At 37.3% G+C, this 144,179-nt stretch overlaps 1 protein-coding gene across 1 annotated transcript; it reads left to right on the top strand.

The window, feature by feature from the left end:
- Nucleotides 1-86,233: 86,233 nt before the first annotated feature.
- On the top strand, nt 86,234-142,285 carry LOC149084565 (uncharacterized). The gene is made up of 4 exons (XM_089235498.1): nt 86,234-86,444; nt 102,915-103,137; nt 131,649-131,745; nt 142,008-142,285. Exons 2-4 carry the CDS (start codon nt 102,915-102,917, stop codon nt 142,009-142,011), a joined length of 324 nt encoding a protein of 107 aa, XP_089091624.1. The 5' UTR covers nt 86,234-86,444; the 3' UTR covers nt 142,012-142,285.
- The last annotated feature ends 1,894 nt before the right edge of the window (nt 142,286-144,179 follow it).

The raw sequence follows: 144,179 nt of genomic DNA, 5'->3' as shown, positions 1-144,179 counted from the left end.
GTCTTTTACGGTCCCCCTCCTCCCCCGACAAAAGGCCTTGCCACAACAACCCTGTAAGCAGGAACGTCATTTCAACTTTTTCCAGATGGGGGGGGGGGGCAAAAAACATGTACTCAATGTCTGTGTATATATATATACCATTTTTAGTGTATTTTCAATAGCCAAATGACGGCCCTGCATGTAAGGTACGAATATTCAGCCATTGCACTTCAATAACGATCTGAAATATAGATGGCAACACTAAAAATTAGCACACAACAATTCCGGCATAACTTGCTTGCACCTGAAAGAGGGTGAAAAGTAGAAAATTCTCATAGCTATAGACCAGAGCTTTTTTTTTTCTTCTCAATTTTGTAGATATCCATCAATGTCGAAGGATGGGGGGGGGGGGCAAAGATGCATAGATATTAATTGCAACCTCATGTCATTCACTACCAATTTTAGAACCTGTATGGGGGTAGGAATAAATAGGATAAATAATTTGCAAATAGGTGCGAGCCGCAGTTTTAGCAGAGCACCCTTTCAGACCCAAGCGTTTATTTTCGGAATTTTTAAAGTGTTTTTGCATTTGGCATAGTCAAAAAATGCATTGAATACATAAATATCATCAAATCTTAGTGTTTTTTATTTTTTTGTGAAAAAATATTTCACTTCGTTCAATATTTTCAGCCAAAATGACGCAGGGTATACAAGTACAAATACAATACCACAACAGGCAAAATGCCTATAACAAATATGGATGTTTAATTTTTTTCTTCAGAATTTTATTACTAAATTCCATGTAATAAATCAAACTTTTTCCTCAGGCACTTTCTCCTGGTAATCATACCAAAAGAAACCCTGAAAGTTCAACTTCAAGTGCTGCCCTCTGATCAAGCCTCCCTCCTCCCTCTTTCCTAAGTTCATATTTGCCATATTCCTAACTCAAAACTCATACGATACTCCGATAAGTTAGGGCTTAACTTTACAATTACGTTTAGGTCATTAACACTCTTGTAACACGGGATTTCAGCTCCAGCGAGAGGGCCAGATTCGAGGTTTCATTCGGCTCGCGAAAAGTGTTGCTGCAGTAACAATACAAAAGTCGTTGATAATTGTTGGCCATACTTTCTCGAGGAAAATTAGGGGAAATAGGAATCCCCTCCCTTTCCCTCCTCGTTAAAATATAGGACATTGTCAATCATCACCAAAAAAGTTTTCAAATTCAAGCAATGCTGTGATTTATCACGGAAATCACGGGTAAATTGCCAAATGGCAGGAAGTACATTAAAAAGGGGCAAAACACAAAAACTACGTTTAATTTGGCAAATATGCGAGATAGCCAGATAAGTTTTGTGTATGTGTATAATTAATTAGGGTTATTATAGTCATAATTATCGGAAAATTCTCCGTCTTCCAGGTGGGACTGCTAGCCATACAACAAGCAGTACAAGATGCAGTGAGAACTAGCCACAATCAAAACTGATAGTTTTTCCAGCCTCATGGCCACTAACCAATCACGCAATGGCAAGAAAAATCTTCAGAACCCTCCACAGATACCCTAGGATCAGAATGACTTGGGTAAAAATAGCCCATTGGATACCCGATAACGATTGGGTAAAAACTGGGTCTTATTTCCCCCACAGGCTGGCATGGGCCTGTGGGGGAAATAAGAGGCTGATAAACTTGCCAAAGTGGCAGCCATCAACGGGAATCAATATAACGATCTTCTACTTCCAACCTCAGCAGCCAAAAACAGGCTGTGGAGAGACCTCCTGGACAGATGGTAAGCTCGCTGGAATGACCCCCTCCGGAAGATCCACACAAGGAATTCTACCAAGGATCAAGACGAAGAATAGCAGATGGAGGAGAGAGGTTATGGTGTTAATAACCGCCCATGGTCCTTTCTCTGCCTACCTTGTACGATTCAAGATAGCTGCCACAGACACATATACATGCTAGGAGGTGGGGACAACTCTTCACTATGCGGCAGCTTGCCAAAATATCAAGCAGTTTCACTTCCTCCGGCTGGCTGAAACCATGCACACTCAATGGCTGAGCTGCATACTGCAGAGGGAGAGGTCTAAGAGATAACTTACTGACCTCGTACGCTACCTGCAAACGAATCCAGGATAATACCAGAAACGAAGACCTCGCAGAATCCACCCGTGAAATGATCAGAAGATCTACAAGAGCCAGGTGACCAAGGATTCACTCGTGATCCTGCAAACTGGCTGTTATTACTTGCATCAAACGAGTGCGCACCATTATGCAGAGTGCCCTTCACCCATTCGTATATATTGTATAATTTTTCTGTGTTTACTTGGTGCCATCGCACAACGCATTGACGTGTTCTGCTCGTATATAGTCACTGTATTTGTCCGTTGCTTTATTTTATTTTTCCTATTTTATACATTATTATTATTACCACTCTAGTATAATCCGTGCATCAAAGTGTCTGATGTATGCTGATGACGTGAAAATTTATCGCGAAGTTGGGAATCTGGAAGATTGCATGGCTCTACAAAGAGGCCTACAGTCTCTCCATGATTGGGGTGGGGCTAATTTCTTCCAGCTCAATGTTCATAAATGCCACGTCATCAGCTATGTAAGAAAATTGCCATCGACCGAATTTGACTACACCATTGATGCAGTCTCGATCAGTCGTGTTTCCGTAATCAAAGACCTTGGTGTTTTCTTTGACTCCAAGCTTGCATTTAGCGATCATATATATGATCTCACCGATAAATGCTTAAAACTGCAAGGATTTGTTGTGAGGAGCAGCAACAATTTCAAATCAATCGCAACAACCGCGACACTTTTCAGGACTTACGCGCTCCCGAAACTAGAGTACTGCACTATTATATGGAGTCCTCACAACAATCTAGACTCACCGATTCTAGAAAGAGTCCAGAACAGATTTCTTCGTTACGAGGTAGGGCTAGCCTAGGTTACGAGGTTTTACAGGTAATTTCACGTTTACATCAGTGACGTAAGTACAACTGAACTGCGACGTTTTTTTTCATTTCCAATCCTTGGAATGCCGAAGAAGAAGAAGTTACCTTCGCTTTTTGTGTAAAATTGTCAATAATATAATTGATGACTGCCATCTTCTTCAACTTGTTGATTTTTCTGTGCCAATTGGAAATAGGCCTGTTCGGCGGACTTTTCGCCTCCGTAAACCCCTTGAAGTTGGAAACCACTGAAAACCAACTTCAGCCGACCACCACTGTGTCGCCGGTGGGGTTCGAATCTGGATCCTCACGATGCGAGTCCGTCACTATGACCACTCGACCACCACAGCGGCCGCTAAAATTGCTGAAAAATCACCTATGCCGAGAAATAGAGGGGCTACTGCAAGCACAATTTGATCCAAGTATGATTCACCAGAAAATTTATATGTTGGAAAAATATCTGAGATGAGGATGTACTACATGTATATGACTGCAATACATTAAGGCAATTGGAGTCGTAATTATCATAGTATAATTTAAAGTTATGGAAATCTTAATTCTTTGGTTTCAGCAAAGTATTAAAATTAGTTTCTGTCCGTCGAGTGGCAGAAGTACCGAATATCTGGCCCGGGGTTTGAAAGGTTGTGTACTTCTGATGTTTGGCATCATTCTCTAAAAAAATCGGCACGGCCAAACTAACAGGAATATCCAGTGAAATACGGGTCAAATGGTCATCAATTACATATTAAAGTTTCTAGTCATACAGCAGCAGAAACACCGCAAATCTGGCCCGTGGATTCAAAAAGTTTTGCACCCTAGTTTTGGACATAAATCTTAAAAGAGAGAATCTTTAAAAAAAAAAGGTGACAGAATTTACCGGGATGTCTTCTGAAATACGAGTCATATGGTCATGGTCACTCCATACCAAAGGTTCATGACCTATGGGTTAACCCAAACTTCTGTCACAGAGGCTTCCGAGATGGGTCTTTCAAATCCACCAACAGCCAGAGGCTCTTGAGCTATGGGTTCCGAGCCAAACTTGATTCGCAGTGGCTAAATACATATAAAATGAGAAGATGAAAAATACAAAAACACTCATGAAACATGTTAAATATTTGTGAGAGTTGATATGTGAAATACAAGAACATTATTCACTTTGAAAACACTTTTGGAACAATTTAGTAAAATTTTGCATTTTTGACAACTACTTGTATAATGGCATCGATGTATTCAAACAGATCATGGGCACTTGTTTTTCTAGTGCTTTCGTGAATATTTTCTTACATTTCTATGAAACTAATGTTTCTGCTGAACATAAAACACGGGTTTTAGATATGTCGATGATCTCATTATTTTTAATTTTGAAAATTTTCTGGAATTAAGTGGTGATATTTACCCTACGCACTCAAGAGAACCAATCATGACCCTCTTTCTGCGGATTTCCTTGATCTTAAAATTTCCTTGTCTAATAACATAGCCTTTATTGGAATCTTTGATAAAAGAAAATAATTTAAATTTAATTTTCTTTCTAATTTCAATTCTAATATTAGTATTAGGATTTCGAATAATATATTTTTGGACAACTATATCAAGAATTAAAAAAAACATGCAATAATGTAAATTAAAGCATTTTCTGACTTTTTAAATGTCTTGAGTGGCAACGGTTATCCGTCTTCCTTTATGGGTTTCCAACATGGCGGAAAGAATAACAGGAGGTGACGCGACCAGCGCGTCCGTTGTGAAAGTATGGGGAATCATGGTTGCCAGATGAAGTCAGTGATCTCTCTATTAAAGGGACAAAGTAAGCCCAAACAAACCGTGGCTTCCCATGCTTTGCAATGAGAAACATCCCCGTTTTTAAAAATTTACTATTCACTTTAGGAACTCGATTTTTTCCCTCAAATTCTGTGGATATATTTATACAATTGAACGAGAGCTTTTACAATTTTAATCGTTATTTGATTTCGAATATTAATTTCAACAACATGAAACCTTTTGCAAAAATAACCAAAATTTGCCAATATCTTGTGCCCCAAAATTCCTTCTCGGCATTTTAATTTTAAAAAAATTATGCCAAAGCATGTAACACCTCAGTGTTGAGAGAGAGACAATGTTTAAAGACACTTGAACAAGCGGTGTTTGAAAAAACCTGACTTTTTTTGCGAAAAACATCATATATGCAAAACATTAGCATATATAATGCCTTTCAGCTGTTTATATTAAAATATTGTAGAAATATTTCCAGTCCAGGTAGAATAACAAAAACTCGAACACAGACACAATTTTAGATTTTAAATTCAATTCGAAACTGTTTTTTGTCAAATTTTCGTACACATACCACTTTAAAAGCAAAGTAATAGCTACAAAATGCAGAAAAAAAACCAGCCCAAGTGATTATTTTCCTAAATACTATAGGCCAGACTCATCGCGGCTCGTAAAAAAAGTTTTTCTTATTTTTAATATTTTTTTTCTCAATACTACATCTACATAGCGGAAAGTTATATATTTCAATCATACGTATTCAAGAATATGAGAGTGGAACGGAAGAAAGGTGACGAAATTTGCACAGCCTACGGACAGCAAAACCATAAATACACAGTGGCGGAGGACGCTCGAGCACTTCCAGTACTTTGAGGCACGGGGCGGCAAAATGCGGTTTTCCCCGGACGGCTGAATCATGTTTGCCCCGGGTGGCAAAAATTCCAGCTACGGCCCTGTCTGAAGGTGTACCTCAGAATTGATTCAGAAATCGAAATTCCTTATGTAAAGCTTAAGACGAGCGCCCACGGGCCTCAAACACTTTCGAAATGTCCCGGGTCTATGATAATGATGATGAACAAAACAAAAAGGCAAAATAAACAGTTAAAAGAAAAAAATTATGAAAATTGCATTTTATTGGAGCTTCATATAATTTTAATCAATCATATTCCCATAGACATTAAAGTGATACATCGAATTTTTAAATTAAATTGAAGCACTGAACTAAAAACGTATGACGCGTTGAGAGCGAAAAATGATCTTCCCCTTTCAAAAATAAATTAAAAATATAAAAACCCCTTATACAAGGATAGAGTTTTATCTTTCCCCTTTATTGGATCATGTAGATTACCTGAAGACGCATTAAACAGTCATGGTGCTTAAATTTATTTAGTTATTAATATTTTAAGAGAATTCGATCCGGCAAAACACATGTTAAGTATAGGGAAAAGAGCGGTTTGTTTGGGCTTACTTGTCAGTCCATGGGGTTGCTTGCTACAACGGCTTCAATTTTCGTGCCTGATGTCACCTCCTTCTATTCTTTCCTCCATGGGTTTCCAAACTTCACCCACGTTTTTCGACTTGTTAGTTTACGCCATGTGGCTTATTATTTGTGACATCAGTAATAAAAAGTTGAATTTCAGGTAGGATTTTCATTTTCTATTTTTTAACTTTTAAACATACTTTTGTGGAGGTGTCTATTTAATATTGTGCCACTCGTGTATTTTTCGTGTTTTTCTGGTTCTTTTAATTTTTGTATTTTCTCATATTTGCTTTTTTGACTTCCAAAGCTTGTTCTTCGCAAAAATGTCGGGGGAACTGATGGGAAATTTATGCCTATTTTTGACTTACCATCATTAGAAGCATTTCTTCTGTTCGGAACAATGTGGGGGGTTCCCCCTTGAGAACGGCCTCCTCATTTTTCCAGTTTATTTATTTATTATTATTATTTTTTGTATTTTTCATCTTCTCATTTTATAATTTCTATTTATGTGTATATAGCTGCCTTTTGCGCTATACTCTGGCTTTTGAATTGTTTCAAATACATTTGGTTTTTAATTCAGTATTTCTTTCAGGAAATGTATGTTATGTATATATATTACAACTTACTACCATTAATGAGATGGGTTGGAAATGAAGGAGCTGTCTATCGGTGGTCGCCTCAAGCTCGTTAGTGGAAACATCTTATCGATATCTTCCCTCGGGTTTGAACCTGGGACCGTGACAGCAACCTTCACGGTGGTAGACGAGCATCTTACTAATCTTACCACCACTGCTATCGACCGCCCAATAATTACACACGTGATCCCTTGCGAAAAACAAACTAATATAGAAAAGTGTTCTTCGTTTTTAGGATCGTACGAATTTAATTAAATTATAACTAATATGTCGAAATTCGTTACGTGTCAGTTTTGTAACGGCCAGCTACTCGCCGAGCATCGAACAAATAAAATGTTTTCCCCATGCAGCCAGTTACCGCTAATTAAACTTTTATAACTGAATTATTCAATTCCGTAAGAAATCAAGTTCTGTTGTTTTCTGTCACGATTGACGCTTTTTTCCTCTACGTGCAGATCGATGTTAACCTCGTTATTACGTGTTACATTCGGCCTACTGCATCGGAGAACTTATCACCAGATCTGTAAAGTGTCAGCCAAACGAGATCTATTAGAAAAATTATTTTCGCGAAATCCACTTTTTTTGCCAAAATGTGGTAATTTTCTTCCCTTCACTGTTAAGTCAAATTTTTCAAGGGAAAGGGCAAGTTGAAAAACTGGTTCGCACAGCATTATCTTTCTTGATTACTCGTAGGGTTACACCATTGCTATCAGCTTAAACACGCCAACTTGTACGTATTTGGTGTACGATCGGGGAATTTGGCTGGACTCGAAAGTGGCGTCATCAATTTTTAATGCGTTATAACTCCACAGTTATTGGTCAAATAAAAAAAATAAAAAAAAAAAGCTCTTTTCTCTCTATGTTACTTTTTCACAAGGAATCACGTGTGTAACTATTGGGCGGTCGATAGTATCCACCCTGTATATTCCAGTTTTTGCGGCAGAAATACCGCGTATCTGTCCCGCAATCACAAAACGTTGTATGTACCCTGGTCTCCGGCATCTATCCCAAAAAAAAGCCAATCTACTTTTGAGGAATCGTTTCTCTGAAAACGATTGATCGATAGAGGAATCTTCTTGTGAGGGGAAAAAAATTTGTTCTGCTTCCGCTCACCATACTCAGGAAATAGGTTGTTCCATTTTACGGTACATACCATTCCGCTCTGTTTATGAATACGTCTCTTTCTCCGTCCCAATAAAAATATTTGGTGCCGTTCCGAAATACAAAGCGAAACTGGGGAGAGCGTGAGAGACAGAAATTGGCTCCTACTTTCGTATAGCAGGGAAAAAATATAGGAAAAGTCCCCCATCACTCGAAATGGATAAAGCCAAGTATAAAAGATTTCATTTCCTCAAACAATTTTTTTTTTTCTTGCCATGTTAGACATTCGTCTCTGAACTTTAAAATTTTCAAATCTCATCTATTGAATTTTATAGTAGACATTTCTGAGTAAAATCTGGAATTTTTCGCTCCCTTCGAATAAAGTTTAGCATTATTCCGTGGTATTTCAAATATTGAACGTATTGATTTTCTGATAAGTTTCAAAGATATCAGGATGATTTGGAATATAATACGCTGTGTGTACCAGAAGTTGGCTGCCCGAACTGTCGCCATTTCCGAGAAGTTCTTGCAATGGGAATGGTTTAAATAGGGTTAGGGACCGTTCAAGTATTATGTCATCAACCATTGGGGGGAGGGGGTTTCCGATTTGCTGACTTTTGATGACGAGGGGGGAGGTGGGGTTCGGATAATGCTTACGTCATCAACCACCCTTTATGAAAATATGAGTTAGGATTCAGAGGGGCAGAGCTGATGACGAAATTTTGCTGAAAAGGGGGGGGGGTCAGAAATGGCTAAAAATTCGCTTACGTAATACTTGAACGGCCCCTTATCGGACGTCTTCCTTTAGGAGGACATGTCCTGTTTTTTGATGTCATTTCAAGCGTCTTCCTACGTTTTTGAAAACTCGCCCTTTTGTCCTCCTTTTCAGGTTTCTGAGATTTTTTTTAAACTTTTAAAAACATATCTCTTGTTTTTTTTCCCATTCAAAATTTTTACACGCTTTGACAAATCGCCGTCGAAATTCCCAGCATAAAAGAATCCAAGTTGCCTCCGAGCAGGGCAGATGCTATTCTAACCACTACCCAACTTGCTCCAGAATAATATGAGAAAGGCAGTCCGAAAAACATCTCTAGAAGACCCGCGACATCCATTTTGAGATTCCCATTATCTGCTCACCAACAGCCATTGCCGTCTACTCAATTGACGAGAAGGGAGAGGAGACGTTACCTTTTGAAATTTAAAAAAAATAGGATGCAAAGAACACTCAATGCTGATTCCTATGGCGAAATCGCCTCTGATGGTAAAAAATCAACGCTACCGAAAAGAAAAAAATAACTCTTAATAAAAACTATTAAAAAAAAGTCTCTAACCTTGTCACAGGCAAAAAAATAAAATTTTGTAATTGTGTATTCAAACCAAATTTCATTAAAATCCGTGCATTCGTTTCTCAGAAATTTGACATAATGTGCTCTTAATTTTGCACACGAATCCTCTTAATTTTGCACACGAGTGCATTGATTTTCATGCATTGCAAAACACTTCTTTTCCCAAGAATTCTGAAATAATTTCTCTCGTTAGTTCTGAAATCTTTTCTCTCATCAGTTCTGAAGTTATTTCTGAATTATTATTGAAACTACTTGTTTCTGGAATACATTTTTCTCATTGAGGTTTTTATTTAACATTTCTATGAATTCTGTAACTGTTTCGTCATTGGTCCTCTGGCTGCTTTGGCTCAGCGCGGATAACTATTTTGTCAGCGGGCCACTGTAAAAAGATCTTGGAAGAAAGCATATGGTATGCAGGCCTGTTTACGGAAATATTCACCGCACTAGTGAGTGAACGAGTGACAGAGTCAGCGACCAGGTGATTGAGGGTGTAACGAAGTGAGAAACTTAGTGAAATGGTAGAATGAGTGACTTAGTGAATGAGACAAATTGAGCGATCTAGTGATTAAATGAGACAAAGTGAGCGATCTAGTGATTAAATGAGTTACCTAGAGATCAAGTGAGTGACTTGCCTACTGAGAGAGTGATCGAGTGACATAGTGAGCGACCAGTTGAGAGAGTGATAGAATGAGCTACCTAGTGATTGACTGAGTGTTACGTCACATTTATTCACTCACTCGTTCACTTGCTCACTCGACCATTCATTCAATCGTTCATTTACTCATGTAGAACTGATGTCGGTGAATTGTTGGCCGGTGAATTTTCCTAGTGGCGAATTGCATAGCGGTGAATTGCTGCTGACAGTGAATTTTTCGGACAAGCCACAGGAAAGTTGATAAATTTGCCTGACCTAGGTAAATCCTCAACATAGAATGAAAAGCCAGTTTAAAATTACGCTGAATAAATATGAAGCTCTAGTATAAACATTAGGGTGGGTCAGAAAAATAAAGTTCACATTTTTAAGGGGCACAGCGATAAAAAAAAATGTGCTAAAAATGGTCTCAAAATAACACACGTGTGATTTCGACCAATTACATTACTTTTTACAAACTACAAACATAAAGACAACTCGCATGTCGTGTTGTAGGTGTGAGGGGTAGATTGATGGGGAGAGTCTGGGAATACCCTACGTGTGAGCGTGCGACACCCATGTTTCCCAGTATAACTTCGGCTGCTATGAGGCGAGGTTGTTTTGCGCTCGTTTGTGGAGATGTCCGTTATTTTGTGATTCAAATGACATTAAATGCAATATGTTACCAACCTACGAAGATGTTATGAAGATCTATGAGTGGAACCGTCATAAGATAAAGCGTGATAATGAAACTGATAAAGATCCCACGTATGAAGAAATAGAGTGCATTGTCGAGGCTAAAAATTGAAGAAATATCGTCCAGAGCTTCCATTCCTTCTGTCCAACCTAAGTGAGTCGAAGCGATGTTGAAGGCGTATCATGTATGAAATGCCAAAATATTTTAAAATCACACCCTAAAATACCGAAGAAGCAATTAGAAGAGTTTGTAAATCATTGTTTGACATTTCATCCCGCAAGTGTAAGAACATCGAAGATTTCATTTGCTCCAAATACAAAAAATACCTGTCAGAGAGAAAAGCTTCCTAATCGACCAACGAGCGACCAAAGTCCAACAAATAAATGCTTTATACTTCGACGGACACACGGAAGGATAAAACTTTAATTATATCAGAAAAGAACGAAAAAATGTATAGACATTCTTGAAGAGCATATTCCATTGATAATGGGAACCAGAGCCGAAGCACCAGCTTCTGCACATCTGAATGCATAGAACAAGCAATCTTCTATTTGTTCTTCGAATCAGAAATATATATGGAGTCTTTAGTGGCAGTTGGGTGCGATGTGAAACTAATGTGAATATTAGTGAATAAGAAGGTGTCTCATACGTCTGCGTGAAAAAAGGTTAGATAACACGTTGCGGTGGATTATCTATCTACTTCCATATGAACGAATTACCCTTCCGACACATGTTTCTACATATTGACGGCAGAACATCGAGACCCAAACATTTTCAGGGAAAATCGGCAAAGATATAGAAATATGTGGAAAAAAAACCGGTGTTTCGATTCAAGTTATTTCAAGTCTATTCTATGCAAGTCTTCTATTCAAGGTGTTAGCACCGATCAAACATATTTGCACAGAATAGTCTCAGCAGTTTCAACAATCCTATTTCCTAAGGATTTAGCAAACAAATCGTCAGGCAAAATATCTCATGCTCAATGGCTAACTCGTGCTAATCAAATTCTACGTTTGTATACGATGGAATATCCTGAAAATTTAATAATTCTAGCAATGTATGTCGTCAAGTTTTACGCTCCACCTTGGTTTGCTATCAAAACTCACTCTTCCTGTAAAGATGGAACACAACACCTGCAAGAACTGAAAAGGAAAAATATATCCCGTAATTCTCTCTCTCTCTCGAAGAAACATACTTACTAACTTATTTTAAGTTAAACTTACTTCGCACACCCTGAAAATTCATTGATCGCAATGCTGATCAACTCTGAACCGCATGTCCGTGAACTGGCAGCCCGCCGCATTCAGAAAAATAGGCTCTGACTGTTTCAACATCCTATTGTAAAATTTGATGTATTCTCTTGCATCGATAGATCTCATTGACTGGCAGAAATAGAATATATCTGATCCACTAATATTGAAATTCATACCTGAAGAAGATATCCAACTGTTTGTCGTCCAAAACTCAGGAGATCTGTCTTTACTACGCCTGTATGTCACACACAAACTGTTGAAAAGGCGGTCAAGAGTGTTACAGATACTTCAGCCACATTGTGCAAAAAATTTGAGAGAGAAGGCTTCATAAAAACCAAACAGTCTCGAATAAGCTATGCCGAAATTCGATAGTAAGAAGTATTTTCGCGCTATTTGATTTTAGATCTGTCGTGGCCAAATTTTGCATATATACCAAATGGGACCAGACTTCAACGATAGGATACTTTAAATTTTCGTCAGAGCAGGGCAAATGCTACAAATGGGCAAAAACCTGTCGGGCAAAAATGGTTTATGGGCCTCAACAATCACTTTCGGAACATTTACTTTGACTATCGTGTTTACCTAGCAATGCGTTTCAGACGTGTATATGCCTTTTTACAATGGTTTGTCACTCCTTTGACGCTGCCAGTATATATATATAATAGTTTATGCCTCCATAATGGTTTGCAACTTTTTCAATCCTCCCAGTAATGAGAGCTTTTTGAATAGACATCATAATCATCATCAGCATCACTATGAGGGTTTCAGGCAAAGGATGATTCCCCCCCATAGAAATGAGTGTTAAAATTTCCGATTTTACTGTAGAAATGCGGAAATTTAATGGGGTTTTCCGCCGCATCAATAATTTTAAAAATTGTATTGAATTGATCAAATGATCAATGATTGAATTCTAGATTTTTTAAATATATACTGAGTTCGTTAGAGATACGAAACCCAGAAAATTAAATAGCCGGACCTACTTTTTTGAGTTGGATTATAGCTAGTAACAATATAAATGCCATTTTCGTAAACTTTTTCTCGTAATACATAAATTTTACACATGCAATTTACATTTGTTTTATAGACACGAATTAAATTTTTTATTTAAAGCCTTACTGTGCCAACTCATCAAAGAAATTTATTTATTTTTCAAAAAGTCAATCTGGAATCAGAAGATAACCCATTCCTAAAAAAATTTATATGTGAGCTAAAGGCATCATTCGGCACCTTTTTCGTGATTTAAAGAAATATTTCCATAGAACAGTGGCCCACCCTAATAAACATTGTAATGTTCTTCGTACTGATTGATATATATCGATATTCTATGGGTTCGTGCATCAGTTTCGAGGAAAGCACTTTTAAACGAATGATAACTTCGAATATAAAATATGTTCTTGCTGTTGTTTATCGGGAAGTTTTAGGGTGCCATCGAATTAAACTGCTGACATAAAAATGATAGCAAACAGCTAAACCAGACTTGTCTGAGAAATTTCCGTTCCAACGCATTAGGTCAATCGATACCATGGCGGATAATACATCTGTTTTTCGACCTCAATAACTGATATTCAAGATTTATATCATACTCATCTGTTATTACCAGCCATAATTCGCAGATGCATCTCTCTCTCTCTAAGGCTGAAATATGAATAATATACAACTGGCATAAAGCAAATTAGATGACAGCCGAAATATATTCGCCTCTTCAAATTTACTATCCACGATTTCATTTGAATAATCAAGTTAGAATGGAGTTTATGAGGTTTATGAGTTTCGTAAAACTCTTATTTACAGACATTTATATGAATTTGATAACAATAAAAACTCACGAAAAACAATTTATATATGTATATATATTTATAAAAACAATCGACGGAATTATTCTGGAATGAAATTATAAAACTTTAATTGCTTCCGCAAAGTAAACACGATAAATACGAAAGTCTCCGAGAAACTTCAAAGTATTTTGTGATTTGAAGAGCGAATTCTAAAATATCCATTATTCCAAATTAAATCCTAGGAAATTTATTTAATTGTGCACAATGAGAAAAGTACAATAAAGGAATGAATATTGATGTCTGGGTGTTTTTTGTTTTGTAATCGATGATTAAATTCCTACGGAAATTCCAAAGAAGAGGCACTCAAATGATTTCGGGTTATGTTTGTTTTTCAAGGATTTTTGGTTATTTTAACTAGAATTTTTTTTTCCTAATGAGGATGGAAGTTCAATTGAAAAAATAATAATAAAATAAATTGAGTAGAATGTAGTTTTATTGGTTAGCACCTAGACAACATTATACAATGTTAAATAGAATGGGATTTGGAATGTCTGTGAGATAAAAGAATTAGGAACAAATCGATGCTAACAATTGCTTTTAATTTCAACTTTTTTTTGTTGTATGGGTTCTTTGAGACAATCTGTTGAATGTATTGTTTGAAATTTGTCGAAGATTGCCCTTTAAAAATTACAGATAAAAAGAGAAGAAACGCTAAAAAAAAAATTACCGAAATTGTTTCTCTCTGTCTCTCTTTATTGTTTTTATATCATTAATCTGTTCTCGTGGGAGTTTACTTCATTCTTACTTTTTGTTTTAAATATCTTCGATTTTGGTTTTTTGTCATGAGTTGCGGTTTTCGAAAACTGTTTTGTGTTATCGATTTCTTTTTCTATACTCTTGCTTTTTTTTTAACATTCTTGTCATTCATCATTACGCCGAAAGTCTTATTTTTAAGGATTGCTGCTTAATTTAGGAGTCATTCAAGTATTACGTCAGCATCGAGGGGGGGGGGGTTTCGGATTTGATGACTTTTGATGACAAGGGGGGGTTTGAAGGTTGCTTACGTCATCAATCACACCCTTTTTGAAGATATGAAATATTCTAAGCTGCTGATTTTGCTGACCTGGGGGGGGGGGGTCAAAAATGGCTAAAAAGCTGCTTACGTAACACTTGAATGGCCCCTTATCTGTAGTCCGGTCTGGTAGGCTAGTGGTTTGTGACGTCCTACTTTTCGGAATAGTTTTCTGATCGAATGATTATATATTTAGCCTTCGTATATGCGTAAAACTACCATATTAAGGCAAAAAAAAATTCCAATAACTTATTTTTCGTTTTCGTAATATTAACTTTTCGTGCCTTATTTTTTGGTAGATTTTGATTTTTTTAAATAATTTAAATTTCTTAATTTCATAACTTTTTTTAATTTCCTATTTTAATTAATTTTTTTTAATTTCTTATTTTAATTATTTTTTTGAAATTCTTAATTTAATTATTGTTTAATTTGTTTTATTTACTTTTCAAAGTTCTTTTTTTTACTATTTAAATTTATTTTTTCAAATGATTTTAGTTTTTGATTTCCCCAGGTTTTTATCATTAATTAGACGAATAATAATTCGATTATAGTTTAAATAATTTAAAAAACATCTTTCTTTACAAGTTTTTATTTTTTTCATAGATTTTTACTTTTGATTTATTATTTTTAGTTTTTATCTTATTTTGTACAGATTTTCAGTTATTTTATTCTTTATGGATTTTCAGTTATCATTTTATTTTTTTTTACAGATTTTCAGTTTTTGTATCTTGTTTTATAGATTTTAAATTTGTCACAATTTTCATCTTCATTTTGGGTAATTTTTAATTATTCTTTTTTCCATGATTTTTTTCCGTTGAAATTTTTTCACTTTTTTCCTAACATTTTGAACCGTCAAACCGAAAGATACCCAGACCACATCGCCATATGGCAATATCGGCTCATTGATTTTAATTTTAATTTACCGTTCAGAGTCATTCGTACTTTTTTCCGACTGAGATCTAGTTTATCCTTTCTGAGTGACCATGGTTAAATTACATTTTGTTATAACTGCGAAGAGATCTGTGCGTTTTGTAGTTCTGGACTCAATGGCAGTGTCGTACATATCCTATTTCATTGTTCCCTTTTTCATGTTTACCGTAACAGATATATTTTGCCGCTCTGTGAATTTATTAATTATAATGAAAATGGATTTCTGCAATTATTAAATATTAACTTATCGAATAGAAATTTTATATTAGATATACACAATTTTTTTAACAATGTCTGTTTACTTCTATCTGAAGTTGATATGTAAAAATTAATTAACCCCCGCCCCTCGTTTCATTTCGTTTCATTTTATTACTATTTTTTGAATTATGATGTATTTTTGTGTGTAATTATGATGTTGCCGGTCTTTGTAACGGGCCAATGGCCTATATGCAAATAAATATTATTATTATTATTAATATCGGTTCATTGTCCACACGGACTGGATACCTCTGGCAATTTATTCATAAAAAAGCATACATTACAAAATATACACTACAATCATAACAACTATAAAATCATAATCTAAGTGTAAAATCATAATCTAAGTGTAAAATCATAATCTAAGTGTAAAATCATAATCTAAGTGTAAAATCATAATCTAAGTGTAAAATCATAATCTAAGTGTAAAATCATAATCTAAGTATAAAATCAATTGCGAGATCACAAATCTACGTATACAATCGGAAATCAAGCATATAATCCTATATAATCCATATTAAATCTTAATTCGAATATAAAGTCCTAAATCACATATTGAAATCAATAATAAATCAGATAAAATTCATAATCGATTTCATCCTCAATTTAAATCGTTCGATTTCCATGACATTATACTGGTCTTGTGCTATCAGTTAGTCTTCTTTGTAGTTGATCAGTTTCTTTTTTCTTTGTGAGCGGCGAGGTGGCGCAGTTTGTACTTGTGCTATAGGCTGATAAGGCGTTAACATTTTGAACCAATTCTCATGAATTTGTTTCTAACATTTTGTAATTTAACAAAGAAAGAAGTAAAATAATGGGAGCTGGTTGAAATGAAACTGCAGGAAGTAGAAGAAAAAACACATTCCCTGTAATTAACAAAAATTCAAACAAATAAGCCTATAGTAGTTGCGTCACGTAAAAATTTGTTGTGACATTAAGAAAAGAATGCAATCATTAATGCACCCATACATTTGTTTCAACGACAAGGATGTACCTGGAAAACGAGCAAAAACAAATCGAGAGAAGGTCTTTCCTTTTGCATGCTAATTATTCTGGGAAAGTAATCGATAGCTCGATTCAAAGGAAGTTGAGAAAGGAAAGTGATAGGATTTATTTGGAAGAGTGACATTTTTTTCATAAATACACTCATATTGTGGATTAAAGTGATACACAAAAGGTCTTAAAAAAAAGGATCACATGAGATTTCCTCAATCTTCAAGGATAGACAGATTATTACATTTTATTTGTTTCGAATTCAAGTTCTAATGGATGTAATGAATTCATGTATTTGTGATTCATAAAAATAGTAAAATATACGTAATGGCAAGGAAAAATAGAAAACTCGCGAGGTCAAATCAATCCAACTAAAACCCGAATTCCGAGTTTAATTGTACGATACATTAACATTATGTTAGTGGAGTTAAGTTGATATCATTAAACTGCACTAAGTTATTCATTTATCCGTATTTCATCTTGACATCAACTTCTTAAAAATAACTAGCAGCGTATGAATTTGTTAATCTATATAAAGTGTAACTAAACTAATGGTCAGAAGTGTGAGGGGTGATAGAAATCCCCTTAAAAAAACTTTCACCATTCAATGCGGAGTCGGAAAGCAATCGGCAAGCCGCGAGAGGGCACCTGCGTGGTGGAAAATGTAGCGCACAGGAAAGACGAATAAATAAAGGACAAAAAATATTTCATTATCGAAAACTTTACAACGAACTCTCCAATGAGCGCCTGCCAGCTACAGGTGTCCGTAAACAATGCAGACGCTGCAAACTGTGGCTTCAGTATGCCCTGCTGCAGGAACCAGCGTGAAATAGCCCTGAGGGCATGTCTCGGCGAAAAAATCCTCGCATTCCGCATCCGTGCAAATGCTACACGTTGTTGGAAATCCGTTTCATTTAAGGCCTGGACCCGTTGGAGACGTTGTAGCCCCGTAAATAAGGCGCATATCGGTCTTCCCCGCATTCGAATATTCCTGTGTTTCGTGGCCGGTTCACAACTCCGCTTTTTAAGGCTTAAATGTATATTTACGATTTTTCTTAGATGCTTTACATCATACAAATTTACCCATTAAACAAACATAATCTCGGGCTCAATCATGACTTTAAAATCTCACCCTTGTACAAATACCGAACAAAAATGTAAATCACTCGCCATGAAGACCTTTCTACGTTCCCATTTCTGTAATCAGCTCCAGTAAGTACCGGGTGCATCTTTGTCCCTCCGGCTGTTAAACTACCCACATAATACCTACCCATAAATGGCACACCGTGCCAAATCTGACTAATTAGTCCATATCTCGCCCTAAACGCCTTTGTGAGTTATGTTAAGAATATTAAAGACATATTTTTTTGTGGAGAGGAAAACCCGAAGTGCCTTAGCACTCTGGCCTACACTCTAACTTACTATCTCTGTCGACTAATAGCAGAACAGAACAGAACAGACCGAGAACGACCAGACTCTGACGCTTACGCGATTTTAGCTCATTGTCCCGGAGGGCGCGGTCATGATGGAGAAAATTCTGAAAGACAAGTTGGGAGATCGAAGCCCCTTCCGTGGGGTACACTATACATTCGTTAATCGTTATGCATACAATCGTTCTACTAATAGAAGCTGAATGACGGGTTCCGCGAAAGGCGACGTTTCATCCACTCCAGTGGAAAGTAAACTGTCGCGGCTAGCCACTTTCTTTAAGATGGATCATGTCTATTCTCAACTGCTCTGGCTCCTCCTCACTAAATAGAGTGACAAGTGATTTTTGTATTTCGAGACAGTTCATAAGTTTGTGGAATCGTGTTTAATAATCTCGGGAACGTGTAAAAAGTAATTTTCTTTTCATACGACCATCAAGACAACAGATAAAATAGGTGGAAGGGGGGGTCATGCCGAGAGGAATGAATATGTATAATATACATATAACAACAGTGCTCCCAACACACAGGGTCGGGGTACCCGGGGGGGATTGTACGTATACCTTCATGGGAAAGTTAAAAGTTTTCATTTCCAGCGGCCCTTGATGGATCTCATTGTTTTCTTGCTGCTTTAACGTTGAAAAATTTGCGATAGCGAAAGCACAAGATATATCCAATCTGGGGCCCCACTAAAAGTATGCGAATTGGTGTCCCGGGTAATTGGTTGAGGACCCTGGATTTTATTCGTTGGTAAAACGAATACAAATGAAAATGTTTCATGGCAATCGCAGCGGGGGATGACCGACAAGCTTCCAAGTCGGGGGCCCCCATGTTTACAGGTTTCAGTTTGGGGCTCTGGATGAATCTGATTCTTTTTGTTTTTTAACATTATACAATTTGCAACAGCGGAAGAGCGAGATAAATCCAGTCTGGATTCCCCACTAAAAATCTGCGTATTGTGTTCCCGCTACTGGATGTGGGGCCCTGGATTTCATTCGTTGCAAAATTGAAAAAAATGAAAAATTTTCGTGGCCCCTTACAGGGGTGTGTCCGACAAGCTTCCAGGTCAGTGCTCCATGGGAATGTTGATAGGTTCTAATTCGGGACCCCTGGATGTATCTCATTGATTTTTGTTGTTTAACATTGTAAAATTTGCAACACATCGGTAGCCCGAGATATATCCAGTGTGGGTCCCACTAAAATTCAGCGAATTGAATCTGGGGCCCCAGTTTCTGGGGGTACTTGATGAATCTCATTTGTTTTTTGTTGCTTTATCATTATTTTTATTAAAATTCGCTTCTTCAGTGAGCTGGTGCTTTCACACGTCTCTTTCCATAGCACGCTGATGAAGTGGGACGAAATAAACAAGATATGTTGTGAAGAGAAGTGGGGGGGGAGGGGGGGGTTGGCCGCCAAAGGCGGAAGGGGGGCAGAGCCCCCCCTAGTATATATATAAGATATATATATAAATCTTATATATATAATATATAAAATTTCAAACAATTCTGAATAAAAACTTATCCAAATGTTGTACAAATATCTAAAAGTGGTTTTTATTGAAAAAAAAAGATTATCTTCTCATCAACAAACATGGCTACCTTACCTAGGCAGACAAATGTGTTTCACAACTATACTTACTTCTACATCATTTCATAAAGCTACATCCGTTGGCTGCTATATATATACATGCGGAACTTGTTTTAAATCTCTAAAACATACTCTTTTTAATTATTTCTCATTGAATATTAATTATTAGGACCTTTAAATACTTACTATATTATGAAAGAAAAAAGTTTGAAATTTCTAGTTGAAAAAAACTGTTGAGATGTATGTATTCTGGGTATTTTTATAAAAATCATGAAAAGTGCCAAAAACCCTCAGTCCACAAGGAAAAACAGTCGAAATAGCTCAGACGCGAAAGTGTTAAGGTGGTAGATGTTCTCTTATTGTTAAACACGGAGATGGAAGTCTTCTCTGCTAAAGACATCGGCTCTCTTCACTTTCTAAAAAAAAAACCCACAATGCACAGGTTTCGCTTTAAAAATGCGTTTCATATCCACATATCGTCTTTAACAACGTGACACATGTCGCTATTACAGTAGAGTCTCGCTTATCCAACATAAACGGGCCGGCAGAACGTTGGATAATCGAAAATGTCGGATAATAGGGGGGTGTTAAGAAAAAGTCTATTAAACGTCAAATTATGTTATAATTTTACTTATTACGAACCCAATTATCATGTTTTACAACTAACTTTATTTTTGTCGCCATACTTGCGTAAATTTCATCTCTTAAACAATACAACTTTCGGCAAATTAACCCACACATACACATGTAACAGACGATAAACCGATTCGCGTACAATCTTAAACTGCCGTGCACTGTACTGAGTAGTGAGTTGTGACAGTTGGGGTAATTGAGGGTGGGACGAATCACAAACACATGAGTAATTGTGTAGACGGATGCGCCACTTTACAGTAGAGAGCAACAAAAAATAGACTACCCTCTCACGCTTGCAAGTTGCAGTTCTTGATGCCGAATGATGCATTTTATTTAACTTATTTTTGCGGTGGGACGTCAGATAATACGGAATTTCGGATAAACGAAACTCTACTGTACTAATATTCCAGAGAGACAATCACCTTAATATAGCTCAAAAGTTATTAGACATTACCTGAAAGGCAAAACAATTAGAGCACTATGGGTGATGAAGTCAGAACTATAACTTCAATACCATCAGGCATTCATTTATTGAGTCTGATAGACGAGTCGTAGCCACAAATTATGTAAATTCGATGCTTTTTCTAGTTGTGTAATAAAAAGAATAAAAAAATTCCATTGACTATTGGACAATATTAAGATGACCAGAAATACAATTAGGAAAACAGTATTCAGCTGAGCATAGCCAAAAAAAAACCCGGAAATTTTGCCGTTTTCAACTTTAGGACTACAAATCCAGCGTGTTATTTATAGGACAGCCCATATCTCTGATTTAACACGAGAATCATACAAAACTACAGAAATGCTCATTTCGTATGCTGAAAAAAGCCTTATCGAAATTCAGATTTTAAAATAACATGTTATTTTCATGCTATTTTATTTTTTTCTGTATCATTACAAATTCACACACAAACTCATAAATGCACAAAAATGGGGAAAACACCTACAATTCAACATAATACAAATACTCAGGAACCTTATGCTTAAGCCGAGAATATGAACATGATATTTTCAATTGCTTTCGTTTTTTCATGATTCCATGAGACAACTCCAATACAGATATCAGCGAAATCTGTCTGAAAGATAAAAAGGTTCCTTAAGAGTTTACGTAACGAAAATCTACGACGTTCATCTAGATATGTTTACCCCTTTTCTGGGGAAAAAAATGCATTTGCATATTAGATGCGAGTTATTTAAAAACTACCAAGCTCCCGTACGTGCCATCGTTAAACTCGATTAGTACCCGGGAACCGTTACAAACACACAGTAGAATAGATTCTAATAGAAAGTGCCTGGTAAAGGACGGAAACTGGAGCATGCAACGCTAAATTGAATTAACGAGTATCAACGACTGACTCAGAATGAAATTATCATGTAACATGATATGCATGCATTCATTTTATGAAGAGAGGAAAAATGTTTCCATACGTGACATCATATCCAACAACTTCAGAGCGAATTAATACCGCAAAAATTCGGGAAATTATACCGCGATGAAATACTAATAAAGGCAGCTGCCGGTTTTATATCAGAACAACAAGAAAGAATGAGATTTACTCCCAAAAGCGACAAAATTTCTAATTAATAAATTCGAAATCTTCCAAACATTCAATTAATATTTAAGTCCGGGTGATTAAGAGCAACATGTTTAAGAAAAATCGGGGAAAAAAATGTTTATACATAAAAATAATCCATAATTAACCTATTTCTTTGCGGAACTTATTCAGGAAAAATGAATATATAATTTTGTTTTTAAAATTTTTGTAATCAAATATGCTTATTTTTGAAAATAATTACCTTATATCAATTAATCACGCAAAAGAATACATTTCTATGGGTCAGGAGTTCACTTCTGTTTTCATTTACGAGGTCGTGAACTTACGCGAGTCAGGAAATTACTTCAGAAAATATTTTTAGGTCTTTCATATGAATTAATTAAATGCTTTAATTCTGATGGAAACAAGTATTTCTGATTTCTATAAGGATATATATTCGAATTTAAATTTTAAGATGAAAGAAAACGAGAAGATATTCGAGAGAAAAAGTTAATTTTTTGTCGTTTTGGAAGATGTTTCAAATAGTATTTTTATCAGATTTTTTTTCTTGAATAATAGTAAAAAATATATTAATTACCCCGAATGAGTTTGAAATGCAGGGTGTTTCAAAAAGAATCATCCCGATTTAAAAAAAAAAAAAATTATAACTATTCAGCTTTTAAGAAAACCAACTTCAGCCGACCACCGCTAAGGTGACGATGGGGTTCGAATACGGGACCTTGTGACGCGAGTCCGTCACTACGACAACTCGACCGCCACAGCGACAGAGCTTTGTCACTTATCCCGTTGCCGAGATCCCGTTTCCAGTCCAACTTCATGGCAGAGTCCATAACACTTTATTTTGTGTCAGAAAAAGAAGAAGAAAACAACATAAACATACAAAATTTTTACAGCATATATTCCCCGGACAATTGGGTGTACTGTCGCCATTAACAAATTTTGTGGTGATTTCAGACTAGACGGGGTTGGGAGTTGGAGAAAAGTTTCTGGGTTTCGTTAATGAATGTACACATATTAGGATGGAGGTATGTTTTAAAAGCAATTGAGGTCTCCCCCCCCCCCATGCCATCTCATCTGTTATCTTACACTTGCATATTATACACACAAGATACAAAAAAAAAACCAAATGAGAATCTTATTGTGAAATATAAAATATCCATCGGAGCGAATCTCATCTCGCTTAACACCTTATTGGTGAGCAAATGGGTTTGATAACTTGCGGACTAGAAGCCCTGCGTAATATCCGGCTTGGTAAAAAAATAATTATATTTCTCCTTAATAAAATGATGAACAATTAATTTACATTACCAAGTTGTTGCAAGTGTGATCAATATTTGGCGTAATCATTTATCTACGAAATAAGTTGAAATAAGTTTTGTAAGAATTAAATCCATTTTTACGGTAATATTTTGCTTTAGATTGAGAGATAGGTGGCTTTTTCTCAGCCCGAGATATCAAGGAAACAGTTATTTTCCGGATATTATGCTGAGGTAAACTCGGAAAGAAAAGTCATCACGTCTCTGCCGGTACTCGAACCCACCAGGCCCTCTTGCATACCGAGCAAGCATGCTACCATCTACACCACTGGAGACATGACCCTGCCTTCCTTATTTCACGCCCTGTGGCGTGAGGCGCTGAATTTGAGGCATTAGTATATATATATAGACTCTCTTAACTTCAGGAATTGGTCCCCTTAATATATGCTTTATTTCAACTTTTTCCTGGAGCGTCGTGAAAATCTGGAAAAAGCCTTATACTTTTCAATGAGAATTACGCTTTTCCCTGACTTTCATCAGGTGCGAAAAGAGAGGTATAAGTCAAAAAGTGTTCCATTTAGAAATCACCTATAAGAACACCTCGGTTTTTCATTACTGAAATAAGAGGCTTTTAAGGAAGCGATATATCTCGTCAATGCCGCTGAGAGGGTTAAAAGCGTACGTATTCATACCGTACGGCGTACAGTTTTTACTTTCGTACAGAAAATTACTTTCGAAAACTCTTTCTCAGACGAAATCAAACATCCCACACAACATCTACAAATGAAAATCCAAAATATCACGATCAAAATCTAGGCATATAACGTTCAAAGTTCATGAGTTGATAAGAAGGATATAAAGTTTCTACAGAATTCAACAAATATAAGATAAAAAGGGCTTTTCTTCCTCTTCTGTAAAGAAGAGAACATTATTCTAATCTGATTTCAGCATCAGTATTCTGTCGCTGAGTCTAACCTGCCAACAGTCGTTCGTGATCGGAATCGATTCAGTGACGTGTGTGAGTCAACACTCGTTGGGATACAATGCTGTGGATACAACCGATCTATTCATCACTTAAGAGATACCACTTCACAACCAGAAAAGACTTAGTTTAAAAATGTTAACCTTATCGGAAGTTCTACTTCAACGCATGTCCTTTCTTTTCACCTACACCCGCCGCTTTACGGTCCCTGATAGTGAATGGCTGAGACTGTTTCTACTCGGCTTTAAAGTGACCATCTTGGACTAATTTGAAGAATTTTCGGTAAAGAGAATGTGATCAACATTCTTAGTGTGAGGTGAAAGGATTTTAGGTGTTAAGCAGGAGAATATTTATAATCAATCACAGGGTGTCCCAGAACTCTAATATTTCTAGTTCCGTCTGTAAGGGCCTCCTCAAACGGGGATACTGAAGTCAATATTCGTAGGGCATTCGGTATTCAGACGATCGAACATGTATATTTCTTTGGAGTTCCACGCATGAGTATTGACGTATTTGCTACGAAATATGTATCCTACGCAATGGAGTCACTGGCGACATTGCGTGCTAGTCGAACGCAACAAAAGTAACGCGACTCTTGTGAAATATTTATTCATGTTTTCGTCGGGGGTTGTTCCAAGATGTGGATGGTTCATACCGATTCCCGTTGGTCGTAACTAAGAATGTACGAGGAGCGGTGTTTTCACCATATGAATGTGTCCATAATATCCCCCTCTATTTATCCGTTTTTTGCGGAAATAGTAGTGTAGGATGATAATTATTCATCATTATAATAGAATGTCATCAACTTCACTGCTAGAATCGCTGAAAAATTAATTTTTTCCCCACCCCGATTCATAATGTACAGAGAGGTAAAGATGTGAACTAAACACTACGTCGTTTTTACTCATTTTATAACGGGCCTTGAGATTTTTTTTTACTTTAGTAGCGCCGTGTGAGGGAGAAAGAGCTGCTCGACTCGATCAAGAGTGAAGACATCTCTCAGGTCGAATCTACTTGAGTTCGATTTGAGCATCCCCGTTTGAAGAGGCCTTATGTGGATATAAAGGTAGAGGTATGCATAACAGTATTCAACACTTCAATGCCTGAAGCCAGACATATCCGGTCAATAATAACCTGATATGACGTTGGACGGTGACGCCAGGTGCGTCACCGTCCAACGTCATTGAAGATAATTATTTTCAAGAAACATGACATCTAGTTGAAATGATTAAATATTGCCCCGGACAATGCCTCTCACAAGCACTCGATACGGCAAAGCACGAAGCAATTTTAAGGACAACTCAGACTTGCTATTTGGCCGTAATCACAATCATCGATTCAACGAAACACGCTAATCAGACAGCGAGAGACTACAAGAAATCTCGTCTCAAAAACCTCATCATATTACCCATGGTTACCCGCTCTGGCAGTGCTTTTAAGTAGAGATAAAAATCGGGAACCTTCTGCAAAAAGATCCTTTGGCGTCATGACACCGCCAAATTATCGGAGCTGCCTCCAGACTTGCCAAGTTTGTCGTTAATTTGGCGAGATGTACAGAGTTATTCGTTAAATACTATTTACAGGCGAAAAATGACGAAATAAATGAAGAATAATTTATTTAACAATTTTCGTAACAATATATTTACAGTTACAGTATATAAATATGAGGTCGGGAGAGAGAAAGACGGTGTGGATGCATCACGTGTGAGAGCTGGAGCTGATATAAGTTTTCTCACAAACACGGCCACTCGGATGCTCCGAAGGGGCATAAAACAAAATATATAATAACATAATAATTATAATAAGTAGAATAATAAATTTTCATCGATTCTTGCATCATCTCCCGTATTTTATCTGTATTACGAAATAAAACCACTATATATCTCTTTTTCCCCTCATCGATCACCCATGGCATCACCCTCTCCATACATATTTTTCGAAATTCATCATAAAAATACAGGGTGTCCTGTAAGTTTCTCAGCCTATTTGTGCCTGTATATACAGGGTGTTCTGTTAATGGACCAAGAAACCAAGATCAGAGGGTAGTTGGTAGACATCAAGAGGAACACAAATTGCAATAGAACATGGTGTCGCAAACCACGTTGAGTGGGTGAAAATCGCGAAAAACGGGAAGTTGTTTGAACGCGCGGGACCCATGGCTTGGCCTCGACGTTCGCCGGATCTCAATCCGTGTGACTTTTTCCTATGGGGGTCATCTTAAATCTCTCGCTTATGCGATGCCTGTGGACACACCGGAGGATCTCATTGCGCGGATCGTCACTGCGGCAGACATCAAAAGCATACCTGGTATCTTCGAGAGCGTCGTTTTTACGTCGTTGTAGACTGTGCAATGACGTCAGCGGTCACCACTTACAACAACTGCTGTAATAATTAATCAAATAAATCTTTCTGCAGTTACTATTGTAGTTTTTGTCATTCTTAGCGTGACGTCGAAACCTACATGCGTTTTTTGCGATTTTCACCCTCTCAACGTGGTTTGCGACACCATGTTCCATTGCAATTTTTGTTCCTCTTGGTGCCTACCAACTACCCTCTGAGTTTCTCGGTCCATTAACAGAATACCTTGTATGAGTGCTCATGACTTTTATCTTATGAACCCTCCATCATAGAAGTATAGTTTCGATTTAAAAAATGTTCAAAAGGCGTTCAAAAATTACCCTAGACCAGTTTACAGAGTGAAAATACACTGTGTAACTAAATTTAAAAAAAAATAAATTTTATAGGGTCTCCTTGTTCTTTAAGTTTCAATTAGAAAGTTGTTATCCTGTCTCTCCTGAGTCCACCAAAAAAATTCCATACTCCTAAGTACAATATTTGCTAAGATATTTGAATTCAAAAATCGGAGGAAACTTATGAAAGAACATCAAAAACTACCAAACACACATAACGCTCTTTTTCCCTTATGTATGCTATCTTTTTCAAACTTTTATCCAATTTTCGAATACGGACATCTCTCAGTGAATATCGCACTTAGAAACTTGGAACTTTTTTTTTTCGTTCGCATCAGGAGAGACAAGGCAACAGCCTTCTAATTAGAATTTTCAAGGGGACCGTTAGAAAATTTATGCATGGTGATTTTTGAATGCCTTTCGAAACTCTTCCTCTACGACGAATGGTTGGTGAGATAAAGGACGCATTAGTACTTACAGGACCCTTTGTATAATGGTACCAATATAGGCCTATATCCGCAATCATATCCGTACAATCACATAAAATCAATCAATCACTTTACTTGCATATAACCCCCAGTATAAACTCATTTGCTAACAAAATTTCATTGAATATATGAAGAACATGGTGGGGCTATTCTTAAAACGGCCATCATAAATCATATTTTATCTCGGCATCGTATCTTTATAACTAACACGCAAGTCTGATCTAAATACACGGTGCGCTAGGGGTTCTTAAAATTTTCACGTTTGGCCTCAGGTGTCGAAATTTTGCTATTAAACCGATCGGTATTCAACAGAACGGCATAAAACACAATTTTTTTCACGTGTTTGTAGCCGATATTTAATATTTAAAAAAAACCGTTTTTTTCTAGAAAAACACGAGCATAATATTTATTCAACACTCGCTATATACCGATATTACATTACGCTCGCAACAATGGCGGCATCCCGGAGGGTAAGGCTCCGTCTTCACAGATATGTGTTCAGAGATATACATTTTTTATTTTTCTCATGTCTAAACTAGCAATAAATGCAAGAAAAGAAAGGGGTTAACGGCCTCAAATGAAATTGACGGATGTATAAAATGTTATTAGAAGTTATGTAACTTGATTTTTCCCCCTTGAGCGATGGATTTTCTTTGAATAATGTCGTCTTAACGGAAAGTATTTTCAAACCGTTGATTACCAAATTCAATTTTTTTGCTCCCTTTACAATGAAATGCATCGAGGGGAAAATATTGCAATTATTTTTTTGGGGAAAGATTAGAAGAATTTTTTTTCTTTACTCTCCATGTATACAAATTCACAGAAATGATAAAAATTTGAATTCGTACTAATCGTACCGTGCGTGTGTGTGTGGGTGAAGAATATCTATCTTTATATTCAGTCGAACAGGAATTTCAATTCCTGGATGTTTATTTCAAGGGACATTCCCGGAGTTTTGTTGGTCCCAGCTTTGTGATGAACTGTCCCGTTTTCCCCCATATTTCCAACGAGGTTTAGTTGTGATTTCGAAATCAAGAATTGAGATTATATAAGTGATTTGATATGGGATGAAAACCAGAAGCGCGAAACTGTTAAGGGAAAAAAATGAACCAAGTCTCAGTTCCAATAATTCCCCCACTAGATTGTGAAATTATAAAATTTTCAACATAAAGACTATAATTCCATTTACATGTGCAATATTTGGAGGTATAGCACCTTCTTGGCGACTTTCCTCCCCCCTCGTAGGCAACGAAATGGGGAGCAGGAATTGCCCCTTCTTTGTGGGATACTTGGGGAGTACATGCAGCACCTCCTAGAGATAGAAGGCCTCCGCACTCTGCTTGTGACGTCAGTAAGTAGTCCATTTTCCCTCAGGATATTCAGGGAAAAAAATTCCCCTGCTCGTGCAGGTATCATCGTTGTGCGGAAAAGAAATGATCGGGTTCAGAATTGGCGATTTTTATGCCCCACATCCAATCACTATGGGGTATTTGTGAGCCAATCAGGAAGATCCCACGCCAAAATAAGAAGAAATGAAATAGGATGCCGTTTTTTTCAAAATGTGGCAAACTTGCTAGGTATTCTGTGCAGAGGCCTTCTGTCTCTAGGAGGTGCTGGTGCACGCCTCCAGCGAATTGAACGGGCTGACCCACGTAACCTCTGACGGCATTTGAAAAGTTGGGTTGACGTGCTGGTCCATGCGAACGGGTTTTGGTGAAAACCCTTGAAGCGTGTTTGAAACCCGCTTTTTTTTATTTCCCATGTGAACTTGGCTTATGACATAATTCTATAGAAACATTTATTTTCAAAAATAAGAATCAATCGACATACACACGAATCTTACGTTAAATCAACGCATACGAATTATATTATGATAATTTTTACTGTATCTTAAATAATTAATTATAACATATATGTCACGTTAAATGTGATAAATCGGTTATTATGCATACTTACCAATCGTCTTATCAATTTTGACACATTTATACTTTTTACCGGTGAATGTGCATAATATCCAGCGTCATTAGTAATGATAAATATTGTAAACAGGATCACTTTTACCGGTGATTGTGCATAATAACCAGGTGTCCTTAGTAAATTTCATAAGTACTAGAAATTTATCGCCTTTATCAGTGATTATGCATAATACCCTAATGTAATTGGTGAATTTTACAAATATGAAAAAAATCTCCAAATGAGTCTAGCATGTGATGAACATAGTCGGATCCCGATATAATGATAACAGTTCTTACGATCGTACCTCGATATAATGATAACAGTTCTTACGATCGTACCTCGATATAATGTTACATGTATGAAATTATCATCATCATATAGTATGATTTAACATGTCTACCGTCGACGCGACGCGTGGATATTCGCCGGTAAAAGTGATATTTTTTTGGTGATTATTATATTTACCAACCACGCATGGTACTATTAATAAACGCCTGTAAAAATGATTAATTTAGGGAAATTTATCAAACTTACCAAAATACTCCACGATTATTCATAATTACCAGTTATTATGTATAATAACCGGATTTATCGGTGCCGTAACATATGTATGTCACATTTTTTTTGTCAAAAATATACGTTGTTTTCGGTGAATTTCATTTTTCTCTATTGCGACTTGTCGTAGCCATCATTTCCCGCCATTGGTGATTTTTTAGCAATTTTAGAAATAGTTGGCACCTTTGAAAATCATGGGGCTTGTAATTTCTTGGCTTCAAATGGCAAATTTAATTATCTTCTACCACGTTTTGGCTGTAATTAGCAACTTTACTTTCCTTCGACAAATTTTTGTCGTTAATTGATTATACATGGTATGGATCCTTTGCGTATTTTTATGAAGGAAATATGGTCAGCCGAGGTAGTTATCGGTCTGTGCCACCAATTCTTTTATGTTACATGACGTGCATTGATTCAACGTTTCAATGAAATTTCTTTAAGCCCAGGGCTTTGAATGAAATAAAGACCCAGAATGAGATTGCAATGATTTTCATTCGTTCTAAAATTTAAATTTTTCACGAATTTAAAATTAAATTTTAATTTTTAAAATTGTGATTTTCACTTTTCTTATTAATACCCTAAATCAGTGGTGCACAATCTTTTCGATCAGCGGGCTAGATTGGCGGCACTTCTCCCGCTCCTGAGCTGAAAACGTATATGTATTATAGCCCGGATTATATATAGCCTATGTACTAAAAAGGTAGCAAAATATGCTCTAAAAACATGCAAATATGCACTTGAAACTGCCAAAATAAGCACTAAAAAATGTCAAAATATGCATTGAAAACCTCACAAAATTTACAATAAAAATCCTGAAAGTTGAAAAATTCCGAAACATGACCAAAAATGAGAAAATATGCATTAAAAAATCACCATGCAAAAACGCAGATATGTTTCTAAAATGCATATTTTTTATACAAATACAAATACAAATACAAAGCCACAACAGTCAAATTGCCCAACGAGGTGGCTGACTTTAAGAACATCATGGATCCCCGAGCCATTTTTGGAGGCCCCACCTACTACTGCTACACCGCAAAATATGCAAATGCATATGTGCATATGCATTTGCATATAATCAGGGCTCTGGTAGACAGGGTCACCATATGATCAGAATTTTACGGACATTTCTGTAAATCTGGCTGTCCCAACTTTTTAATGAAATGTACCGTTTTTCATTGCGTTTTCAACGAGGATTGGTTGACCGTGTATTTTTTGTTTTTATAATTGCGAATTATGTTTTCGGTGAATTAAATTTTAAACCATTGTGAATTGCTAAATTGCAGTACCACCTATTTTCCCATCATTGTCTATTTTTCAGAAATTTTCATCGATAATTGACAATTTCAAAAATTTTTTGGCAATTTTTTTGGCTACAATTGGCAACTATACTTACATGTGACAGATAGAGGTTTTTCTCCATGTTCGGAAATATTACTTGCGTTTGACAATGTTTTTTGACGATACTTGGCGTTACCTCGCATGAAATCTTATTTCCCGTATTTTTCATGAAGAAAATATAGTCAGCGCCGGAATTTATAGCCACGTGTATGGTAACGTTGAAATGTATTGACATTTTTTTCACCAGAACATCTTTCGCGGCCCTTGGCGGGCCTCATTTGGTCCGCGGGCCGTATTTCTTCTAGTATCTAACATTTTTTTTAGTGTTTAACAGTATCAGAAGACAATATTTTATGATAATAGGAAAAAATTACCTTAGGTTGTCCTCTCTTATGGGAAAAATCTCTGAAAGCATATCCGTGTTGAACTTTAGTTGCCTACGAGATCACAATCGGTACTCACGCACTTGGAGTATCTTTGGTATTGATGAGAAATGTTTGAAAACGTACGATTATAGCACTTTCACTGCCGGACCTAATTTGTTTTCAGAGTTTCTCTGCCAGATTGTTTTTCTTATATATATGCGTTCATTTTAGTGTGCGCAACGCAACATTAGAGTTAAATTAGGCCGAAATCTTGCAATCAATTGAACCCTTCTTGCCATGAGTTTAGGATAAAAATAGCATCATCTTGCAAACCGTTTTCTTTCCCGAGTGATGAAAGGAAAGGAGCAATGAACTAAGAAGGTGAAACAAATGGAAAAATGAACGAAGCCTTAGATCAGGGCGTATTTACAAGGAGGGGGGGGGGATTAGCGGGCTATAGCCCAGGGCGGCAGGTTCAGAAGAGTGGGGAACTTGGAAAATTGAGTTTCCAAAATAAATTAGTAGAATGAGATAAGTGCAGCAAAATTGGTATTACCCTTAAATAAATCCACTTCTGCAGAGAAACTGTCTAGGACAGTGAGTGATCAAAAAGGTGACCTAGAGAGTCAGCATGCACACATGAATGATTCGAAAAAAAAAGTTGGCTTCGAGAGCGTGAGCATGCATGTGAATGACCAAAAGAGTTACCTACAGAGCGAGGCACCAGGTCAGTGAGTGAGTGACCTTGAGTATGTAAAATGATGCGTATTCATTTTATTAATTTTAATAATATTAATACTAGTAAAAGTGGGCTATAGCACAGGATGGCGAATTCGAGGAAAGAGTAGTCAAGAAAATCAGACAGGAATCGGAGAAGGCCGACGGAAATTTGTGTAGCCCACGGGCTACAAAACCATAAATCATCCTCCGCCTTAGACGGTTTGAGTTTTGTTCTAAAAACATTAATTTCATTTTTAAATATTCAAGTTTATTATCTTCATTTTTTTTTTCTCCCCCAATCGAAATTGTGGAGCATTTCTGATATTTCCTGGTCGCCTGGCCACACATTAGGATATTCATTTTAAACTCCTGGTGGTTCAGCAGTGGAGTCATAATGCGAGGAGGATAAAAATAAATGCTATGAAAAAAAATCAAGTGGGAAAACCGAACATAAGGAATCAACGCTTCAAAAAGTTAGTGCTGCCATCTACCATAAATTTTTATAACTATGAGTGAAGCGCGATGATTGACTAATTGAGCCGTTGTATGCCTGTTGCTCTCTGTGGCGAGACTTTTGATCATTTTGGTCACGCCACGATTTTCTGCACACGAGGGCTAATTAGACCAGGACCTACAATTTATTGCCGATTCCGAACGGCAGGCTTGTTTTTTATACTCGTCGGGGGGGGGGACTCCTTGCGGTAGCAACTTTTTCTGCGGTCATGTCGCCGTTTCTGTTGTACCCCTGTGTCAGGAAAGTTTTCTGGCAAGGTATCGAACTGGCGACACCTCTAAACATCCTTTGGTACTTCAGGCGAGTATCTTATCGACCTGGGCTGCCACGCCCCTATTCGAATTTAGAAAAAAGATACTTTTAATCGGTGAGGTTGGCTCGAATTTGCGCCTCGAAGTTGGGAAACACAGGAAACCAACTTCAGCCGACCACCACTGTGTCGACGGTGGGATTTGAACCCGGGGCCCCTCGCGACGAGAGTCTGAGTATTATATTAAGAAACATCATTAAACTGGAATCAGACTGGAATCCCGTCTGCCACCTATCAAATAAAAAACCACAACTGCTATGATTCTTCGATTGGAATTGGTAACCGGTTTTTTGATCACAACGTACCTATCAAATCATATTAAAGCATTTTTGATGTTATTGCTGGTGTTTTTGCGTCACGACTCCCATGTGATGTTTTTCCCCCCATTCCACTTCGAATAGATGTTGCTAGCTGCAGATTGTGTGACCTGCTTCTGTGAACTGTGGTGGCATTTGCCTGCTTATAGCCAGATCGTGGCTTTTATAACCAATTTGACCAGTTCTTTTTACATACACTACACATTCATGCAAACACATATCTATCTACAAACATGGACACATTTTCGTCTTTACGTGCCTTCTTGGCCAGTTTTTATGCCGGCAGTTGGCCCTCGCGGGCTGGGAATCGGCTCAATGTTCAATTCTAGTCTGGTCTGGAAACTTCAGGTAATAGCAATCAAATAACCCGAAAATAGTTCGTTGCCGGTTATATGCATTTCGATCACGATCACCCTTTAAGAGTGTTATTAACGTTATTTTGCTATTTGGTAGAAATGACCCACATTACTTTGCAATTTCGACCAAAAATATTCCCATTCGAATAAACCTTGTTGCATAATTTGACAGACTTATCTCCTAAGATTCAGAAACCGCTGAAAAGTGCATTTCGAAAAGAAGTAGAAAAATAAGCTCCCATTTTCAAGAAATTTGTTGCATTTTTAGAGACGTTTCATGGAATTCAGTCACATTCCAGCACTCCAATGTCACGTCGATTAAATCGTCTTTTGTATAAGATTATTTATCGGGAACACACCCCGCCCTTGACGGTATTTCGCATTACAAATCGAGACTCATCACCCTTTTCATCATTAGTGGTTCTCAAGTGATCCGTGGACCCTTGATGTATCGTGGCTTCCAGGTACAGACTTAAAATATTCAATGGAGGAGGAATCTTTAAGATGTGAGAAATCTGAAAAGAAGAATCGTTTCATGTCTTTTGAACTGAGAAAACATCAAATTTTGACGTGCTGTAAGAGTTCGAGATTAAAAATTTATTATCAAATGAGAGCTACAGAAATTTTTGCTCTGGATATAACTACATTCTATGCATTGACTTTTTTGCGTTATATCAGACCGAAACCGGCAGACGTGGAGCCAATAACCATCCAACAGGATCGAATGACAGTAATTTGAGCGAAATAACGACGTTGTCTCCGCTAATTAGTCTCGTTAAGAATCTCCTCACGGCCAATATATGCATTTATCACGCTCCCATCGGCGATAAGTAGCGCATTTAATTAGTGGCCAAGAAAGCTCTTGGTTTCACGCCTTAAAGCATATTAAATACATAGAGACCAAGATCTATAATCTAAAAAAATAATTTTGGCGTAAATAATCTGCGGAGATGCGATATTGTACTAAATATTACATAAAATATTGATATTAAAAAAACTTCATCACATTGTGTTTTATTCAGAATACGTGTTGATTAATAACGAAGAACTGATAATAAAGAAACATGCGTAATTGATATAGTTCATTATTTTTAACACAGAAGGGTTAAACTATACGTTATACCTAAAAGGGCTGCTGGTTTATAGTTGTTTCTTTTAGTGCAATATATTTAATCTCACTAAATGTTTACAATGAAAAATAACCAGCATTAAATCCCACAAGGTTAATTTGTTAATTTTGGAGAAAAAAATTGCGTTTTCTTAAGCATACAGGGTGTCCATAAAATGACCTTCAAAATATACATATGAAAATTTAGAGGGCTACTGTGGGCAAAATTTACCATGGAAAGAAAGAAATAGATACACATTTACCTCACATAGTGCATTGTTCCATTTTGGAGATGTGTACACATTTTTATATGTATATCACTGTCTTTTTTTTTATTCACTTTATTTAGTTGTTCGCGCAAGCTATGAATAACATATACTATTATGCCACTGTAAATTTGCAATATCGAGGAAAAACTTGGACACTATTAAAATTGCATACTACAAATTATGAAAAGTATACAATGTAAAAAAAACAAATGCATCTTTGTCTTTCTCTTTCGTCAGTATTATCTGATTCGGACCAGTCACTTCCGAAATCACTACTTTCTCTTTCGGGTAGATATAGCAGAAAAATCGTGATTTTTGTTGTCAGAGTAAATCGTAAATCTCCTCAGCCTCAGATTTATTGTCTGAAATATCATTTAGCAATGATAAAATTGGACTATTTTATTGTAATTCATCCTTTTTCCTAAGAGCCATTTCTACACACTGTGAATGAACCAGTCTCCTAGGAAGCTTTCAAAGCAGATGGTGGCATTATGAGTTATGAAATGTCAAAACAAAAACTGAGCTTGCCAGGCGAACGATCAGAAAAAGAAAAAACTTCCTCGAATTTGATAACAGAGGCTATAGAATAGGTGGAGATAGACTTGGTAGTCTGGGGGGGGGGGCACGGTCATTATTGCTAGGGGGGGCACGATGATTATGATGTCAATTCATATATACATTTCTACATTAGATCAGTCGACTCCACCTTTGACGCTTGGGGCCCCCACGCCCCACCCTCCGTATCTCCGCCCATGGGCTACAGCTCAATAAGATGTAGTGTTTTGATTGTGAATGTGCATACAATCCCTGTCAATAGAATCTTTAGATTGTCCAATAACTTGATGCAGAACAAAAAAAAAAATAGCATTATTTTATTTTTCTATTCTTATTGGTATGTTACTCGTGAATATATGTTGTGTTGTATGTGCCATCAGGGAATGGCACCTAAAAGCAAAAGTATACATCAATGCCCACCACAAAGAGAAAAAATATACAATTTACACAGAGCAGTCAACCTTGGCCGTTCTAGATATAAACGTCGATATCTCCCGAACAAAACCCTCAATGGCTTCAAATGTTTTTACACAGGGATAAGTACAGAAATCATGAAAAGCCACCAAAAATGGAGTGTGTACGTCAAATAATGCCGAGGTTGAAAGTTACGAACAAAAATTAGTGAACCTTAGATTTATTTCTTGATGGTATTTGGCGAAAGTGATTAAAATTCACCTGACATTGGATCTGATTTGTCACTCTTGCGGTACATGGGATAAATATGGTTGGTATGCATAATCACCCCGAGCATTTAGGTAAGGTTTGATAAATTCCCCTAAATTAATCACTTTTACCGGCAATTATGCATAATAACCAAGCGTCACGTCGTTGGGGTTAATCACACCTATATTATATATTGCACATATTAGCTCATGCATGCATTGCATCATTACATCGGTGTACGATCTTAAAATTTGTTATCATTACATCCGGGTCCGACTACATGCATCACACATGCTGGACACATTTGGAATTTTTTTCATTTTTATCGAATTCAACAATTAAAATAGGATATTATGCATAATCACAGGTAAAAACGATGTATATTCCACGTATTTATCAAATTTAAAGATGACGCTTGGTTATTATGTATAATCAACGGTAAAAGTGATAAATGTACAAACTTACCAACCGATTGATAAGTATGCATAATAACCAATTTATCACATTTACCGTAACAGCTTATTGCAAAATTTATTATTGCGACTATAAGACGAATGATTAAAACCTATGGTCCAAGGGGCCGGGAGATTGTATACTCCACCCCCTCGACATATAAGAAAGACGGAGGGATCGTATAAAAATTTAAATTTCTTATTTTTTTAAGAAATAAATATTTTTCATCTAACGGGTTCCAGAATGATGTCACACATGATGCTACTGATGATGCGAGGTATGCAAAGCACCGCGCATGAAAATTCATTTCCACATTAACAGATCTTGGCATGTGTCATATGTGCATAAAAGACGTATGAGCATATCGTACAGGTGGTGTTGATGATATTTTTGCTCCTCTGTGTATAAACTTAGGTATTATACAGGGTGTTCTGTAAGTGCCAATACAACTTTATCCCATTAACCGTCCGTCGTAGAGATATAGTTACATTTGAAAAAAAATGCTCAAAAGGCGTTCAAAAATTACCCTGTACCAGTTTTGAGAATGGAAATACAGTGTGTAAAAAAATGGAAAAATCTAAATTTTTATATGGTCCTGCTTGTACTCCGATTAGAAAGTTGTTTTTTGCCCTACAGTATTATTTAACACACTAACAAATTCCCCGGACAGATCGTAAAGATCTCTTGGGAATACGTGGTGATCACGTTATTTATATTTATTTATTTATATCTCCTAAGAGGCAATTCAAGTATTACGTAAGCAGATTTTCAGCCCTTTTTGACCCCCTCCACCCCCGCCGTCAGCAAAACTTCGTCAGCAGCTTAGAATATTTCCTATCTTCAAAAAGGGGTGGTTGATGACGTAAGCAACCTTCAAATCCCCCTCGTCATCAAAAGTCAGCAAATCCGAACCCCCCCCCCCCGATGCTGACGTAATACTTGAATGACCCCCCAAAGGACAACGAAAAAAAATTTGTAAATGCAATATTGGATGAGATATTCCAAAATCTCTCGGAAAAAAGTTGGGAAAGGACAGTATGAATGATGGGGAAAGGAGCGTTGTCCGATAGTTTTTGCTGCTCTTTCATAACTTTTCTCCGCTTTTTGAATTCAAATATCTTAGCGAATATTGCACTTAGAAATATGGAATGTTTTCTTACCTGTTGGCCTCAGGAGATACAGAGCAACCACTACCAGTTGGAAATTGTAGGACTGAGAGAACGTATAAAAATTTAGATCTTAATTTGTGACCCACTGTATTTTCACTGTCAATACTGGTGCAGGGTAACTTTTGAACGCCTGATGAGCATTTTCTAAAGTGGAACCATACCTCTACGACAGGTGGTTGATGAGAAAAACGCTACATTAGCACTTGCAGGACACCCTGTACAATGAACTGTGTTTTCCATCAATCTTTGCATACATAAAGAAAAATTCGAAAAGATTTTGTATCAGATCAGAAGACACCAAAATCTGAATCATCTGATAGAAGCATTTAAATATACAATGAGACAAAAGGACTTGGTAATCCAAGACCTAAAAAACTTTTAACAACACTAATATAAACGAATATTAGAAGGACATGGAATTACATAAATTATCACTGTAATCACAATTACAAATTGTCGTCATAACAAACGATATTGATGATTTTATGTCACGTGACAATAATCACCTATAGCCGTATACAACGACTATGCATATAGAAACGTCCTCTCCACTTGTCAATACAAGATTCATCGAAAGACTGGTTATTTGTGGAGAAGAAGATTGCGAGGAAGAAAATTCATCACTGCCCCCACGGGGTTCCTCACTCCAAGGTTGAAATATTCGATCTGCTTCCATAACTTAGATGGTAGAGCACTCGTCTGGCAAGCGAGAGACCGGGGTTCGAGTCCCCGTGGGGGCAGTGATGAATTTTCTTCCTTGTAATCTTCATCTCCACAAATAACCAGTCTTTCGATGAATCTTGTACAACGCGACTATATTTTCCATTTTCCGTTCTTTGTCCGTTAGTGTTTTTGCTGTTCTATCCTAACTTTCCTCCCATTTTTGGATTTAAATACAGGGTGGGCAAAAAGTCCGTAGAGACTTTAAAAACTAACAAAAACCAAGAAGAACAACCGAAATACAAAACGGTTTGCATTGTTGGCATCGCTAGGTCACGGGAATTTTTTTGACAGGGGGCAAAAACCCTCAAAAAACAGCTGATAGGTGACGGAAGTACGAGCGACTTCGGTGGAAATATTTGCATATTTCCACCGAAATATTTGCCGGTTATAAGAACTCGCGGTTATAAGAACGGTTATAAGAACTCGCGCTCCTAATCCACAATCAGTTCATCGTTTTAAACCGTGTATGTGGACCTGCTGTATTCTGCCGTTGATGGATTTGTTACTCGCCTGCAATGTGTTATACCCTGTGGTGGTGGTCATACTGCTGTAATAAACGATTTGGAGCCATTCTGTTCGTTATTTGCATATCTTTTCTTTGACTTGTATGCATTCGCGCCACCCATCGGCTGTTTTTGAGGGTTTTTTTACTCATCTTACAAAAATTATTGTGACCTAGCGATGCTAACCCTGCAAACCGTTTCCGGTTTTTATGAATTTTCAAAGTTTCTACCGACTTTTTGCGCACCCTGTATCTTAGACATTATTGCACTTAGGAAAATTGATTTTTTTCTTATCTGTTGGCCTCAGTAGAAACAGAGAGCAAAGGGAACGTATAAAAATTTAAATATTTTATTCGTGACACTGTGTATTTTCACTCTCACAACCGGTGCAGAATAATTTCTGAACGGCTTTTTGAGCAATTTTTAAATTGAAATCATACCTATACGACGGACGGCTGATGAGATAAAGGCCGCATAAATAGCACTTTCAGGACACCCTGTATAAGTAAAATGACAAAAAAGTGAAGTAAAAAATTTAGAGAAAAAAAAACGTTTTTCCTTGGACATGATCACTATAACCAGCGCTTTTTCTTTGACATCTTCTAAAGCTGTTGCTCCCGCTGATTATTATTTATGCTATGCACTCAAATTTGCATATTTATGCATTAAACGGAGAGAAACAAAAGATTAAAATCGATATCTTTTGAAGGAAAATAAGAAACTTTGGACGTATCAAAAGAGGTTCTAATTGATTTTAGAATATTAATTATCAATATAGTATGAAATTATTCATTTTACTGAAAACATAATTATCTATGGATTAAGATATCTAACGATTTCCCTTCCCCCCTCGCAGATACAATTGATTGAATGTTATAATTATTTCGAATATTTCTGAATATTGGCTTTGAGTGCGATTATTTTAGCAATTTAGGAATATTTAATTTTTTTTCAATATCTACTGCATTAAAAATTTCCAAAAAATTCAAATATTACTTAATACTTCTTTTCAAAAAAAAAATATTGTCTTTAAATTGTTCAATTTAGTTATTATACTTTCTGTTATTATTCTGATAATAACGACAAAATAGGGGGAATAGATTTGTTTTTCCATATTTATCAATGATTGGGGTTTTAAATGAATTTAATCGCATGGTTTTGTTTATTTTTTGGTATTATAATCCTTTAAAAAACTTTTTTTTGATTTTTTTTTAAATTATTTTGTTATTATTAATTATTTTGCAGGTTTATTTAAGTGGGTCACATACCCTTTAACATGGAGGAAAAGTTGAAATATCATTAAAAATGGTATTTAACCATTAATTTATTAGAAACTTTTTCACATATTTTTGATTAAATATGCTTTCCTATGCCGCTATAAAATTTTACTCATCTTAAATTTTTAGTTTTTCAAAAAGTTTCAGAAAAATACATTAAAAACTGTTAGCGCGCATGATGAAATGACATTACATCAATATAACCATACAATATTGAAATTAAAATGAAGAAAACAACAGTTCATTTCATAAAATGAACTAAAAGATTGAAATTTCATTGAATCATTCTTATTTAAAACTTAAATTTTCAAAAATTCAAAAAATGTCCATTCATAAATGGATCTGAAATCTTTTAGTTCATTTTATGAAATTAACCGTTTTTTTCTTCATTTTGATTACAATATTGTAAGTTTACATTGCTGGAATGTCACTTTATCATGCGCACAAGCTGTTTTTAATGTATTTTTTAGAATTTTTGTAAAGATTATCAGCGATATGTATAATTCTGTGCCATCATAGGATAGTATATTTAATCAAAAATTTCTAATTAATCAATGGTGTAATAGTATTTTTGATGATATCTTAATTTTTCCCAATGTTAAGAGGTACGTGACCCTTAAATTATAATGGATTATTATTTCTTAATACAAATACAACGCCACAACAGGCAAAATGCCCAACGAAATGGCTAAGTGGATCATAATTGTTTATTTCCTGTTTTTTGTTGTTGTTGTTTTTTTGTAACATTTCAATGAGGCCGTTAATTATAAACTACGCTTACTTTCCACCGTATTACGATAATATCAAAATGATATTCAATAGTATGGAAAATAATCATATTATTATCATTCACCAATACTATTTATTATGGAATTATTTCCGCGCTGAATTTCCAATATTATTTATATTACACAGTATGTGGTGATTTTTCAATATTTTTTTCTTATGATCTCAAAATTTATTCGGAAAAATTAATTTTTGGTTGATTTGGAAGAGATCGATTGTTTTTCTACTTTTTATAAGTAAATGAGTTCAATTTGTTCCTTCCTTCTACATTCGATGTATCTCTATTATTTTGTGGCATCTATTGTATACTATATACCAGTGGTTCTCAACCGTGGTACTGGGATACTTCAAGGGGGCCACGGAAGAAAATGGAGAAAGGGGCGATGACAGGATGGTTTGGAGAGCTGAGAAGAAAAATTAAGGTGTGAAGAAATAAGGATTTTATATTAATGACTAACACTTATGTATACAGTTAAAGAGAGAATCCAACAATACCACCCATAAAACCAGGGCCTTCTTTAGGGCATGGACCCACCCAGGCCTCACCGCCTACATTTTGCAACAAGTTCCCTAGGATGGGGTTTTTCCTCAAGTCCCCGGCTAAATTTTTCAGACCCCCTTCCCTATATGAAATTTATTGTATGAAAAACAAAAAAATGATGAAAACTATATTAGGCCCCGGGCTGTAGCTCTGTCAGTCCCACTCTTGTGAGGGGCCTCACGCCCATAAGTGGCCCCACCTTATGATATTTTGTATAGTACAATTAATTTTGAAAATAAATAGGAAATATAGGCTGTTTATTTCCAGCTAAAGAATGGGACTACCATAGAATCACTTTGCCTAAGGAGGTGGGGCCCCATGATATTGAGACGGTCCTGATGGAACTCGAACTAGCGGGGAGATCAATAAATTCTAGGCTACTGGTCTGGAGGCCAATTTTCTTTGCAAAATTTTCGTTCAGTCTAAATTCACTGAAAAAAATCAATTCAATACGTATGAAGGATCTTGCTTCTAGATGGGAGTTGAAGGGGAGCCACGAGAAAAAAATATGGTTCAAAGGGGGCCACGGGCAAAAAATGGTTAAGAAACACCGCTGTATACTACTTTATATGTATCTGTTATTTTGATCATTTGATTTGCTATAATAGCAATCAAATAATTTCTGATTTTGACATACTTTCCAATTATTTAAATAATTTCACTTGATCGTGATCTTTTCTTACTGAATATAAATTAACACATTTCATACAAATAACACATAACTCGTGCTTTCGTATTTCGTTCTCGAATTAAATATTCCCCATTTTTCAACGAGATATTTTATTCAGATTCCATTATTTCCAGACTTCTCTCAGAAATAAAATTATTTTTAAAATCACAATTATGATAAGTTAGGCTATGAAAAAAGTAATAATATTTCAGTTTTTATATCATAGAAATATGGACGAGATTTTGACATATATCGAAAATGTTTAGCGCCATCTGTGTTTTCAAACTTGCACCAAAAACCTTTTGAAAACATTGATCCAAATTGTTTAGTTTGTAGTCAGATATGATTAAAAAAAGGGGGAACCAAAACAATATCAATAAGATATTTTTAAATGATGTTAGAAAAAAAAACCGAGAAGATCACCCCCCCTCTCGGGGGACCGTTCAAGTATTACGTCATCATCGATGGGGGGGGGGTCCGATTTGCTGACTCTTGATGACAAGGGGGGGGTTTGGATAATGCTTACGTTATCAACCACCCTTAATGAAAATATGAAATATTCTCAATGGCATCTTACTCGGTGCGCCAAAAACGAGAGAAACCTCTCGATAGTTTGTGGACACTTGAAGTAACATTCCCCCCCCCCCCCATTGATAAGTGTCCTACCGAGCCACTTTAGTGATCTCTAAATGTTTCACGGATCCAAGTGCTCTGGAAATGTGTACGGGCCGCTTAAGTGCTCTGGAAATGTGCACGGGCCGCTTAAGTGCTGTGGAACTGTGCCACGCATCACTCAAGTAATCCGTAATTATATGCCGCGTGGATCACTTAAATAATCTGAGAATGTGCCGCGGGTAACTTGAGTGATGTAGAACTGCACTGGGGGCCACTTAAGTTCTCTAAAACTACGTCCAGTCACTCAAGGGATCTCTAAATGTGTCTCGGGCCGCTTAAATGTTCTGGAATTGTACTACGGGACTACTGAGCGATCTGCAAATGCGCCGCTTAGTTCATTTTTACAAAATTAAGTTTGAGGAGGGCAGGCCGCATCAGATAACCCCCAGGGCCATACTTGGTCCGTGGGCCAAGGGCCTTTATGCGATTTATCATCATATGACTATAATCCCACCAATATGCGTTAGGATTCAGAGGGGCAGAGCTGATGACGAAATTTTGCTGACGGGGGGGGGGGGGGTCAGAGTTTTGCTGACAAGGTGAAGGGGTTAAAAATTGGCTAAAAATTTGCTTACGTAATACTTGAACGGTTCCTTGTCATTAAATAAAGCCCGAATTTATTCTGTATCTGTCGAATTCGAATAAGGTATACTGATATCAACCGAAAAAATTTCTTTAAAGCAGAGTTTCCTAACTGGGGGTCCACGGACCCCTTGTTGATCCTTGGATGAATTTCAGGGAGGTTCGGGATCTTGAATGAGAGGATAACAATTCCTCATTGTCTTTGTCTTGCTGTATTCTGAATATTATCTTGTAAAGGAATCCGTGGCCTTCATTTTATTAGGGATGGGGGGTCCATCTTATTGCCATGAAGGGTTCGAGGAACATGATATTATAGAACCCCCTGCTTTCAAGGCAGCAGTAACATATTCAAAAGCCAAAGGTCGACGGATGGAACATAAATAGCAATGATAAGCTAATAAAAACATTTTGTGGAGATATAGCGAAGGTATAAGTTTACAGCATCATGCCATATTTCAAACAAATTAAACCCGGACATCATCTAGATCAGTGGTTCCCAAACATTTGCCAGCTGTGGCTCATTTTCCACGACAAAGATTATCGGCGACTATCCCAGAATAATCTAAAAGCAAACCACTTCAAAGCACTGAGTAGGAAATCATCAATGTCAGCAGCTCCCCGCGACGCCTTTGACAAAGGTTGACGACGCCCCCTAGGAGCCGTGACGCAACTTTTGCGAACTGGAGAAACACTGATCTATGTATATCTCAAGGATCTTAACTTCAAAACCCTTCCAAAAAACTCAATACAAAATGCTCGGATCTCCCTAAAGAACGTCTCGAAATTTCCTCAGTTTGAAAAACAAAGGTCTGGATGATTCATCACATCATTTAATTCAGTCTAAACGTATGAAATCCCATCATGAAACCCCCCCCCCTCCCTGGCATCATATAAAATCTACAGAAATTCAACCTAAACTACAGCAGCACGTTGAAAACCATATACAGGTCAGAAACTCTCTCTCTCTCTCTCTCTCTGTCTTCAGTCCTGAATCTGAAAAAAAGAGAATAATATCGATATAAAACAAATATTTCGCTTCGTACTTGCCCAGACTTGACCGTAACCTTTGTAGACGTCGACAAAAAAAAAAACTTCTGAAAGGTAATGTTTTATTCATGGAAAAACTGTGTGTGAGATTTGAAGCTGGTCACGTCCAAAATATATAGGCTTCGAATACGAAAGAGAATAGAAAGAATTCAGAGGAGATCCCTTTTAAGTTGATACCTGCTCCTTGTTCTGAATTGAATGAGTAACTTTTGAAGATATATTCGTTCTTGATATACATTGAAAACTGTTAAATATGAAATTATAAACCAGAATAAGTATGGCAAGCCTTACTACTAACGGTGTACACTTCATTTTTAACCCCCGTAACATTTCTCACATACTTTGTTGGGTATTGGTGTTTCGAAGTACAAGGTTTACGATCACCAGATGATAGCACAAGTGTGGGGACAAGTTTTTCTAATGCCGATAATTATTAAAATTCAGTTGGATGTTTTTCATCCCCGTAAAAGTGTTTACTGCAAGTGTAATGCAGTAAACACAACAATCCGCAAAGTATTCCTTAACAAATGTATAAAACAAATTATGGCTTTTTTCTTTATGATAGATGTCCTAAAATTTGTAATTTTAGTGTGAGCTTTTTTACTGCTGACTGACGAAAATTTCAAGTGCAATTTTTTTACTTTTAATCATTTCGTTGCGTACGGTATAATTTTCAGGGGAAAAAATATTTTTTTCCTTGTTTTTAGGCTTTAATTGAAACTAAAATGACCTACCAAAATGACGCTTTATTTTTTTAATAATTTTTTTTTAAAATTCACATATACATTAACGACAGCAGACATGACATCTTACATTTACACCGTCGCAAATGCAGTCGAATCCCGTTTCAACGAATACCGTTATAGTGAAAATCTCGTTTTAACGAACACTTTCCTAATCCACCAGATAAGTTCACATAGAAACAATAAAAATACCTGTAATTCCTTTACAACGAAATATCGTTATAACGAAATGATTTCTCCGGTCTCTTGGAGTTCGTTATAACGGGATTCAAGTGTACCTCAATTTTCCACAATAAATCCGCTACTTTTGAAACTGACTATTACCTTTCACACCATTTAACCGGTGGCCTATCCCTTTTTTTCCAGCATTCTATCTTACAGTGATTTTGATGTTTTGTTTTTTTTTCATTGAAAATAGTTATAATTCACTTTAATTAATCATTATACATTCAATATTGTAAGAAAAAGGGCTGGAAGTACAGTAATTTTCCGCATCTAATGTTTGAATAAAAATAAAAATAAAAATTTTCAACCCTTTCACTGGCATTGACGAGATATCTCGCTTTCTTAAGAAGTCCTTTATTTTAGAAACGACATTCCAGATATTTTGCAAAGCTGATTTCTCAGTGGTATACGTTTTTCTCTACCACCCCCTCCCCCGTTTTAAATTACGCCGGCTGGAAATTGAAAGAAATCCTGCATTATAAAAGAAATAACGCCAAGGCATTTTACAATATGTTTAGTGATTTCTGCTATGCTGGTTAAATGGTTTAAATCTGTGTTCCTCAACCCCTTTTTACACTACTACTACTAAACCAGACATGCACTTTGTCCATATTCCTCTACGGAACTTTGTGTGTGTGTGTGTGCGCATGTAGTGAACATTCCATGAAGTTTGTATCTGTGTAATGTGTGTTATGTGTGGATTCCCGTCTCAAGCAGATATCGAAGCGTTCCTAAAATATGGGTGTATCCGGAATTTTTGTTATATGTATATATACAGTATATTGATACAAATTTATACGCTTGCAGTCGGACTACAAGCGTATAAATCAACAAAATAATTATTAGGTCATTATTTCTCATATTTGCCCAGGAGAGTAAGGTGTAGGGTACTTATGAAACAGAAACGTTCGCTTAGAACGAGCTAAAACACTTGGATGTCCGAACATTGGCTTGGACCAAGACTCCATGTGACGTAAACATGACATCGACTTGTCGTTGTACGGCCTACGCGACTGCAACTTGTGACATTCAATCGATTCCCAGTCCTACTTAAAATGTGATCTGCCAGGGTTTCCTCTGTTGGAAACCTCCTGAAATATCACTTATTCTTCTAAATATGACACTAATAATCACTCTTTTTGGTAGGTGGTGAATCTTCGCGCCGACAGCAAGTGAGAACAATGCATGGAACATTGAAGAATCGGAATAGTAATACCAGCTCGAAAAATAAAAAAAAGAAGCTAGTTTTTCGGAAATGTCACTTCGAATGCACTCAAACTCGGTTATAACGCCATCAAAGATTTCACGGAATTTAGTCGTTGTAACCGTGGTGCTGTTACAACCGAGGCAGATGAACAAAGTTAGAAAGGCAGATTATTTTCTTTCTCTGATACGATGAAGTTTCTCAGTGAATATTCTTCTGGCTTTAAAAACTTCGTGCGAGAAAATTGAACTCGAAATTTCAGTTGCGTATTGATCGTAAAGAACATTTTGAACGATCTTGTGTTCCTTTTGAAGTGTGCGTGCTGATCATTATATGCCAAGACCATGGCCCCCACATCCTGGAGCAGGGGCCCCCCTTTATGATGAATTTATAGCGTGAAAAAGCAAAAAAATTGCGAAAAATGTCCCGGGCCCCAGGTCTGAAGCCTTGTCAGCCCACCCCTTGTGGGGGCCATGGCCAAGACCACACTTCTTATGTTAAAGGATATTATAAATAAATACTTATTTTCGAAAATGGAAATCGAGAGAAAAGTATCGAACTTAGAGTTTATTACACTCAAACCTCGTTAGTGCGTCACCCGGTTAACACGTCACTCCGCTTACCGGGTGACTTTCTGGAAGTCCCAGTTGTCCTCTGGTAGGAATTGGCACAGCTATGACTTACTCCGTTTAACGAGTCACTCCGCTTATTAAGTCATATTTTTGCTCTCCCAAGAGTGACGCATTAACGAGGTTTGACTGTATTACCCATATTGGGTTATTAATCTGGGGGAAAAGAAAGCTTAAGCAGGCTGGAGGGGAAATAAAAAGCATAAAGTCACTCAACAGTGCAGTGACAGAATGTCACTTTATCAGCCTGTTAGGACGTCATTAAGTTATAATTAATGCTATTCTTTTAACATTAATCATTCATCATAATGCATATATTGCCTACTCTCATTTTTATATTTAGCGTCAACTATATATCATATCAACAAAATGCGATTAGGGGCCGTTCAAGTATTACGTAAACAAATTTTTAGCCATTTTTAACCCCCTCTCCCCACCTTGTCAGCAAAAGTCAGTAAAACGCTGACCCTCTCCCCCCCCCATCCCACTTGTCAGCAAAATTTCGTCATCAGCTCTGCCCCCTCTGAATTCTAACTCATATTTTCATAAAGGGTTCAGCAAATCGGAAACCCCTCCCTATCGATGATGACGTAATACTTGAACGGCCCCTTATATGTTATTAAATGCAGTTAATTATGATTATTTGATTAAATGTATATTATCTACAAACTTTGATATTTTGCAGTTGGTCCAATTATTTACACTGTATATAGTTGCTTATATACATTTTTCACAGTTCCGGTACCTCCGGTCACGGCCATAACTAAGAAGTAAAAATGCAGAAAATTATTAAATATGTATTTATCTTTCAATTATTTCACATTAACAGTAAGTTCTTATATGGACATTTTACTATTTTTTTTTTTTTTTTTTCTCTGCTTATTGGATCAAAATTATTGGTTTTATTAGATTTTCTTCTAATCTGAGTTGCGTTTTTCTCTTTCATTTCTAGATGGCGCTACAAGTTGTTCAGATCCGATGGTTTTTAACCCAGACAAATACGGTTCCTTATATGTCGTGGAATATTTTAAGCGGGCCGCGGGTCCAAATCAAGTTTAAGGGGGAGGTTGGTATGGCAGGTGGTTAAGTTGTCCACAGTGGTGAAAAAAATTCCTGTCGTTAAATGTATATGCACTATATCAGTCGGTTCCTCCACTGACGCTGGGGGAAGGGAGGGGGGAATGGACTCCCATTCCCATGCGTCCCTCCCCCCCGTATCTTCGCCCATGATGTTACGAAATGAGAGAAGAGAGAGAGAGAAGCTTTTTTAAGTGAAATATATAGTAAAAAGAATATATGACTATATATTTTGCATTTTCAGACAGAATCCAGCAGAACTGCGAGGTTCACCGTAATGCATGGGCCCATCCAGACATGACCCAGAAGGCCTCGTGTCCGTAAGGGGCCGTTCAAGTATTACGTCAGCAATGTTTAGTCATTTTTGACCCCCCCCCCTTGTCAGCAAAACTCTTAACCCCCTTGTCAGCAAAATTTCGTCAGCACTGCCCCCTACCTGCTAACACATATTGGTGGATCAAAAACGTACGCGGGAGGAGGGCATAGGGGGCTCGTGTGCCCCCCAGACGAAAAAAAAAAATTTAATGCAAAATGTGGCCCTGCAGGTTATCTGATGTGACTTGCTCCCTCAAACCTAATTTTGTAAAAATGAACTAAGCGGCACATTTAGAAATAGCTTGCATGGCCCGTGGCACAATTCCAGAGAATTTAAGTGGTGCGTGGCATATTTTCAGATCACTGAAGTACGCCTCAAAGATCACTTTCACATTCAAAGATCACTTAAGTAACTTGCGACACAGTTTCAGAACACTTAAACGATCTGTGGCACATTCAGAGAACCCTTGAGTGACATGTGACACACACAGTAAGAACACTTAAGCGCCCCCAGTGTGGTTCTACACATCCCAGATTACTTATCCAACATTCCCAAATGAATGAAGTAATCGGTGGTATAATTACGGATCACTTGATCATTTTTGTCGCACCACGGTCATTTTCTGCACGCGAGGGCTAATTAGACCGGGGCCTACAATTTATTGCCGATTCCGAACGGCAGGCTTGTTTTTTTATACTCATCCAGAGGTTGGTACGCTAACCCCTCGATAGGGAACTCCCTGCGGTAGCAGTTTTTGCGGTCATGTCGCCATTTCTACTGTACCCCTGTGTCAGGAAAGTTTTCTGACAAGGACGAACCGGGTATCGAACTCGCGACACCTATAAACATCCTTTGGTACTTACAGGCGAGTATCTTACCGACCTGGGCTACCGCGCCCGGATCACTTGAGTGATGCGTGGCACAGTTCCAGAGCACTTACGCGGCCCGGACACATTTCCAGAGCACTTGAAGGATCCGTGAAACATTTAGAGATCACTAAAGTAGCTCTGTAGGGGAAATGAATAGGGAGAATTTTAGTTCCGGTGCCTGCCCAATAACTATTGAAAGGGGGGGGGGGGGTTATTTTTCCATTTTTGGTGCACCAAATAAGATGCCATTCAGAATATTTAATATCTTCATAAATTCATAAAAGGTGGTTGATGACGTAAGCATCATCCAAACCCCCCCCCCTCGTCATCAAAAGTCAGTAAATCGGAACCCCCCCCCCCACCATCTGCTGACGTAATACTTGAATGACCCCTAAGAATCTTACATGTTGAGATCTGAGTCGGGGTCAGTCTCATTCTTCTACAATTTTTAAAGATCTCATTCTACCTCGTTTGCGCCATAATGCTCTTTTTCGTATGGGGCCCGTTCAAGTAATACGTCATCATCGATGGGGGGGGGGGGGTTTCCGATTTGCTGACTTTTGATGACAAGGGGGGAGAGGGGGGTTTGGATAATGCATACGTCATCAGCCACCCTTTATGAAAATATGAAATATTCTTAATGGCATCTTACTCGGTGCGCCAAAAACGAGAAAAACCTTTCGATAGTTTGTGGGCAATTGAAGTAACGTTCCCCCATTAATAAGTGTCCTACAAAGCCACTTTAGTGATCTCAATGTTTCGCGGATCCAAGCGATCTGGAAATATGCCCGGGCCGCTTAAGTGCTCTGGAACTGAGCCACGCATCACTTAAATAATCTGAGAATGTGCCGCGGGTAATTTGAGCGACGTAGAACCGCACTGGGGGGGCCAGTCAAGTGCTCTAAAACTGCGTCTCCTGTCACTCAAGGGGTCCCTAAATGTGTCACGGATCGCTTAAGTGTTCTGGAACTGTGTCTCGGGTCATTCAAGTGATCTGAAAGTATGTCACGGGCCGCTTAAATGTTCTGGAATTGTACCACGGGACACTTAAGCGATCTGTAAATGAGGCGCTTAGTTCATTTTTACAAAATTAGGTTTGAAGAGGGCAGGCCGCATCAAGTAACTCCCAGGGCAATATTTGGTCCGTGGGCCAAGGAACTTTATGTGATTTATCATTATACGGCTAAGAGGGTGGGTCGCAATGAATTCATTAAAGATAAATTTTGAGTTCATAGCCTTCAAATAACATTGAAATTAACAGAGATTGATTATAAAGGTATAAGGTATTTCATATAAAGGTATTTTCTTCCGAAATTTCAATTTAAAAAAATAAATTTTTGATCGTGGGAAGGGGGCACGAGAGATAGGGGGCCCCTATGTCCCTGCCCCCGTGTACGTCTCTGATCCCACCGATATGCGTTAGGTTTCAGAGGGGCAGAGCTGATGACGAAATTTTGTTTGCTGACAACGGGGGGGTCAGCGTTCTGCTTACTTTTGCTGACAAGGGGGGGGGAGGGGGTCAAAAATGGCTAAAAAATTTGCTTACTTAATACTTGAACAACCCCTATTACAGTAAAACCTCTCGATAACGGACACCCATGGGACCAAAACTTCTGTCCTCTAACGGAGAGTTTCCGCTCAGGGCCGGATTAATCATTAGGCAAAATAAGCACGTGCTTAGGGCATAAGTGCAAAAGGGGCACCACAAAAAGATATCAAATGGTATTTCTTTTCACAATTTTCATAAAGTACGCCCAGGGCTGTCTCTTAACATTATCACATGCCCACATACAGAGCGATTTTTCTGAGAGAGGCACTACTACCTATAGCTAAAAATTCCTACCTACCTACCTACCTATTTGGATATTTACTCTTGAAAATCGGAACCAGATCAAATTGTCACTTGGTTGCCGAAAATAACCAGATGGGCCCCATGCAGCAAACTTAGTTCTACAAAATAAGGACATGGTTTTTGTGTGTCATTAGTGGATCAACTGTGTAGTTTGATCCATAGAAGTGAAAGAAATGTCACCAGGTGTAAATTACAAACTTGAGAAGTATCTAAAAAAATACCCGGTATAACTGTGATTCGTCAGAAATGAGATACCTACTGGCAGGGCCGCAACTGGATACTTGGTTAGCCGGGGTAACCACTCATTTAGGCATCCCCCCCCCCACCTCGTAATGCTGAAGGATAGGTTGAATGGTGAAATTTTCGCCCCCTTTTGTGATGTGCCCGGGGCACCAGACCAGCCTGCCCCCCCCCTACTCGTGGCGCCGCCTATTGGTAATATTATGACCATTCTAACATTCAATGGTTTCTCCTTGGAGTGTTGTTCCAGCCTTTATCTCATCAACCGTTCGTCGTAGTGGTATGGTTCTAATTTCAAAAATTCTCAAAATATGACCAGAAATCACCCTGTACGAGTTTTCAAGATGAAAATACAGTGTACACAAAATAAAAAAATTTAAATTTTTATACGATCCCTACCCCTCCCTGTCCTCTAACTTCCAATTAGGCCGGTATTACACTATAAAAGTTTGATAAAAATTCTTTTATAAAACTTACAAAATGTAACCAATAAGCACATCTGCTACATTTGAGCGAACTCAACTGATCCGCCTGTTGGTTGCATTCTTCAAGTTTTATAAACGAACTTTTATCAAACTTTTATAGTGTAATGCCGGCCTTAGACAGTTTTTGCTCTTTCTCTTCTGAGCCCAACAAACAAATTACATGTTTTTAACTGCATTATTCCCTGAGATTTTTAAATTCAGAAATCGGAGACAGGTCCGGGCTTAGGAGAATTTCGCGGCCCCTCTAAAAAAGTTTACATAGTTGCTTCCCGACTTACAAGCTTTTCGAGTTACGAACGTAAATTTTGAAGGGGAAATTTTTCCCCAGAACAGACATAAATTTTCGTCACGCTTTTAAAGCGCTTCGTCATCCCTTTATAAAATATACGTTGCAATTCGATGACTTTGATCATTTTTCGAATTTTTTATTGCTGTTTTTGTTTAATTAATGTAAATTAATATAAGTAAAGGAATCAAGCACTGGAATTCCATGACCCCTACAAGGGTGAAGGCTGACAGGAAGGATCGTCTTAATAGCATCATGGGCCCCCGAGCCAAGGGATTTTTTGGAGGCCCTACCTGAAAAATTCTCGAAAAATTCAACTACGCCTCGTTTTTCTGAGGCACTTCTCTTGAGGCCTTTCGGGCACGGCCCGGGGTGGGGGAGGCATGCGTTAACACGGCACTGCCTAAGGTTCGCACCAGCCGTCCTCCTTCTTCAGTTTTGAATCTGGTAACCCTACCTGAAGGCCACATAATCCGTATTTTCACTTATTTGTTCGATCATCCGTATTGTCCGAGTTTTTTTGTGGAAAGAAATAATTATTTCTTCTACATAAAAAAAATCGATTATTACAAATGTACAGAAATTTTCGTCTCGTACAAAAATTTTTATGCTAAAAAATAACAAAGAACCTCTCTCTCTCTCTCATCATCGCATGAGTTGCCTGAAATTTCGAGATTAGATGGCAGCACCAACAGTATATAAATCAAGCCTCCATCGAACTTATTATGGAGAGCGGGGCTAACGAGAAAGAGTCCCGCTTTCTCGTTAGCCCCGAATTTAAAACAATAAATGAAAGAAATAATTTCAGCACCGATGAGATAATTCCAAAATTAATGAAAGAGATAATTTTAGCATTAATGAAAGAGATAATTTTAGCATTAATGAAAGAGATAATTTTAGCATTAATGAAAGAGATAATTTTAGCATTAATGAAAGAGATAATGATAAAAATTAATGAAAGATATATCCAGAATAAAGGAAAAATATAATTCCAAAATTAATGAAAGAGATAATTCCAAAATTAATGAAAGAGATAATTCCAAAATTAACAAAAGAGACAATTCCGGAATCAATGAAATATAATTTCAGAATCAATGAAAGAAATAATTTCAGCATTAATGAAAGAAACAAATCCAGAATTGATGAAAGCAATTATTTCAGAAGTAATGAAAGAAATAATAATTAATAAACGAAATAATTCCAGAATTAATGAAAGAAAATAATTCCAGAATTAATGAAAGAAAATAATTCCAGAATTAATGAAAGAAAATAATTCCAGAATTAATGAAAGAAAATAATTCCAGAATTAATGAAAGAAAATAATTCCAGAATTAATGAAAGAAAATAATTCCAGAATTAATGAAAGAAAATAATTCCAGAATTAATGAAAGAAAATAATTCCAGAATTAATGAAAGAAAATAATTCCAAAATTAATGATAGAAAATTCAGGAAATAATGAAGGAAAATTCAAGAATTGATGAAAGAAATTATTCCAGTATTAATGGAAATAAACAATTTTTAATCTTTTTTCACCTTTAGATGAGTACTCTATCCTAAATATTCAGAGACCGAACAGTACATTTGTATAGGCCAATTGCCAGGCGGGAATTTTGTTTCCAGCGAGTCACACGTGATTTCCTTGCATTTGATGTCGCTGCCGTCGCGGCTGGATGCACTCTCCAGTATTATTACCTCGATGTAAGCCTCCTGTCGTCTGCTTCTCTCCAGGTTACTTGTTTTGGGCGTCTCCTTGTGTTCTGAAAAAATAACCGAACTGGCAGTTCGAACTTCCAGTTCTGTTTGTGAGCTTAGCTTGTAGGGAACCGACTTCATCTCTGTCGTCTGCTCATTAAGAGGCTCTTTGTTTTGGACGTCTCCTTATGCTCAAATAAAATAACCGAACTTCCAGTTTAAATTTCCAGTTCAGTTCACGAGCTTTGTTTATAAGGAACTGAGCGGAATAAGAATGTAGTTTTTTTACTTTAAACTTCATTATATCACCACATGAGTCACTTTTCAATTTGAGATAGATGGCAGCACATTACTATAAAGTATAGTGTGGAAAAATTCACTTTTTACGATTTTACATGTCGTCTGCTTCTGTGGAGGTCCTTTGTTTTGTATGTCTCCTTCGCTCTTGAAAATATTACTGACCTGGAAGTTTGATCTTTGAGGTCAGTTTATAAGCTTTGTTTATGTGAGAGAGAGAGAAGTTTTTTATACCTGAGCTTCGTCATCACCACATAAAGCACTTCTGATTTTGAAAGTAGGTAGCAGCACCAACAATATTTTTAAAAATGAATGTCTTAAAGTGTATTCTAGCGTATTAAATTAATTTTAATTCCCTTAAAATTGTTACTTCCTAGATACAATATCTATAAGCCGTACTGGCCCAGTCGGGAAGACTGGATGCATTTATCGCACCCACGTCCTGCGGCAGGGGTCGCTAGGCTGGGATCTTTGTTGGGGCCTTAGACACCGGATTTTTCACTGCTCCCTCGATAAAGAATTTATAGTATGAAAAAAATAAAAATTATAGGAAGCTAGGCTGAAGCCTTTCAGCCCCCACAGCGGCCGTGCGACCCGTGAAACCACATGGGACACCTCTCTAGGAGAAGGTGCCAAATCCGAGTTGGAAGGTAAAAAAAAATTTGTTGAGCTGAGAAACGTCATCGGGGGCACCATAATAGCGGATCCGGAACTTTCGCCCCCGACATCTCGCCCCTGCAACGTTTCGTCCCCGTTACATTTGGCCCCCGGAAATTTCGCCCCGGTACATTAGGCCCCCGAAAAATTCACACCTGACATTTCACCTGCCCTGAACGTATGAGTGACCAAGTGAGTGTGAAATGGACTGTAAGAGTGCGTTAGTGACCGTACAAATGGCTAAGCGAGTGGCAGAATGACTCACCACGTGAGTGACCGTATCAACTAGTGTGCAATTGACTTTATGAGTGAATGACCGTATGAGTGACCACGTGACTGACCGAATGGCCGTATGAGTGACCAAATGAAGGACCGCATGAGCGACCAAGTGATCAACTGTATGAGTGATCATGTGAGTAACCAAGGGAGTTACTGAGCGATGAAACGTTTGAATGAATGAGTGACCAAGAGTGATGGACCGATTAAATATTGTGTAAGTTTCCAAGTGAGTGACTGAGTGACTGGGCATATGAGTGACCAAAGGAGAGACTGAGTAATTAACCTTATGAGTGACCAAGAGTGATTGACCGATTAAATATTGTGTAAGTTTCCAAGTGAGTGACTGAGTGACTGAGCATATGAGTGACCAAAGGAGAGACTGAGTAATTAACTTTATGAGTGACCGAGTGACTGACCGAATGGACGTATGAGTGACCAAGTGAATGATCGCATGAGCGACCAAGTGATTAACTGTATGAGTGATCAAGTGAGTGGATGAGGGATTGACCGTGTGAGTGACCAAGGGAGTTACTGAACGATGGAACGTTTGAATGAATGAGTGACCAAGAGTGATTGACCGATTAAATATTGTGTAAGTTTCCAAGTGAGTGACTGAGTGATTGAGCATATGAGTGACCAAAGGAAAGACTGAGTAATTAACTTTATGAGTGACCGAGTGACTGACCGAATGGACGTATGAGTGACCAAGTGAATGATCGCATGAGCGACCAAGTGATTAACTGTATGAGTGATCAAGTGAGTGGATGAGGGATTGACCGTGTGAGTGACCAAGGGAGTTACTGAACGATGGAACGTTTGAATGAATGAGTGACCAAGAGTGATTGACCGATTAAATATTGTGTAAGTTTCCAAGTGAGTGACTGAGTGATTGAGCATATGAGTGACCAAAGGAAAGACTGAGTAATTAACCGTATGAGTGACCAAGTGAATGACCGCATGAGTGACCAAGTGAATGACCGCATGAGTGTCCAAGTGAATGACCAAGGGACTGACCGTGTGAGTGACCAAGGGAGTTACTGAGTGATGGAACGCATAAGTGAATGTGTGACCAAGTGAGTGACCAATGGAGTGGCTGCATGAGTGACCGAAAGATTGATAAAGTGAATGACCGTATGGTTGACCCAGTGAGAGATTGAGTGATTGACAAAGTGCGAGGGTGGAGTGTCTGCAAAGATGATCCTCCTCATCCCCTCCCTTTTTATAGGTGGTTACGTAGCACTGATTGACCAAGTGAGTGATCGCTTTCACTTGGTCATTCAGTGCTACTTAACTGAGTGACCAAGTGACTCACACTTTAATGGATCCTAAGAATTTGGAATTTTCAGTTGAAGCATAAAATATTTTTCCCAAATTTACGTTGCTGCGAAATTTTTCAATATAAGAAGAGGTCCTGAACAAAAACATTAAAATCCCCCCAAGGGGTACCTTTTCCCCTCCCCTCACGCTTCCTAGATATCCAGATGGGTTTAAATAAAAACCTTCATACTTATATAGGTTCACCATACATCATCGAGGAGAATGCAGGAAACTGCAGTGCTGAATACGGCTTATCAAAAATTGCAATTTATTGCACTTATATGATCACTCACTGGGTCAGGGCAGGTGAAATGTCCGGGGGCTAAATTTTCATTAAATTTATTTAATTTCATTTTCATTTCTTAACTCAATCACTCATATACAGTCAAACCTCGTTAATGAGTCACTCTTGGGAGAGCAAATATATGACCGAAAAATAATTTCCGATTCACTTGATTTCTGACTGGGTCACTCATATGGTCACTCACACCATCATTCATATGTTCACTCATACGCTCACGCTTACGGTCAGGGCAGGTGAAATGTCCGGGAATAAATTTTCAATTCACTCTATCACTCATATATTCACTCGGTCACTCATGCGGTCAGGGGGAAGTAAAATGTCACGAGTAAATGTCCAACTCACTTGATCACTCATGTGGTCACCCACTTGGTCACTTGTACCATCATTCATATGTTCACTCATACAGTCACGCGTACGATCAGGGCAGGCGAAATATCAGAGATAAATTTCTGATTTACTTGATTACTCACCGAGTCACTCATATGGTCACTCATATGGTCAGGGCGAAATTTCCGGGGGGCCAAATGTACCGGGGACGAAACGTGCCAGGGGTGAGATGTCGGGGACGAAATGTCGGAGGCGAAATATCGGGGGCAAAGGTTCCGTGAACCCCAAAATAGATCCCGCATGGGCAGAGATTCCTTTCTCTTTTCTGCCCCTACCCATTGATGCATCAAGGCCACCTTGAGACCATCGTTGACCCGGGGACACAACTAGAGGTTTGGTACAAACAAGCATTTTGGCACCTTCTTGTAATGTTGAAGCAGAGTTTTGGAAACAATTCAGAAAAAAAAATTACAAAAGAAACCATAATCGGCGTTCTCAACTAGGGACGGTTCTTTGGCCGTGCGACCTGCGCGGCTGTACGGGGCACCGTCAGGTGCGGATCCAGGTCGATGTGTCGGGAGAAGAGAATTGTGTAAGTTCGTTGGATCGTCCCGTATTTTACGGGACAGGAAAATTTTCCAATATTTTTCGGTTCTTACCTATCGTCCCCCCCCCCCGGATCCACAAATGCAGACATCTTCAGATGCTGCGAATGGAGCAGAGGTGAATATCTTCACACAGCTGTGAGTGGAGCAGAAGCAGAAATATTCAGCTCCGAAATGAATGGAGGCAGAAATATTCAGCTCCGAATGAAGCGGAGGTACAGGCATCTACAGCTGCGAATAAAGCCGAGGCAGAGTCTTCAGCTGCAAATAAAGCCGAGGCAGAGATCCGCGGCGATGTGACGGAGAAGCGACTTCCTTTGTAGGTGCATTATCATCCATATTTGATGGGACAGACAAATTTCTGCCATATTATTCGGCAATAGGTTCCGCACAAGTGCAGATTTCTTCTCGAGTCACCCCTGTTCCTAACACATATTGGTGCATCAGGCCCCCTCCACCCTCCAGAAGCAGGGCCGCTGTGTTCGATTTTTTACCGGATATTCATTACTCTGTAATGAATTTATAAAAACCATGGATCCCATATCCTACAGCGTGGCTCCTAGGCTGGGATCTCTGGTACGCCTCTAGGCCAAACTTTTCATGCCCCCATCCTCCCTGTAGTAAGTTTATAATGTGGGAAAATACATAAAAAACGATAATTATTGTCCCGGGGTGTTCTCTCCTGTAGTTGCGTCCCTCGAGAGCAGCGTGACTTGTGACCCGGGCGTCGGATCAGAGGGGGTGGGCACCAAAATGCGTCCTTGCCTCGGCTGACTACGCATCTAGTTGCAGTCCTGCCTACTCTTGTGGGAAGGGCCGCCACTAGTGGGGTTGGGCAAGCGGGTCCCGTGCCCCTGGCACCGGACCAGAGAGGGCACCAAAACAATACAAAGGGTGCCAAAATGTGATCTTGCCCGGCTGACCAAGCATCGACCCTGTTGCGACCCTGCTTGTGGGAAGGGACCTAGGTGGATCCACCCAGGGACGTAGCGTGCGTTCTCGGGGCCCCAGGGCAGACTTTCGTGTGGTCTCTTGAAAAGATTTATTATGATGGAAATTAAGTGTATATTTTTTTGTAGGCCCTCCCCACCCCCATTTGCTCGAGGCAGTACTCTGATTGCCCCAGCCCTTTTACGGGCCAGGGTCCACCCGGGGGGAGGGGCTCAGAATAATAGGATTTGGTGAACTTTTTTCGGAGCATTTTGCCTACAAATTATTAGGTGAGCATTTCCAGCCCGAAAGGAGGGGATGGGGGGGCTCAGATATATCTCTTTGTTCGTGTTGCCAGGGCCGTCTTAAGAGCACCATGGGCCCCCGGGCCAAGTGATTTTTTCTGAGGCCCTGCCAGATAAATTTACATGCACGTTCCACGAAAATTTCAACTATATCTAATTTTTGTGAGGGGCCTCTTTTCTCTCGAGGCCCACGGCCATGCCCGGGTGAGTCCTCGCGTTAAGACGGCACTGCTGACAGGGCTCCAGTCCTTTGATCCAGGACAATAAACATCTTTTTTTTTTCATTCAATAAATTCATTACAGAAGGGCAAGTCTGCCTTGGGGCCCGCTAAAGATCTCAGCCTAAGGGCCCTGCTTCAGTATATGAGGAGGGGGATGTAGAATTCACAGAAATAAAGAAAAACGTTCGGTTCTGGACATGTTTCAAGTGTAAGCAAATGATGTTTTGGTGATAAAAAAAAAACCCCTTTCAGTGTTGGCACCTTTTGCGGCCCCGTAGTTCGCAGGATTCGAGACCCGGCTCTTGTTCATGAAACAAATCTCTAATGTTCGCCCTGCACTAGGTGAATAATTAGATTGGGGGGGGGGGAATCAGAGAGAAACGTCTTACTATTTTTCGGAAGCTTTGTAGTAAAAATTGCGAAAATTTAGAATTTGCACATTGTATATCCGTAAAAACGGGGGTTATATTGAGAAGGCGTTATATCGAACAAATGGGGAAAAATAGCTCAAACATTTAACCGACATGGGCGAGATAACTCGCCTCATTAAAAGTGATGTTATTTTACAAATGACAAGCCCAGATATTTTATAAAGGCGATTTCTAATGTAACACTCTTCCGTATACCCCAGTGTTTCTCAAAGTGCGCGTCGAGGATAGCTGGAGATATTGATTTGCGTGTGGCTATTTATGCTTTAAATGGCTCTTTCATGTGCGAAGGTATCAGAAACTATTCTGGGAAGCCTCTGATATACCATGAATTGGGCAAGAGAACAACGGGAGACAAATTTTAGAGACCCACTGTTATATCCTCTTGTTTGCAACTACTGAAAATCGGGGAAAAAATCCTACTTCATTAAAAAAGTTTGGCATTTTGAAAAGGCTTTTTAAAGGGATTTCTGCTTAAAAGGATTAATGAACTTTTTTTCCCTGCAGTATTTTCAGCGACAACTCCGGCGAGCAAAATGAACTTTATGATGAGCTAAACAGTTTTTTTATTACCTTTTTAAGAAAAAATATATAATAATTCTGTGTTTTTCATAAATCATTCAAAAACATATAAAAATATTTATCGCATATCATAAAAAAACCTATTTTCTTTGGAGAATAATTTGTTTGAATACATGAAGTATTTGTGCTTGTGCGGACTAATGATGCGGTTGATGATATTAATAAAAAATGAAGAAGGATAGGGCTCTTTTTGAGCTCAACGCTCTTGATAACGGTTACGGAAAGGTTCAAAGCCCTTGATAAATCCTAAATGTATGTAAATTCATAGCACTTTATGATGGCGGTTGAAAATTTCTGCTGAACATAAAAACTATCTAGCATTTTTGACATCTAGGATCACTTTGACTGTGGTTGAAAATTCCGTTGCTCTTTTAACCAGATTTTAAACATACTATATATATATATAAATGTATTTTTCAGGAAATAAAATTACTCATTTTGTCTGAGGTATAGTATCGTTCATGTTTCGCTGCATTTCAGGCGTTAGCAAACATACAGGGTGTTTGAAAAAAAAATGAAAAAGAGATGGAATGATTTCTGAAAAAGTGGTAGAAAATGCTTTGAAATAATCTTTTTTTTTTTCTTGCAAATATTTGGTGGAAAATGGGATACAAAAGCATTCTGTCTCGTGAACATAGTCGTGAACAGCGTTTTTTCTGAGTTTTGATCGTGCGCAACCACACAACCAGGAATGAGGAATATGAAATTTCTATAAACACTGTCCATATAAGTGAAGATACTGTATGTGTGATGCCTTTACATATATATATACAACACAATTAGTTTAACATCGTTATGCAATTATATGAAAAGTGATAATATGTTTTGCCCCCCCCCCCTCTTTCCTGTTTGTAGCAACATCTTGAAAGCGAAGAAAACAAAATTGCGACAAAAATCCCATTCTTTGTGCTAATAAATTGAGTATTAGCTTCATACGTAAAATCTGCTCCAGCTGGGATGAGCGCTGAGTTGAGAGGGGGGCCGTAGGTGGCTGAACCCTAAGGATTCAGGTCACTTTATCCCACAAGAATTTTTGTGAAACTTGGCCCTCAATAATTCATGAACGTAAAAAACAATGCAATGCACATATCCTTCCACACGCACACGCGTGCTTTATCGAATTCCTTATATAAGAAAAGTCTGGCGACCCTAGTTACCCTCCATTGTTTTGCCTTATCGGAACCCCCGAGTAGGAGGGGGTGTCACGTAGTTGTCGTAGAGCACCTTCCGTTCCGAAAATTTTTAAACAAATGAGAATACTAAATGTCAGTTTGAAAAGATATAAACGTAATATTTTTTCACGGGGTTTGGGCCCCACGGCCTTCGTGTACCCAACAGCCCCCTCCCCATGCAACAATATTTCAAGGCAGAAAATCCCATATTTCTTATTCCGCTAACCAAAAATGAAATGAAACATTTACCGCGGTATCATGTATTTTTCAACAACGGTCAAAAAGCCGGCTATTGTTGGTGGTCTAGGAGGGACGTGTTAAAGCAGTGTTTTTCCCAAACTTTTCGAAGCGCGACCCTCCTTTTACAAGAATTTTATCGGTGACTCCCCCTACATAAGGTGACCATGTGCTCTTATTTTCCTCGGACACTCCGTATTTCTTTACTAATGTGAATATGTTATCCTAAAAATTGCTTTCGAGACGCCTCTCTCTCTCTGTTTGTCTCAGTTTTAATTTCCCCAATCAATGATAATCAGTTTGATGCAACCCCCACCCATAGTGTAGGGGGAAAATAGTCAAATGAACGATGCAAATCCTGTCAGTCCTTACAGGCTGCGCACGACGGCCTCGAATTGATAACCAGCGAAACACTAATACTGTTCGAGAGAGGTGCCACTCTAAATGTATCACGGTCTTCCCGTGTGTATAATACAGATTGTACACCATGAGGTGTTCGCGAGGGGTGTAATCAATGATGGATGAAATCAAATTATTTTTCAATGTTTAGTTAGTAGAACTGTTTCATAATGAAATTTCAATCTACCCACATCATAGACTCTTGAATGCGAAATCAAAATATCATTCATTATAGCGCATCACTAAGCTTGTAACTCATTCTTTTCCTCAACACACGTCAAACCACAGGGTCATTAACACTCTGAGCAGTAAATACTGACACTTGAAAACGAAAGATAGCAGAACATTCTGCCAAGAGGCCGTTCAAGTATTACGTAAGCAAATTTTTAGCTATTTTTGATCCCTCCCCCCCCCCCCTTGTCAGCAAAATTTCGTCATCAGCTCTGCCCCTCTGAATCCTAACTCATATTTTCATAAAGGGTGGTTGATGACGTAAGCATTATCCAAAACCCCCCCTCCCCCCTTGTCATCAAAAGTCAGCAAATCGGAAACCCCCTCTCCCCCCCCCCATCGATGATGACGTAATACTTGAACGGTCCCTAACCAGACGCATTTTCTCCTCTTCCCCAAAATAACTTCATAAACAACAAACATCATTAATATATTGTTCGTAACACGTAGGAATATATCCTCTATATTCACATATTACTTATTCTGTGTTTTTAATTTTAAAAATACATTGTTTGAAATGGGATGATTCCGTCCGAATAATCCCGCATAAGTATTAACTCGATATATTGATTATTCTACGTGTATAATTTGATACATTTACATCATATGATATATAATATGTATGGCTAGTAGCTCAGCTGAGTAACGAATTTTTTGTTTTGACAAATAAAAAAATGGCGAAAAATAAACTTCCGACGTTTTTATTGTTGAGAATCTTTCGCGATACCCCCCCCCCCTCCTCCCGGTTCTTTAGTGTGACCCCCAGGTTGTCGCGACCCACACTTTGAGAACCGTAGTGTTAAATATTTAAATAAATCCCCATGTTTGTACAGAATAAAAATTCATCAAATCACTCTTTTTGTTTTCAATGTTATCGTATATACATTTAATAAAGTAAATATTTAAACTTTTAAAATTAATTTATTGAAAGGTTTTGCAAAAAAAAAAAAAGACGCCGTCAATCGACGTCCTCATGATTGAGGTAAAAACGTGCAATTAGAGTATTTTTTTATGAGGCTTTTAAACATATTTGCGGTGTTGCCCTAAACTAAAGTCGATGCCGTAGTTCGTTTTATGAAGGCTGTGTTCCTGAGGGAATGTTTCATGATTTTCTATAATACAGCTGGTAAAGTGCATGCGTAAGCTTTTCTGAATCCCTATTTCGGGAAATGGGATTTTTTCGCAATCTTTTTTTTTTTTTTCTTGTTCTCAACCTGGACTTGAATTTCAGGAAAGCTCAAAATGTGCATCGAGTGCTTTAAATTTTTAGAACGATTTTCCGAGTTTTTCCATGTAAAATACTCGTGTGAAGCGTTTTTTCATGTCTTTCGTGTAACGAACGTATGAAAATCTGACGAAGGGAATGTGTTTAAGATTTTTTTTTTCATAGACTCCAGTTGAAATGGTGGCTTGAAATATTAAAAACAAAAAAAATCGATAAGAATTGTGAACAACGCAGCAAAAGTTCGATATTACGGGTACGGCTTATAACGATACTCTCGCCATAATGATTGATTTACAAGATAGCTATCGTTGAGATTGAAAAAAATACACATTCGGTTATTGCAAGTTGAAGAAACATTCGCTATAACATGAAAACAAATGTCTCAAAGACGCCAGTTTTTCTTTCTCTCACTTTCAGAATTGAACGTGATGACATTATAATACATGCTTATCGATTAAAGTTAACGATTACTTTGAGACGGTGCCGTCTTAACGCATGGGCGGCCCGGGGCCTTAAGTGAAGAGGAGCCTCAGGAATAAGATCTGGTTGATATTTTCTAGAATTTACCAGGTAAAGGCTCAGAAATACCACTTGGCCCTGGGCTCATGATGCTCTTAAGACGGCCCTGCTTTGAGATACTTTTAACAAAGAACAAAGTCACAGAAAAGTCAAATGTTGTAACCACGTAGCAGTGATATGATTATATTACAGGGAATTCCAGCTGTTCAGTTGGTCGACTAAACATTTTTGATAACACGAAATACTGAGCGAAATCATCTTAGAGCAGTGTTTCTCAAGCTTCCTGAACCCAAGGAGGAGTAAAATATCCGAGATGATTCGACGGACCCCTTACTCACAACAAAAATTGCGTGACCATGTGTCCCGTATTTTATGGGACATTCCTGTATTTTTGTCGTTTCCGACTTCATGCAAGTGTACCGTTGTTTTCAACGAAGCTTATTCAAATTTGTAATCGTCACTTAAAATGGTGATTGAAGATAACTATCAATTGTACTATGGCAATTATGGCTGTCGATGAATACCCATCTCACATACTTGTCATGATGAACGTTTTTTCCGTGAACATTTCAAGTTGCTGAGATAGATGGCTTTTTCTCAGCCCAAGATATATCAAGTATCAAAGTCCCGGGGGAGACAAGATGTGACTTTTCTTTCCGAGTTCACCTCAGCATAATATCCAGAAAATAAATGTTTCCTTGATTTCTAGTTACTGTTTGCCAGTGGCCTTCCATTTTTCCACACATTCGTAATTTTCAATTATTTCAACAATAATTAGTGATTTTGCCAACAAGTGACAATGTTTAAGAAAACAATTGGCAATATCCCGTATTTTTCCGTATTTCAGATCACAGTTTCCCGTATTTTTCACAATGAAAATGGTCACCAGTTAGATTAATGATTTTTTCATGAAATGCATTCCATTAACTGTGGTTTGCTGCATACAGCAGGCACGTCATTTAAGGGGGCAGGAGGGCCGTTGCCCTCCCCCCCCCCGGCTTTCGAAAATACACTAAAAATGGTATATATATATATATATATATACAAATTTTTATATATACATACATTGAGTACATGTGCTTTCCCCCCCCCCCTGGAAAAAGTTGAAATGACGGCCCGCATACAGTCCTTTATTTCCCCTCTTCAACAAGTTCAACAATAATCAGCAAATTTCCTTAAATTGAATTTTTTTGGCTACAATTTACTCCACATTTAGTATTGACATTTTCTTCAATGAGATGTGGTTACCCTACGTGTGAGTCTAATTTCTATTTGAAGCCATAAGGATGTTACTAAAATCAAAGAGAACATTTTTCACCTAGAATCAAAAACCACACATGCACCGCGTCCATATTCCTCTGCGGAACTTCTAACATGTTGGAATATGCGTGTACGTGTTGTGAACCTGACGTGCCGTTTGCTTCTGCGTAACGCTTGTTATTGCAGAATTGCCGTCTGCCATCTATTTTTCTAACTATCAGTGAAGTGTAATGATTGAATAAGTGTATCGTTGTAGGTGCTCTCTGTGGCGAGACTTTTTAACGGGGAGATCGGCTCGCATTTGCGCCTTGGAGTTGGGAGGGAAAAAACAAACTTCAGCCGACCACCACTGTGGTGTCGGTGGGGGTTCGAATCTCTTCCTTTTTTAGGAGGTGGTCGAAGGAGACCCGGGGAAGCTCTGCATGTATGCCTTGTGAACGGGCTGTGAAGTCGGCTTCTGTGTAATGTTTGCTATGTGTAGTGCTGTCATCTACCGTCGATTTCTCAAACTATAGTAGAGTGTAATGATTAACCTTGTGTGATGATTGAATAGCGTGGGGTTCGAACCCGGGTTCTCGCGATGCAATAGAGTCTTCACCCGGCCCACTGTACCATCGTCACAGGCCACCTCTAGGTTGAGAACAACAGCTAGGAGACCAAAAAAAAAACAATCTTTACGACTAGAGATCTGTTCATTCTGTTGCGAAGATATATTTTGGAAAGAGAAAATTCAACTGCCCCTGCGGGGAATGGAACCCACGTCCTTTCACTTTCCGGGTGAACGCCCTACACCACTAGACTACAGAGGCACAGAATTTCTCAATCTTTCCTTGAAGCTCGTGTACACTGAAAGGGACCGTACATGGACGGCCGGACCAGACTCAGGCCAAGCTCACAACTGCTGACGCTGCCACCAGATGGCGACTTATACTTATTTTCTCTCTTTCCAAAATATATCTTCCCAACAGCCAGTTGTTAAAACCTTCGTATGGTAGCGGAGAGCGACGTCATCCTTGTATATAGAAAACGAAATGATCTAAAATACGATTTAAATGCATATAATGCCGCAATTTCTTTCCGCAACTTCATAACCTAACAGAGCAGAAAAACGAATCTTCGCTTTTAAATACAAGTCCGTTATAGACACGATTTAAAACCGTGATTGTGAACTGTGTGTCGTTGTAACGGACTTTTATTGCATATGTTTGAGTCTTTATACATTTACATTATTCGCAGCCTCAGGATATAGAATACTTCTTGATGGAAGTCATCGAATTTTTCAAATCTCATGCCGGAAATAAAACTCAATAATTTAAATAAATGCAGTAATTTTCGGTAACCCCCTAAGGAGTTGTCACCTTATCAACAAATTTCCAAACATTCTTCTATATTTAGATATTAGCCCTGAAGATTCGTGAAATCAGAACTTGAATGTTTTTCCTCAAACAAACAGAGTTCGAAAACTAAAAAATTAAAATAATCAAGCTAAAATCTCTAAAGTTTAATTTTCCCGGTTTCGAAACGTTTTTAGAAACTCCTCGATGTTACATTATTGTAAGCAGATTAATCAGTAAAGTTATTTGCACATTCGGGCTCATCGTCGCCTATGACGTTCCGAATATACGTAATGCAAATGCTCTACTCTTAATTTAACGGTAACGGAATCTATAGATGTTGGTATTAAATTGATAAGATATAAATATTCAGTTTCCTAAAACCCCACCCCCGACCATCTTTTGACAATGAGCGATACTCAGAATCAATTTGGGAAACCCGAAAGCTCACGATCGTCGACTTGATGCCGTGGAAACCGTTGCCGATACCGAATAATCTTGCTTTTCGGAGATCGGAGAGCTATGGAAATTAGATTTTCGCGGCAAGTCCCGCTCCAAAATGACGGTTTGTAGGGCGTGCAATTGTTCCTAGGAATAGTACTAGCCTTGAATTAGGAGTGAATGTCAAAATTGCATTACTTCTTCTCCTGGGGGAAAAGCAAAGGGATCTTCAAGCGGAGATATTTCGGCACATTATTTTAGGAAAATTTTCGAAATTTGACAGCTGTGATAAATGCGTAGGAAAATGGCTTTTATGTTATAAGGTACAGCGTTGTGTTACGCATCCATTATTGCGTTCATGTTCGGGAAATCAACATTCATTCGACAAGTTCTTATGATGTTGCCGACGGGTCGAATTCAATTTCGCAGTAACAAAAGTCTTATTAGCTATGTTATTCTCGAATCGGCGTACTTCATATCGGCATATTTTTGTTCTGATACTAGTACACACTTCGGGAGAATTATTCTTTTGTTTTATGGAATCGATCAAAACATTTCGAAAAAGAAATGCTAATGGATGATGAGGAATTTCTATAGAATAAATAAGATACAGAGTACGTATCTCGTCCCGTATTTTATACGAAGCTCGTACGAATTATTATTCTTCAGTCAAATTGAAAACCAAGATTATTTTCAAGACTTACTTTATAATATGGTAGTTATGACTGCGATTAAATTTATTTGTTAAGGGGTTTGGTGCACGCAAATTTTCCAAAAAACTCATTTTCCAGTTTTTAAATACTATGAAATTTTCTAAGCGTAACTGTGTTTAAGTTTTTGTTCTACCTGTAATAAAAATATTTTTAAAGTATTCCTACATTAACTGCTGGCAGGCATTACACATGCTAATGTTCTTCACTAAAATGCGTTTTCCTCAAAACTATGTTTATTGTTAGATAAGGAACATTTTTTCGAACACCGCTCATTCAAATGTCACGAAACTTTGTGTGTCTCTCAACGCTGTAGTGTTACACACTTTAACACGAGGAATTTTTATTAAAATTATTTTAAAAATTGTTTTATGGCACAAAATATGGGCGAATTTTGATGATTTTTGAAAAAGTTGCATGTTGTTGGAGTTGAATTTCGATAAAAAAAAACAACCAACAATTAAAATCCTAAAAGCTCGTGTTAAAGTATGTAACACTATCGTGTTGAGAGGCACACAAAGTTTCATGGCATTTGAATGAGCGGTGTTCGAAAAAATGTTCCTTATCTAACAATAAACATAGTTTTGAGAGAAACGCATTTTAGTGAAGAACATTAGCATGTGTAATGCCTGCCAGCAGTTAATGTAGAAATACTTTAAAAATATTTTTATTACAGGTAGAACAAAAACTTAAACACAGTTAGACGTAGAAAATTTCATAGTATTTAAAAATTGAAAAATTGGAAAATTTGTTTTTTGGAAAATTTGCGTGCACCAACTCCCCTTAAACTGAATGTTTATTTTTCTCGTTAATTTTATATTCTTCCATTGCTATTTGCGATAGTGCTGCTTCCTTTCTTACCAATAGCGATTCCCAATGATTTCAGTGATAGACGGAAACTTTGGTATCTTACTTACTTATTTTATCTATATCAGCGGTTCCTACTTGGGGAGGGGGGGGGGGTGCCTGGACCCCAAGGGGTCCATGAATTTTTTACTACTAAACCACACATGCACCTCGTTCACGTTAGTCTGCGAAAGCAAATTTTTTACTGGGGTTCCACGATAGAATTATTAAAGAAATGCTAAGTTGAAAAGCGACGCGGTCACGCAGGTTGACAAGATACTCGGCTGTGAAGTGTTAAAGTATGTTTAGAGCTGCCGCGAGTTCGTCTTGGTCAGAAACTTTCCCGACGCGGAAGTACAACAGAAACGGCGATAACATGACCGCACACAGTAAAAGATTGCTACCGAAGGGAGTCCCACACGGAGGGGTTAGCGCACCAACGCCCCGGCGAGTATAATAGATGAACAAAATGTCGAACGCTCGGAATCGGCAATAAACTTTAGGTCCCGGTCTAACGTGCCCTCAAAAGAAGGAAATGACCATTTTATGACAAAAGTGATGGATAATCAATGTTGAATCAATTCGTTGAGTACTAAACGATTTTCGGGAAAAAAATTTTCTTTGTTTTTAGGCTGTAGTTAAAACTAAAATGACCTACCGTTGTACGACGTACTTCATTCAAGCTTAAAAAGATATCAGTAAACATAAATGAATTACTTAAAGATAAAAGTTTTGAAATTAAATTAACGCGCAAAAGAGAGCACTGCGGCGACGTTGGTAGACTGCAGTAGTAATATTGCTATGATTTGACAAAAATTGAATTCGTGGTAACATTCTTCCATTAGCGGTACGAAACGTTGTTTTAGTTAGTTTTTTGTTGTTTTTTTGCAGTACTGTAGATTGTATTGCTACCACATCACATTTACTTGTACTGAATAAAATGTCCTCAATAGTTTGAGGACATTCAAGCTGTTAGACGACTCTAGTTTCTGCTGCCATAACTGGGGCGTCCATTTCAGATACAAAGGTTTCGGGTGTGCCCACGACTGAAAGTTAAAATTGGCGCTGGTGAAGTCTGAAAAGTTGTAAATTTATACATTCCCCTGTTGGTTCCAGAAGATTTTACCTAGCCCAGGAAGGTACCTTTACACTAACCTCACGTCATTAACATTAGAAACACGATAATTCTACAGTGGAACCTCCACTAACGGACACTTTTTGAATCACGTAGACGGAACTCAATGTATTTTACTACCTATTTATACGGACCCTCCTTCTTCGCGGACAAAATTTTAGACCCATGGGTGACCGTTATCGAGAGATATAACCAAAAAATACGGAAGTGAATGAACGAAGTGGATATGTTTCCCTTTTGGTGAGAAACGACTAACTTACATTGCAATTTTTACCAAAAATATTAACAATGGAATAAACCCTGTTGCATAATCCGATAGAGTGGATTATGCAACAGGTTATGAGCCTTCTCCGAAAGGCTAACATTTCACGCTCCTACCACAATTGTACTTCCCACGAAGGAAGTTTAGGCTTTAATGACTCGTCAGATACAGGAGCCAATACAGCACGAACTACAGGGATAATGGCAATGCGATGAATTATTGAATATGAGCGAGAATATTGCCATGAAATAATTTTGCTAACTGGTGTATTTGAAACTCCGGGCCATGCCCATAAAACGCACACACACACGCTCACGTTCGCTTACTTTTTCTATCTGACATTTGCAATTTTGGGAGTTATTTTTGAAACACCCTATAAATTAAACAAACAAAGATATGTTACTATTTTTTTTAACACTCTCTGTTCAATTTGGTGAGCGCTGATCACAAATAAAGTAACCAAACTGAGTATTTCATCTCCTTAGAAGAACAATCTAATCAATGGTGAAAAAATGCCTTGGGGTTCGATCGGAATTTAAATTGCAAATACCCCGCTACTATCTCCCTCCTCCCCCTGAACAAAGGTATTTCGAGAGTTTCCTCACACATCCAGACTTTAATTTCGTTAAAACAAAGTTTTTATTTTAGGAACAAGTCATTTCAAATTCAACATGCGCTCGTTAGAAGGATGTAATACGCATATATATGACGCGAGAAGTGATTTTGTGGGAAAGGAATCAATCGTGGAAAAGCAAATACGAAATTCCTGGGAAAAAAATCAAATTTCTTTTATTCATATGATTCTATAAATAATTCTGTGAACACAGTTCCGTGATTCTCGTAATCAAAATTATATTCTGTATGATTTTAAAAAATATATGTTCGTATTGGTACTGTTTCGGAAGTATAGGGTAGCTATATTATATTTTCTCACAAAAAAAGTATCGGACGATCATTTTTAATACAGAAATTCTTTGGGTTTCGGTATTCTACGTTAAATTAAACTAAAATTAATTACCCACATTATTTTCAATACTAGAAATCAGGTAGACTAATTCAGATATTACTGTGTTAAATTTAACTCCGATAATTATTTACAATGTGGTTGAATCTATTGAATAATATTATACTATATTACATTATTACATATTTTTGATTTTTGCTTCGTAATAAGATATATATATATATATATATAATTTATAATTTGTGTTAATTGCATCTTTAATTGGGTTGCTGTATTTTTGAAATATATGACAACCATATTTTTATGGACATCTTTTTATCAGCCACCTCGTTGGGCATTTTGCCTGTTGTGGCCTTGTATTTGTACTTATATTTGACATTAATTAATATTCTCGTGATACATACTTTATCTTCGGGTAACGGGAGAAGTAGAAATTACGCGTGCATGTATTACTTCAAAAAAGAAATGTTTTACGTGAATATCTGTTAATGCGAATATCATTAAGTATAAGAACTGAAGACATAATTTTTATGCGGCAAATCGTTTGATTTTGTATTTTTTTCTAGTTTTAAATATTTTAATTTAATATTGGAATTGAATTAAAATATTTTTAATATGTGAATTCATCATGTCCCTTCGAGCAAATTTAAATTTTGTATAAAAAAAAAGGTACTATTAATTACTCGAACAAACAAAATTAAGAATAGAAATGAACAATAATTTCCAAAAAGCTGGAAATATTTACGATGCAAAGTAATAATATCGGAAACATTGATACAAAATTATTTTACCTAAAAAGCACTTAGAAAGCGCAAAGATAAAGCACATTAGAAAAAAAAATCAAATAAAAATGTTTTTTCAACAAGAAGTTGCGATTACAGAAAATAAATATTTTTAATAAACAAACATAATTCCTTGTAAGAATAAAACATTTACAAACAGAAAGGGTTTTATTTGTTCTGAAATAAATTTTTGTTCGATAAGGATATAAAAGGGAGTATGATGTTTCCTTTTATTGCACAGAACAGAGCACGTAACAAAATTCATAAGACAGATAACGAGGCAAAAATAAACAAAAATGGACATACACCCACCATGTGACCTTCAAGAGACCTCGTCCTTCCAGAAGGTCAATAATACTTTATATAATAAAAATTTCCTATTTGAGTCGTCCAGTTGCAAAACTCGTTAAGCGCCAATTTTTGTTACAGAAAGTGAAAAAGAAACTTTTGTAGAGTTTACTTTTCGAGCTGACACTTGTTAAAATGTCAATGTCATGCCGTCTGTTGAAATTTTAAATTTCAATCAGTCAGCTCGAAAGATACATTCTACAAAATTTTCTTTTTCACTTTCTGTAAAAAAATCTATTTCACGCTGAACGAGTTTTGCAACTGGACGGCTCATTTCACATAAAATAACCTGTCATAACATTCTATTTACATATACAGTATATATTTACACGCATGCACAAACAATACATTTTATAATATGTCTCACAAAAAAAAACTGTCATTAAAAATTACAAATTAATAAAATTACAAACTTTTCATTGTATGATATCTCCACTTTTTGATAACTGATAAGCATACAAATTGTTATAAAATATTTTTGAAAACATGCATATCCTTGAAATGAAACAATAAATCCGTTTCAATACAAATATTGTTATTATACTTATTATAAATAGGTAGCTAAAATAGTTTGAAATGGTTTTAAATATAGGAGGTTTCAAGAAAAAATAATTTTCCTCAAAGTAGCCGTAATTGAATTTACAGTGGTTGAAAAAACAAAAAAATTAACCTTTAAATAAGACGCGCTAATCGCATCTTCATTTTCGAAACATCATCTATGAAATTCCCAAAGAGAAGATGAACAACACAATTTCTCTCTCGTATATTTCGCGAAATATCGAAACTATTTTTAGAGATCTTATTCTCAGTAAAAAGTAATGGAACAAAAAAAATGTTCGATGAATATTTCGGAATTTTTAATTGAATCACCTTATCACTAATGAACACACAGCTTTCCAGACAATAGAAATTCGACACTGTTTTTTTAGACTATGTTTTTCAAGAGAGTAGATATCGTATATAATGAGAAATCTTGCCACACCCGTGTCGTATAAAATTGTTATTTCAGATTATGGGAATAGGATTAAGGTATTTCTATTCTCCAGCGGCTTTTGAGAAACTCCGTTTTATAACCTCGGGTTATCTAAAAGTATAATGAGATCCAGAGTGAATCTTATCGACGCCATTAGAGTATTTATACCATTAAGCCGTAGCCTGGAACTAAAGCAATGAAAGTATTTTTCATCATGAACATTTTTTTTTGCTGCAGAAATAATGCTAAAGTTACAATACACTGATTCAACTGATTATTTGTTTGTACATAACGATAGAAATATTTCAATTAATTATACGCATACATTCCTCATACAACTTTCAAGGGTGAAGTAAACCAAGCCAATTATTTATGGCATTGCTGAAATCAATCATCTTTCATCACTTTAGTTCTCATGAATTTCAGGGGATTATAGTTTCAAAATTTGTAGAAGGGTGTCCTGTAAGTGCTAGAATGGTCTTTATTCCATCAACCGTTCGTCGTAGAGGTATGATTCCGATTTAGAAATTGCTCAACAGGCGTTCAAAAATTACCATGTGAGTGAAAATACGGTATGTAGCAAAATAAAGAATCTACATTTTTATACGGTCTCCCTGTGCTCTAACTTGCAATTAAGAAGTTATTGCCTTGTCTCTCTGGATGCCAACACAAAAAATCCCATGTTGCTAAGTGCAATATTCAGAGATATTCGCGGAGAAATGTTCGGAGATATTCGGATATTCCGAAAAATGGAGGAAATTGGGCAAAGGAGAGTTAAAATTATGAGTAAATCGGTTTTTTTTTTTCATTTAACGCTCGTTCTTTCCCAAATTTCCTCGGTTTTTCGAATTCGAATATTGACTTGAGAGAGAAAAAATTTCGGTTTGAATATTTCACTTAGAAACATGGATATTATCCCCCCCCCCCCATCAGGAGAGAGAGAGAGAGAGAGAGAGCAACAACTTTCTAATTGGAAGTTAGAGCACAGGGGGACCGTATAAAAATTTCGATTTTTTTTATTTTATGACACAGTGTATTTTCACTCTCAAAACTGGTCCAGAGTCATTTTTGAACGCCTGTTGATAAATAAATGTATACATACCTGTTGATATCATAAAATTATAACTACATGCGGTAACATATTTTGTCCGTTTTTCGCCTTTTTCAAACTTCACATACTTCTGAAACGCGCCTAGTTATTGTTTTCATTCATTTTGGGTTTACTTACACTGTTTTTCTTATGTCTATTGTGCAACCCAAAAAGTGACGTCGTTCTAACAATTTTAAAGTTTCACTGAATCAAGAAAATCATTTTTGAATGATTTTCTTTTCAAAAATTTACTTATATTTTTATTGATTCGGAAGTTGAGTTCTATGTTTTGACAACCTACCCGGGTGACCAAAAGCCCCGGTTTCCCCTACGTAACATATAAATACAAGAATAAAATACAATTCATTGGTCGATTTTTTTCCATCTCAAACAGATCAGTCATATTCCGCACCTCAATGTGCTTGCTACACACATTTTCGATCCTTACATAAAGATATCAAACGCATCCCCTCGATAACTACCTCGAGCAGCATTCGTTTATTTGGTCGAACGGCCAATGATTTCTCCTGCAAAATATCTGATTGGCTTCTGAGCAAAATGGTTGGTATTGATCGGAGATTAGGATCAAGCTCTCCGCGGGATGATCTTCAACACGGAGAGACACTGGCTGTCCTGTCAAGACCCTTTTCAGATAAACTAATTTATTTAATTGGCCCGAATGGAACAGACGCTAATAATTCTCGCCTTTTTAACGGATCTCGACGAAAATCTCGTTGTCCCTGAGCTGATTAGCTCGGGGTAAAACTTTTCCATGTTTACAAGTAATTCGCTCCGAATTCCGACAAACAATAGCAAGAGGAAAATAGAACACTATTATAATTAAGGAATTTATTTTGCTTCGAAAAATTCAAAGTTCTGGGGGAAAAATGCTATCTCGCTAGAAATAATTTTTGTAGAAAATTAAGGAGAAAAATTATATTCGCAGTCTTTATTGTTCAAAATTTTAATATTTAAGATTAAAAATTAAATTAATTAAATGTTCTTGAAGTTAAAACAATTTTTAATCCTGCGCAAAGAATGATTAGACGGAGGGTAAAAATCTATGGATATAATATATAAATTATTTTTATGTCTATCAATTTTTTTTAAGTTGAATCAATTGGATTTAATCAAATTTGAAATGTTTCAAATGATAACTTTTTTGATGACTCTTAAATATGGAATGTATTACTTCAATAATCAAGTCAATTATCTCAAGTATTTTAATTTGAGAGAAATAATTGAAGAGTGAATTACTCTGGAGAAATAAAAAATCATTGTCGGAAACCTGTTGCTATTGAAATGGCCATTGCTTATTAATGTGAGAAAAATCTTTTTTGTCTGAAGTCGAGTTGGTAAAAGCCCGAAAAAAAACGCTTGTAAACGTATACATTTCGGGCTTTTACCAAGCACTTCGGTAAAAGCTGACATTTAGCAGCTTTCATGAAAATTAGTAGAATTGCGAATTATCTGATTTTTATAAATTTGGAAGTTTGTCATTTAGTAATAACAACGATCCTCATGTTTACAAGCGTTTTTCGGGCTTTTACCAACTCGACTTGGTAAAACATAAGTTTTACCAATTTCCGGGCTTTTACAGTAACATGTTATATATATAAAATTGATTTTCTGTGTGTGTGTTCTGTATACAAGTCTACAATTTTAGACCCATCGTCGCCAAATTTTGCATATATACCAAGTGGGTGCCCGACTTAAACGATAGGCTACTTTAAGAGTTTTTAAGAGCTAGGCAAATGCGAAAAACTGTCGGGCAACAATGGTTTCTCGGCCTCAACAATCACTTACTTTCGGAATGTTTACTTTGGTTACCGTGATTCCCTACCAATGCGTTTCAGACGTGTATATGCCTTTACGTTGGTTTTTCACTTCTTTAATCCTGTCAATCTATGTATAATAGTTTATGTGTTTAATGGTTTGTCACTTTTTCAATCCTCCATGCCATTGAAGGAAACCCGGGCAGCGCCGGGTATTACAGCTAGTAAATACATGTAATAGGACCCCGCCTATCCGAGATAATCTGGACTGGACCAACCACGGATAACCCGAGTCTAGAATTAAATTAATTAAATAAAGCCATATAAATAGTGGAAATTGCGTTTGTTTAAAGGTTATTTTTAATATCTATAGAGTCCAATAAAGCGATCGATTGAACATGCACATTAGTATAAAGTTACAAGAAACTCTATCCAGTACTTACAATTTACAACATTTTGAAGATTACATACAATACTATGGCAAATGCATTCCGATGTCTTCTTCATCAAATAGTACCTCTTAAATGCTCAAACCATGTTCTTTAAACTTACTTGTTTCACCGTCTCCCTTTATTAAAGGGGGCGATATCACACATTTCGAAAGATACTGGTGAAAGTGTTTACCTTAACAACCCGTAAAGCTCTAGTTCACAAGCAATTACATTTGTCACAACTCTAAGCACCCTCATTTTTTTTTTTAAAAAAAGATAGGATTCGTAGGAGGATTAGAGGATTACCTCGGATAACTCGAGACCCGGTTAATTGAGGCTCGGATAAGCAGTGTCCCATTTTATGGAAGTCATATTTTAAGTATTTTTGAGCAATCGGTCATACTTTAGGGAATTTCAAGCAATCGGTCATCATCATCGGTTTTGGTCATTTATCACTGGAAATTTCAAATCTGTAGGCATTTTCGTCCAAGTTACAGTATGTATATTCCTTCCATTCTTATTATTAGTACTAGCCATAGACTAAAGATATAACTATTATTGTATAATGTTATTCTTACTCTGTGGTACTAGCTATAATACCCGGCGCTGCCCGGGTTTTCTTCAATGAGGCGGTTTGGATTTCGTGATATTTCCCTCTTTCTTTGAGGGACATGCAAACCGTGTCTAAGTTAACCAATATGGCGACTTCCTGCGCGACTTCATGAAATAAACAAATCTAGATTTAAATAAACATAGAAACGAATATATTTTTTCCCCTTTTTTAAGGGGCGCGCGCGCTAAGTATTTCGATAACCCCCCCCCCCCCCAACTCCCGAACTTTAAGTTATCCATCTTGCCTGTTTCAGCTTTCAAAAATGCTTAATTGAAGCTGTGGAATTTCTTCGATGTATTTTATGGGCCCATAATTAATTTTAAAACATCCTAAACTATGAATTTATGCAGTTGAATATCAAAAGACAATACGGAGACATTAATTTTCATGCTTCAGAAGATTTAAATAAAAAAATTGAAATAATGTTATTGCATGAATGTCCAACTCAAAAGTAGGTCCGGCTAATTACTTCATTTTTAATCTCCTGGGCTTCGTATATCTCTAAGCGAACTCAATATTTCAAAAATCTAGAATTCAATACAATTTTTAAAATTATTGATGTGACAGAAAATCCCACTAATTTCCGCATTTCTACAGTAAAATCGGCAATTTTAACACTGATTTCTATGAGGGTCACCCTTTTCCTGACCCTGAAAGTGATGCTGATGATGATTATGACGTCTATTCAAAAAGCCTCATTACTGAGAGTATATTGAAAATGTGGCAAACCATTATAAAGGCATGAACTATTATACATATACTAACAGGATTAAAGAAGTGACAAACCGTTGTAAAGGCATATACACGTCTGAAACGCATTGCTGGGGAACCACGGTAACCAAAGTAAACGTTCCGAAAGTGATTGTTGAGGCCCAAAAACCATTGTTGCCTGACAGTTTTTTGCCCATTTGGGGCACTTGCCCTGCTCTGATAAAATTTTAAAGTAGCCTGTCATTCAAGTCGGGTCCCATTTGGTATACATGCAAAATTTGGTAACGATCGATCTAAAATTGTAGATTAGTATAGAGAGCATACACACACACAGACACACACACAGAAAATCAATTTTATACATATAGATTATTATTTTAATAAAAAACGTTTACTTTACCGATAGCTACCACTTTGTTCCGGGGAGGGGGGCAACCCCCCCTCGCTATGTGTCAAGAGAAACCGTGAATCTCGCACGCCAAGCACTCGCGAAAGATCTTATTCATTTGAACACACGAAAGAGATCCGAGTTGAACGTGGTTTTTATCTTACCTGAAGATAAAAACACAAAAGTCCCGGCCGTGACCCAGGACTTTTGCCAGGAGAGGCAATCTTGTTTTTGCCCAGTCACGTCGCTGTTCATCTCCAAAGCTCAAAACAGTAGTTTTTGCATCATACAGTTGACATTCGTTATAACGACCCTCCTCGCTCCGTCGAAAACGGACGTTACGTAGGGGGTGACCGTTATCTCTACTGAAGGAAAACATATAGAATAATTGTTATTTGTGAAACGCTTGGGACTTACGAAGGTTTTTAACAGCCGGCTGGTGCGAAGATATATTTTTGGGAAAACAGGAAATTCAACTGCCTTTGCGGGGAATCGAACCCACGTCCTTCTACTTCCCGGGTGAGACCAGTGGTTCGCAACCTTTGGAATCCTGCGGCCCGGTGGATCTATTTTCGTGATTGAAAAGCCTGGCTGTGCACATGATTGATGTGAAGTAAATGGGAAAAAATGAAATAATCAACCATTTACGGCCCGATTTCATTGATGTCAGGGCCCGGCGGTTTGGAAACACTGCCCTAGACCACTAGATTACAAAGGTAACGACTGCCTCAATCTTAAGGTAGCGTGTGCACACTGAACGAGGCCTTACATGGTCGGATCTAACTCCTGCCAAAGCTCATAATTGCTGACGCTGCCATCAGATGGCGACTTGTCCGAGGATATTGTCACTCTCCGCTATCCTTGCGAAAGGTTTTTAACAGTTGGCTGATGAAAAAAACCCCAATTGAGATAGATACAAGGAAAGAGTGAGATATTCGTTGCCTTTGTGGTCTAGTGGTCTAGGGCGTTCTCCCGGAAAGTGAAAAGGACGTGGGTTCGATTCCCCGCAAAGGCAGTTGGATTTTCCTCTCTTTCCGAAAATATATCTTCGCATCAGCCAGCTGTTGGAAACCTACCCTGTTTGGATAGAGGAGAGTGACATCGGATTCAGGACTTATCCTACCGGTCGTTGAAATAGAAGGATCACTATAACGTGGGGTAATTATAAAAAAAGCGCCGACATGTGTTTTTCAGTAAAAATAATTTTTTAGCCGAGAAAGATTTGCCGCTTTCTCCAGGGAGTTTGGAGAGAATATTTTCAGCATCGATGATACTATTTTATTTCGTTAATAAAATTTGATAAATGATTTCTTCATAAATTTCATAGACGAAACTAAATAACGCGCGCGTCAGTATTTCCCACTCCCTTTTATGAACATTGGAAAACATACGTCGTATTTCAGGGAGTGCAATTCTAGCGCGCTCTGGAAGAACAGTAATAGTGCGTGACTCTCATTTAAATTTGAAAACGAATAATTTAAAAATTTTTCTAATCATGTACCTTGATGCAATTTGCTGCGTCTATTTTAATTGGATCACATAAAAATCAATATGGAGTTGCCATATTGCCAGTTGTTAAATTCAGTTTAAGAACTTGCAGACAAAGTCTTCCCAAACATTCAACAAAATCTCCGAAACCATGAGTGGATTTGTGAGAGAGCGATTCTGGCACCGAAAAATGACAGTGTGAACAAAATCAACGAAAAAAACCTAAAAATTATTCCGAGAGACTCTACGTCTTACAAATCGGTTGACACAGCGCAGACAATTCTGTGTCCTGCAGAATTTCTGATCTCTTTGGATATTCCGAGTGTGCCACCATACAACTTGACCCTCAAAGTCGGAGCACCTATAATGCTTTTAAGAAATTTGGAGACACCGAGACTCTGCAATGGCACCAGACTCTGCGTGAAGAAATTGCACAATTACATCATCGAAACAACGATTCTAACTGGATGTGAAAAAAGAAGAAGAAGTCTTCATTCCACGTATCCCAATTATCACCGAAGAAATGTCATTCACTTTCAAGCGATTACAGTTCCCGATTCGTTTAGCTTTTGCCATGACAATCAACAAAGCGCAAGGCCAGTCGTTACCAGTGGCTGGTATCAACCTACTTGAGCCCTGATTTTCACACGGACAGCTTTACGTCGCGTGTTGGTAATCCCAAAAATTTGTACATCTACACACCAGACGGAAAAACAAAAAATATTGTGTATCCACAAGCAATTGCCTGAAGTTTTAATTAAAATATTTAAAAATAAAAGTAATTTTTTTCTTACTTGATGCAGAAATTTTTTTGATTAAGAAATAATTAATAAGCTATATATATGTAAATTTTTTACGGGAGGGGAACGTATCAGTTAGTATTAACTAAATACGTTATAGCAGTAGTATATGTAGTATATCTAATTATTTATTAATGGACTAACTTAATATGGAACTTTAATTTAAGATTATAAATGTATTAGAGGAACGATACATTAGCTCAATATAGTTCTAATTAAAATATCAAGAAACACTATTTCAATTATGTTAGAAATGTAATCGCACTAGTTTATGTTATGTATGTATATGTATAGATGACGCTGCATGTCCATGAACCGGTCGTTTCTAGTTATTTGCGTAGGTGTGTGTGCGCTTGTATATTGTGTCCTCTCTTGTATAATAAATAGTCTTCTTCCTGACATCGACTCGTTCGCACCTCTCTCTTTAAGTTCGGTATTAGGTTCGATATCGGTACTTAGTGTTTTCGGTGTTATAAAACTAATGAGAGAACTAAAAATAATTTTAATGTAACTGAATAAGATTTTAATGATAAAACCTTCATGATGATAATTTTATATCTCTCAATGCATTTTTTTAAAATTTATTAATAATAATATTATGAGACGTGTTACATTTCCAAAATTATTTTTAGAAAATCCTATTTTGAATTAGTTCGAGTTGCGTATAAAAGTGAATGTAATATCAAGAGTGGAATATTTTGCAGCAAATTTATCTTAGACATGTTTTCGGAACTAAAATAACACTTTAAATACAGTCTAATTATAAAGAATATTGGATTACAATAAAATCAATCTTAGATATTGGTGCTATGGTGTAAGTAATAAATCGTAAGTAATAATCACGTAACTTGAATATATTTTTAAAATATATGAATTACTTTCTTTTCTGTGAAAATGACCATTGTCCTGAATATCTGGTCAATGGAAGAAATTCATTTTACTTCGGGATAGTCTTCTGTGTTGTCCATTAACAAAATGACTTTAACGAAACACTAACTGAAGGCATTGCAACGATTTGATTATGAAAGTTAGGTGTAGCATAATGAGCTAGGCTCTAGCGTAATTATCCCAATACAAGTAATTAGATTTCCAAAGTACTCTTGGAGCATTTGAGAAATTAATCACTCGTGAATAATGGAAACTTCTCATTTTTATACTAATGGAATACAAAACACTGATTAATATTATATTTTCACGCCTTCGCTTATTAAAACCTCTAAAACTTTAGAATTTTCTAGCAATTTGGTTTTTAGTTAAATTCATGTAAGAATTATCCAGATAAGTAAGTTTTTGTGTCAATTTTGTAAATGACTTTCGAGATTGATAAATTGATTGAATATTGTATTAATTTTTCAATTAATTGTAATTTTTCTAAATTGATTGTTTTTTCTAAATTGATTGTTGTTATTTTCAAATTAAATTATTGTTATTTTCAAAAATTAATCGATTGTTTTTTTAAATAAATTTACTATAATTTTCTAATTAATTAATTTTGATTTTCCAATTAGTTGATGATAAGGAAAATTATATTCATATTAGAGTCATTTCCATAAAAAATTCAAAGAAAATCATTTTTCTCGTATTATTAACTTAACACTTCATTAATCATTATTAAGCTTAAAATGTTGAAACTGACGCCTAGAAATGAGCAGGTGAATCATTGAAACTATCCACGTTGATAAGATAAAATGCTTAACCCATTGTACAGGGTGATCCAAAACTCAACGTACAAACTTTTATAGGAGGTAGAAAACACAAAACAGAATCACAGAGGAATGTATGACCGGAAACCCCAGCCTGATCAGCTGGAGGATAAACGAAGATGAAGAAATGACAAGCCAATAATGGGTGTGGAAAAAGTTATGTTTTATTTTTGTGTTTTCTACCTCCCCATAAAAGTCTGTACGTTGAGTTTTGAATCACCCTGTATAGGCCGAAACTCTCAAAAGCAACATTATTATGAGGTAGCACGAATGAAATATGAAAGGAAATCTATTTGTGGGAAAAAAGTTCTAATCAATTAAAATTATTAATTAATTTATTATTATTTATAAAAAAAATACTTTTTTTACTGAGTTTGTAATGTTTATAGCAGTCGGTTCAAAATTTAAGTACAACAATCAAACATTCCACTGCTAAAACCGAAACAAGTGTCCCAAAAAAAGGAATAAGTATAAATAATGGGTTAATACTATTCTACACAATTTAGGTATCGTATTTCTCGTTGTGTAAAAACTATAATTTTGAAGATTTCCGGAGCTTACAATGATGCGGCGTTAGCGCTAATTTTTCATTACAATTCAAAAAATACAATCTCCAAATTATTAACTATGGACATTAACGTACAGTATAAAATTTAAATATTAAACAATTGAATTATGTTTCAACTGATTGAGATTTATTGCGGGCATTCATAAAGCACATTTCTAATCAGTTCAATTTGCGTCCCCTCATATACCCCCTCAGAGAAAAATCGACGGAACCCTTGCCGTTACGGACCAAGAAAAGGCTGATCTGCGGTCGGAGTCATTCTCTATGGTATTTGTGAGTGATAACGGAACAGTATATATATATATTGATGATAGCATTGAAGAAACCTCTGCCAGCACAGTTTCATACCATATTCACTCGGGACAAAATTTCAAGAATAATCACTCAAATGAAACCCGACTCGGCTAATGGTTCTGACAGTTTAAACGCTATATTTTATATCAGATGTTCCTCTTGAGGATAAGTTCTATCTTGTCACGGATGTTTTTTACCTGTTTCGAGGCCGGTCGTATGCCAGGTGTCTGGCACCATGCAATTATCACTGTAATATACAAAAAAAAAAGTAGATCCAAATTGGCCGAAAATTATCGTGCAATATCTTTAAAAAACGTGGATGCAAAAATTGCTTAACGGTGTCTACTTCAAGAATTATTGCCATTTTTACAGGAGAGACGTATACTAACGCATCATCGATTTGCTTTTATCCCTGGCAGATCCTCAGTGGTACAGATGTTTCAATGTCTTGATGACTGGAGCAGGGCCGTGGAAAATACACTGACATAATCTACATTGATTTCGAAAGGCATTTGACAAAGTGAAAAGATCGGTATTTTTGAGTAAACTTAATTATGCTGGTGTTCCCCCCCACATAAAGAGCTATCAGTGGATTATTGTCTGAAAGAACTACGCAGGTTCGCGTCGGAAGCAGTCTGTGTAGACCTGTTCAAGTTACAAGCGGTATAATCCAAGGATCTGTTCTCGGGACTGCTCTTTTCGGTTTTCGTTCACGACCTCCCACATTCACTAGGTTCCATGCAAGTTTCCATGTACGCAAATGATGTAAAATTTTATATGAACAATCAACTCGTGCTTTAACCTCCAGGCTGCTTGTGACGGGCTTCGCAGATGGTGTCAATCCAACGAACTTCCCATATCGCTCTCAAAAACTGCGTTTCTTAATCTCGGGCACAGCAACCCCGTGATCTCGGCATCCCCATAAATATATCCCCTTGAATGTTTCAGACCATCTCAGCTCGTGCCAAGAGAATATCATATTTGACTTCTCATACATATCGCAAATGCAGCAACTTGTGACACCTATTCAGGCATTCAACACATTTGTAAGACCTATGCTAGAATATGCTTCACCTGTATGGTCCTCTTACCGAGTGGGAGATATCAAGACGCTTGAACAGCCACAAAAAAGATTTACAAAAAACCTTTTTGGTCTTCGCAAAAAATCCTATAGAGAAAGACTGGAACACCTGAATCAGCACTGCCTCGAATGGCGCCGACTCTTCCTCGATCTGGAATTGCTCTACAAAATACAGAGAAGACTAACATTCATTGCAGTCGATCCCCTCCCTCACTTTCATCATCTCAGCCTACGAATTTACGATCAGAATTCCATTTTCTGCCGAAATAACACAAGATACCATAGTTTTTCTTTTCATTCGCACAGCCCGCATATGGAACTCATTACCCGATGAGATTGTAACGGAGCCCCAAATTCAAGTTTAAGGCCGGTTTAAAAAACCATGATCAATCTCCCCATCATCGATGTGTGTGCTATGCTTTTTAATTAATTTTTTTTCGAAGAATTTCCAGTTTTTAATCACTTCTGAGCCAGCTACTGTTATTTCGTTAGGATTTTGATTTTTCATTGTACTATTTTATGTAATTTTACATGCACACGGCATTACATTACTCGTTTGTTTATTTTATTCCTTTGTATGTATATTTGTTTGTGTTTCCCTCCCTCTCTGTGATGTAAGCGCCACCCTGCCATTCACAATGCATAAATAAATATTCTAAGGAATAGCTCTTTCCGAGCGCAACAAATCAGTAATTACTTGAACGTTTAATTTTTTCCGGGAAAACTATGCTTTATGGTGAATAATCTTATTCTTTAGCATACATTTCAACTTATCACTCACGTCAGAAGAAAAATTTTCCAAAACTTGAGGAATTTAGACTTAATAATGGACGAACATTTGTTGATATTTGGAAAAATTTCTTCATAAAAAAAAAAGTTATTTCTCAAATATCTGTTGAATTTAATAGCAAAAAATTGACGAAAGTCATACAAAAAGAGCGAATATCAGTATCTTTTCACGAAATTTAATAATATTCGGAAGAAGAAGAAGAAAATAATGAGCAATATCTGTCACGGAACTGAAGCAAAACGAGCATATGTTTCGAAAAGAGACACTTTTAATAATTTGCTACTCCACTGTTGCGTGTCGTGTCTATTTATTCCACTCGCAATTTTATAATTTTGTTATTGTTATTCCGTCTCTGAATATACGATGTTAAACATATTTTCGAAAAGCAATATCACAACGATATGAGAATAATGTAATATCCGGAGATTTTACACATATATGTATATAAAACAAAAATTGTATTCATATATTGCCGTTTCAAGTGTTGATTTAAACGTTTCCGATTTGCAAAAGTGTATTTTTCTTTACTTCCAAAATTTTAGCTTTCAAGCCCTCCTCCGCATTGACGCTGTATATATAGATTTTCTTAACTTATCGACCTGAACATTAGATTTCTCACGAAACATCGGAAATATATATATATATATATATATATATATATAAGAAAGTGAAATCTTACAGGCAATCCCGAAACAGAAATAAACTTATTTTCCCCGAACTCCTTTTTCATCCGGTTATTTCCGACTTTCCGATTGGCTGAGCTAAGATAAAGCGCTGTTACGCGATTGGTCAAACACTGCGCCCACAATATTTGAGGAAAACAATTTAGGGACGAATTCTTCCGGAGATCTCGCACATCAAGACTTTTAAGCTTGGACAAGAAACAGAGCTCAACAGATGCAAGACTGAGATATCATTCTATCCCATTATAAATCTGCAATATAATCTTATACGATTGCGTAGTACTAAAATTTTATAAAGCATCAAATTTAAAATCGACCTCCATCAACTGAAATTTTCAAATTCTGTCCTCAATCTCCAATAGAAATATCCTAACAGTTAAGGTAAGAAATGTACGATAGTTGATTCTATTATTTATGATATTAGGAAAAACCGCATGATTACATATTTGAAGCAATTATTGATTCGAGTTAAATATTTTCACAATCTACATTTTCTGTCAAAAATTTATTATACACCAAAAATATTTTTGAAAAAAAAAATTGAAAATATTTCAGTTATGGTACACCTCATATACCGTTGATCTGGAAGATATTTTAACTTATAAATTAGTAATTGTGAACTATTATATTATATTACATTACTATGCCCTGAAAAGCTCTTTGTTGGACAGTAGAAATCTTACTTTGAAACAGAACTCAACAGATGCAATACTGACGTATCATTTTTTATCCCATTATAACCTATAACATCGTCTTATATGACTGCGTATTGCTAAAATTTTATAAATTATCAATTTTAAAATCGAACTCCATCAACTGAAATTTTCAAATTTGGTCCGTAAATATCCAATAGAAATATCCTAACGGATAAGGTAAGAAATGTACAATATTTAATTTTATTACTTATGATAATATAAAAAATAATATGATTACATTTTCATAACTGTAAAATATTATACGGTAAAATACTTTCAAATTCTCCATTGTCTGTCAAAAAATTTATAATACACTAAAATTTTTGATATTTTACTTATTTTTTAAATTCAATTACCATAAATATTGCCGAATAATTGATCCTGATTTGATATTTTAACTTTTGTATTAGTAATTATTTGTTATTTTATTTCTTTATTACGTCTAGTAAAAAAATTTTTTAAGTCGGCAAATAGCTTATTTAGGCTAAGAACCAACAAAAGAACTTCATTCTGATCAGTGTTGTGTCATCATTCACAATTTTGAAATAATATCTATTATCCGTTCAAGTTCATTTATTTTCCTAAGAATAAAAACGCCGTAAAGAGTTTTTAACTTGAGAATAAATACTTAGTACCGACTCGAAATTGCGTTTACAGCATCCCCGTTGAATATTATATATATTTTATTTCGTCCACAATTGAGCAAATATTTCGTGAAACTCGATAAACATCATGTATTTACACTCGTACAAAAGCATGTCTAATTTTCAGCTAACAATTTTTACTATTTTAATAAAGATTAATGAATTGATAAGAATGCTTATATGAGAAATAAATTCAGTCTCATTTTATCTATATCTCAAAAATATATGTGTGGATATAATGAAAATATTGAACTCAAAATTGTAGAAAAAAAACCGAAATAAATGTAATAAAGGCTTATTTACTTTAAAATGATGATATAAACTTTATATTTTGATTACGATTGCATGCTACTAAAATTTTTTTAAATATTATATCAATTTTAAAATCTACCTATATCAGCTGAAATTTTCAAAAAAAATTCAGTTCGTAAATGTCTAATACAGATATCATGGCAGATTGTGTATGAAATATAAAATATCTACTTTTAACATTTATGATATTATAATAAACAGTCAGATTTTGTAAATTTTCAGAACAATTCGTTCGCGTTAAATATTTTCACATCCTACATTTTTCATCAGAAATTTACTGTAATTAGTAAATTTTTTATTTAAATTATTTCAGTTATGCCACACTTCATATACTGTCAAATGATTAATCTGTAAGATATTCGATTTTGTTAATTAATAATTATACACTATTATATATATTTTTTTAAGAGTATATAAAAGTATTTTTAAGCCGGTAGAGATTGCCTACTTAGGCTAAGGATCGACAAAAAATTTCATCCTGATCTGGTGTTGAATTACCATTTATAAATTTGAAATAATTCCAATTATTTTATTGAAGTTTCTTTATGTTCGAAAAAATAGAAAAACCGAAAGAAATTTTTCAGTTGAGACGAAATTTTCAGTAACGTCTCCAATTTGAACTATCGGATCCACGTAAATAAATTTGATATATATTATGTTCACTTCTAAAATTAACCAATTGTTTCGCGAATAACGATAAATTTCATCCATTTGTAACAGCATGAATGTGTCTACTTTTTACCTTTCAAGTTTTGCCATTGTTATAAAGAATAATGAAGTTTATTTTTAAAAAAATGCATTCATTATATCCATTACTCGAAGATAATGAATATATTGAGCTTCTTTCTATTCATGTTGAATTAAAAAATCTAGAAATAAAGCGGAATCAACGCCACAAAGAAAATTCACTTTCAAAAGAACGTATCAATTTTGTAGTTTGATATACCAAGAGTTCGAACAATGGCCGAACTGATTTGTAACTGATACAATCGACACCCTTTTCATGTTTGGAACTAATCAAGAACTTCCGCTAAATTTGTATTTCAATTTCAGTTTCTTATCTTAAAATATAAATCAAGCTGCTTCTACTTGAAAGTATGAGTTGCGTGATATCATCGGTAGCTGAAAACTTCAAAGAATTTATTTTAACATTTTGTTCAAGAAATACTCACTTAAATAAATCAATACATAGGACAGAGATGGAGAATAGTGAAAGATATCATAGATATACATCAGCCCATTCTCAGGAGATAGAATAACAAATGTTTTCACTGCAAAATTTATTACCTGATTGCCAGGAAAATCATTGCGCGCATACATTTTTATTTATTCAACATTGAAAATAACAACAGGTATACCTCGACATACCGAATAGTTCTCGGTGAATATCTCTCTTTTGCATTTTTTTCTTACTCTCCCTCAAATCAAAATTTGATAAAAGATAATTTAAAACGATAATATTCAGTGATTATGGTTAGATATAGCTTCAAAGACAGGTCAAAATTGAAAACCTAACACAATTTTATTAAGACCTATTTTCCTTTGCATTCCAAAAAGTTTATTTTATTGTGTTTTCTATTTTTATGTTTCAAATATTTTCAATTTTTTCAATTTATTTCAAATTTATTTTTCTGTATTTCAGAAGTGTCTCGTTAAAAAAAAGGCAATGTTCTTCTTAATAACTATTTGAAACATATTTTATCTAAGCAATCGGGTACTCAATCATAAGTTTAAATAACTTCAATTATTATACATTATTTTTCCAAAAAAACCATTCTCGTACATTATATTTACACATATACATGGTGAATAGCCAACTCCCCTTGTCGCAAATAACAAACGAACCTTGATCCTAGAAGCATACTTCCAATTAGAAAAAAGTATTCAAATAATGTGTAGAACGAACCCAAATAATTCATTCACATTCAAGGGTTTGTATAGTTATCAAATTCAAAAAAAAAAATAGCTCTTTATATGGACTCCCTGTCCTCCAAAGCCCAATTAGAAAGGTGTCTCCCTACTCTCCTGAGACAAAAACAAAACTATTCTACGTTTCTAAAAGTTGAATTTCTAATTTGTTGAAATATTTTAAACGCCATTTATGTTGAACGACAATTAAGTTATGTTAAACAGCCATTCATGTTGTTTTTCAACTTTCTTGCCTTTTTCTTTTAATTCAAAAATATCTCAACTAATATTGCACTTAAAAACGTGGAATTTTTCTGTCGGCCCCAGCAAAGATAGGGCAACAGCTTTCTAATTGGGTTTTTGACCACAGGGTGTACATGTAGAAGGTTAATTTTTATATTTAAATAACTACCTCTGGAAACATGAATGACGTATCTGAATTCTGCGTGTTATTTGGGTACTTTTTCTAATTGGAAGTATGCCTCTAGGATCAATGGTCCGTTAGTAATGTGCAATGCAAGGTGTTTGCTATGCACCCTGCATAATATAGATATTATGTTTAATATAATGTTTGTTATATTTTATATAATATCTGCGAATCCGGCTTTCGCGGTTCCCAATGAAATTTTTCCAGAAAATTTTCCTCTACTAATGTTCGAAAAGAATTTTAAATTGACAGAAATTGATTGAAATGGTATATAAAAGTATTTTTCTTCGATATTCTAATTAAGTTGCATATATATTTGGAAATACTCTTAATTTTTTATCGACTTAAGACGACGGTCTTTAAAAAATGTTCATGTACTACTATAACTATGTACTAAAACTATGTACTACTATATTTTTGTTCATATAGGTTTCAGAATAATCTCTGTTATTTATCCGTTCCTTTCTTTTTCGAAAGTCTAACGTAAGCAATTTTTAGCTCAAGGTAGAATTTCTAGCAATTTTTTTTGCATCCGCGTACCAAATCCCCATAAATTAAGAAAAGAAATACTTCAATATTTCATCATTTGTAAAATTAATCTATCGCTTCGAATACCCCGATAAACTTCACGCAGTTATATAAAACTTTAAAAAGAATGCGCAAAAAGACAGAAATTCGAGCAACGTTATATTTTGCTAAAAATTTCCAAACAAAATTGGTTTTCAAACAAAACTGACGACGGAAAGTTCTGTGAATCCCCCCCCCCCCACACGAAACTACATTACCTTCAAAACGATCAGAAATTTTAAATAATAAATAATAAACTTTGAAAATAATTACTACACGACTCTCCATAAAGCTAACTGTATTTTGAATAACAATACTGTTTTTTTTTTAGAGGCTCCGTCAATGTACTTCCCACGATCACCGAGAAGACCTCATATATAAGTACAACACAGCGCCCTACAGTAATTCAAATTCAAGAATAAATTTAATATCTTCCCACGTATACTTTATGCATAACTATCATTCCATATTAGACTGAAAAAAAACGTGGTTTTATTAGACTTTAGGAAAACTTGAAATCCTTTACACGATAAAAAAAGCTGAGTAATATTTTTAATTTCAGCCAATAATGTAACGTTAAAAGTATTTGAGTAAGCTAAAATTTTCTGGACTGAAAGAAGATCCTTTGAAGTCACACACATCCTATTATGATACCAAAGTTAGGTTTCCGCAAATACTCGTGCGTTGATTAGAATTCGCGTCTGGATTCTTTTGTGTTTTGAAGTGCTTTCGAAATACGCGACGAGTTATTCAAAAGGGGGGTATTGGTTAAAATAGGCGTTACGGCAAGTATAGATAAAGTGGATAATCCGTACAGAGTTGTCGCTGGTTTTAGAGCCTTTCCAGTCGACGAGAAATTTCTGCTTGGACACATAACTCTTCAAAATTTCATCAAACACTGCCGATGAAATTGTTTGGAATTAGATCTTGTTCAGATAGAATTCCAAGAAATGAAAGGTTCTGAAAAGAGTTATCAAACGTTTATGATGTCTTATTCAGATGATATTTGTCAATTTCAAGGGTTAGCAGAATAATATCAAAATACATATTGCATTGGGAAGTTGGCGGTAATTTTCAAGAGCTAGTTGAAATTAGTTGGTGTGGTACGCGAACTTTAAGAATTTAAGACAAAACTATCCGATGTTTTACATGAAAATTCACTTTGTTCGTAAAAAAAAACACGTTTGTTCACTCTGGTTCACGGATCTTGAAAGAAAAGGCTTCAGATAGGAAAAAGTGGAAGAGGTGACCTGTCATGATTTGCTGGAAAAACAAGGGCTTTGAAGAGAGTGATAAGCAATAGTAAAAAGCGAAATTGAATCGAAATTGGCTGATGACATTGACACTGACCCAAAAGCATTTTTCAGGTATGTTAATACAGTAGAACCTCGTTTATCCGAACATCAATTTTCCGAACAACTCGGTCAACCGAACACATTTTCAACCTAACTCATTTTCAGTGTTCTATAGTCAATGGTGCCCAACAAAGTTGGTATTTTCTTGAAACTTGAATCTTATCTCCCAACTCGATCGGTTCCTTCTATTGTACAATAACCCCCACTTTCAAACAATTGTACATACTGTATTTGTGAGCTATAGATGTAAGTAGGGGCTGATCCGCCAACGGGGGCAACTGTCCCGGGCGGTAAAATTTAGGGGACGACAGTTTTAGATTTAAACAAAGAAAGCCATCATAAAATTATCGAATTTCAAAGTTGTGGAGCGGCAAGATCATGTTTGCCCCCGGGCGACAAAAATCCTAGTTACGGCTCTGGATCCGGGGAAGAGTGTTCTTGACAATAAAACAGTTCTTATCACGGTTTTGCCAGGGCTGGGGGGGGGGGAGGAGCTTATCATTTATTGGTGAATTTAAATTTTTTTCCTTTTCGTTATCGAATTAGTTTCGAAATCGATTTTTCAAACTTTTCACTTTTCCGAACACCCTTCTGTCCCGATGTGTTTGGATAATCCAGGTTCTACTGTAATGGTTGTAGGGGGACAGTTGCCACCCCCCCCCCCCCCGATAGACTCGTGGCGAGCAATGCACGCATGTGTAAGGCATTCAGGAACGTAGTTAATAATGTATGCAAATACCCGGAATTTTATTTAAAAAATATTTATTCATTATCATTATTACATCTGGTATATTTTTCAGTCATCTACAGACTAACGTTTCGCCGTCATTCCTATATACTATAACGCGTGTTATTAATAACAACAGAGCAATGAATCTCTAATATCCGTTTTCGTGCATGTGTTGCAATAGGGAAACAACATCGGAGATTAAAATTAGACAGCTCCCGCGATACTTTTCCGCAAGGTTCAAGAAAAAGGGAGACTAATGATGCTTGTGTGGTTAGGAAATGATTAACTCTGTGAACTAAAATTTTTACTGAATACATTATCGTTATTTAATGCCCGGTAATTTTACTGAGTGGTTTCGATGGCCCAGCGGTCCGTCTAATTAATCTGGCAGAAAGCTGAACTTTTGATTGCTTCCAAGGAAAAAAAGTCCGCCCTTTCTCTCTCTCAAGATAGAAACACACACAAACGTTGTTATATGCAATTTTGTTTTATCATGTGGAGTTTTTTTATTCAGATTAAAGTAAAAAATATTGGTTTTACTTCCAAATTTTTTTTCGTGTGCATATACGAAAAAAAAACGTGAAGGAAAGGTACATATTTGAAAATTTCGTTTACTTGGTGGTTATGTGCTTTTTTCTTAATAAATACCAAAATAAGAGCTATTTTCTTGGGGAAAATATTTTCTTTATTTGGAATGAAGCGTTGGGTTTAGTTTGTTTTTTAATTTTGAAAAAGTGAGATTGACAAGGCCAATATATAAAATTGCAGTTTGTCGCACGGTATGTGACAAAATAATGGACAAGAGAGGGATATGCGAGGATGATGTCACTCTCTTCGCGCTATCCATACAAAGGTTTTTAACAGCTGGTTGATGTCGAAGATGAATTTAATAAAGGAAGAAAATTCAACTGCCCTTGCGGGGAATCGAACCCACTTTCACGAGCTCTAAGGAAAGACTGAGATACGTTGCCTTTGTAGTCTAGTGGTTTTACCGCACAGAGCAACATAGCGTTACAATTATACATTCATTACACTTCACTCACTACGAGTTGAGAAAAAACTCATAGTTTGAAAAAAATTGATTGCAGATGGAAGCACACTGCCCATAACAAGCATTACACAGAAATAAACTTCACGGAAGGCTCACTATACATACACACACATTCCAACATGTACCAATTCGTTAGAAGTTCCGCAGAGGAATATGGACGAGGTACATGCCTGGTTTAGTAGTAGTCTAGAGGTCTAGGGTACTTACTCGGTAAGTGCGAGGACGTGGATTCGATTCCCCACACGGCAGTTGAACCGTCTTTCTTTCCTAAATTCATCTTTAACCAGTGGTTAAAAGCCTTTGTTAGAAAGAGAGGGATACTTTACGAACTGGATTTATTCCTGGTTATTTGATAAAAGCAAATTTTCATAGTTTTCAAAGGTTGTCAAGAATTATCCATAGCGTGGCGCCCCATGATACAGGGTGATCAGCGAACAAGCCCTTATTTCAAAATTAAATATCTCTACAACAAAGATCAATAGAATTATGCGGTAAACGGTACGTTTATTAGCAAAACTGTAAGAATGTTGTACAGAAATTTCGAAAATTTAGTTAATTTTTTAATTTTTTGAAATTTAAAAAAAACCAAACAAAACTGGAGATTTTAGGGTTTCGAAAATCCTCATTTGTGTGAAGAGAAACCACTGCATTCGCCTAAAGTTACTGCATGGGCTGCGGTATGCGCCAGAGGCATTATCAGCCCCTTCTTCGTGCGAGAAACGATTACTACTGAACGTTACGTTACAATTTTGGAACACTTTGTCAGCACACATGGCTCATACCGCAGCCCATGCAGTAATTTTAGGCGAATGCAGTGGTTTCTCTTCACACAAATGAGGATTTTCGGAAACCCAAAATCTTCAGTTTTTTTTTTTATTTTAAAAAATTAAAAAAAAACTAAATTTTCGAAATTTCTGTACAACATTCTTACAGTTTAGCTAATAAACGTACCGTTTACCGCATAATTCTATTGATCTTTTTTGTAGAGATATTCAATTTTGAAATAAGGGCTTATTCGCTGATCACCTTGTATGAATATCTTTATTGATCATACGGAACAATATATCTGGAGGGGGGGGGGGGAAGGGTTCATACTTCTTAACATACGATGAGGTCCCAAAACGATGCTCTAATAAAAATAAGCATTAAAAATATTATTTCACCATTGATTCATTTTAAACTCTGTACATATATTGTTCATTATACAACCTAAGCTATATAGCCATAAGTATTCTCATATATTAAATACCTTTTGCTAATTTTCAAACATAATACAAAAGTTTATTGTTCAATATTACATAAAGGCTTTGCGCTTATGACAAAGTAGCGTGGAATCAATGTAACTGAGTTTAAATTGATTCATAATAAACAAATTTTTTAGGTCATGAGATGAACCATAAACTTGAAATTTCATTGATTTACTCGATCTTGTTAAAATTTAAATTCATATTTTAAAAAAGTTAAATGAATTAAAATATTTTTGTATGAATTCAAATTCGAAAAAAAATAAGAATTAGGAAACCGAAGTGTGGAAATACTTGTTACGGTTAAAGCATAACATAGATATCTATGATATTTTCTACTAGAAAAAAAAATTCTGTGGCTTTTTTGCCTCGTTGAAAGCAATGAGACCCCGCAACAAATTATCAGAAAGCATATCGTTGATGATTATTGAAAATAAACTCATGACAAAATAAGATATTGATACAGTTTATTCTATATTGAAGTCACATTTCATGCGAAACATGCCAGCCTCGTTAGGCATTTTGTCTGTTGTGGCCTTTGTATTTGTATTTGAAACGGCGGGGAATTAAATTTCGATTGTTCTAATTGTGATGGAATAATCATCATTTGTTAAATGCTAATACATTCCGCCGTGAAAAAAACAAATGCACAAAAAGGAAAATTACAGTATGGCAGAAACGCCTACTATAGCGGAAAGGTGAATTTTTATCGTATCTTGAGGTCGATTAAAAGATTGTTTTACTCGAAAACGATTTATGCAGAGTTATAAAAGTGTTTTGATTAATAAAATTCATAATACTCAGCAAAATTGGTTTTTCAAATAAATCAAAAAAAGCGTAATCCAAATGAATTTCAATGCGGAATACAGCATCATTCTAACTGACAAATTATAAAGAAAACGAAAAAAACAGGGAATTATAATCCGAAACAATCATTTTATGGGTATTGATCATTTCCCATATTGAAATTTGACAATTGAAGTCTTTCAATAAACAAGTTTCAACCACACACACATACAACTTTTCTCTCTTGCGAAATACATTTGGAGATTTCCATGGTATGCGCAGAGAGAGACAGACACATCTTTGACATTTTTAACACTTCGAAAACATTCACTAAAATAATTAAAGTGTTCAAGTAAAACCCAGGTCTCGATTCACATTTTTTTTTTATTCAAATATAAAATTTAATCCCAATAATGTTCATTAAATGAAATGCCGTCCAAGTATTCTTACAAAAGTTTCCTAAATTGCAAAATGGATTTCCCAATTGTCACATTGATTATTTATATTGTAATTACACACACAATGTTTGCGTATCAGATATCTCTCAAAGAAGCGTGAAATGAAACCTCGATGAGCTTGAAATGAAAGTAAAACAAGATGAGGTTTACGATAACTTTCCCCCTTCGGGCGATGATATCGATACCAAAATTTCGGGAAACAAAAGACGTTTTTGAGGGTTGACAAGTCTCTGAGAAAACAGCAATCGATATAACATAATGCGCTCCCTATAATACATAAAATGAATACAGTGCTCTGTAACATACTGCACAATCTCTCTCTCGTGTGTTTCATTTACATAAATCTCATTAACACTCACTCTATGTATCAGGACCTATAGAAATAGTTAACGCCTCCGGTTACAAATGCCACAAGTTTGTTTCTTAGTATGTGTTATTAGTTGGCTCATCACGAGGAGACAAGTTGTGGGCGATAAGTTAAACAACACGAGTCACATCTGTTGCCATTAAAACATGATAGCACGTGTCTCAAGAGCAAAGACATGCTTTCATCGGGTTCGACTGACTGACAATAAGATCCTAGAGATTCAAACAAACACTCAAGATTTTGTAATCGTTGATAAGTAGTGATTAAGTGAAAACAAACATAAAACTGAACTAATTTTGAAAATTTTGTGCGTGAATAATTTTTCTATAAATTATAACTTTTTTTAGCAAAATTGTAACTTGATTTTTCAGGCAAGTTATATCGTGAATTATTAATTTAATAAATCGTTTCTCAATTTTTTAGATGAGTTATTGCTCAGTTTTTGATAATCATAAATAAAGTAAGTAAGGGTAATATTTAGCCATGCCTAAAGTTCAGTGATATTTTACTGAGGCCTGCATGATGAATTCTGAAAAATTGATAATGTGGACAAAATACTTTGAAGCGTTGAAGAGTTGTAAAAAGAAAAGAAATAATAACGATCCACGGTATAAATCTCAAAGGAAAATATGAAAAAAATCTTCTTTTCTTTTCAAACTGTTCGTCATATTCCCAACAAGTGAATGTAATATGGCCAATGAAGTCCTCAACGTACCCCAAGAATTTGTACCCCAACGCACCCCAACAAATTCCCAAGAATTTGCACGAGGACTTGGTTATTTAAGAAAAAGTTTTTCACCTAACAAGAAAACGGTCCGAAGGAATTATCCTCAAAAAATTATGAAAAAATTTAAGTACATTCATCTTACCCAGAAACACATAAAAAAAAATAGCGGTGGAGTGCAATTATTAAAGCCCCAAAAAAATGATTAAAAACTATAACATTTGGCTACTCATCGCCTCTCGCGCTCCTTGGCGATATCTATAAAAAACGTCTTAATTCTAACTAATAAACGTCTCAATTCAAAAACGAATTAGTTCTAGTTTTTTTTTTTTTTTTCTTCTTTTTTTTGCACTTTTTTTGCCTTGGCTGCACCTGATCATGTGTCTCTGAGTGACGTCACTAACATTTTAGGGTTGCAGGATTTTTTAAATTCATTCTTGACCTCTATTGGCGTTCAAAAAAAAATTAATATTTGCAATATTCTTTTAGTGACCCATCCATTCAACCGGATTTTTTTTAAGATTTTTGCGGAGCGCGGTATCCCAAGTCGATAATATACTCGCCTCAAGTACCGAAGGATGTTTGGAGGTGTCGCGAGTTCGATACCCGATTCATCCTTGTCAGAAAACTTTCCTGACACAGGGGTACAACAGAAGCGGTGACATGACCACTCTCCCATCAACTGGTTAACGTACCAACCTCTCGATGAGTATGAAAAACAAGCCTGCCGTTCGGAATCGGCAATAAATTGTAGGTCCCGGTCTAATTATCCCTCGTGTGCAGAAAATGGTCGTGGTGCGACAAAAATGATCGGGTGATTTTAAGATTTTTGCACATTTTTAAATGAGAATCAGTGGTTTTTTTTTTTTTTCAAAACATTTTGGAAACGTCACTTCGGAACTTTTTCTTGTGTAATCAAACTTTTAATTGCAAATTAATTGCAAAAATATAAATATACTCTTCGTCCAGAAAATAAATTTTGTAAGGTTTCAACTAAATTAAAATATTATCTAAGAGAATTAAGATAACCTTTTCGGAGAGAGAAATTTTTTTTTCCCTTCCTTGTTAATAAATATAAAATGGGGAACGAGGGGGAGTCAAGAGAGACCCGGTCACATGAAATTTCTCACAAAAAAAATTGATATTCACTCATGCGCAGTGAACATAGCATTACCTGGCCAGTGCTGGTGGAAACCTGGCATATAAGAATTACCGGATTATGGGATTTACATTTCGATCCGGGAGAGAAGTATACATATCACTAGTTGTCAGACGCGGCTTCACTCTAATGGATTTTGTAATCTGGAAATACCCCTTTAGGTGGTAAATTTTGAAAAATACCTTTTTAATGAATCTTTACACCATGAAATTAAATACTCATTAATGATTACTAACCGAATTTCATATTTATAGCTCCAGCGATTTCGGCTCAGCGATGATTGCGCCATATAACCTTTGAATTCTCCTTATGAATCTCCCTTCAGGGCTTGAATTTCATAAAAAAAAAATCCCTTCTGAGTGAGTCTTTACATTTACAAAATAAAAATATTGACCAAATTTCATATTAGTAGCTCCAGCTGTTTCGGGTCGGCGTCATTTTTCTCGAACATTCGAACCCCGTTAGGATCCCCCCCCCCCTTAGGGGTCGAATTCTGTAAAACCTCTTCTTAGTGAGTCTTTACATCACAAAATGAAACTACTGACCAAATTTCATATTTATAGCGGTTTTGACTAGGTGAAAATGAATCAGTCAGTTAATCAAGGAATCAATGAGTCAGTCAGGACATGTTATTTTATATGTATAAATTAGAACAAGTCCATGCAAAATACTAATAGTTATTTTCATCCAGTGAAACTTCACTACAGCGATACTCGATACAACGATAAATTCCTCTACAATTATTTTTTTTTTCAAATCTTGTTCGGAATTGCCTATGATCTAATTTTAAACACCTCTAGATACAACGACATTCGTTTACTACGATAAATCCCTCTATAACGATATTTTCCAAACGTTTTGAAACCGTTACAACGATATTTTATGTTATTTCGCTCAAAATCGTGTCGAATTTAATTTCGTCAATTGCTCTTCCGAGGGGGGGGGGGGGAGGAGTCCTAAGTGGGATCGGTACTTTGCACCACGTGCTCATGATGAAGCTGTTTGTGCATTGCTACTTTCTGTGCAAGACACAAAAGAGGTAAACATCTTTACAGGCGCAATACAAGCGCTAACTGGATTTCATTTATAAATAGACTAATTACAATTTTTCTCTCTCGGCTAGTAAATACTTGAAATCTCATTTCCTGGTGGTACTAACAACGCCGATTAAGAAAAGTTGTTATCAACAGCATAAATTTTGGCCGCGCTTGATAGTAATGTTGTCTCTCGATATAACGATAATCCCTTTACAACGATATTTTTTATTCGTCCGCAGATGATCGTTGTATCGGAGGGGGGGGGGAGGTTTACTATACAATAATATATCTCAAAAGACTAGGCCTATATACATGACTTTTACAGCAACTATATGGAACATCGTAAGCTTTTCAATGGTTATTATCATTATTATTACTATTGTTATTATGCCAATAACATATAAATATCGATGCGACATTAAAACCCTATCATTTGTCTTTTTCATGAAGCATCAATGTCATTGAAACATGACATCAACATGGAGAAAACGTATGAGATTGTGTGTGTGTTGGGGGGGGGGTTGTCAATACGACTGTATATGTATCGCCATGACCCATAAGAATCAAAAATAAAGAAATGGCTTCTTATGGTTATTTATACTATACTGTATAGAAAGAGGAGGACGGACATAAAAGGAAGTCGTGGAAATGCTTCAAAAAAAAGGGGGGGGGAGAGAAGCGTCCATCTTCAAGACTTCCTATTACTGTTGAAAATGCAGCCATAAAAGAGAAATATAGGTTATTTTCTCTTTCCGTGAATCGTAACACTATCATGTTGAGGAAATATATATCTAGCGTCTTTTGACAGTGTGTAAATATCGAATGCTCACCCCCCTTGGTACTTACATTTATAGCAATACTATCCGGTCATTGTTATGAAAAGCTATTTGAAAATTCAATTTAGAAATTTATATCTATTTTCTGTCGCCAAAAATATACACGCGGACCTCACCATAGCGGATTCGCGGAAAATTGATCTGATCGAATAGAAGTCACCGAGTGATGACCGAGAGCGAAAAGTCACCCACTCGTTCTAATATCCGAGCTAATGTTGACTGGACCGAATCCGGAAAACCGAAACTTCGGATGCTTACGGACATCAAGAAGGTTACACTTCCGCAGTGCTGCTGCGCTGCTCAAAAACGAGCATCTGAGAGCTGAAGATCCAGCTTTGCATAATTTTATGGTTCAGTGAAGTAAATGAAGCTCATAAATGATGGAAATTATCGATGGATTATTATCATTTTTGGAATTTTTCAGTGCAGTAGAAAGATAATTCATAAAGATAGGCTGCGATTATAGTAAAGCGAATAGGCGAATAGGTAAGGAGCACGAGAATTGAGACTAGAACGAACAAAATGCATAGGAATTAGAGGAAAAGACGTCCGTGCATATTAAGAGAGGAACAGGATAGAGGAAAATAGCCGGAGAGGTCCTGAAATGAAAGGGTGCATAGATGATGACGATACCTTTCGCAAAAGAGGGAGAGGAAGAAAGGGGGAGAAACAGACCAGTCACAGCAGATACTGAAAATCACCTCCTCTAGGTGAAAATAAACAGGATTGTTCGAGTCGCGCATCTCGTTGAGTGGCCTCATTTCTCATTATCATTATTATTACTATTGTTATTATGCCAATAACATCTCTTTCTTCTTCTTTTTCTCGCTGCTCGAGTATGTGTAGCGTCTTTTGACAGCGTGTAAATATCGAATGCTCACCCCCCCCCCCCCGGTACTTACATTTATAGCAATACTATTCGGTCATTGTTATGAAAAGCCATTTGAATACAATTGTTTTCGTCGCTATTCGTTCGCTGTTATGCACTCTCGTACAAGTTGGTAGCCTCACTATGTGTTCGGTCTTAAGCTGCATTAGATACGGTTCATACTGCCTGTTCCGGTATAACCAACAGGCATGCTTGCACAGAGATATCTGTCGTGTATATCGGAACGTGTGTAGCAGCCTTAGTGTATTGATATATAGAGTTTACAGCTATGCAAATATAATTTTCCATACATAGCTTTGAAAATTAGCCAGTCAATCTATTGTCATCGAGCACTGTTAAATCCTTCAGGAAGCAAGCACCTGCTGCTCGCTTGTGAGCAACTTCATTTAAGCTGTTTCTATGGTACGAATTTTTACAAACTATACTTTTCTCACGACTCCTCCATCTCAAAGAAAGTTTATCGCAGTGGCGAATTTTTTCATGGTTTTTCAGCCTCCTGTGGGCTACACAAATTTTACCAACTTTTACACAATTTTACACAAATTTTACCAACCTTGTTATTCATTCTAGTAAAATTTGCTTGGTCATTCATTCCTTAAATTTGTACGATTTTATTATGTCTGCTTAGCCCCCCCCCCCCAACCCTGTAAATATGCCCCTCTCATTAATGCAATCTTTTGGTAGCTCACGGTTCCTCACTGTCTAACTAACTTCCATGATCACACGCTCACTCTAGGTCACTCGTTCCGTCACTCGCTGACCTGAAATCGTTCTTTCGTCATTTGGTGTCTATAGGTCATTCTTTTGGTCATTTGGTGTCTATAGGTCATTCTTTTGGTCATTTGGTCTCTATAGGCCATTCTTATGGTCACACCCATATTAGCACACTCTCTATGTCACACTTTAGGTCCTCAAATGCTAACAGTTCCTCTAGGTCACTCTTATAATCGCTTACATGCTTGCGCACTCCATGTGTGTCACTCTTTTGGTCACTCACTAACCTGTCCCTCACTCTATAGGCAGAGGCGAAAAAAAATTCATGACTTTTGCTGCTTTCTTCCCATTTTACTCTAATTTTTTTGACCACTCATTTCTCAAATTTTCCGCACTGGGTTATAGTCCGCTTAGCTCACCTCACCCAATAGTTTCGTCTATGGGCAACCCTTAAGATCCCATAATGTATCCGCTCACCATCCTCCTTGTTCGTTCCATCGCCTTATCCCCAAGACAGTAAATTCCATGAAACACTAGTCTAAACGCCGTTACGCTGACGTACAATGGTCTGACGTCACGTCATATTCTCACGAATCCGAATTCGACGTGGTCCCACGTCACTTCAGCGTAATATGTGTGTAGCGGCTTTTATTCTTTACTTTCACAACCAGTGAAGCTCTTGTTGAGCCCGTTCTGTGCTCACCACGCTACGTGATTCCTAGCTGCCCAAAAAACGGTTTTTGGGGTCGACCATTAAAATCGCCTGCGCCTCTACGGCTGTTATGCCTAGAGCCGCCGGGTCATTCTGTAAACAAGTTTGTCACAACGCATGCTATTTTACATCACCTAACTTTTAAAATCAATTTATATAAAGTATGTCGAATGATCCGGAACGCGGTTAATCGAGGTCTTATTGTATTCTAAATGTTTTACTTTTTTTAATTTCAGATGAAGTCTATTTTATCAGCCTGGCTCATGTTTCTAATTCTGACGACATTCACGGTCAGTTGCCAAGACAGCCAGTTATGGAGCCTGTTCAAGCCAATCGCGTCGTCAAAGAACGAGGAAAAGCCCTACCTAATGGAATCCTTAGATTCTTCGGAATACCGCAAACCATCTGTAGACAGTTACGCTTCTGATTTAATAACGAATGCGCTCAAGAAGAGAGTAGGTAAGGTCACCAATTATACATTATAATTTCCATTTCAATATGGCGGTAATTATTTCGAAACACAAATACTCTTTTATGTCAGGTGTCTAATGCAGGGGTTCTCAAACTATGCACCGCGGTGCTCCAGTGCGCCTCCAACTTTTGTCAGGATCACCGCTCCACGGTGCCCCTAACAAAGTTTTTTCCGAAGAGAGTATTTATTAAACAGCTCTGGGAAACCCACAGAGCTCGCGAATAAGCATTGAATAGTGCAAAGGGGTGCCAAGGGTGGAAAAAGTTTGAGAACCCTTGATCTAGTAGATTAACTAACCACATTGTAATTTTTAAGTAGCATTTACCTCGTCATTATTTATTGAAAATAATTACCGAATGAGTAATTATCTTCGATGAAATGAACTTTGTTATCGATTCAACATAATAACAAATATTTCATCTCAAGTTAGAGGTTTTTTCTTATTACGGTGCATTAATTTTGATCACTTGATTGATTATGGCTTTTAAACTGATGGATCTTTATATTCCATGGAAACTGTTCCTTCTCTTTATGATTGAATTTTTAATAACGTTCCTGTGAACACTTATCCCTATTAATAATTTCAAATTAACATGCTTTAAAATATTATTGCATTAAAATTTTACGCTCGTGCATAACCATATGTCAATATTTTAAGATTTCGTGATATATTTTCCGAGTAATGTCACCGTTTCCTAAATTTGGCACCAATAAAAGTGACTTAAATTAATTGATCGATTTATTATTAAAATATTTTACCATCTATTGATGTGTGTGATTATTTCCTACCGAAAGACATTAGAAAAGAATCAATTAACGTATAACTTCCAGTGAATAAACCGCTATCAGAAAAATGTCCAGAGAAACTGTTTTCGCTAGAAACGTCAAATCTTTGTATAGGCCGCACGTGTTTTTTCACTGAAAAACTGAAGCCGAGAATTCTAACAATAAAACCAATTTGGGTATGTTTCAATACCTAAACTTTCCCTTGATTTTTTAGCATTGTTATAGATAAACACACATTGATACGTTGGTATCAATGAGATAGATAGATAGAACCGCTCACAACCCCGGTTGGTGCAAAGCAACTTACTTCCGTTGGTATCAATGAGGGATATTATTATCGATCAGTTGTTATTGCTAACTTTTTAATACATCAAAATAAATTAATTGATTTAATTGAAGAATTGAATCTTCTGCGTGAAATCTTTCAAAACATTGTGACTGGAGTATTGGGCAAACGCGAACTTTGCGCTAGGTTTGTCCTTCATCACATAAGCCAGAGGTCTTGAACTTTTTTCCCCCAGTCGCGAGTACTGCTTGTATCCATCATCAGAAGAAGAGCACCCTTATGGCATGTTTGGCCTACAAATGCATGAAATCAGGATAATTTCAATCCTTGAATGCAATTTTTACAAGGTGTTTAACTGTAACGTTGGTGAAGTGCTTGCGAGCACCAAATCGGAAACGAACATCTAGCACTCTGGGTGCTCGCGAGCAACGGGTTGAAGATGCCTGACCTAAGCGGTGAACATAAGCAACAGTGAATGGAGTCGTGTGGTGACTTCGTCAGCACAATGATGCCACGTTTTTACAGTCAACTGTTACCTACGAATGGCGAGGGGGGCCACAGTATTTCGTGGATTTCCGTTGCAGGTTTACCCAATTCGGAACAAAAATTTAATAATATTGATGCTCTTCTATATTACGCAATGTACTAACAACTCTTACGTCACAGCTACTGCATGAACAAACACCCGTAGAGAAATTTTTGAATAAAAAAAACAAGCACAGATGTTAGGAAACATAGGAAAGAATGCAATGTTCATGTGGCAGCACGTACGGCTGTTCGCATTTTCGAAAGGAGGAATGAGTGCTTCACCCCTACTTACCGGTCACGCCTTGTACTTACGATGCCAGTATTGCATGTCTCGTGTTCATAAAGTGGTGCCATCTGCCCTTCACATAAGAGGTGCAAGCGTAAAATGGATATTTATTAAAATTATTAATTCTGGATCATTAAAGATCATATTTATGATGACAAATCATTTATTTCAAATGTATATATCATTATAATTGTATTAGGTCCAAGAAAATGCTTTGATATTCATAAAATTTCAGCAATTGATTAGTTTCGTAACTTTTGAAAAATAATAAACTAAGGCAAATTAAATTAATAATTGAATTAGATTATATTTAAAAGTCAGGTATAATCCTTTTTGTGAAATTTGAAAATTCCAACCAATAAAGCTCGTTCGAATGCAACCGATAACCTTATCGGTTGAATTTTTCAAATTTTAAAAAGGAGAACTTTTAGAAAACTTTTATAGTGTAACCCCAGACTAACTCAAGATACGAAGGTTTTTTAACAACTGGCTGTTGCGAAGATATATTTTGGAAAGAGAGAAAATTCAACTACCCCTGCGGGGGAATCGAACCCACGCCCTGGACCACTGGACTACAGAGGCACCGAATCTCTCAATCTTTCCTTGGAGCTCGTGTACACTGAGAGGGACCGTACATGGACGGCCGGACCAGACTCAGCACACGAGCTCCAAGGAAAGATTGAGAGATTCGGCGCCTCTGTAGTCTAGTGGTCTAGGGCAGTGTTTCTCAACCGCCGGTACTGGGCCGTGACATCATTCCCACGGGCCGCGACTGATCTGCCGTTTCTTTTTCCCCCTATTCATGTTCCGTTAATCATGTGTTTGACCGGGCCTTCCACTTACAAAAATAAATAAAACCGGGCCGCGGGCTTCCAAAGCTTGAGAACCACTGGTCTAGGGCGTTCACTCGGAAAATGAAAGGACGTGGGTTCGATTCCCCGCAGGGGCAGTTGAATTTTCTCTCATTCCAAAAATATATCTTTGCAACAGGCAGTTGTTAAAAAAACCTTCGTATGGTAGCGAAGAGTGACGTCATCCTCGTATAACTCAAGATAATAGAAAAAAAAAAAGATGTTTCAATTCCGTGGCCTTATTGCCGTAGTTCTGGCAATATGGTATATATGAAGCATAATAAAATTGCAAAAGTTGACATGGACAAAATGCTTTCTACATGTTAGAGATTTGGCTACCCTTCGGTAAGGTAATGCAGATGCACCGCAAGCCTCTCACAGTTCTTGGCGACACTGTTGCGCATTGTGACCTCTAGGTCATTCAATTTTCAACCAGATCCTCTACTCTTTCTTCGAAAGCTATATTGGGACTGTATTCAGCGACCGGTCGTCCACAACTGCTCTGTTCCCGTTAATCACTGCGCATTAGGGAGAGTAGGCATTATTAACTTATCTGTGGTATAAATGACATGGCCTGCTCCGTTTAACGCCGTCGCTACAGAATTGTTGCCATTATTAAAAAGATTGACCCCTATATTTGGAAAGAAATATTACTTCAATACATTTATTTTATGTGTGGGTTTTTTTATAGGCTCTGTGTAAGCAACACAATTCGTAATACATTCTTTTTAAAGAGTTTTTCCGGCGTCCAATACTTATCAGTAACAATGAAAGAATTATCAGCTCGAAAAAAAAAGTATGCATTCAAGAATATTATAAGGGAAGAAAATGTCTGCCCTCTGTAGCTTAAAGGGTAGAGCACTCTCCCGGATCTTGAAAGATTGGTGGTTCGATTCTCTCACACACAGGAATGTGAATTGTCTTCCCGTAATTCATCTTCGCCTGGAATCCAGGCAATTGTGTTTTGAACGAAAAAAAACAGCTAAATTAATGTCCCTCCTGAAGTGGCCCGTGAAGCAATTCCGTTCCACATCACTTGAGTGGCCCGTAGCACATTTTACAGATCACTTAAGTGGCACGGTGGTAAACTTTAAGATCGCTTAATCAAACTTTGAATAAAAGCCAACTCCGGCCACTGGAAGTTGATCCAACAGATCGGGACGGGGGTGGGAAAAACATGTTCGTGTGTAACAAAAAACACTATGCTGTATCAGGGCTCGTCATTGCCGAAATAAAGGATTTTTAAGGACGCGAGATATCTCAGAATTTCCGAAATAAAAGGCATCAAGTTAGGCGAGATATCTCATCATTGCCGCCGTAAAGGTTAAGTAACTTGCGGCTGTGTACTAGATCACTCAATTAAGTGGCAAAATTTTCAAATTAATGAAATGGCCCGCACTCTCATAAAAGGTGGAACACTCTTGATCTATTGCTATTTAGCCATCGATTTAGCCCCTCATGTGCAGGAAATGGCCGTGGTGCGACAAAAATGATCAAATGATAATCATCGATTATTCTCAAGGACTCGAATGCAATGTTTGTTTTGTAGCTAGGAACCATTTCAGTAGATGTCTTGTTCAATTAGACGTGGGGTTGGTTTGCACTGATGGTAATTGATGAGGGCAATGGAGGCAGAGGCAAATGTGGAAGGGAACAGAACAGGAATCGCACCAACATTTTCCAAATTGCATTCACCATCTTAAAAGGTTTCACCCGATCAACGTCTTCGAGATTCGACGAGATTCTTTCAGGACTATCTGCCAAGAAAAATTGAGATCACACTGATTAGAAGAAGTTGTGAAAAAAAGTTACTTTTTCACACGCTCTAGCGCAAGATATCTTGAATAAATATTACATAGAGTGAAACTCGGTTACAACGACCTCGGTAATAACGTCAATAATTTGTAGTTCGGGCTGATTTCCTTAGAGAATAACAAACCTTGCTTATGTAAACGCAACGACCTGGGATATAATGACGCGTTTTCATCGTTTCTACTACCGTTTTTTCAGTATTTTCCCAACAAGTTCTTAGAATTAGAGCTCCTTAGAATCGAGGCTATGTTTGGCAGTTGCTCTATTGAGAAGAAAGATGATTGCATGTTTGACGTTCCAACTTGTTCGTTGACATTTACCGTATTTCCTCGTTATCTTATATATCCTTCCTTCTCGAATTTTTTTTCCAAGAAAATGTCCAACTTTTCAAATAAGTTCTCCATAATTTATACTGAATTGAGTTATTAGTAGTATGATTATAAATACTCATGATACGTATTTGTAATGGTCAATTCTTTTTCACGTGAAACAGATTTTAAATCACTAGATTTACTCTGACATTATATTTCTCTCCAAGGTTCATTTATAACGGAAATATTTTTCAACTTTACCGACAATTGGCAACATATTTGGCAGAAGTTGTCGGTGCACGGTATTTATGATTGATACTATACTCATTTCCCGTATTTTACTTGGTCAAGTGTGGCCACAAGTCATTATGAAATGACCAATACAGTATTTCAGTCATATACAGTCATATACAGTATTTCATTGCATATCATTATATTTTCTATCCACAACAAAAGGTCATGATAATGCCAATGGCGGTTAGAACAACTAAATTGCACGGAATCTTGGGCGTCGTTACAACCGATAGCACATGGCAAAAGGAAATACAACATTAAATTCATAAACATCGAGATCAGTTTTTCTACAAGTTTACATGGTGTCTACACTTATCGTTATCGAATAGCCCAGTATTCCCTAATCCCGGAGCCCTCCCCCCGCCCCTCTTCAATGAGCGAAAATCAAAACACGACAGTCCCTCTCCCCCCCCCCCCCAGTAAAAGTTAATTTCTCATAAAATCCAAAATATGTGGGGTTTTATTTATTTGAATATTACAAAAAAATAAAGTATGAAATTACAGTTTCACACCACTAAAATGTGCCGTTCCTGCGATAACATTGAAAATGATCCCGAGGACCCTTTACAAGGTACTCCCGAGACCAAGAGGTACTCCTGGGGATCCACTGGCACAGCAGATTGAAAAACACTGGAACGGCCAGTTCCAATGTTCGCTGATATGCATCTAGACGCGTGATTCACGAATCAAAATTCATTTTTACTCCAAATTTCGTTGAGGAGTGAAAATATTCCTCGAAAAATTGTTTCTCACTGATAATGTGTATAAGCAACACTCTCGTCTTCTTCGTCTTGGTTTCTCTACTAAGGGGCCGTTCAAGTATTACGTCATCATCGATGGGGGGGGGGGGGTTTCCGATTTGCTGACTTTTGATGACAAGTGGGGGGGCGGTTTAGATAATGCTTACGTCATCAACCACCCTTTATGAAAATATGAGTTGGATTCAGAGGGGCAGAGCTGATGACGAAATTTTTCTGACAAGGGGGGAAGGGAGTCAAAAATGGCCAAAAATTTGCTTACGTAATACTTGAACGACCCCTAAGGTAGACATATTGATATAATGGCGAAATGGTTGCTTAAAAACAACCATCGGTGTGATTATAATTGTAAATATATTGTCAAAAGAAGTTTAGCGTCAAACATAGAAAGAAAATTCACAGATATTTTGAAGCATAAAATTTACAACGGGGTATGCAGAATAAAAATAAATAATATAAGGTATCCCGTCATACGCTGCTAGCGGTTTGAATCTAACAACTTTAACTTTTGTTAGGAACCAACTAACTTTGTTCAGTAAATTATAACAGATAGTTTCAACTTTATTTGATAGTAGGAGTATTTTTATGATATTTTTGTGTAGATTAAAAATGCGCATTTTTATTTTTCCATAACGCTGTGGCGTTTGGTCAGAACATGATATCTCCGAAAAATGGCTTTTCGATCTAGAAGCAAGTCTTGCTAATTATAACTAATAAGAAGTTCTAGTTGGAAGTTAGACGGCAAGGGGACCGTATAAAAGTTTTGATTGTTTATTTTGTTGCACACTGTATCCTCACTCTCGAAACTGGCACAGGGTGATTTTTTTTTAACGCCTTCTGAGCATTTGTTAAATTGGAATTATACCTCTACGACGGACGGTTGATGAGATAAAGGCCCAGGCCCGTCATTTAGGTGGGGTGGCTTTTGAAAATACACTAAAAATGGTGTATATATATAAATATACAAATATATATATACATACATTGAGTACATGTGCTTTGCCCCCCCCCCCCCGGAAAAAGTTGAAATGACGGCCCTGTGTAAAGGCCGCATTTGCACTTACAGGACACCTTGTATACTGTATAATATAGCTATATAATAATTTCCTTTTTTTTTGGAAAAAATGTGTCGTCATGCGAACTAAGAAATCTTTCCTCTTTTTCCGTGAATATCATCGGGAGTCGCTGGTAAGGAGTGAGGTTTCTACTGTGTTTCCCGAGAACAGCCAAGTTGCAGTATATGAAGGACCATGCCCGCACTGGACTACTAAATATTAGGACCGTGAAAATATATCGAAATACGTTGACTACACATTTGCATTTAAATATTCCCGCGTCATGCATGTGGTCGAAAAGCAAAATACACGACCGGTCAAACTTTCTGAATGCCCCCCCCCCCCCCCCGGGAACGCCAGGCAATAGATTTTGTCCAGTCATGTGGGACAGGGTAATGGGGGACTTGCGCCATCCGCGAAAATATAATTTTGGAAAAGAATTTCTCTCCATTTCGAAATTTTAAAGGGTGGTTTTATAAAAAGAAAGGTATTTTTTGTCAGTGATAAAGAAATCTAATAAAAAAGATTTTGCAAAGGAGCATTTTCACTCCTCAACTAAATTCGGAGGAGCAAAATTCTATTTTGATGCGTGAATCACGTATGTGGAATGCGTATTGGCCAGCACCGTGGGGGAACAATCGGGCCCCGTGATTAAGAATGCGTTATGATAACGAACGGTAGTGGACATAATCGTAATCTAATCTAGACTGTTGTAATTGAGTGAAACGCAAGATATTACCCTCTCAATACGCAATGGTCATATTTAGCTGTACGTCCTCCGGAACGGGACCAGTTTGCATACAAGTATATATGTATGTATGTAGTAATGCTATATACTTATAGAGTCTATACTCGTATATATGTAGTAATATTAGGCTTCGAAGTATGATCAATCCGTACGATGGTCATTCATTAGACTTATCGCGAAGGTCTTTAGTGCTCTACTACCACTTAGCGATAGGTTGGACATTATCGATTATAACTCTGAGAATCAGACATTGGCCGTTACTTATACAACAAGGAAAACGTTACTAGCACCCGTGAAGAAAGGAAATATTAAAAAAAAAAAGTATCTTGAAAACTCTATCAAAAACATATACATGTACTGTGTTTTTGTGTATTTCAGTGTATATAAACATACTCTATAGATCATTACGAGGGAGCGGCTATTGATGGACGCGTGGGTTCTTCAAAAAAGCTTTCAGGAAACTAATGCTCAAAGTTTGCTTTCTAGTTTAAGTAGAAAGAGCATGTATCTTTAGGAAAGTTTTTTTGGAAAGTATTCATACACAAATAATGATAAAAAGTTCATGTTCCTGATGTCTCGATAAGGTATGAGTACGTTGAATAACGTTCAGCTATTCAACAACAATCCTTTTTGTTTCTGTTGTATCGGGGGTTTTATATACTTACAATATGTATCACGACTTTGTATCAAGGCTCTGAATTTATGTACACGGTGATTACTTGATGATCTCCCCTTGTCGCATTTCACTGGTGAACCGTTCATTCCAGAGCAGTGATTCTTAACCTTTTTTAGGCAATGCCCCACCAAAAGATCTCTAAAATCCCCATGTCTCCCCGTACTTTTGCCGGGGAGTACTCTCTCTCCCTTGAGAAACTTGATAATTTCATACCAATTTTTTTTAATGTAAGAACTAGGGCTAGGTATCCGTTAAAATTTTCAACCGGTTAATCAGATATTTTTAATCGATTAATCAAATTTAAATCACATACAGTATTTTTAATCGATTAAGCAAATTTAAATCAAAAATTTGTAATCGATTAATCAAATTTAAATCACTTTTCAATCGATTAATCAAATTTTTTTTTTGTTATCATATAATATTAACAGATGTTATAGAAATATATTTCAGTAATTTCACTCACCTATTCGGTAGATGTAAATAAATATAGGAATATATAGGTTAAGCAATTCAGGCTTCTCGGTGCTTCAAGTAATTTAATATGCTGAACATGCGTAATTGCCGAAACCTGTAATTTCTTCGCTTGGATCTTGTCGTGTTTTTTGAAAAATCGGTTATTTCCGGTTATTATTCACTGATTTCGAAACTAATTTCGGTTGTAACGTTTCTTGTTATCCTAGAAACTTGTCTCGAATGGCACTTGTGAGGAGATGAGCTGATGCTTCCAAGAATACGAAAAACTACTGTTCATGGTGGAGACGATAAATTTTGGTCGTTTTCTAACACTCAATTTGAAACTGAAATCATCGGTTTTCGTTGAATCTAATTTAATCAAAATAATGTTTCAAATATTTTTAGTATGGTCACTTATCTAAAATGTTCATGAAGAATATATAGAACATGATTTGTAAGACATCTAATCGGGTTTTTTTTTAAAAACGCGTTAATTTACGAACTTTTAATAAAAATTTTAATCGAATCTATTAATTCAGGTAAATTTTTAACTGCGAATAACAATCGATCGATCAAACTACCCGATCAATCGATTAGTCGGACCAGCCATAATTAGCGGAGTCATTGCCCAATTCTGTCTACTTTTACTTATTTCACTTAATCAAAAGCAGTGGTTCTCAATCAGGGGGCTGCTAGGAGAGACTTTGGTGGGTCCGTGAGTTTTTGGATGAGAAAACAATCAACTCTTTGCTTCAGCGTAAGCTTTAACGGCCGGCAAAATATATGGATTTATCTTGGGAATTAGGATTTATCGAGCTCTTGGGTCACGGTCTGCTATTTCTTTCAAACGCTCCGCTCTCCGCTTAGGCGGACATTCTGATTTTGAGGACCCGTGATGTCACCATGTGGTCTACAACGGATATTGTCCTAATGTGTTTTTTTTCTTTTGCTGTCCAACGCCCTATACGTTAGAAGTTCCTCAGGAATATTAAAGTGAGGGCGCGTTTGGTAACGCTCATAAAGCTGAGGCGGCCATCTTCAGAGGTGAGTCTGGTACTAGCAAGTGAAGTCGGAAAAGTTGATATAAGAAGGGAGTCGTGGTCACTCGGAAGTATCAGTCTCACCTCTGAACTCACAGCTGCGTACAAGGTATCGGGGGAGAAAATAGCAGACCACTGCCTAACAGCCAATGAGAATAAGGTAAGTCCTTATAAGTAAATTATTTAAGGCAGACCTCATGTCTGATAAAGGCGGTTCTGATTTTTGGTACTGAATTGATCTCTCGGTGCTGTAACGGTGTGCAAAACACCCATTTCTTCCAAACTTTTAGCCGTTTTAATGACACAGTACTCGGGATTTGAAATTTAAGAAAGAGAATATAATAATCACACACACATATGGGGATTTTGAAACCGTTTTGCCAATTGAATACCGATTATAAAAAGTTCGATTGCGCAGATCAATAAACATAACAAAGACATCAAAGCACGGTTTGGCGTAAAACCAGGACATCTGGTCATCCTGGGCAGACTGGGAACCTTCATAGCTGGGGCTAACTAATAGTTGAATCGAGTTCCAACTGCAAAATGCGTATTGTTTTGATTCTGTAGCGTTCATTAGATTAAATGCTTTGGAACAATAAACTCAACATTAAAGAAAATAAATTCAATTTTCTCAGTGCATTTATCGTAAAATTTACCCCACGCAATCTCTCCCCCCCCCAAACCCTCAATCTCCCATGCCACGTACAGAAACAAGAGAAGATACAAGATTCAATAGACATATGAATCACCCACATGTTGAAAAGGATGACGGAGATTCGAGCATGAATGGCGTAGAGAGAATGTTCGGGAGAGAAGAAAACAAGAGATGAGGAAACATAAGGGAATCCTTACCAAATCCTATTCTCGGACATTTCTTGTCCAATACAAAGAAAGAGAGAGAGAGAGAAAAAGGACGAATATACCTCGTCCTTCTCCGTCCACACACACACATGTAACGTCCATCCTTACCTTTTTCTTCTCCGGCAACATAACGAGGTGTCGAAACATCCAAAATAAATGATTTGTCGAGATGTAAAGAGCTTTGATTGAGGAAGACGTAGGACTTCCCCGTATATATAAAATGCTAGGGTTCGTACCGTATGTACAAACACACACAAGCAGCGCAACAAGATGACGGCGGGATATTGATAAGGTTCAGCCGGAAAATGTCGGGATAATAGAAGAGGATAACGAAAGTATATCCCGGAGAGATGAGAGAGAAGAAGAATACATGTTATTTTCTATCGTTTCATACGGCCGGTGACGACAAATGGCCGGTGCGAATCTTCGAATAGATCCAGATTTTTATTCATTCAATTTATTTCATCAGGATGCAACAACCGTCTCTTGAAATTCTCGGAAGCATTCGATTCCGACGGATACTAATTTGCATTTATGCAATATTCTGGAAACAGATTTTTTTCTGGATATTATGTTGATGTGAAGTTGATGGAAGGAAAAGCCATTGAAAAAGTTAAGAGAAAGGCCTCACGTCACTGCACGTGCAATAAAGAAGGCTGGGTCGTGTCTCCAGTGGTGTAACTTGTAGCATGCTTGCACGGAATTCAAGAGGGCCTGATACGGACCTGATAGGAACCGGAGTCCCGATGGAGACGAGAAGACTTTTCTTTCCGAGTTGATCTCAGCGTAATATAAAGAAATGCCTGTTTCCTTGATATCTTAGGCTGAGAAAAAAAGCCGCCTATCTCTGTATACAATATGCTATTCGCATAGTATTGATAACGTGAAATTTGAGTGAACGGTAGTGGTTGAAGTGTTTGGCCGAACAACGGTCTATGTCATTTTTTTGAAACTTTAGAGGAGACGAAATAAAAGTCATCGCTCAATTAGGGAAAAAACTTTTTTTTACTCGGATTACAGCTGTGTTAAAGCGCATGGCAACTAATACATCTACTACTACTCAACCTTATATGTACCTTGTACACATTCCTCTACGGAATTTCCAACGAACTGGTATGTTCCGAAAAGTACCTGTAAGTGTTGTGAACCTAACGTAAAGTTTATTTCAGTTTTGATGCTTGTAATGTGCAGTGCTGCCATCCGCCATCAATTTTTCCGATTATGAGTAAAGTGTAATGGTTGAATAAGTACCGTTGTAGGCCGGCAGATGTTGGTTTAAGGACACGTAACGGAAGGTACATGGAACGTTATGCAGTAATAATACCGTCGTCACATCGGTGGTCTAATGAAATTTGTTTTCTGCGGTTCCCAACTTCTCGAGTCACAAATGAAGGCCGATCTCCCTGTTAAAGAATGTCTTGCCAGAGAGAGTAACAGGCCTACAACGGTTCAATTATTCAACCGTTACACTTACCTCATAGTTGGAAAATTTTTTCGCAGCACTGCACATAACAAGTATTAAAAAAGAAACAAAAAAAAAGCTTCACACGTCCTGGTTCACAACACGTACACGCACATTCCAACACAGGCACGTGCCAATTCGTTAGAAATTCTGTAGAGGATTGTGAACGAGGCGGCGCATGATGTGTGGTTTAGTAGTAGTCATAATGCCGATTTCGCAAAAAATGCAATATAGACCGTTATTCGGTTGAAAGTTCTTGATTCTACACGCGGTACTGACAGACGATATGTAATGAAATGCTTTTTCAACCATAACTTAAACGTCTGTTTGATAAAGTATTACTATAAATGTGATAAATAGTGATATATCCGGTTGTTATACATAATAACCGGCTATTATGGATTATCACCGAGCATTTTTGTAGGTTTAATATATTTCATTAAATTTATCATTTTTACTGGCAATTATGCATAGTACCCATAAGCGTCGTTAATAAATTTAACAATTACTAAAACAACCATAACTTTTATTGGCGATTACCCAATAATACCCAAGCGTGCTAGGTAAAATATGATAAATCTCGTACTTTTCATGATATACTACGCATGATAATTCGTACGTGTATTGTATCAGTATTTCGGGGTACGTCCGTAAAATTTGTTATCAGTATTTCGGAGTTCGACTATATTCTTCACATATACTAGACTCATTTCGACTTTTTTTACCATATTTATCAAATCCACCAACTACACTCGGGTATCCCGCTTCCCCAACCTACCCCAAGAGGGGTAGGGTGAAAGCTCTCTGCCCAAGAGAAGCCTGGCGGTTAACAAGCCAAGGACGGAAGAGAATGTAACCTTTAATAAAGACTGCTCTTGACCACTAACGACATTAAGACATGAAAAGAGGTTCATGGGATCCACTAGTCTTAACCCATGGATAAATTCGTGTCAAGCCCGGCCCAATAGTCATTCGGAAATATTTGGTTCCAATATTTAATGCCTTACTTTGACATGGCTGAAGCAGCAGCAGCGGCATAGGCTGACTACACACTGGCCCAGCTTAGCCTAATATTCCTTGTCGAATAATTGCCGAGAATGGAACCGGTTTTTCCAGAACACTCTCCGTGTTACGACTGTTGGCTTTCTTCGACCAACGTATGATCAGAGGGATTGGAAGATCGGGAAATAAGGCGGCACCTTTGACTTAGGTTGGAAGCTGAAAGGTAACTCGACCATCATTTCAGCCTACAACATTGGACGATCATTACCAATGGTGGAGCGGCCACACTAGTTGTCCATGGAACGTATTTGGCCAGCTTTGACACGAGTGTGGTCATTGGCTTTACCAAACTGACTTACATATACCTTCACGTGCATTATACCCAAGATGTATTGGGTCCACATTTTTGGTAGTGTATGATGTACTAATGAGATATTTTCAGTTGGTGTCCGAAATATCAAACCTTTTTTTCTGGTCATTAGACGTTAATGGGCTTGGCATTTAAAGGGTAATCGAATGATATGATATTGAAAATAGTCTGTTTCATTTATGATTATTATTCAATTGTTAAGAAAAGCAGCCATTCCATGACTGTCGATAGCTTACATAATATCGGCATAATTTTCATCTATCAAAAAGCACGTATTTCGCTCCGAATGTATCACATATAAGATCAGTCTCAGGGGTGTATTCCTCATTCCTTCGGCGAATGGAAATAAGACTTCCAATATCCTCTTCGCTTCCGCTTTTGTGACTCATCGACAATGAGATGCAAAACATGGCAGTCTGAGTAATGAATTCCACAACATTTACGTCTGTGAATTATAGTGAACAGCTACAAGGAGATTGAAGTACCATGTTGGCCATCCCTCTCCTACATATTGCTAGAAGTTATATAGGAGGATCTCTGGATCGTGAAAAGATTGAATAAGCTATCACCACAGGCCGAAACGAGAAATGGGAGTCGATGGGGGAAATAGGGACTGGGAAATGACAATAGCCTTAGATTCGACGGGGGGGGGGGGGCTCTCCCCCTTCGACGTCTTCAAAGACGGAACAGGAAGCAGATAATGAAAGGAAGCGGAAAAGGGGATGGACCCTTAGAAGGCAACGTCTTCAAAAGATATTCAGGAAGTAAATTGGTAAGAAGTGGCCTAAAAAGAAAGATATGGGACGAAATTCATGTTGCGTGTGGTGCAGGAAGAAGACCATAACAAAGAATGGTGAAGGGAGAAATGCCAGTAAGTTTTTAGTTTTTTACTGGAAATTGACCGCTAAGCAATCATGACAGTGGGATAAAGGGGGGAAAAATCAGTTACTTTTTCGAAATTCAATATCAGTACTGTCACGAGGAAACTTTTTGTGTTCTTGTATTAACACACGGAAGACCACGGAGTATTAAATACGGAAAGACCAATTGCGTGTCTAAAGCAGTTTTTCTCAACCTTTTTTAGCCCATGGGCGCCGTTGGATCATATTATCTTCTCGTGGTCCAATTTCTTTCCCAGGGCTCCCTATATCCCTCATCCAGGAGCGAGACCCCTTTCACCTATTGAATTAAATTTAGTCAGAACTAAAAATTTATTAATTAACAAAAAGTTTTATAAATAAGGTTGATCTGGACCCCTGGGCAAGAAGAGGATCCGAAAAGGGGGCGATCATCCTGCTCAAGAATTTAAATGGTATAATTGGTCTGTTTCATAAGCTACGGGATGATCCAACGAATCTACAGAAAAAAAAAATCGCCCCTTTCCGACAGACCACCTTGTTCCCGTTTCTACCATGGGCTTCAGTGAACTTCTTACTTGGATGGGGCGGGGGGAGGGAGATATGCATGGGCGTCTCAACATCAGAAGTCCAAGGGAAAAGTGTGGGGAGTCCTGCGACCGCCTTAGAATATCCCAGGACCGCAAGCGGTCCATATGGCCCCAGGTTGAAAACCACCAAAAACATAGGCGAGTACAAGAAGTAGGGAGAAATAGGAGCGATTGTCTTCCTCCCTCCGTTCAATGAAAAAATTGTATAACGTAAATTGTAATGGCATAAGCTTGAGGACGAAGGCGGACATTCACCAACCGTTCACTATGCATACTTTAGGTGACTCGCATCCCCGCTCCTTCTCGTTTGGGTGGCCTATATCGACTTACGGTCTCGAAAGTAGTACCTAAAACGGAAGAAAGAATAGGACATCCACAAAAACCTGGTTATAACAATGTCGGGGAATCAGTTGTCCTTATAACCACGGGTTAAGGTTCTAGTAGACCTTATGTTTCACAAACACGAAATCAGATTCAATCAGATACTATTCCTGAAATTGCTTTAGGATAAAAATATTTTGGCGAGAGAAGAACGGGGGATTGAGATCATAGACACAAGGCATTGCCAATTCTTGCCAAAAAATGTTACCAACTGTCGGCGAGAGAGATCTCCAATTATTAATAATAAATAATCCTTGGCGTTAAATAAATTACCACAAGTCTGCAATAGATTAAAATGTATTTCATGGAAAAAGGGTGTTGAAACATGACAAATATGTGGGACTAATATTCATATTTAAAGCCCGAATATACAGGTTGTATAACTAACAGAGCGTATGGTAATTTACTGGCGAACCGTTGATCCTAGAAACATACTTCCGATTAGAAAAGGTTTCCAAATAACGTGTAGTACTCAGATATGTCATTCATGTTTCAAGGGGTTGCACAGTTATTAAAATAATTAAAAAAAATTCACTTTTCATACAGGTCCCTCCGTGCTCCGACACCCAATGATAAAATTGTTGTCCTGTCTCTTTTGATGCCAACAAAAATCCACGTTTCTAGGTGCAATATTCACTGCGATATTCGAATTCGAAAAACGGAGGAGAGTAAAAGAAATAAAAAATAGAATGGCGTTAAATGCGGGTAAAAAGGATTTTTATCCCACCTTTCCTCTGTTTTTTGAAGTCAGTGAATATTGCACTTAAAAACGTGGATTTTTTTTTGAGACAGGGCAACTTTATCACTTAGTTTTGAGGCAAACGGGAACTGCATGAAGAGTTATTTTGATTTTATTTTAATAAGCATGCACCCGCTCGCAACATGAGTGACATGTCCGAGTACTAAACGTTATTTGGAAACTTTTTCTAACTGAAAGTATACCTCTAAGTTCGCCAGTAAAATGTCATACACCCTGTTTCCTATGTATATAATTCACCCTATATACAGGGGGGTTCAGAAAAGGTGGGAGAAACTTTAAGAGGTGATAGCACACACCAATACAAGCAATTGTCATCAAAGAATGCATGGTGTCTAACATGAAACGCAAACGCTCGTTTCGAAACGGCCTCTCCGCAAACTAAAACGGGATTCCTGTTGAACTTTATCGGGAGAGAAAGAACACGATGCATGCAAATTCAACCTGGGGGAAGAAGAAACCAAATCTGCGTCACAGTTCATCAGACCTGGAAACAAGAAAGAATCCCGTTTCGCGAAGCTGCCGATGCAAGCGCGCAAATGTTTTCAAATTGGGCAACCGCCTGTGGAGAAAACGCTCATCGTACATTCGTACTGCCTCTGTGGTATTTCCGTTTGCTTCTCCGTAAATGAAATGCTTGTCTGCTTTGTCAGTAAATTTACTAAAGTGCATTACTAATTACTAATTTTGTCATTACTAAAGTGCGCCATTATCCCCTACATTAAAACTGTCAGAACGGTTGCAAGCTGTAATAACTTCGCAGGGCTGGCGTCCGCGCCTTTTATTCACTGTGACGCAGATTTGCATACGATTTCTTCTCCTTCCCCCAGGCTACATATGCACATGCATGGTGTTCTATTTTTTGTCCCGATATATTTCAACAGGAATGCCGTTTTAAGGTTTGCGAAGCGGCCGTTCCGAAACGCGCTAGTGCGTTTGCGTTTCATGTTAGACCATGCATTATTTGATGACGATTGTTTGTGTAGCTGTGTCTTATCACCTCTTAATGTTTCTCCCATCTCTTCCTGAATCACCCTGTATAATTCATAGATTATGAAAATTATTTCAAGTCAGACGAAATTATGGAAATATTCAGTAATGTCCCGTATACGGGTCGGAATATCTTAACTTGTGTAATATACAGTCAGCCTTCGGTTGACGAACATAAAACTCGTTAACGAAGTCAGTTCGTAAAACTGAATTGTTCACAAGCCGAAATAATTTTTCCCATAGGAATCAATTTAAAATTTGGGAACCCCTGAATTTCGCTTCTGGGAACCCCTGAAGGTTTCTAATGTCATTTTCCTTTTTTTTTTTTTTTTACATTACCGCTTCATGCTCAAGTGCATAACGTAATAACATCGCGATACCATATGGAATATAATTTCTGGATACATAATTTGATGCGTTTTTGCAGGCATATTGAATTTTTTTTTCGTAAAATTAAATGAAATTATCCTACAAATGAGACTTTCGGTGCGGGGTACGGACACCTCCTGGTCACTATGTATGGTAATCCTAGAGATAAATCTGGGAAAAAAAGATTCACATAAAGGCCGCATGCGTACAGTATTAAGAAAGAAATTTTGGAACCACCAAATTTTTTCCACGTTTTTCGATCAAATTTCGTTCATACTCATAAAAATTTTCAAGCATTAATTTATAATGTTTTTTCCTGGAATATTAATCTTGCAGGTGAAAATCAACTTGCCATTACTGTGTGCCTCTCAGAGGATACCGATGTTATAAAAGATAAAAATCCAACATGAAATTAATACGTTTGCTCATTATGGTCTCGCCCTGCGTTACATTCTTGTAGCTCTGGAGGTGCTTGGGACCTTTTTCCCTGCAAATTTCTGCAAAACTTCACTGCACTCAACAAGTATCACATTTTTCGAACTGCTAATAATCGTTACTAGGACCCCGTTGTAACCCTCAACACGAGTTCTTTCACCCGCCTCCCTCTGCCTCCATCGTGGCATTTACAGATATTGTTCTTTTTTTTATACAGCACGGAAAAAATACCTTGTATCATATTTTTGAACTGCACATGCTGAACAGTAGGTCCTCATCCAGCACCTCCTAGAGATAGAAGGCCTCCGCAGTCTGCTTGTGACGTCAGTGAGTAGTCCATTTTCCTGTCAGAATATTCGGGGGAGAAAAAATTCCCTGCTCGAGCCAGTATCATCGTTGTGAGGAAAAGAAATGATCGGGCTCAGAATTGGCGGTTTCTAAAAGCCCCACATCCAATCACTATGCGGTATTTGTGAGCCAATCAGGAAGATTCTACGCCAAAATAAGAAGAAACGAAATACAGTCGAATCCCGTTTTAACGAATACCGTTATAGCGAAAATCTCGTGTTAACGAACGCTTTTTTATTCCCTTAAGTGAGTTTACGTAGGAGAAATGCAAATACCTCGAATTCCTTTATAACGAAATTTCATTATAACGAAGTGATTTCTCCGGTCTCTTGGAGTCCGTTATAACGGGATTCGACTGTAGAATGCTGTTTTTCAAAATGTGGCAGACTTGCTAGGTAGTCTGAATGACGCTTATGACAATCAGTGCAGAGGCCTTCTATCTCTAGGAGGTGCTGCCTCATCGCGGTTGGGGTGGCCGAGTGCTCGCAGTGACGAACTCGCAAGGTCCGGGTTTCAAATCCCACTGGCGCCATAGTGGGGGTCGGATGAAGTTGGTTTTCTGCGGTTTTCAACTTGGAGGCGCGAATGCGAGCCGATCTTCCCGACAAAACGAACTTCCGTACAAAAATTCAATCATTACACTTCACTCACTTCCCTTCTGAAATATCCACAGCGATACATTTTAACGGGGAGATCGGCTCATATTCACCCCCTCGAAGTTGGGAGCCACAGAAATCCCAACTTCAGCCGACAACCACTGTGGTGACGGTGGTGTGTGAACCCGGATTCGACCAGCACTGCGGCAATCTGGAAATATTAACACATGTGGCATTGCCTTGAGATCATGCAGCATAGAGCTGCTTGAAATACCAAGCCAACTCGTCCGCCATTTTCAACCGAAAGTGTGACGTTAGTATTATCGGTATCGCTAATCGACGTCCCCGCAACCCCCACATGCCGTTTTTCTTTTGGTAACAATGTCCAACACATCACTTGGACTTTTGCTGAAAGATGGACGACGAGTCCGCTCTCTAATAAATACACGCCTCAATCAATTTTAGTGAAGAGCGCCCACCTAATGGAATATTAATGCAATAATTCGATATCGATATATAGTCGCCCAACCCCGTATTCGAGGGGGTTACGTTCCGGGGGTGGCCGTGAATGCGCGAAGTCAGCGAGGTTTTTTTGTGTAATCTCGTTTATTGAACATCATGAAAAGAACAGGGTGACGCAGAGGGTAGAAGGGAATGTAAAAGAGGGTTCAGCGATTGTTGGCGATGCTTCCTAAAAGAACGTAGGGATTTCTGTTTGCCGTTTCTCCTCCTTCATATCATCAAGTATGTTGACAAGTCTTCATCTACCTATTTCCCTACATGTTAAGAATGTAACATGGAGGGATCTATGTCATGAAAATAATCTATTGCTGATTTGAACTTGCGAAGCCCTTCCTCTAGTTTCTCGTGGTGAACTTGTCCTCCACTTCTTTATATGGAACCGCTTCAGTTTCAGGAGCAGTCAGTCATTAATTTCTCCTCAGTCTGAATTGCTAATAATTAGCTGTTCGACTTTTTCTACATGGGCATCATTGAACCCTCCTCCACCCACCAGTTTTGCTAACGTGACAATGTCTTTATTAAATCTCTTCAGTTGTCTCTGTGGAAATAGTTGTGTCCTGGAGCGCACATTGTGGCCAAAGGTTAATCCAATCCGAGGAGACTGTTTCTCTCGTAAGAAGTGCCACGGCTCTAGTGTGATGGCAGTAACAGCATTAGCGAGTCATCATAAACATGCACAACTAAAATTTTGTGAGCAAAGCACACGAATCACGATTTGTGTGTGTTGCCAAAATATTTTTTCCGTGTAATTCTCGTATATGATTGAATTTCTTAAATATCGCAGATTTAAATCACAAATCCTAATACAAATATTAATTTCATTTTGTTTTTTTTTAAGGTAAAAAAAATTTTCGAATTTAATATTTTTAAAATTTATAAAAGGCCAAATAACCCCTCACGTCAGATTTGACCCATGTTGCGTGGTCGCTGATGTGTGAAGATTTGCGACCATTCACACAATTTTAAGAATGCAGGCGAGGTTGAAAGTGTTGCATCATTTTATTCGGCACATAATAGCGAAGCCTCAAGCTTCCAACGCACGCACCACGTGCAATTCAAATGTTAATCCCTTTGATGCTTTGGAAACGTCACTCCCGTGAAACGTCAGTTGAAACTACTCTCGAAAAATGTGTTTAAGTCTATATTTATATCCTTTTCGAGCAAATTTCTCTCTCATAAACATGTATGTCAGAACTAGCTTTGACTGACGTTTTGAATCGATTAAAACTTTCAACTGGTTAATCAAAAAAATTTGTAATCGCTTAATTGATCAGTTAATCGAATATTTTCAAATGATGTTTATTCATAGTAAACGTAGTGTTGGTAAAACTATGTAATATAAATACAAATACAAGGCCACAACAGGCAAAATGCCCAACGAGGTGGCCGAGGAAAAGATGCCCATAACAAATATGGATGTTATTTATTTCAAAAATACAGCAACCCAATTAAAAATGGAATTACAAACAATATATATACATGATGAAATATTATGCAATGCCCATAAAGAATACTTATGGTAGCTAATCCTACCATAATTACATTTAAAATCTTAAAGTGAAATTACACTTCTTCTTCTCCTTAACCGTACACGCACCTCGTACACATTCCTCTTCGGAATCGGCACGAGGCGGAATGTGTACCATGAGTGCATGTGTGGTCCCCTAACGTATTTATGTTGTTGAGTTGCGCTTGTTTAGTGTTCGTGCTGATAGGTCTTGATCCTTGTCATGAGAAGAGTTGGCAAGGGACGGCCTTGGTGTGGCTTCGCGTGGCTGATACACCAGTAGGTTTTCCTTGCACGTCCGCGGTCTTATGACCACTGTGCTTCAATTGCAATAGCCATGAGAGCCTGGGCGTGCTCGGTTCATTCTGTATTCTGCCATCTGTCTTCCATTTTCTGGTCATTTGATCATTTTTGATCATATTTGTCTCGCCACGGTCATTTTCTGCACACGAGGGCTAATTAGACCATGACCTAAAATTTTTAATGCGGTTAATTCCGAACGGCAGGCTCGTTTTTTATACTCATCGAGAGGTTGGTGTGCTAACCCCTCGATGGGGGACTCCCTGCGGTAGCAATTTTTTCTGTAGTCATGTCGCCGTTTTTTGTTGTACCCCTGTGAGGAAAGTTTTCTGACAAGGACGAACCGGGTATCGAACTCGCGACATCTCTGAACATCCTCTGGTGCTTTAGTAAGTATCTCATCGACCTGGGCCGCCCAGGTCGGTTTTTTTTTTTTAGATCCTCTTTTCACCCTCGTCCTACATGTTCTCCTTGGCTTTTACATGTATATAGTAGAAAGATACATTATAAAGAAAGGAGGAAAACAATAAGAAACTTTTCTTTAGGGTTGCTGAATTCCCAATGTCACACCACACCAAGTGGCACACCACATCCTAAAATTCAAAGAAAGCACATGGGGTGTTTACTCAGAAGAACCAACACCATCTACAGCAGACCTACGTGACGTCACTGGAGAAGGTCACATCTCACCTATAGCCATTGGATATGGCAGGCCGACGCATTCACCATCTTCACCCCCTTTTTTTGTAGTACATCCAATGGCAATAGATGAAAGATGACTTTCTTCAGTGACGTCACGAGCTTCGCGCGGAGGCTTTCCTGCTATAGATGGTGTTGGAAGAACACGCTGAAAAGGGAATTCTCGACGTAGAGCATCTGTATCAGGGAGAACAAATCGAAAATATCCTGGAGATTTTTTCCGGAACCGTGAAAATCGAAGTGATTATGAGAATAAGGGGAAAATGGAAAATGTCCCATAATACATTATTATTTATATACTGTATTGTATTGTATTGTATTGTATTGTATTGTATATTATTATTTTTTCATATTTGAAAATGTATTTTAACTGTAATTTCATTTTCTGTGATACGTCGAGATACGACACACGTATTCTGAAAGTTATTTGCAGTTTTTAATATGATCATCAGTGCGAAAGTTCAATTCAAAATTCCAGTCACCCTATCAGCCAATGATAAATGGCAAATTCACAAATATCGATCTCCTTACTACGAAAGGGTGGTGGGGAATAATCATAATCATTTTCATGATCATTCAGGAAAAAACACAGAAATAACATCTTTTACCTAAGAGGCGAAGAAAAAGTTCCTTGTTTTTGTTGCATAGTGTTACATTTCCATCAAAAATGCTCAAGAGATGCACTCATTGTTGCGAGAGATTCATTATTCGAAGCCATTGTTGAATCGCCTTAAAAACGTGGAATCCGACAATGCCCTTGTTCAGTCTTTCCTCAAGCTCTGTACCGGACGGACGCCCACAGACGATCGAGGAGGATCCATCCGAAGAAAAGGTCTGTGTGTTTTCCATTTATCATTACATAATTTATTTTAAATAACATTTAAATTAATTGTAACAGTTTTCTCCAACCTAAATCCCTATCTTTCTTTATTCGTTAAAATAATTCTGACTCCCTGAGATTATCAGATTATATAAATTATTTAAATCCTTAAAGAATCTCTCATTAGATTATTCGAGTCTCCACATTCTAAAGCCTGGGCCCTCTGTAGAAACAGATTTTTCGCGGCCTCATGAAGAGTGGGAGTTTTTCGGGGCCTTCTCAGGAAAGAATTCTTCACGGGCCCATGATGGCCTGGAATTTTTCGATCATCGGGCTTCTAGGCTACAGCCCTACCAACCAGAAGAGAGTTGACATGAAGGAGGCATTGAGGAGAGCTCAAGGTTGCCAGTCTTCCCGTATATACGAGGACTCAAGATCATATGCAGGAGGAGGGAGTGGGGGTGTATTATTCATTAGTTATTTGGGAGCTGTGCTCCCTTATGGAATTCATCGGGAGTGGGGAGCTCAGACAGCCTGAGCTCCAAGATTTTGGCACTTATGCTATCAACCTCGAATTTGTGGGGGGAGGCGACGGGTTTACCACACAATGGTGTTTTCTTGTGACCGTTAGTAGGTATGGCATCAGGTTCCCTTTAAGACAAGGTGGCCATGAGGAAAAAATGTAGTCCAAACAGGAGCTACGGACTTTGCTATATCCTAGGGGTTAACAAATTTTCAGCCAAATTTATGGTGCAAAGAGTCTCCAACGGAAAGAGTCTTACGGGAATAACAGCCAAAAAAAATAAAAGTTAGAAACATCAGTACCAGACAAAGCCATAATACAATTACAATAACACCTCGGTATAACGTCGATCACTTTTAACGTCACCCTGCGTATAACGTCATTTTTTTAAAGGGTTCTTGCAGAATAATCAACAAATCTGGTTTACTCGTTATTAAAAGTCTTTTTTTTTTAATCGGTTTCCAAGGATGGCGTTATACCGAGACTGTATAACGGAGTAGAACCTCTCGATAACGGATCACCACGGGAAGGGGGGTGGAGTTGTAATCGACATCGTAAAAAACATTAAATAAACATTGGGCATCTGGTATAGAGAATACAGTGGTTACTTCCAATAAAGGGCATTTCCGTTAGCAGACACCTCCGTCACACGTCCGTTGACTTTAACGTATTTCAGTTCTTATCAGCGGACACTACCCTTAACGGACAATTTCGGTCGTTTGGATGTCCGTTATCGTGAGGTTATGGTGCCTTTTTCCTTTTCGGCACTCCTTGCACTAATAGTAATCGTCACACAATCGCTTGCGACACACTGATAACCACTATCGGGACTTCCAGGATAGTCCTGCACAGGGGAGTAGCGAACGAAAAAAGGGACAGTGGCAGACTCACTTACTTGGCGTAGTGTGAAATTTTACTATTTATACCCATTAGATCGTTATTACACTCGGACACACCGGAATGTCATATTAAGCCTTATAAGCCGGGGTCGAGTGAACGTCGCTCATTGCGTAAATCTTCTCGGAGTAGTCCGCAAAACTCGAAGTAGCCACCATATGGGCTCGACTATCGCTTCAGCGGTACCGCCCGGTGGTTATCTCTGTCCTGTACGGAAGAATATTCCAGGATGTTTATGGGGAGTAGCGGACGAAAGGGTCAAGTTGCAGACTCACTTACTTGGCGTAGTTCATGAAAATTGGCAGGGCATTAATTCGTCACTCTATAATCACACCCGGACAAGTCTTAAAGCACTTTATAAGCCGAGGTCGAGTGAACGTCGACAGTACGTAAAACTTCCCAGAGTAGTTCGCGAAACCCGGAGTCATCGTCACCAACACAACACGCATGTCACATGTGACATCATGCGGTAAAACCTGTGCAAGTTGGACACCTACGATTCCATTCAAAGTCTATCCAAGTTAGTTGACAGAACCCCTTAAGTCAATATTTCATGAGGGTTTGGTGCCCCGGGTGCCGAACCAGATAGAGCGGTGAATCCTACCTTTAATGAAGTATTTAAAACTACATGGGAGGGTGGAGAGGTTGGCAAAATGCATTCTTGGATCGGCTGATAGCGTACTTAGTTGCGTTTCTGGGTAAATGATCAGACGTTTAGCACTGATAGTTCTGCCATTGTGGCATGATATTGTAGACATGGTCCCGCACATCTTGCATCAGGACCCATAGACTTTGATCTTTGGTGAGCCCCCCCCAAGACAGATTTTTCACTAGCCGCTGGCTGTGATCTTTGATAGACCCCCCCAGACACTGGAGGATCATTATTATGACTGGTTACACTCAAAGAAGTCCAATATAGGGAGGGAGGTGTCCAAGTTGACAGCTTTTACTATAGCACGTATGTCAGAAGACATCAGGTGGCTCGAGCTTTTCAATGTGGACGCTCTAGGAAGGAGGGGGGGGGTGTATATTAATTATTATTTTTCGTAAAAATTTTCTCAATTTTCTGAATTAGGTGTTATTTCAGTGGGGAAGAAGCAAAAATCTCTCTACATTTGAGCCTACGTAATTTAATTAGCTAAAACTTATACCTATATACATGCAAATATTAATTACTTCAAGATAATTTTTCTAATTAATAATTATTAATTTAAATATAAAAATTAAATCAATTATCAGGAATAGTTTTAAATAGGAAGTAATTAAATTAATCAATGCAGAGAGTTTGGATTTTTCTCAGTATTTTCTTACTTTCATTCTATGTACCTGGCTTGCGGACAATTCCGAGGAGACAATCTGGAGGACGGACCTACCACATCGAAGAGGAGTCCTTCACGCAGAACCTGAGGCCATTAGCCGAGATACCATGTACCTGGCTTGAGAACAACTCCGAGGAGACAATCTGGAGGACGGACCTACCACATCGAAGAGGAGTCCTTCACGCAGAACCTGAGGTCACGCAGCCGAGATACCCTGCGATACCATGTACCTGGCTTGCGGACAACTCCGAGGACACAATCTGGAGGACGGACCTACCACATCGAAGAGGAGTCCTTCACGCAGAACCTGAGGCCATTAGCTGAGATACCATACGATACCATCCACGGTTACGACTCGCAATGTTCCTCAGACCTCATTCTTGCCGATGGAAGGCAGTGGCATGTACCATGGAAAGAACAATTTATTCTCGACGTGTGTACAGCGGCGGGAGTTATTACAATAAATTGTGAAGTGCATTTATGACGTATTTGAGTGCTTTTATTATTAACACTTTCGTTTAGTACTTATGTATACAGTTTTAAAACGTGTGAGTATAACTTCAATCGGAACAGTTTTCTTAACTCTGTAGAAACAGTACTGTATTTGCGGAATTTGGTCTTTGAACATTGTATGAGTAAGAATATTAAAAGCACAACTTAGGTAATAATCATGCTTTCCCCGTTCCCCATAACTTTGTGGGATTCTAGCCTGGGACAATTTTTTCATCCTAACACTATAAATTCATTACAGAGGACTAGTGAAAAAATCCTGGCCTGGAAGCCCACTGAAGATTTCGGGCTAAGTGCTCGGCTCACGGATGTGGGGGGGGGGGATGGTAATTATACTAGGCTCACACAAAATTGAATCTATTTAATACCTAGACCAGGGGGGGCCTTCAACCCTTCAGGCACAGCAGGCCGAATTATAAATTGCCGACGAAGACCGCTGGGAACCAACTAATATTGAGCTATAGTGAAATCTGCCTAAGTAGGACACCAATGGTTCCATTATAAATGTGTCCAAGTTAGATGCGGCCAAGATGTAGAGGTACAGTATTATGGACATTCTCAGTGTTATGGTATTATGGTCGGTTCCACTGAAAGCCGTCCAATGTAGGGAGATGTCCAGGATATAAAAGTGTCCAAACTGACAGGTTTTACTGTATTTACAATTGAAAGAAGAATCCACGCGCACACACAGTTTTTTTTATTTTTTACAATGGATTCATCGTGTAATGCAGTGATTCCCAACGTGGGCGATGGAATGTTCCAGGAAGGCAATAGAAGCTACGGGTATGACATAGGATCCTATGGGTTAGATTGCGTGGGGGGCGATAGGAGAAAAAAATTTCTGAAGAAAAGGGGGCGGTGGGACAAAAAATGTTGGGAAACTATGGTGTAATTGATTCATCATTAACAATGACATCTTGGAAGGGGGCTAATATCGAAGGGTGAGGGTAGTGCAGAAGGGAGCCAATAGGGCTCTGAGTTGTATTGGGGCGAAAATAATTGAAAGCTCTTTTTATATGTTGTGAAATTATTTATTTCATTTATTGTATTAATTTTGATTAGGTCTGAAATAACTTTTCTGAAAAGTTAATCCCCCCGTTCTGAAAAAGTATTTTAATTAAATACTAATTTAATTAATTAATTCTAAGATTAATTTAAGTCCGAAATGGCTTTAAATGATTCTGTAACTATTTATTTTAATAATTCTGAGAAACTATTTTCTTCTCAATATATCCTAGAATAATTTCTTTCAATAATCTCATCAATTCTATAATTATTTCTTTCATTAATTCTAGAATCATTTGTCTATCAATGTTTTCAACTATTTACCTGAGCATAGTCGACGGGCATCGACAAACAGCTCCGAGGCGAAATGCGGCAAATGTGGCCCGCGAGCCACGCGTTGAAGGCCTCCTGATTTAGGGGAACCCTGTCTGATCGATGCTAGCGATAATCATGATCCTTCCCCTCCCGTTCGATTTGTCTGACAATATCTGAGGAGGCATCGGATGGGAGAATTTCTTCTACTTCCTGTTAAATGCAACAACGGCCACCCTTACCTGGGGGGGGGGGGGGTTCCGACATGCTAGACCAGTGTTTCCCAAAGTGGGCAATATCGCCCCCGGTGGGCGATGGCATTGTCCTTGGGGGCGATAATAGCTACGGGTATAACATAGGATCCTATGAGTATACTTGAGTTTTTTTTTGGGGGGGGGGGAGGGCGATGGAACGAAAAGTTTGGGAAACTATGAGCTAGACGATTGGCCATCGGAAAGTAATTTCTAAGGCGGAGCCCTGTAGGCTCCTCTTTTGTATTTATTTATCAAATTTACTGATTTAGTTTTTTCTTTTTTTCGAGTGGCTGCGGAGCCCAAGGATTCGGCGAAGCACCGGTTAAGAACCGCTGCTTTAGAGGATGTAGGAATAAATTTTATGAAAAAAAACCCGTATAAACCGAAATTTTCCGTTCAAAAATTCGTTTCAATATTGGGGAGTTTGGTTACCCCAGTCCGGTACACACAGGTATGCACGGTATAATTTGATCTCCAGACACATGTAACAAACTCATCCCCTATCATGTTTGCGCAGGACAACCCGCAATCGTGCTCTGATTCCTGCACAATGCGTATACCCCAGAAACGCAGTTGTACGGTATTACCATATCCGCTTTAAGGCCCAGATCTAGCTATTACAGCTCCGAGTGATTTCCATGTAAATCTTCTCTACTTTCCTTAAAGATAGTTTCACTTAACGGGTCACCATTTGGGCACTGAACGAAAACAGTAGGTTGCCATGGGATGTTTCAATACTGACGAAACTTCCCATGTGCTGGTGGTATTCAGATATAAATAAATAAATGCTTAGTCATGTGTAGTACAAATTAGTGTTATTGATGCATCTTTTGTCCGTGTATATTGAGATGAAATTGTACTGGGCATTGCGATTGCCATTTTCCTTCCCATTTTTAATTATTTGTTCCTGTTTTTTTTTCAGCAATGGGAGTCGACTTGCCCGATTACATTTTGCACTACAGGGGAAAGTCGCCAGACCTTGGATCTTTCCGTGAGAGGATGCAGCTAAGTGGAAGGAGGTCAGTAATTTTTTTTTACTATACCCCTTTTCTATTGTAATCTAATAATTAGTAAACACTAATGTGACCACCATGTTTATGTATTCAGAAAAACGGTTTCGTTTGTGCGTCTGAGCAGAATTACGCCAGATGCATCCAGGTTCCCTTCACTTATGCGATTTTGAACCTTCCCGAAGGATAACTGCTATTGGAAGTCACGGTCTTAGAAACCCGCACTGGAGCTGGAACTGGAGAAACCGCGAGACACCCAGGCTCTGTCGCAAGAAGCAACGTAAGCTCTTCGGCCCCCCCCCCCCAGAAGGGGGTAGGTCCAGGGCATCTCCGGCAAAACCATTATTTATTGATACGTCAAAGATTACTAATAGTGAAAGGAAATTAAAAATTATGTAAAAAGAAGAAGTAGCCGCTGTGGTGGTCGAGTGGTTATAGTGACGAACTCGCGATGCGAGGATCCGGGTTCGAACACCACAGTGGTGGTCGGCTGAAGTTGGTTTTCTGTGGTTCCCATCTTCAAGGCGCAAATGCGAGCCGATCTCCCCGTTAAAAGTCTCACCACAGAGAGCAACAGTCCTACAACGATAAATCATTCAATCATAACACTTCACTCATAGTTAGAAAAACTGGTGGCAGATGGCAGCACTACACATAACAAGCATTACAGAGAAACAAAAAACTTCACGTCAGGTTTCACTACACGTACACGCACATTCCCGCATGTACCGAATCGTTGGGGGGTTCCGAGGGTGTGTGTGGTGTAGCAGTAGTAGGTAGGGCCTCCAAAAAATGACTCGGGGATCCATGATGTTCTTAAGTCAGCCACCTCGTTGGGCAATTTGCCTGTTGTGGCGTTGTATTTGTATTGTATAAGAATCAAATTAATCAAGTTAAAGTCAAAGTGCAACGGGCACGGATAATAAACAATGATGGAAAGTTGTATAAAATCATATCGCATAAGGCGAAATCAGAAATTTGATGAAATTAAATAAATAAATAAATTGAAATTAAATTAATAAATAAATTGAAATTAAATAAATAAATAAATTTGATTGATCGAGGATTGTTTGACAGAAAGGCAGAGCACCCCATTGCGCTCGGGCAGTTCAGTACACTCTGTCCAATACGCTTTTGATCACAGTTGAAGATCTTGAAAATATCTCCAAGATACTCGATTATAGATTTAAGATTAAGAAACCCGCACTGGAAACATCAACGCCGTCCCACAGCGGAAAGGACATTATTAAATTGTATAACAAAACACATCGATTAGTCATTTAGTCTTGATAACGCGTAGAGGAAGTCTTGGGATGTCTTGGTCCGTTGTATTTTGCTTCTTTAGCCCCGTTCACATGTGCAATAAAACATCCCGGGAAGTTCCCGGTAACGGGGATTTTCGCTACAAACCATTCACATGACGTTTAGTTTATGCCGGTAATCTCCCTTTTCTTTCCGGAAGTCGTCACTGGTTACGTGGGTTGAGCTGAAGTGGTTGATTCAAGATGGCTGGCGAAGGAGCTTACAGTAGTTTTTGTGGCGCAAAGGATTATGGGAGAGAAGGTCGGTGTCGATCACCAATCCACCCCAAGAAAGATGGGCTTTTTTTGATGAGCTTCTCTCCCACTTTTTTTTCCCTACGAGGGGGAAAAAAGTTGTCATGCCGGTAATTATCACCAAAGCGACCTATAATCTTGCACATGTGAACGGGGCTTTTGATGAACTGCTGCCTGTCTTGCAGGGGGCGATGTGTCGGGAGGGGCGAATTGTTGGAAGCTGAACGATACCTCCAAGTTGAGAAACGATATGAAGCATCAAAAAATAAAACAGTTCAAGAATTTACAAAACAATATTAATCAAATGAAGATGTTATAATGTGGACAAGCTTATTTGAAAGTATCGTTTTCAAACGATAGAAGAAACTTTGGATCCCCTCAATGAACACGATTTAAATCTTTTTCCTCGTAACCGTAACGCATAAAATATTATCTATCCAACCTAGATCTATGAAACGAATGTACGAGCTTACATCTTGAGAAAAAAAAGAAGAGCACTTCTATAAATAACGACGGCTAAAGTTATTGTCAAGTGGAAACAAATAGGCCATATTCCGAAGAAAACACATATTACAGTATATTCAGAAAATACTTATTTACGTGCTCGACGAAATATAACAAATTTAAAACCAAAAAATTGGAAAAACATTCTTTCAAATATACTTGACAAAAAATGGCAATATACTCTTAAAAAAATAGATGTGGACTCGGCTAAAAGCTCTATAATTACCCGAAATGGTGTCTCCATTCTTTTGTATTGCGATTCCCAAGATATTTACATTCGTCCAAATAAATTACACAAAAAGAGTACATTATCGTGAATCCTCAATCGATACTTAAATTTGTATTTACGTTTTTGCTGCTGAAAACAAAAGGAATTTTTTTTTCCCTTCCGATTTTTCTACTGTAGTTTCGGTTTCGTTTTTCAAGTTGAAACAAAAAAAAGCCAATGGTATTAAGGGGGTGAAATATAAGCTTGTATATTTTTATTTAAAATAAGAATAAGAGAGGGCGTGTGCGAGTCGCCGTGGATAGCCGGAGGGAATAAACGCGTGTAATAATGTCATTTCGATTAGCTTTTATCTCTTTTAAAATCTTAATGTACCGGCACCAGAAAATAATGCGAGTTAATGGCGTTATTGTCGTGTCTGTGCTCATTGTGGTCTATTAAGTGAAGCTCCAGAGGCTTTCTCGTTCGCGTTCAGCACCTATTATTATACGACACATCTTCGTTAGCAATGCTCGAATATTTGTAGACACCACACCATGAACCACCCGCTCCCTTTTTGGAAATTCACTTCTCAAATTTATTAACACCAGCCTTCCTATTTGTGAAATGTATCTCTTTCATAAAATAACCGAGTTAATTAATAAAATCATTAATTATATGTTTTGCAAACACATAGTTTTTAAATTATATATTGTCTAGATATTTTTTGTTTATTAAGGAAAATGGTAACAACAAAAAATAAAGCATTCGAATGCAAATACAAAGGCCACAGCAGACAAAATGCCCAACGAAGCAGTTGAAAAAGGATGCCCATAAAAAATATAGATGCCGTACAAAAAATATAGATGTCCGTATGAAATACAGCAGCCCAATAATTATGATAAAATATAAATATACTGCCCATAAATATTTATGGTTCTCGTATTCTAAGTATGGATATCTTCTCGATTTATCCCGAACATGTCCTCTCGTATTTCTTTTTAAACTACACCCGGAGGTGAGCTATTCCATTTATTAACAACCGTATTAGAGAAAAATTCTCTGCTACACCACAACCTAGAATTGTCCTTTACCAATCCATACCGGTATCCCCTTGTCAAAGCAGTTGATTGACGATGTAATAACAACTCATGGTTCATTTTATCCATCCTGCAGAAAATTTTAAACGCTTCAATCACATCCCACGACTGCTGCGCTCTTCAAATGTAAACATTTGCAAAAAATCAAGTCTTTCTTTCTTCATGGATTAAGCCCCGTGTGCCAATGAGGACACGCGTAGCTCTTCTCTGCACCCCATCGACCAAGTCTATGTCTCTCCGTAGGTATGTTCTCCAAAACCGGACGACATACTCCAACCCAGGACGAACTAAGCTCTGGAAAAGTGGAAAAATCACTTTAGGAGAACGCGAAGAGACCTTTTTTGAGAATGAAAAATCTAACTTAGAACTTACAGAATGTCCCAAAAGTGAAAGACTTATTCAAAACAGATAACGTAACAGAAGAACGAAAAGCAATGGAAATTCACTTTACATGGGAAAACGGTAAATGTTCGGTCAGAAAGCAGTTCAAAATTGATTACAGAGTTCGGAAACAGATGACGCTGCTATTTACAAAATCCCTTCGCAGCAACAACATACAATAGTCTGTGAACACAGTTCGCGAAAACAGATGCAAACGTCTGTGCCGTTGTGCCCCCCCACTTTCAACCGGGATGTACTATTCCAGTTCTGCAGTCGTTTGCGAATCAGACAGCTGGCAGGCCTACAACATGATACTGACATAAGATGAAAATGCAAGAATTTACCATCTTTACTTCAAAATATGGAAGCCAGATGACGGCACCACGAACAACATGAAGCAAGCAAGATTCTGACAATATAGGTACATTAGTTCCGCACATACACTCAGAACACACATTCCGGCATGTATCAATTCGTTGCAAATTTCGTAATGCGAATGTGTCCGATGTACATGTACGGTTAAGTAGTAAAAGTCGTTTGTGAATGCACTTACAGAACATATAAATTAAGGTCTTTGCCATTTTCACTTCAAAATATACAAGGGTGATGCCAGCACAAATACAGCACGAAATAAACGAAACTTTGATAGTATAAATACGTACGTGAAATCCTTGCATATATATGTTACGATAATTGTGATAAATTTATATGGGGGGGGGGGGTTCTGTCTTGGCATAATCATTGTTCACAACCCCCCAGCAAATCTATCTTGCTTACGATCATGCATCGTATGATGATAAGCAATCATGTACCCAATATGAAGTTTGTTTCTTAGAAATGCCTGTTATGTATCCAAGAAGTGTCGCCATCTGCCTTTCGAATCCGGAAGCTGCAAAACGGCAGGATATTTGTGTGCCAATTCAATATTATGCATGGAATTTAAATGCTGTGTTGGCATGGTTGCACTCTTTGAAGAGAGAGAGAAATTTAAAGTGTTGGCTCACGTTCATTTCATTTGCAGTTATTTTAGTATTTCATTCATTTATTAAATATTACAGAACATAACAAAACAGAATGGCAAAGAACAGAAGAAATCCATCAAGGGATCCTATGGGATTCTCATACTACAGTAAAACTTCCATTAACCGTCACCGTCTGGACCAAGGCTGTGATGGATAACCGAATAGACGGATATAACAGAAATCTCTTAAAACATATGTACAATAACGGGATTTCACTGTGGCCTTGGGACGAAAATGAAATCCTTTAAAAGTGAATAATGCATATGTATTTGTACTTGATTGTACACAAAACGATCAACATAAGATCAGCCCAGGCAGTAGTGACATTGACAATAGCGTCCTTTATGTTGTGTATCCTCTTCCAAAATTCTCTGGCAGTCATGGCATCAGACGAAAGCAAGCCTCCGATAAAAAGCTTTTCTGTAACGTCGCTTCTCATTTTCAGTTATGCCCTCGTCCATAGGCCAGATAAGTGGAGTTGTATTTTCTGGGAGAAAAAGGCATGTTATTTTGCCATCATCCCTTTTGAGTTCGCAAGGGAAGTGTGTGTCCGGTCATTGTCCATTAATAGCAGTGCTTCCTGCGGCAATTGCTTTCCGGCCATACGAGCTCCAACTTCAGGCACGAAAACGTTCTGGAACCATTCTGAAAAAAATTTTTGGTCCATCCAAGCACTTTTTTGGGCATAATGGTTCACAAGCAATGCGTTCATGTTTAAAATTTTGAAAGTACTTGATTTTTTGGATTTGCCAATTACGAGCAGGGGTAATCTATGATTTGCCGGTGACATTTGCACAGACCATAACAGTGATCCGATCTCTTTGGACCTTAAAGATCGAATCACTGCTATCACCCGTTCACCCTGTGGCCAGTTTTAGAAAAAAAAAAAGGATAGAGACGGGGGGGGGGGATTTTACAAGAGAAATAAAAATTATGTCAAAACCTGAGGTCATGCCCCACCTGCCCAACCAGCACACCTACAGGTAAAATTGCGTGTTTCCCCCCCCCCTCCTATATAGATAACAAGAAGAAAAATCAGATACAGCACGCGGTCCTCTTATCTATTGGGTGGTACTGGCATGCACCGTTTAGAACAGTGTTTCCCAAAGTGGGTGATATCGGAATCGTCCGGGAGAGCGATAGAAGCTATGTATTTAACAAGGGATCCTATGAGTTCACTTTTTTGAGTTGGGCAGCGATGGGAGAAAAAAATTTCTAATGAAGGGGGTGATGTGTGTGTGTGTGTGGAACAAAAAGTGTGGAAAACTATGGTTTAGAAGCACCTATGAAAAAAGGTGACGAGATTTTAAAAAGATTATAGATTTAAGTGAGACTCTATCCGCGTTCCGTTTTATGTGTTATTCTTAAAGACAGGGAAAGACAAACGTGCTTTGTGTGCAAAAATTGTCGCTATAGCGAATGTGTTCTGATTTTCATTCATAAATAATCCGCTTTAAGAGAATATTTTTGCAGTTTTATCATTAGTTCTCTGACATTGAATTGCGAATTGCTCGTAATAGCGAGATTCTCGTTATAACCCGTATTCGTCATAATAGACTTTTAGTATGTAGTTCTGATGTGTTTAATTCACCACTGCAGCTCGCAATCATACGTGGCAGTAAGCGAGCAGAATTAATGAACGGTATGTGTTTACACCACCACTCGTCATCCACAATATACTGTGTACAAAGGAAGAAAGAAATTTTCTCTCACGTCACCAACTGTTTTCTCAGTGAAAAGTCACATTTTGTGTGTTGAAAATTTAAATGGAATCTTCCCCGAGAGAGGAATTTTTTTCTTTATTCCTTTTTTTTCTTCGCGTTTATTCTTAGAAGAGAAAATTAATTAATTTATTTTTTTTTTTCGTTCTATGTGAGTGTAAAGTACTCTTGAGGAAGACAGAGAGACACACACACAAGCGTGGTAATTAAATTTACATTTCCAAGTCTGTTGGGGATCCAGTTATTGCGAAAGGCAAAAGAGGAAACGCTTTGAATTGCTCAAAACCTTTTTTTAAAAAAAATGCTAATTTAACACTTGGAATTTTTTCCAGTTATTTTTCAATTTCGAATCAACAGGTATTCATCATAATTCGCATTCTGTGCATTATGAAAATTTTCCGTATTCTAAAAATTTCCTGTATTTGTGGGATATTAACTCCTTAATTAAAGAATAGTCTAATTTCTATACTCTATATACTCTAAGATATTGAGATTATTATCTGCAATAAACGAATTCGTTAAGAATCAGTGTGAGATGAATAGATCAACGAATGATAATTAATAATAATTAACGCACAAGCGGGTCTTCTCTTTGATGTCAGTAGAACGCATTGTCGAGAACTTCCTCTGCCTAAGATCGAGTAAGAAACTCGTATAATACGAAGCCGTATCGAAACGTCATCTATTCCTCGGTTATTCCGTCAATTGTTGTTGTTTTTATAAGAAGGGAAAACTATGGGAAAACACATGTAAGGTTTGAGATGAGTGTAGAAAAATCATCATCGTTGTTAACATGATGGAGACATATACAAATATCAAATATAGTCTAAGTATAATGACCAATTTCGAATCCTATTCAAAAGAATCTAGCGTATTATATACACACACTATTTACGTATTCTGAGACTCGTTCTCTCTCTCAATAATTTCCCCATAGACTGTTATTATAATAAGCCCGCAATTTATTTTGCATTTCTAGGATTTCAAAAATTGCACTATAGTTAATTAAGATTATCGATTTAAAATCATTTCAATATGTATAAGGAACGTTCCTTATACTTATTGAAATGATTTGTTATAATGATTTGATACAGTTACAGTTACATCCGACATCAACCCAGGCCTGTCAAGGGATGACTTACTGCCTGCTACCCCGAGGGGGTGGATTGAAGCGTAAAAAGGCTTCCATCACACTCCGCAGCCTCAGACACCTGCATGGGTGGTAGGTGGCTTCCTGCGGCAATTGCTTTCCGGCCATACGAGCTTCAACTTCAGGCACGAGAACGTTGTGGAACCATTCTGAAAAAATCGGGGGGGGGGGGGGGGAGGTGCACCTAGATTTCTTAACATATTTATTTAGAGGTTCGCCTACTTGCACGAATATTAAGTCTGATATAACAATTTTCCTCGATTCAACAAATAGTATGACGGTTTTATCTGATTGGTTAAATCGAGGTGTGACTGATAAAATATTGAGTTGTTTTCTCGTCCATGGAGACCCCCTGGTTACGAATCTCTAATGAACCCATTTTTGGCCGACGCTGCATTTGCGTAACGCTATGTTTAAAAAAATTTTGGGGCTTGCGTGGTGTTCAGAGTTCAGCGATTGTGGTGTTCAGTTCATGTCTGTGTCTCTTTATTTGAGGTGTCTCTTTTTCAAGGGTAAATGCGTTCTCGTTCAAAGTCACATGGGGCATTTATCCCTCAAATATGACTGTCTCTTGAATTCTGGATTGACTATTCAGGAAATTTATGGGTTATTTTGTCTGAAAATTTTGCAAGTTCACATTTTCGCATGAGACAAAACTTATAGCAAACATAACAAAACATTAATTACATTAAATAGTCATATCACGTTTTTTTTTTCTTCATTTTTTTTTTTTTTTTTTTTTGACATCCCACGTACATGTTAGGAATCAGGAAAAATTGATGAAAAGAAAATAATATCACAATTGCATGGTGCACCGATATGCTTAACCTATGCGTAGCAAAGTATGGGAAATGTTATGCTGCCCACACATTTCTCCAAACATTTTGCTTTACTAGAGAGAAATTTGAAGAAAATCATAACTTGACGAACACCTAAAACAGTGTTTTTCCCTCCAATGTTACTCAAACTTACTAATGTTACTACTTTTAAGCCAACGATGACGAAAACACGATCAATTCAATATCTGAGTAGGTGACCAGCACCTTTTTTCCCTCTCTCTTACTCAAGAAAATTCCAGATTTTTCCAATATTATTTCTATTCCGAGAACTGAAAGCTTCTTATTTTCAGACGTTCTCTTTTTTTTAGTGTATATTTTCTTACGTACGTGTACAGGCGGGCACCATTTCGGAGTGTGTATAGGCGAGAATAGATGGTTGTAAGGCATCGGAATGGCATAGATTTTCCTGTCAGGAAATCGGACATTTAGATAGCAAGCTTCCGGAGACGAGGATTTAATATATATATTTTGCGTGGAGGTAATGGTGCTTCGACGAACATTTGCTCCGAGGCCAACCTGAATCCGAAAGTTCACACTTACCTACTGATTTCGGCAGTAGCGCGAGAGCACCCACACACATTTCCTCTATATACATTTTCGAGGTGAAATGTCTTTGACATAAGTTACGGGGACAAATCGATAAGGGAGAGTGTGTTAGAATACGTGAACAGTGTTTCAAAACCGGTGGAAAAAGAGCATGCTTTTTGGATCAATACTTATTTTCCACTAGTAACTTTGAACCTTTCAAAACATGCAGTTATTTTCCGAAACATGAATGTTTCAAATTGATTTTGCGTGCGTTAGAAGTGGCCGTTTGACGTACAGTTAAACTCAGTAATAACGACAACGCGACTATAACGTCAATAATTGGTGTTCGTAGCTGATAGGTGTCTTATTGAGAATAATAACGTTGACGAACCTTTGCTTGAAATCGCAACGACCTCGGATATAACGCTACATTTTCGTCTGTAGTATATTTTCTCATTCGTTTATCATAACTAGGGTCATCATATGGCCTGTATTCGAGACTTTCCTGTAATTTTGCTCTTCCCCCGACTTTCTGCTAAAAATGTGTCGTTTCTTTTATTAATGAAGCTTACTTTAATGTACAATGTTTATTAGAATCCTTGAAGCAAAATTGCGTAATTTGTGACCACCGAAAATTTTGATAAAGCTGTTGGTATTGCTAACTTTGTCTGTAAGACACAAAAGTGCAATACGGTAAACTCCGTTACAGTGGCAATGCATCTGAATGAATTTCATTAATCAACTAATTAATTTCAGTTTTCGCGACAAATAAATACTTCAAAATACGTTTTCTGATTGTACCAACAACTCATATTTAACAAAAGATGTTAGCAACAGCATAAATTTGGTGACAAGTTACTACAATTTTGCCTCTCCATGTAACGATAATCCCTCTGCGTGGATATTTTTCCTTTTCCGTTATATCGAAGTTTCAATGTGCAAGAATATGACTATAAAAATATCAATCACTTCGTATTCACAAAGTAAAACACTTTAATTCACTGCAGATTTCTTTTAGCGCTGTATTTCTCCCTTTTGTGACGCGACTGCGCAAACAAACCATTTAAATCGCCCTCGCTTTGGTAGCCACACCTCAAAACTGGCTTTTTGCGCGGCGGAATTCTACTGCTGTAGGACATATAATACGCACATACGTTTATGTCTATGATAATTCAATTTTTACCCATCATTTATTATAATATTATTTATATTTCATTTATTTATTAACATATAACACATTTTTTCTCTCTCTCACTCTTATTCAGGTAAAGAAAACGGTGAAGTGGAATATTTATGGAGGACTTTCTGTATTTGTAAGCCGAATGCCACGTATTACGATTGAATTCTCAAACAAAAAAGAAACGCTCGAAATAAAGTAATATAGATGGATCGAAATATGTGTTTACGTCGATATTAAATGTTCTAATGTAATAATTTTGTTTCTGCTAAAATAATAATGATAATAATAAAATGAATATTTTTCTTTCCGATCAAATTAACAATGAAATAATAAAACGTTGAATAAACATCTTTGTGAAAGTTGCGTGATTGTGCGTCTTTTTCATGGCGGACATCTTTTACAAATGTTTTAATATTTTTTGGTTGTACCCGGCGTTAAAGATGATAATAACTTAATGATGTTGTAGTCGTGAATGTGTGGGATCGGGGCAATCAACGGAATGCGAAATATAATACGATTGTCTCCATCGCAGGACATCTCTTTTTAGCCCGATAGGCTTTTCGCTATGGCTCCGGGGATTTTCTAAATCTATATATTCGATTACGAGACACACACGCTAACGAATATCGAACATAATGTCAATGTCAAACAACGAACAAGCAAATAGATGAGTTTGACGAACTTAAACGCTTTCCATATACACGCACTCATCAAATAAAATTATCGTATGGATAATTCAGCTTCGATCCGACGGAACCATTTCGCAAATCCCAAATATCAATGCGTTATTTGGTTTTACAAACTTGCTTTAAGGCTTCAAATTATGGTTATCAGAAGACACTGGTTATTAGAAAGAGGTCTAAGTACCCCAGGGGAACCACGAAAGATTGTTAAGGGTTTCCGTGGGGTTTGGGAACAGAGAAATTTAGTTGGAAATTCATCGAATTAACTTGTGTGTACGAAGCATTACGAGCTATTTGATTTGGTGTCCCATTTAGTTATTTTTTTACTGACCTTCAAATTATTTCAAATGTTAACTTTTGCCAATCCTCGAATTATTTCTCCTATTTATGGAATTTAGTTCATGCGAATCCGCAAATTATTTCTATGCAATTACTAAAAACATATAGGTGTACCCCCGACATATAAATAAATAGGAGAATAAATAAATAAGAGAAAGCTCTTGTTATAAATTCGAAGTAGCTGTTGTAATTACTTCACAGCTTTATAATTGCAATGGACGAACAAAAAAAAATATTTCAATAACAATTGGATTTCATACATTTCTAAAATACAGCAACCCAATTAAAAGTGCGCTATTATAAAGACTCTAAATACTAATAAATACATGACAAGAAATACAACACACACATAAATTATAAATTCTATTGTGTTACCCATCATCTATCCTATTTCTAATGATATACGCGATAATTGAAAAACAATTATGTCGATCGATATTCAATATTGCTTTGCGATGATGGCGCATGTATGAAGAACGTTCGATTATTATCACGATAATAATCATTAGAAACAGATAGTTTTTCCAGTGACGGCGCGGTATCCTGCATTTTAGGGCCCTTTCACACGGAGCGGATGCGGGTCCGGAAGAAGTTTTAAGAATTGGAATATACTGCGCCTTTCAGACGAGCCGAAAAATCTCCGCACCTAGGAAATGTTCATGCGGGTCCGGACGTCGTCCGCATGTGTCAAAACCTAAGGCCCCTTTCACACGGAGCGGATGCGGGTGCGGAAGCCGGTCCGCATACCCTTTCACACTAGCACTGAAGATGAAATTCGTGCATAAAAACTATTTTTTCGCAATTTTTGTAACTGTTTTTCTCCTTCACCCCTGATTCACTGCCCATATGCAGCCTAGAGGTATTCTTTGGTGGTTTAGTCTAGAGCCACATAGAATATGGGAATAAAGATGTCTTAATTCCGATCCTCACAAGTAGTCGATGGGAGAAAATGTCTTCAAATATTTTCAAAATATTTTGAAAAAAAAAAAATCCGTCTTTCCGGAAAAATATGAAAGAAAAATTCCAAAAACATCCAATGTTCGAAAAATCCAATCCAAAAACATCCAAAACTAATATGTTCCTAAAAAAAAAATTCAGGAGATATCAAAGAATTTGCAAGTAGAAAAAAAGGGGAGGGGTGGGGACGTTCAAAATGTCTGTGCTTAGAAATATTCACATCACAATTCTGTCTTAGGCCGGGATTACAGTATAAAAGTTTTATAAAAGTTAGTTTA

The sequence above is a fragment of the Pholcus phalangioides genome, unplaced genomic scaffold (genome assembly GCF_987345545.1).
Source record: "Pholcus phalangioides strain wild (caught in Gottingen) unplaced genomic scaffold, Ppha-v1.0 ptg000008l_1, whole genome shotgun sequence".
Lineage (NCBI taxonomy): Eukaryota > Metazoa > Arthropoda > Arachnida > Araneae > Pholcidae > Pholcus > Pholcus phalangioides.
This window is presented reverse-complemented; position numbering and strand designations above follow the sequence as displayed.

Bases quoted from the DNA above. Each gene is read 5' to 3' on its own strand.
- LOC149084565 (XM_089235498.1), top strand. From the start codon at position 102,915: ATGAAGTCTATTTTATCAGCCTGGCTCATGTTTCTAATTCTGACGACA. The intron at 103,138-131,648 runs GTAAGGTCACCA...TTTTTTTTTCAG, and splicing joins TGCGCTCAAGAAGAGAGTAG to CAATGGGAGTCGACTTGCCC.